At 46.4% G+C, this 122,256-nt stretch overlaps 7 protein-coding genes across 9 annotated transcripts in view; 3 read left to right on the plus strand and 4 right to left on the minus strand.

Annotated features, from left to right (window-relative positions):
* Positions 1-678, minus strand: part of ARF6 (ADP ribosylation factor 6) — a 4,005-nt gene extending 3,327 nt beyond the window's left edge. The window contains exons 1-2 of the mRNA XM_068416662.1: positions 582-678; positions 1-495 (exon numbers count right to left, since the gene is read on the minus strand). The exon at positions 1-495 is cut by the window's left edge and continues 3,327 nt beyond it. Of these exons, the coding sequence (XP_068272763.1) occupies positions 1-117 (117 nt within the window). The 5' untranslated portion in view covers positions 118-495; positions 582-678. The remainder of the gene's footprint in view (positions 496-581) is intronic.
* Positions 679-10,873: 10,195 nt separating this feature from the next.
* On the plus strand, positions 10,874-33,382 carry NEMF (nuclear export mediator factor). The gene is made up of 33 exons (XM_068416496.1): positions 10,874-11,012; positions 12,334-12,402; positions 13,310-13,412; positions 14,288-14,413; positions 14,499-14,647; positions 15,081-15,148; positions 17,785-17,871; positions 18,806-18,882; positions 19,394-19,464; positions 19,555-19,630; positions 20,640-20,702; positions 21,032-21,109; positions 21,486-21,694; positions 23,079-23,264; positions 23,769-23,832; positions 24,668-24,756; positions 25,327-25,430; positions 25,851-25,913; positions 26,642-26,754; positions 27,120-27,177; positions 27,545-27,603; positions 28,078-28,198; positions 28,335-28,608; positions 29,396-29,438; positions 29,524-29,573; positions 29,916-30,063; positions 30,215-30,292; positions 30,374-30,568; positions 31,178-31,210; positions 32,016-32,122; positions 32,194-32,237; positions 32,315-32,394; positions 33,110-33,382. The coding sequence occupies exons 1-33, from the start codon at positions 10,954-10,956 to the stop codon at positions 33,185-33,187; spliced, it is 3,222 nt and encodes a 1,073-aa protein (XP_068272597.1). The 5' UTR covers positions 10,874-10,953; the 3' UTR covers positions 33,188-33,382.
* Positions 33,383-33,778: 396 nt separating this feature from the next.
* On the minus strand, positions 33,779-48,548 carry KLHDC2 (kelch domain containing 2). 2 transcript variants are annotated; one of them, XM_068416497.1, is made up of 14 exons: positions 48,506-48,548; positions 46,449-46,616; positions 45,554-45,633; positions 44,664-44,781; positions 43,910-44,025; positions 41,066-41,147; positions 40,893-40,976; positions 39,405-39,485; positions 38,735-38,793; positions 38,280-38,389; positions 37,753-37,825; positions 36,586-36,673; positions 35,350-35,402; positions 33,779-34,797 (listed from the first exon to the last, which is right to left on the minus strand). In XM_068416497.1, the coding sequence occupies exons 2-14, from the start codon at positions 46,602-46,604 to the stop codon at positions 34,674-34,676; spliced, it is 1,224 nt and encodes a 407-aa protein (XP_068272598.1). In that variant the 5' UTR covers positions 46,605-46,616; positions 48,506-48,548; the 3' UTR covers positions 33,779-34,673. The 2 variants fall into 2 exon arrangements, with proteins under 2 accessions (XP_068272598.1, XP_068272599.1); XM_068416498.1 differs by lacking the exon at positions 48,506-48,548 and adding an exon at positions 48,444-48,477.
* A 524-nt stretch (positions 48,549-49,072) lies between these two features.
* Positions 49,073-76,632, minus strand: KLHDC1 (kelch domain containing 1). Its single transcript, XM_068416706.1, has 13 exons — positions 76,317-76,632; positions 72,268-72,338; positions 69,393-69,510; positions 68,409-68,527; positions 66,579-66,657; positions 65,584-65,667; positions 65,235-65,318; positions 59,059-59,117; positions 55,801-55,913; positions 54,961-55,033; positions 50,590-50,674; positions 50,205-50,257; positions 49,073-50,081 (listed from the first exon to the last, which is right to left on the minus strand). The coding sequence occupies exons 1-13, from the start codon at positions 76,416-76,418 to the stop codon at positions 49,907-49,909; spliced, it is 1,215 nt and encodes a 404-aa protein (XP_068272807.1). The 5' UTR covers positions 76,419-76,632; the 3' UTR covers positions 49,073-49,906.
* Positions 76,633-79,969: 3,337 nt separating this feature from the next.
* On the plus strand, positions 79,970-100,905 carry POLE2 (DNA polymerase epsilon 2, accessory subunit). Of its 2 annotated transcripts, none has more exons than XM_068416607.1 (19): positions 79,970-80,049; positions 81,397-81,497; positions 83,582-83,657; positions 85,028-85,105; positions 86,198-86,291; positions 88,866-88,940; positions 90,497-90,580; positions 91,022-91,077; positions 91,480-91,529; positions 92,520-92,592; positions 93,506-93,678; positions 96,025-96,114; positions 96,314-96,368; positions 97,412-97,471; positions 97,562-97,639; positions 98,053-98,161; positions 99,591-99,767; positions 99,889-99,956; positions 100,797-100,905. In XM_068416607.1, exons 1-19 carry the CDS (start codon positions 79,982-79,984, stop codon positions 100,813-100,815), a joined length of 1,584 nt encoding a protein of 527 aa, XP_068272708.1. In that variant the 5' UTR covers positions 79,970-79,981; the 3' UTR covers positions 100,816-100,905. The 2 variants fall into 2 exon arrangements, with proteins under 2 accessions (XP_068272708.1, XP_068272709.1); XM_068416608.1 differs by having other exon boundaries at positions 97,415-97,471.
* A 1,861-nt stretch (positions 100,906-102,766) lies between these two features.
* On the plus strand, positions 102,767-117,785 carry DNAAF2 (dynein axonemal assembly factor 2). The gene is made up of 4 exons (XM_068416655.1): positions 102,767-103,962; positions 104,014-104,493; positions 114,452-114,598; positions 116,513-117,785. The coding sequence occupies exons 1-4, from the start codon at positions 102,808-102,810 to the stop codon at positions 117,044-117,046; spliced, it is 2,316 nt and encodes a 771-aa protein (XP_068272756.1). The 5' UTR covers positions 102,767-102,807; the 3' UTR covers positions 117,047-117,785.
* Positions 117,786-119,037: 1,252 nt separating this feature from the next.
* Positions 119,038-120,917, minus strand: MGAT2 (alpha-1,6-mannosyl-glycoprotein 2-beta-N-acetylglucosaminyltransferase). Its single transcript, XM_068416670.1, has one exon. The coding sequence runs from the start codon at positions 120,857-120,859 to the stop codon at positions 119,537-119,539; it is 1,323 nt and encodes a 440-aa protein (XP_068272771.1). The 5' UTR covers positions 120,860-120,917; the 3' UTR covers positions 119,038-119,536.
* Between the last annotated feature and the right edge of the window lie 1,339 nt (positions 120,918-122,256).

Raw genomic sequence — 122,256 nt, forward strand, 5'->3', positions numbered from 1 at the left:
GACGGACTGGCCCAGCTTCAGTTTGTACAGGATGGTGGTTTTACCGGCCGCGTCCAGACCCAGCATCAGGATCCGCATCTCCTTGTTGCCGAAGATCTTGGACAGCACCTTGCCCATCTCGGCGGCATCCAAGGGGCCCGGCGCCTCCGGGGTGGGGGGGGAGCGGAGGGCGAGCGGGCGACCCACCCGAACAGCCCGCGCGGGGCGGGGGCCGAAGCGGAGCGGGGCCGGGCGGGTGTCAGGGCAAGGGCAGGCGGGGCTCAGCGCCGGCCGCGCATGGGGCGGCTGCGGAAGAAGCGGGGCGGGGGGGGGGGGGGGGGGGAGGTGAGGGAAAGGCTAGCGGGGCGTTGCGGCCCGGGCGCCGCGGGAAGAGAGGCCGCGCTCCGCTCCTCCGCCGGGCCTGAGGCGGCGGCTCCGCCCGGCTCCTGCCTTGGCTCCCGCCCCGGCGCCTCAGCTCATGGATGCCGGCTCAGGGGCGGCGGCTCCGCGTCCTGCCTGCAAAAGGGACGGAGAGAGCGTGAGACGGGGCGGCGGCGGAGGCGGGGGGAGGGGGTGAAGGGCGAGGGGCCGCCGGTGGTTACCTCAGGGCCGCCCGCGGGTCGGGGCCGGCTCCGCCGCGCGCCGCTCCCTCAGCCAGCACCGCCGGAAAAGGCGCCGCGCGCGCCCGCCTCACTTCCCCTCCGCCGCCACCGCGCCTGCGCGCCGCGGCCCCGCCCCGCCCGCCGGGCGCTCCCCGGCGCCAACCGCCGCCGCGGCCGCCCGCGCATGCGCCGCAGGAGGGCGGGGCAAGGGGCGCGGAACGCCGCACCCCGCCCCGTTCTGCCCAGGGCCGTGCGCGCCATCCCGCTTCGCGCGCGGCCTCGGGAGGGGACTGCGCCTGCGCGGCCACGGCCCCGCCCCTCTCGCGTGGAACGGAGCACACGCGGCAGCGCGACCGGCACCGGAAGGGCGGGGTGTCCCTCGGGCGTGCCCGGCGGGCGCGGCGCGCGTGCGCCATCCCAGCCCCGCCTCCCCCCACCAGCGCGGGCGGGGGGGCGCCGCTTCCTCCCTGCTGCGCCTGCGCGGGGCACCGGCCGGGGCGGGGCCGGGCTCCTGGGGCCCGGACTGCGCATGCGGGCGGTTGAGGGAGGGGCGGAGCCTCGGTGGGGAGAGGCGCCACGCGATCACACGTCAGCAGGAGCGCGCGGAGGGCGCCAGGGGCGCGTCTTAAAGGGCCAGCGCGGCCCCTCTCACCTGCCCTGGGTGCTGCTGAGCGCTGGGTTTTGTTACAACAAGGGTGGTGAGACCCTGGCCCAGGTTGCTCAGAGAGGTGGGAGATGCTCCATCCCTGGAAACATTCAAGGCCAGGTTGGATGGGGCTCTGAGCAACCTGATCTGGTGGAAGGTGTCCCTGCCCGTGGCAGGGGGTTGGACTAGATGGCCTTGAAAGGTCCCTTCCAACCCAAACCATTCTATGATGCATAGTGTCACTGGGTTTATGGATCCTTGTTCTCCTGGGTCATTCCACATAACTCAGATCAGTGAAATCCAAGGCGTGGCCAGCCACCCAGGCAGCACACTGGCCATGTACCTCACAGAATCAACCAGGTTGGAAGAGCCCTCTGGGATCATCAAGTCCAACCGTTGCCCTGACACCACCATGGCAACTAGACCAGGGCACTAAGTGCCATGTCCAGTCTTTTCTTAAACCCCTCCAGAGATGGGGACTCCACCACCTCCCTGGGCAGCCCCTTCCAATGGCTAACAACCCTTTCTGAACCTCGCTGCAGTCCTCACCACCTTCCCTGGGAGCAGGGCCCCAGCGCACTCCACGCAGCGCAGAGCAGCACCCTCCACACACCCATCGCAGACACGTTTGGCCAGTTTCACAGGCACGACATGTCGCAACCCCATGCAGCTGGTGATGCTCCAGCAAGGCCAGTATGAGGCTGGTCCTCCAGGCCTGGCATGCTGGAACAGGGATCTGGCTGCCCAATTCCTGCTGGCAGGGCCTGTGGGGAGGAAGGCAAGGGGAAAGCAAGCCTGTGTTGGTAATTGCTTCTGAGCTGATGGAGTGGATGTGGGAAGCAGCATCCAGAACACAAAACGAGCAAAATGGGCTGCAGTTACTTCGGGGTTGGTCTGCAGAGAGGCCAGGTGATATGGTCGCTTTCTGGACTGCACGTCTCTCAGAACAGGCGTGCTTTCATTTGGGATTGTGTGCCTAAGAGCGACTTCACCATATCCTTCTGTCCCCTCAAAAATACCAAAATTTGAGTTAATTTTTACGACAGATGTATTTTTGCAATTACGTGGCACGTGCAAAGCAATCCCCCTTGGACCAGCAAAGGGGAAATTGTTTGATGTCATTAAAGTCTGGAAGAATGGGAGATTTCCTAGACTACAGAGTTAAGTGGACCACAATAAGAGTTTCCAAGGAAGCCTGGCTCTTTCATGCAGCGAGCAAAGAGGGAGGATGCCAAGGAAAACATACCAGCCGTGGCCTCTTCTAATGAGCGCGTGCAGGCTGCTGACAAGTGTCCCTCCATGCATCAGGCAGTGCCAGAGGTCATGCTCTGGTGCTTAAAGTAGCAGATAATACAGCTAAGTACAGTACTGGCATGGGATTTACAGCAAGGCGTGGTGATCCCACTGGATACAGCCCGTTCAGTCTCCTCTCACTAGCATGGGAAATTTATCTAAATAGAGTTTACTGCGGCGCTGTGCCACCCGCCGGTGGGTACCACGAGGCACAAACCGAAATGAGTAACTGCAGAGTGGGAAAGCGCCTTTTCTATCGTCTTCTCCCTCTGTTCCTTGGGTCTCTCCCCTTGAATCGTGGCTTTTTTAGGTTTGTTGGTGACTGCATTGTCCCTCATCCTTGGGGACTGTCTGCCGATGGGGCTTGGCCAGCTTTGGCTTTTCCCATTTCACCTGGCAAGCAGATGGGCTCTCCTGTTTTTCCTGAGCTCCTACTCTCCTGGTAAACTGGAAGTGATGGGACCCGTGAAATACTCGCATGCAGGCCAAGGCGGGGAGTTGCTTTCAGGGAGACGGCAGCTGCTCTTGCGCTGGAGCCGTTGAGGAGCCCATCTCCACGCAACGGGGCCTTCCGCTGACTAAGCGGCAGTGCCGTTTCCTGAGCTGCTCCTCTCCCCGCAGGGTTCCTGCCTGCCCATGCTTGACGTCGGCAATCGAGAGGGTGCTCCAATCTGTATTATGCCTTTGCCAGCACGGGCCTGCTCCGCTCCTGGTGCGTGCCCTGCCCTGGGTGGGCCGAGATGAGCCATGCTGCTCCGGGCTGTGGTCAGCAGCTTCTGCTCAACTGACTTTGCCCTACAGGTCCCTGAGCCTTTACAGCTCTGTGTCGTGTCCTTCAGCAGCTGGAACGGGGACAGGCTGAGCACCCCGATAGCTCCCTGAGCTCTCCCGCTGCTGCCTCTGCTGCTGATCAGCGATTTTTGGCTTGGACCAGCCCTGAGCTGGAGCACAGTGCTGTATTCTTCAGCTGCCAGTGTGTGACCTGCTGAAAGCATCCGAAGTTGATCTTGCCATCACCCAAGTGTAAAAACCTCACAAAGAGAAGCGATACGCACTAATTCACATAGGAAATCCAAAACATAATTGAGGACGTGGGGAGGTGGCTACGTGCCGTGGAAGAGAAATGGGATCCACTCAGGCCAGTGCTTTTTCACCTGCGCTGGGTTTTATTTGTGAGGATCCTCCTTGCCCTTCAGGAACACTTTCTGTCCGCATGGTCTGTGCACCAGAGAAGATTTTACATGGGTTGGCACGTGTTTTTAAAGTAATTATTACTGCTCTTAAGGATGATATATAGCAAAAAGACATTTGAGAACTCAGCACTTTCAATAGTTAAGATCTCAAATTAGTCACTAATAAACTCTGTGCACGTCAATCCTTGTAACTCACGTTTACCAATCCCACAGAGAATGGGTGAGAAGCTGGTGAGAGAGCACCACCTACTTTTGAAACATTTTTATGTAGAGGCATATTAGTTTCTGTACAGGAACCGAAAGGACGTTAAACAGGAAGCAAAATGTAAATGGCATAACTTAATAAAGCAAATAAAGAATTTGCTGTCCGAGGAACCCCACTGCTGTGACCCTGCATCTTACCTTGGAGAGCCAGGGGATAACATAGCTTGTGTTACGAGCTTTTAAAATGTGAATATGTCCCAGCGCGAGGTGTTTTGAAAGAGAGGTTCTTATTTTTAAGATAGCGACTTAAGTAACTGTGGGATGGAAATGTGTCATCGAAGATGAAGAAGTGTGATGGTTGGAGCAAAACAGGCTCCTAATCGCAGTGCTCAGCCTGCAGAAAGTTGATCTACACCCTGGAGCTACCCCTCGGGGAAAGAAGTACAGGTTAGGCACTATATATACCCGGTATAGCGTCGGTTCCTACGTTGCTGGTTGATTTTCAAGGTCAAATACCCAACAAAAGCATTTACAATACCTGAACGTGTTCTAGATTACCTGAAAAATGTGACCTCTCAGAAGGGGTTCAGTTTCACATACCTGCTTAAGAATTAAAAACCTTCTCGGGCCCTTGGCAACACCCAGCGAGTTACTGGGTAGCCTGCAGAAGTTAAATATTTTAAAAGTAAGCACTGGCTGACAATGTGGCACTGGATGGAGTGCCTGTTACATGCCAGTATGGATTTACAGCCCAGAAAATAAGAAGCAATTATGGTTATAAAGCAATTATGGGTTAAAACCTGGCAGAAAAGACAGCAAATATCTGTAGGACCTTTTGATAACTCACCTGGGCCTGGCTGCAGGGTGGCCTAGTCCTTATATTTTCTTTCTCCTAAGGAACTTAATGGACAGTGCAGGTACCAAGGTTTGCATCTGTTGTTTTTGATGGTTTTGTAAGGCTGTGTTTGCGTGTTCTGTCCTCCACCAGTGATCCAAGTGCTGTCGCAATAAAGCGGCGGACGAAAATGATACACCTTCAACTTCACGTAATAGCCATCACATCAGAATAACCAAACCTCGAGGAAATGGATTGATACCCCCCTTTGTTTTTATCTCTTTGAGTATAACTACCTTCCCTATCAGTCTGGATTATCAGACCAAACGTATTTTAATATGGTGTAGCTCATCTTGCTTACCTTTCTCTCCTCTTTTGGCAGAGGGAGATGGGAAAAGACTCTGTCGCACTGAGCCTTCAAAGACCTTTGTGGCTTTCCAAGGAAGGAAAGGGGAATATAATAATGCTTTGGGTTTAGTATCTATGTTAGATAAATTCTTCTGTTGTGAAAATGAATTATATCTTTGATATTACGATTGCATTCCACTGGTAGGTTTCTTATCATCGAGATATCTGATACAATGGGCCAAGTGTCCTCTGTTGGGGTGACTTGGGTTAGAGAAGCACTTTCCGTGAGCGATGGGCTGTGGTCACTGCAGCCTGGAAGCAGGGAGTGGCGGAGATGGTCCCCCCGTGGGCGTCTCAGCCCTGTTTCCTGCGATTCTGCAACGTCTGTGTCTGTGCAACCGCAGCTGGGCTTGGCCAGGAAACTAAACCTGCAGCGTGTGCGCTTTACCGGCAGCGTGGCGTTAAACAGATCCTTGGGCTCGTCCCACAGGTTGATGTAACAGCATTAGGGAAGGAGTGGAGGTGGGAGGGGGTGTTGGAGAGTATTTGGACCAAGGTTTTTGGTAGAAATCTGCTGTACTCTGCACCCACGCTCTAATGCAGAGTGGGTTTTGCAGGCAGCTCCCACAGAATCACAGAATCACAGAGTCAACCAGGTTGGAAGAGCCCTCTGGGATCATCGAGTCCAACCATTGCCCTGACACCACCATGGCAACTAGACCATGGCACTAAGTGCCATGTCCAGTCTTTTCTTAAACACATCCAGAGATGGTGACTCCACCACCTCCCAAGGGATTTTTTTCTGTAAGGTGTGGTTTAGTTGTCATTCAAAGGGTCTCTGGTTCCAGACACAGCGCGAGCATTGCCTGGCCCTCGCGAGGGGTGGAGGTTTGGAGCTCAGTAGATCTTTGGGAGGCTGGAGCCCAGCTTACCCGTAACGCTTTGCACAAAGCCGCAGCTCCTGCACTTCAGGGAGCTCAGCCTGGAGCAGCTGCTCCTGCTGAGCAAGATACAGCGACCGGCTGTCAGATGAGCACCACGGGGTGAACTCAGAGCCGAGCCACCGAGGTTTCCCCAGCTGAGTGGCCTCATTTTTTATTTCAGGTGTTGCTTTGGTGGCCAGGGGCCGCACCAGGGCATCCCTCCATGCTCGTGGGCTGGCACTGCTCTGTATCCATGTCCTGGCTGTGCCTCGTCTCTCCTCTGGCTGCCAAGCTCGTTCCCCTCACATTTTCTCAGGCAGAACAGGTAGTTTCGCACCTCTGCTGTCTTGATTCACTTCTACGTTTTTTCATGTGATGAGAAATTTGCGCATTTGTGGCAGGAAGAAACAATCCCCGTGTTACTGGTAGGAGGAGGAGATGGGAGTGGGATGCCCAGCTCGGAGCGAACTGTTGTTTCTGTGCAGAGGGCTTACCTTTCTCCCCCATTTGTGGCTGTCAAGCCTACATCTCCTCATGCCCATGACCCCTAAGTCATTATCCTAATGCCTTTAAACCAAAACTGCAGCTGTCACCGACAGCTCTTCCTTAAGTAGATAATAGGAGCCCAGAACAAGATGTCTCTCTCTCCCATGCAGTGCTGACACCCTTAAGGACTTCAGGCTTGTGCAGCACTGGGGAAGATCTTGTTTGGCTTTTCTGGGATGAGATTGCTGTGTGTGTACTTTAGCCCTGGACTTTGCTCCACTAATTTGGGTCAGGCAGTCTGGAAGAAATGCTTAGATACCTCCCGAGGGGCTGCTGGTGGGTCTGGCCTTGGGCAGGAGCTGTGCCTGTGCCTTGAGGAGAAGGTATGTCTGTGCCTGGAACCGAGGCACGTCCGTGCTTGGGCAAGAGGTACACCCATGCCTTGACCTCTGCACTTAAGAAATGCAATGCAAAGACACCGTCCTGTGGTGTCTTTAGCCCTTTGATCAGGGCTAAGCCGGCTGCAGGCTGGCTCTGTGCACAGCATCAGCGACAGCCTTGGTGGGGAGAGCCTGGAGTGGGGCTGCGGAGGTGGAGGAAGCAGCAGGAGGCTCTGGCTGGGCTGGTGCTGCTCTCCGGCAGTGTTTGTGATCTCAGCAGTTGGTTCCGCTCTCCTGCAGGCTGGCAGGGAGGTTCAGGGTGGGTTGCTGCCCTCGGCGGTGGTCTGCATGGCTTTTGTGGATAGACAAGACACTCTGAGGACCTGCTATGCTGCACGTGTTCGCACTCACCAGAGATCTCCCAGGCTAGTGCTCAGCGTGTCTGAGGGAATAACGTGGAACAGATCATCCTGAGTGCCATTACACGGCACATGCAGGATAATCAGAGGGCGACCAAGCTGGTGAAGAGTCTGGAGGGTCTGACCTCCGAGGAATGGCTGAGGGAGCTGGGGATGTTTAGCCTGGAGAAGAGGAGGCTCAGAGGTGACCTTATTGCAGTCTACAGCTACCTGAAGGGAGGTTGTAGTGCAGTGGGAGTCGGCCTCTTCTCCCAGGCAACTAGCGCTAGGACAAGAGGACACAGCCTCAAGCTTGGCCAGGGGAGGTTCAGGTTGGACATTAGGAAGCATTTCTTCTCAGCAAGGGTCATTAGCCATTGGAAGGGGCTGCCCAGGGAGGTGGTGGAGTCACCATCTCTGGAGGGGTTTAAGAAAAGCCTGGCCATGGCACTTAGTGCCCTGGTCTAGTTGCCATGGTGGTGTCAGGGCAACGGTTGGACTCGATGATCCCAGAGGGCTCTTCCAACCTGATTGATTCTGTGACTCTATCTGGGGAGGGGGAAAAAAAAGGCCATTTTGGCAATGGTGGTGCATGGTTTGGGATCAGCTTTGGCTCACTCTGCTAGGAAAGGGGCAGTGCAGTCTGTACTTCTGGGTTAGACCAAAGGCTGCCTCGGCCATCTGAGCACGTTGGCTCTAAACTTTCCTTGCAGCCCCAGGTCTCCATGGAGCCAGAGAGAGGTGAGGGGCCTGCAGCATCCCCAGCTGTGGCCAGCTGCAGAATTACTCTCATGGGGTGTCTCAGGGAGCTCTCTTGGGACAGGACTCAGAGAGAGGCGAAACATACAGTGAAGATCTCCAATACTCTGTGAAAGTATTTCTAGACAGCTGTCTGTTGCAGCAGTGAATGGATACAGGCAACAAGCTCCTGCATTTTATTCCTTGCATTACATTTTTGTTAGTTTTATATCCTTCTCTGAGAATCAAAACACTTCATTACATCTGCAAGTATTCACTGAAGCAAGTAGGTTGCCTTTTAGATTCTCTTCAGCAAATCCTTCTGAGCTCTTCACTGGCCATCCTCGAGCAGGACCATTAACTTAATTTTTTGGCTTACAACATCTTAACTTGGCCTTTCTGAAGCAAGGTTTTGTGTTGAATCTTCACTTGAAGAGCTAAATTTTGCTTCCTGTATTTGATGCTCCTTCTCTCCTGTGTTCCCACTGCGTTGCTGAAGCATTAATGCATCCGGCTGCCACGGCAAGGCTGGAGGAGCTGGTCCCTGAGGGCTGGAGAGTGGAGGCAGCGGGAGCAGCGGCCAGCCGGGCACGGTGGCTTGTGCCTGTAATCCAAGCGCCGGGGAGGCTGAGGCTGGTGGACGGCTTGAGCCCGGGGGTTCTGGGCTGCAGCGAGCTGTGCCGAGCGGGCGTCCGCGCTAAGGCCGGCATCGATATGGCGGTCCTCGGGGAGCCACGGGCCACCAGGTCGCTTAAAGAGGGGTGAACCGGCCCAGGTCGGAGACGGAGCAGGTCAAAGCTCCCGTGCTGGTCAGTAGTGGGATGGCGCCTGTGAACAGTCCCTGTAGCACAGCCCGGGCGAGAGAGCGGGACCCAGCCTCTTTTGGCACCTTTCCCCTGCACGACCCTGAGTTTGTCAGCTGTCTGTGCCGGGGAGCAATCGCAAAAGGGTCAGGGGATACTGGGGAAAGGCAAAAGCACATCCCACAGGTGTTCGACCTGAAGATGCTGCCCTGGCTTTGCTCACTCAGATGTGCTCGTGTTTTGGTGGCACGCGTTGTGATTTCTTGCAGCGGTGAAAGGCCACAGTGCAGGGCCCAGCCAGACCTTTGGGATCCCAATAGACGTAACTACTAAAATGGGAGATGATGGGCAGCAGAATTTCCCATCGTGACACCCTGCACACCTGTGAGTCAGTAAGCATCCCTCAAACACTGTCCTGGAGATATAGCTCCCTGACGCACCTCTCTTGGCTTAAAATGAAAACAGAGCATCATGATGTGCCTCTTCTGGCTCAAAATGGGAAGTCTGGGCTTTTTCAGCTGCTTAAATCAGCTTATGCTCAGAAATCTTCCCTGTCTATCCACCCACCCATTTTTAAACATAAAATACAAGCAGCCCAAGGACAGTCTCTCAATTCCCCGCTGCTGCTGTGTGGTCAGGCAGAGCCCGCACAAGATGGATGTCGAGGAATTTGAAAAAGTCTGAAAAGTGGCTGGGTGAGGTGGCTTGTGCCTGTACCCCAAGCGCCAGGGAGGCTGCGGCTGGCGGATGGCTCGAGTCTGGGGGCTCTGGGCTGCGGCGAGCTGTGCTGAGTGGGCATCCGCACTAAGGCTGGCGTCGATGTGGTGGTCCTGGGGGGGCTGCGGGCCACCAGGTCGTGTAAGGAGGGGTGAACTGGCCCAGGGTGGAGATAGGAGCAGGTCGAAGCTCCCGGTCAGTAGCAGGATCGCACCTGTAGCACAGCCCGGGCAAGAGAGCGGAACCCAGTTTCCTTTTGCCCGGCGAGCGGGGCAGCGAGGTGTCAAGATGTGTTAACGCTGAGGCAGGGGCAGCCCTGGCACAGCGGAGAATCCCAGCCAGGGCAGAGGAGCAGCAGCCACATCTCACAGAGAGCAAATACCTGTCGGAGGTGTTTCCCCCAGGGGAAGAGAGGGGAAAAAATGAGATGTTTCCGAAAGGGGAGGGAGGGGGCCCAGGAACACTCTTTTAAAGAAATTCCTTCATCAACGAGATGCCCTCAGCGAGGCACGGGCAGCAAACCCCAGATCCTGGGAGAAGCAACGAGTCGGGGGCTGTGCGGAGGAGGTGACAGCGGCCCTGGAAGGGGCTCCGTGTCCCCCGCCAGCCGCCTCCCTCCGCCGGTACGGCGTGAGTCCGTGCTGGGGGGGCGGAAGGGAACGAGAGGGAAGGAAGGGGAAGGGGAAGGGGAAGGGGAAGGGGAAGGGGAAGGGGAAGGGGAAGGGGAAGGGGAAGGGGAAGGGGAAGGGGAAGGGGCCCGAGGTGTCCCCTCCGCGGCGTGACGTCAGCGGCGCGAGGGCAGGAGAGGCGGCGGCGCGGGCCCCGTCAGCGCCGGGCGCGGTGGCGCGCGCCTGTAGTCCCAGCTACTCGGGAGGCCGAGCCCGCCGGATCGCTTGAGCCCAGGAGTTCTGGGCTGCAGTGCGCTATGCCGAGCGGGCGTCCGCGCTAAGGCCGCCATCAATATGGTGAGCCCCGGGGAGCCGGGGGACACCAGGTTGACTAAGGAGGGGTGAACCGGCCCAGGTCGGAGACGGAGCAGGTCAAAGCTCCCGTGACGGTCAGTAGCGGGATCGCGCCTGTGAATAGCCACTGCAGCGTAGCCTGGGCAACACAGAGAGACGCGGGCTCCTTTTGCTCGCACCGGGCACCCAACGGCCGCGGGGGCTGCCGCTGCCGGCCCCCGCACCGCCTTTTGCTCCCCGCACGCTACCGCCTCCTGCCGGCCCGCGGCCCCGGCCCCGCGGCTCGGCGCATGCGCGCGAGGCGGAGAGCGCGGAGAGAATTGGCGCGGGGCGCGACCCGTAGCGGGGCCTTGGCGCAGGCGCGGTGCGCGCGGCCGGGAGCGCTGCCGGTGGGAGCGGGCGGCGACGGCGGCGCCACCACCACCGCCACCACCACCGCCACCACCATGAAGTCCCGCTTCAGCACCGTCGACATCCGCGCGGTGCTCGCCGAGCTCCGGCACAGGTACCGCTCCCGCCGCCCCGCCTGCACCCTGGCGCGGGGCCCGGCGCTCCTCGGGGCCCGGCCCGGTCGGTAGCGCCTCTCTCCCCTCAGCGGGGCCCGGCCATGGCACCGGGGCTGTGTGGGGCTTCTCACGGCGCTGAGGGCTCCGCGCCCCTCCGCGATGTCCTGCATCGCTCCACCGCCCCGCCTCAGCCCCGCTCTGCTCTGCCCCTCTGCATCGCTCTCTCTGGCATCACTCCGCATAACCCCCCCGCCTGCGCTGCCCGCCTCTGCCCGTGCCCAGCCCCGCTCTTCCGCACTCTCCTGCGTGACACAGCTCCGCGTAGTCCCCCCGCTTTGCCCCGCGCCGCCTCTCCGCCTTGCCGTGCCCCCGGTGCTGTGTGTGCTGAGATGCTCGGTGTAGGGAGCGCAGCCCTCCCCGGTGGAAGGTGCAGCTCTGCGCTGCCCTGTTCTGGGGTGATTCCTGTTCGGGGTGGGCCCTCCGGGGAGCCCAGCCCCACGCTTTGCTGGGCTGCCCCTCTCTGCCATGTGTTGCAGCACCGTGAGGCAGCGTAGGGCCTGTCTGATGCTGCCTGATGAGCCCCCAGCACACAGAGCACTGAGTCCTCTCTGCCTCCCCTGTCACGCCATCAGGGAAGGCCTGGTATTCTTGATCACCCCCTCATTGTCCTGCTCCTCTCCCCCAGGCTGTCCCTGGGGAGCAACTGAGTGCTCTCCCTATCCTGTTTGTGTGGGGAAGGTCCTATGGTCTGTCCTATACTCTCCCATCCAGCTGGGAAGCTCTAATGCTCCTCACACCCATGCCCCGTGGAGCTCTCATACCCTTCTGGTGTCCAGGGCCATCTGCATATTGAGCTCCACGGTGAACAAAATGATAAGACTGACCCCGCCTCCCAGGCCATTTCTGTGCTTGTACTGGGAATACCAATGACCCGTGCTGGCAAAGAGTTACCCGAGCGACACAGAACTTAGCCTGGAGCAGCAAAGTGCTCCTGTAAATTTTATATCCCTGCCACAAAGAGGAGTGCTTGCAGGAGCTGGCAGCCTGGCCTCCGTCCTGTGCTGGAGATCCAGAAGCTGTCTGGTTGCAGCGGGGGTGTCTGTAGTGGCTGTTCTTGCTTTGACTGGTGCACTTTTTAATAGCAGTTTCTCCATCTTTTGCTTGTTCAGCTTCCAGCTCATTCCATTAATATTCCTGTTCTGCCTCTTCAGTTACTGCTCAGTAATTTATCATAACTTGCACTTCTGTATAATTTTAGTTATACTTTTTTCAGCCCTTTGTGTATCATATTCTCCAAAGCATGTGTTTTCTTTTTGACAGCTTATTGGGAATGAGAGTAAACAATGTTTATGATGTGGATAATAAGACCTATCTTATCCGCCTTCAAAAGTAAGAACTTCTTTAAATTTCTTTATGCTGTTACTATACATATAAGAACTAGATTTTGTTGTATGTATGTAATTTCTATTGATAGGTGTTAGGCTTTTCTGACTAGTTTTCAGTGAAATTCTATTGTTCTTTGATAAAATGCAGTAATTTTTACCCAGGAGGTTCTTGGGAGATAGTATATGAAGTGTGAAATACTGCAGAAAATATACAAAAGGCCAAAACCTTTTGGTTAGTGCAAAACCATGCAGTTATTGTTTCTTTTTGGGGGGAGGAAAGAGAGGGGTTAGGGGAATGAAGAGCAACACTTAGTAAGTGATACTGGTGCCAAATAGGAGTTAGGGCTCATGTCATGTCTCTAACCTGTCCACTCCAGTGATGTCTGATGTGGACCCTTGCTCATCTTCTTGCCTCCACTGGTGTTGGAGAATTTTTAACTGAATTTTGCTTGGCCAAGTTATGTGTAAACTTAAAAAGTGGATGTTCTGTCACTGTCAGTGTCACTATTTGATGGCCATTACAAGTTTTGGCAACAGTGTTTTCTGTAGATGGTGTGCCGCTGGTTTGTGGTGCTTTGCCCTTATTCCAGTGGACATTAGAATTTTGGACATTAGAAAGAATTCTTGGATATTAGAAAGAAAGAATTTCTTCTCAGAAAGGATTATTAGCCATTGGAAGGGGCTGCCCAGGGAGGTGGTGGAGTCACCATCTCTGGAGGTGTTTAAGAAAAGCCTGGACATGGCACTTAGTGCCATGGTGTAGTTGACATGGTGGTGTCAGGGCAATGGTTGGACTCGATGATCCCAGAGGTCTCTTCCAACCTGAATGATTCTGTGATTCAGTGCAAACTGGTGTGTGGTGAGGGGTGGCTGCTCGTGTGCCAAGTGGTAAATCTTTATTTTATTAACAGACCAGACTGCAAGGCCACGCTGCTGCTCGAGTCTGGTATCCGCATTCACATGACGGAGTTCGAGTGGCCAAAAAACATGATGCCATCTGGCTTTGCCATGAAGGTAAACTAACCTACAGTTTATTCTAATAAGATGGCTGGATATCAGAAGGTGATGTTGATGTTCTGTCCTTGGAGTCAGAAAGAAATAGTGGGAGGGTTTGAGACAGAAGAAAATAGTGGAAGGGCTTGCCTGGTGGATCCTGATCAAGTGGGTGGCTGAAGACAAGGGAAGAGCAAATGTGGACCTGGGGTTGCGTTGTTGATGTTCAGTGCCTGAAACGATGAAAATTTAAATTTATGAAGACTAATATTAACCTGATGGACTGTTTTCTGGGCCGCCCAGACCTTTTGGAATTTTACTCCAGCAAAGTCCTTGTCATTCTAGTTGGATTGTTCAAATTTGTAGGCCCTGGACACATGATCCTGTGTTTAATAGAGTCCTGCTGTTCAGTCTGCTGGACTTTGAGGGTTCAGATCTTGCTCCAAGCTGTTAGGCTGTGTTCCTGCAGGTAGATCTGCTTAGCCCACCACCTCTGGATGCGGCCTCATTGAAGTGACTCAGCAAAGATTCCCCAGTGTGGCTTTCCACGTCATTATGGATGGAGGGATAGTCCCAGTTGTCTTTGTAAAATAAACCCTTTGAATTTGAACTGGCTGCTCACTTGTTGAGCAAAACAAGTAGTTTTTAATGGCAAAAATAGGTTAATGTTGAGAATCTGGAACAATTATATTACCTATAAATATCAAGGTATTATTTTGCTGAGAGCTGTCTTGTCTCTGTATTACCAAGATCAGCATTTTTACCCTTATGGTGTTTGTATTAAGAAGTGGTCAGTGTCACAGGAAGGATCTACAGCTAGGAAAGTATTTCAGTACAACATGGCACAAGCAGGTCTGTTTGCATCATCTCACAGCCATCTTCTCCGTTATTGACAGTGCCGTAAGCATTTAAAGACCAGAAGACTCGTCAGTGTAAACCAGCTGGGTATCGACCGGATTGTGGACTTCCAGTTTGGGAGCGATGAAGCTGCGTATCACCTGATCGTCGAGCTGTACGACAGGGTGAGTGCAAAGCTCCAGACGTGTCCTCTGTAAGCGAGCACACGAGTGTGGCCTTTGCTGATGGTCCCCCGTGGTGTGCTCGCAGGGTAACGTTGTCCTGACAGACCATGAGTACGTCATTTTGAACATCCTGAGGTTTCGCACGGGTGAAGCGGATGATGTCAGATTTGCCGTTCGGGAACGATACCCAGTCGACAGCGCAAAAGCACCTGCACCTCTGCCAACCTTGGAGAGGTAATTGTATTGGAATAAACCCCAAATGACTTACTACCTGAAGGTAGTTGTAGTGAAGTGGGAGTCGGCCTCTTCTCCCGGGCAACTAGCGATAGGACAAGAGGACACAGCCTCAAGCTTCGCCAGGGGAGGTTCAGGTTGGACATTAGGAAGCATTTCTTCTCAGCAAGGGTCATTAGCCATTGGAAGGGGCTGCCCAGGGAGGTGGTGGAGTCACCATCTCTGGAGGGGTTTAAGAAAAGCCTGGACATGGCACTTAGTGCCATGGTCTAGTTGCCATGGTGGTGTCAGGGCAATGGTTGGACTCGATGATCCCAGAGGGCTCTTCCAACCTGGCTGATTCTGTGATTCTGTTTTGTGGATCCTAAGCAATACAACGTAGTCTTAAACCCCGTTGTTCTCTGGAATTACAACTCTCCGTTATCTTTTGCAGGTTAACTGAAATAATATCAAATGCACCCAAAGGGGAACAACTGAAGAGGGTTCTTAACCCACATCTTCGTAAGTAATTGTGTTTCATTAGAAAATGAAATGGGGCCAATAGTGTCATGTTTAGGTGATGCTGAAAATTAGAACGACTTCAAGCAGACTTTTTTTTGGATGTTGTTCATGACAGTCTGCTATTAATGTATGTTTGAAAGACAACAAAAAAACTAAGCCTTTGAAAACGGAGTAGATTTTTTTGATTCCAAGCAACTACACAAAGAGGTGAGCCTTGCTGTGATCCTACAGCGATGAGGACCTGAGAGTAGCTCTGTTGGAGCTCTGCCTTGGTGCATTTTGCCCAGTGTCTTGTATTCAGTGGTACTGAATAGGAGATGTAAGTGTAAAGTCAGGGCAAGAATGTTGTTAGGAAGTAGTTGAGAATGCCAGTTCCACCAGTCCCTGGAACTACTACCAATGTGGTGAATTTAGGATGCTTGATATGTCCATCTGGGTGTTCTCTGTAGCTGGACAGTTTTCCTGACCACAGAAGCAGACTTGACTTGTGTGACATGGTGAGAACAGGTTTGGTTTACCCTCCTGATTTGGCAGTGGTGATCAAGCACAGGATTGCCTGGCAGGTATCCCCAGACAGCTCAAGGCACATGATTTGCAGACCTAAGTATTACTTTCCCCATTTCGTGTTTCTGTTTTTCTCCACCCTTGTCCCTCTCTTTCTCCACCCTGGTCTCCTCCTAAATAACCAACCTGCTGCTAATTACTTTCTCCCATTGGTCCCAGTTTTGCTATATCCGTACCCAAATTTGGTATTTCTGCAGCCCTAACAAGCACACTGATACTGCACCATGGATTTATACTGTGGCAAGATTCCCCTTGTTCTGCTCACTATTCCTAATAATTCCCAACACACAGCTTGACTCTTGTGTTCACTGACAATTGAGCTCATGTTCCCACAGGACCATCTGTTGTTATATCTTGCTCCCAAATAGAAACGATCACTTGGGCATATGCCTGAGTGGGATAGTCCTTCCTCATGTAGAGCATTTAATACTGCTTTATAGTGAGTTTATGTGTCAGTTCTTTATCTAATTACTCACTATTGCTCCTTCTCCTCCAGTTCTTCACAGCTGGCTGTTGGCTTTTTTGCTTAGATGAATGTGTTTCATCAGGAGGCTTTGCCCCTTGCCCTTTGCTCCCCCTTCCTGGGTCAGTAGGTCCTAGAGTTGTCCTAGAGTTAGTCCTAGAGTTAGTCTAGGTCCTAGAGTTAGTGCAGGCCCTAGAGTAGGTCCCTGCAGAGCTCAGCTTTCCCCCCCTCCCTCCACGCTGACAGTTTACACCTCTTCTCTGTTCCCTGTTTTTCAGCCACTTTCTAATCCAGACGAGCTATCCTGTTAACCAGTGGCAGCTTGTTTTCTCTGAGAGCCTTGAGGAAAAACCATATCTATTTGACCTCCCTTGTCTTTGTGCTTTTTAACTGTCTGGTAGAGTTATGATGCAAAATACAAAACTGCTGGCTCTCCTGTAGCTAGTGCAAAGCTCACTGCTAGTTTTAGTCTTTAGGCTAAAAAGAGTTGATAGTTTTCTAGTCCCTTTTCAAAACTAAGCGGTATGGATTTGTTCTGAACCTCTAAAAAAGCATCTTTAAATAGCCTGCAGGCTGTTTGCAGGCACTGCCTTTTATTGATTGTCTTAATTTCTTTCCTTCCAAGAAGTTTCCTTGCTTTATATAATCTTCCCTTTTGAGCCTGTAGGAGATTCCTTGGGCTTTTGCTGTGCTATCGTGGATCCAGGTAAATTTTACTCTCAGCCTTGTACCATGACATGACATCTATCCAACCAGGCTGGGATGATTGAAACCTGATTTAGCTGTTCTGTGTCCTGCTTGTTCTCAGTGTTGTTAGTCAAACTTGGTTTTCCATGGCCCCATCTTGTTTCTTAGTCTTTAAGCATCTTTGTAGGAGCTTATATATCTGTTTTCATTTGCTTCTTCTCTGCACCCTGTTCAAATGGGGCTGCATCTGTTTCTTTCCACATTTGGCTTTGCCAGCTCTTTCCTTGTTCTTTATTTAAAGCTACAGAGTTCGTGTGGCTTCACCCTTTGTAATACCTTCTCCAAACCAGGCAGTTTGCCACCCTTGTCGAGTTACCTACACTCTTCAGTTCAGAAACTTTCATACCCCCTTTTAAATGTCAAGATTTCATTCCATGTTGGCCAACATGAAGCCCGTCCTTCCTTTAAAGCCTGGACATGGCACTTAGTGCCATGGTCTAGTTGACATGGTGGTGACAGGGCAATGGTTGGACTCGATGATCCCAGAGGGCTCTTCCAACCTGGTTGATTCTGTGATTCTATATATCCTCACTCTATCCTAGACCTTTCCCAGTTCCAGATGAACCTCAGCATCCTTCAGTTTGTAAGAACTCATCAGTCGTGAGCCGAGACCCAGCTGCTCTGCCCAGCCAACGAGCATTTCTGAGAGGGCCACCATGGGAGTCCCAGTCATCTGTTCTCTCTGGACTCTGCCTCCTGAATTTGGGACCACAACTCCCTCGCTCTCTCCAGCCTCTCTAAGGATTTGCTGTAGTTTCACAGCCCTAACTTGTCGAAACACTTCTTAGAATTTCAGTGTGAATACAAATGTCAGTGTGAATGTTTTCTACAGATGATTCTTCATTGTTTTTTTTTTTAACAGCTTATGGAGCCACTCTCATTGAGCATTGCCTTATAGAAGCTGGATTTTCTGGTTATGTCAAAATAGATCAGCATATGGAAAGTAAAGGTATGTAGGAAATCATATTTTAAAGGCTCTACTTCATATATGGTAATTTTTATGTCTACATAGTGTTGTTTTCCAGAGACAAGTAATCCTCAAACCTGTAGTTCTGACCATACGGTTATATGTTCTAATGTTTTTAGGTTGGGGACCAACCTTGTTGACATTAAAACTCTTGAATTGTGCATATATTAGAGATAAAAAATCAGACTCCTCCTATAGTCTAAATGGTTTTATAATGACATGCCACCTTACACATCAGGTGAACTTTGTCTGTGTAAAGGGATGTTTTACAAGAGTCCTGTGTAGAAGAGTTAGCATCAAAGTCTTCCTTTATCTGTAGCAAACACAGTGGGGATTTGATAAAGTAGCAGCTTTACATTTATTGGGAAATTATGGATTTTGGGAGTAAAGTCAGAATTTTTCTTGCTTATTTTTCTTGCGTGCTTTATGTTTGCCATAAATCAAAAGGATTTTTTTCTTCCTACTGCATTATGGTGCTGTAATAAATCAACTTTGTAACAAAGAAATAACTTCTCCCAGCTACTGTTTTTGCTTTGCCTCTGCAGTTTTATTTTTATAAAGTGCTAGCATCTGTGTGGTCTTTTTTTTTCCCCTGAAACTTGAAAAAATATGTCTTAAAAGTACCTATATAATTTTTTTATTAAAAAATCCCCAGATGTAAAATGTGTACTAAGGCTCCTGTTTGAAATGAACAGTAATTGCTGTAGTGAAGCACCAGGATATCTGTGATTTTATTTTTGAGACATGCTAGAGTCCTGCTTAACGTGGTGAGGTTGGACAGGTTGCTTCAGGCACTTAATTGGAAGAGCAGTTGCCTGGGTCTTTTCTTGATTTGCCTGTGTGCTATGTTTATATAAAAATATCTTTCTGTCCTAGGTGTTTTAAAATATTCCTCTCCTCCCGCTTCTCTCTTTAGAAAATATTGAAAAAGTGCTTGCTGCTTTAGAGAAAGCAGAAGAATATATGACACTGACTGACAACTTCAGTGGAAAGGTGGGTCTCAGCTGGGCACCTTGGTGATCAGTTATGCAGGAATTGCAGAATTGAACTGGTGGGCACGTATCGTTCAGCACGTGCTTGTTCCTGGTGTTACCAGCTGCAGATTTTAATCTGTGAGCTTGAGCTCCAGGTAGTGATGGGGAATTAAAATTGCTTCCTTGCACTGGATGTGCAGAAATTAAATAATTTACAAGCAGATTGTGTAGGTCCTATGAGAACTGCACTTGTGCTTTAATAGGGGGTAGCACTGTTCTGCATGTAATCTGTGCATTTGTGTGGTAAGCTGCAGGACAGTCCTGAGGTTTGTAGGAGAAGTTCACCTGTTTTTCTGGAATAAGTTGGAGTCAAGACTTTACTTGGTCAATCACACCACTTCTGCCACAAGGTCTCCCTGCTAGAATGAATTATTGTCTCATGCTGATCACCTAAAACTTGCTGCCTTGCCAAGATAAGGGGGATGCTTTTCAAAGACAAATGCTGATGACATATTTATGTATTCTTTTAGGGTTATATTATCCAGAAAAGGGAGAAAAAGCCAAGTCTGGAACCAGATAAACCAGCAGAAGAGATCTACACGTAAATATTTGAAGTATTTATTTCTTTTTTTACTAGTCTGCGTAACGTAAATTTGTTTTCAGGTGATAATATCAAATGTGTATTTTACAGATATGAGGAATTTCATCCTTTCTTGTTTTCTCAACATTCAAAGTGTCCGTACTTGGAATTTGACTCATTCAATAAGGTACAGTGCTTTTGCTGATACTGTACTTAAGTGCTTTAATTGACTGATGCTAAAGAAGAATAATTAAAATATAGTCCAGAAGCTGTTAATGAAAATGTAGAGCTTGGAAGAGGTGATTAATTCTATGGATAAATGTTTTAGGCAGAAAAGGCCAACTAAAACAAGGCCTTTAGACTACTGCTGAGCAGTGTTGTCTGTATTAACTCAGAACATGGCTGTTGTCAGTCCTGGTCAAACATTTTGTTAGTGGAGAGTTCAGACACTCTGGAGGCAAACACATCACAGTCATCAGGTTTATACTTTTCTGGTGACTACTTTGAAAGCTTCAGGCACCTGATTTAGTATTTCCTTGAGTGTTGTCCTTCCTGGTCCTTGACTCATTAACATCTGAAATCATTAACTGCGTATTGTTCCTGACCTTGATCTCCAGAGTTCCCATTTCTCTTGCCTTTCCTGCTTCCTGGCTGAATTTCTGTCATCTCCTTCACGGCACTGATGATCTAAGCAGCCTAAAACCTTCCTCCTCTTTTCTTTTAAGCACAGTGTCTGGCAACTGGAACACCCCACCAGGAGCAGTTCTTAGGCATACTGTCTAGGTTTTTTGTGGGTTTTTTTTGTTGTTGGTGATGTTTTTTTTGACTGACCTATCGAAGCAGCAGGAATTCAGGGCAGATAGGTCTATAATTGCAGTTATTTAATCTGAAGAGCACATTGTGTCAAACAGCAGCTTCCTTTTCATCGTTTCTTAGCAAAAAATGGGGGCTATAGTTTGTCCAATTATTTACTTGTGTATAGCCCCTGTTTTGCAGTGAGACTTATCCTTGATTGTCTTGCTGAACTTATCTCATGCAAAGGTAAAATGGAGGAGGTTACTGAACCCTGTTTTAGCATCTCTCTACTCTTCTAGTGCTTTGCAGCCACCTCTCTTGAGCAGAACCTCCTCTGCCTGCTTGTTGCTGGAATAGGTTAATGCGACTTGGAGAGCCTTGAAACTGGTTTTCTCTTGCAGGCAGCAGATGAGTTCTACTCCAAGCTAGAGGGACAGAAAATTGATCTGAAAGCGTTGCAGCAGGTATGCTCTCATCTAAGAGTGGAGCAGCTGAGGTGGCTCTCTGGGCTTCAGACGCTTCCTTTGGTTCTTGTGGCTTGGGGTGAGGGAGGTGTCATTTTTGCTATGGAAATGCCGAGTGAGTGGTGGTCAGGGAGTGGATTTCAAGATGTGTGATGTAGCAGTTGGTTCTGCTTGGAGTACGATTAATTAACAACAATATTTTGGAGACTGTGCATCTCTTACGCTGCTGTGTTTTTCTGTGCTGGAATGCTCTACTGAATGTGTTGCAGTGATTAGATGATAAGATACCATTTGTATATACATTTTTCCATCTTTCTTATTTTTGAAAGGAAAAACAAGCATTGAAGAAACTTGAAAATGTCCGTAGGGATCATGAGCACAGACTAGAAGCTCTTCAGCAAGCTCAGGTGAGACTGAGATTTTTTTTTTAGCTAAGAAGATACCTAATGTATCTTGAAGAGTTGTACCTGCTGGTCTGCATTACTATGGTCAGTGTTAGACCCCAAAGTGAAGCTTTTTGTTGTCACTGAGCACCCCGGAGCCTCTCAGGGAGCCTAGGCCTGACCAGTGGGGCTCTGCTTCCTTACCAGAGCTTTGTACCTCTCTTGCCAAAATTTCCTTGTGCTGCTCTGCTTGCAGGAGTCAAGTTGGCCGTTGTCCTCTGTGATCACTTCAATGCCATTCTTGGATTTAGTCTCAATATTAATTACTACTTGTATTTTTTTAAACTGTTGCTGAGCGTGTGTTTAGCTTCAATGAGTATAAAAATATTCTTTCCTTAAGGAAGCTGATAAGATAAAAGGAGAACTTATAGAAATGAACTTGGACATCGTTGACCGAGCCATCCAGGTGGTCCGTAGTGCGTTAGCCAACCAGATAGACTGGACAGAGATCGGAGCGATTGTTAAAGAAGCTCAAGCGCAGGGAGACCCCGTTGCAAGTGCAATCAAGGAATTAAAGCTTCAGACAAATCATATCACAATGCTGCTGAGGTAAGGACGTTGCAGATCACCTGGCCAAACACAAGTAGGACTGACTGCGTGAGCTGCGTAGGAGACAGGTAGCTTTTTGGCTTGTGCATTGGTATTTGAATTGTTCTGTTTTTCTTACATAGTTCTGTGAGCAGAGAGGGATGCCTCCTTTTTTTCTTTCAAAAATAATAGTAATTTGGTTACTGTGATAGCTTTTTTTTTTCTCCCAGGCAACTAGTGATAGGACAAGAGGACACAGCCTCAAGCTTCGCCAAGGGAGGTTCAGGTTGGATGTTAGGAAGAATTTCTTCTCAGAAAGGGCCATTAGACATTGGAAGGGGCTGCCCAGGGAGGTGGTGGAGTCACCATCTCTGGAGGGGTTTAAGAAAAGCCTGGACATGGCACTTAGTGCCCTGGTCTAGTTGACAGGGTGGTGTAGGGGCAGCAGTTGGACTCGATGATCCCAGAGGGCTCTTCCAACCTCATTGATTCTGGGATTCTGGGATTCTTTTGGTTTAGTGTTTTTAGAGTCTATCTGACTATATTCTAAACCAGTGGAAGGTGTCCTAAAGCAGTGTAGGACCAAAGCTCCAGTCTGTCAGTCAGCAGTTAACTCTCTCTGATTTACTCTTCTTTGAACTAAAATTCAGATGAGATCCCGCCCCTTGCGATGCTGTTGACTGCTGACAGTCCTGATGAGAGAACTGGCAGGGACGCAGTATTTGGGGTGTCTTTAAGAACTTTATCTGACACTGTATGAGGATGCTAGAGATTAAAAAGTGAGAATTTCTTTTTTATAGCTAGAACTTTTGGTATGAAAGCTGTCATGTGGCAAAGTTAATTTGTGAATTTTTAGTTACCTCATTTTCAGAAATATTAGTGTATAGAATAAACTCCTTTTCAGGAGTGGAGCAGATATTTTTTGAGGTTTTAAACCAGTGCGTTGCTGTCCTGTTCAGTGAGTCAGGAGGATGATGTAGCTGTTCTCTTTTCATGCAACAATCACACTTAGATTGTCTTGAGTTTCTTGTACTTTATGAAAGCAGATCTTCGGAACTGTTCTTCATTTTAAGCCTAGATTTTTCTCTAGGTTGATAGCATGGATGTGTGTCTTTTGATAGAAGAAATTGCCTTGGAGAATGTCACTTGCTTGGATTGGAAAATGTGGGCTCTTTATCTTCTGCTTTTGTTTGCTTTTTTCCCCCAAACTTTGGCTGACTCCAAGACATAAACGGGCTTGTGTGTCAGGCATGCTGGGGCCTTCCTGCAGCCATACAGTGAAAATGGTTTAAGGATTCCTTAGGCCACGTCCAGTTTTTGTGAGAGAATAGAAGTACGAGTGCGTTGCACTAAGGGTAAAAAATAACCAGTTCTCTTCTCTTAATCACATATCATGTGTTTTTAGAAACCCATATGTGTTATCTGAAGAGGAAGAGGAGGAGGAGGATGCTGATTTAGAGAAAGAAGAAATGGAAGAACCAAAGGGAAAAAAGAAAAAGAATAAAAGCAAACAGTTGAAGAAACCTCAGAAAAACAAACCGTCGTTAGTTGATGTTGATCTCAGTTTGTCTGCATATGCCAATGCCAAAAAGTAAGATTTAGAGTAAAAGAAATAGTAGAAGTTGGTAGTTGGTAGTAGAAGTTTCTGTATGCTTGCTGTTAGTGGTAACCTCCTAGGAAGGGCTCTGTGTGTATCCTGTTAAAAATAAAAGTTAGAAATTGAAATGAGTAGCTTGCCCTGAGCTCTAGGATGTGCGTTTTCGTGGTCCAAAACCAAACTTGGTCACTGTTGTGTAGCAGCTAGTCTCTAGCTGTCACATTAATTTAATTTTGAGTAGAATTCTGCACAGTGGCACAGGGAACAGAATGGCTGCTTTTGCCACACGTTAACCCGAACACAGTGCTCTGTCTGCGGAGGGGACTGACTTCATCTGGCTGCTTTTCTCAGGTGAAGACTAAGCCAAAGATCTGGGCTAAAAAAAAAATCTCCTCAAACCTGAATGCTAATGGGAAATGTAGAGGACTGTGATAAGTGCATTCTAAAAATGAGTGAGTCTGCTGGGATCTCAGGTACAAAGAAACTTGTGTTTCGCAGGTACTATGATCACAAAAGACACGCAGCTAAGAAAACTCAGAAGACAGTAGAAGCTGCAGAAAAGGTATTTTTTTCTTGCTTTTTAGAAGATATTTAAAAGCAAAGTCCCTGTCACTGATCAGTGGAAAATCCTGACTTGGTCTAGGTAGTCCTAATGAGACGTGAAAGGTAAAAACAACCGACCAGGGTTGTTTCATTCCTGAGCTTTTAAGCTGACCCAACAGAGGATTGCAGATCACAGAATCACAGAATGTCAGGGATTGGAAGGGACTTCGAAAGATCATCTAGTCCAATCCCCTGCCGGAGCAGGATTACCCAGATCATGTCACACAGGAACGTGTCCAGGCGGCTTTTGAATGTCTCCAGAGAAGGAGACTCCACACCCTCTCTGGGCAGCCTGTGCCAGTGTTCGGTCACCCTCACTGTAAAGAAGTTTTTCCTCATATTTATGTGGAACCTCCTGTGTCCCAGCTTGCACCCATTGCCCCTTGTCTTGTCAAGGGATGTCACTGAGAAGAGCCTGGCTCCATCCTCATGACACTTGCCCTTTACATATTTATAAACATTGATGAGGTCCCCCCTCAGTCTCCTCTTCTCCAAGCTAAAGAGACCCAGCTCCCTCAGCCTCTCCTCATAAGGGAGATGTTCCACCCCCTTAATCATCTTCGTGGCTCTGCGCTGGACTCTCTCTAGCAGTTCCCTGTCCTTCTTGAGCTGAGGGGCCCAGAACTGGACACAATATTCCAGATGCGGCCTCACCAGGGCAGAGTAGAGGGGGAGGAGAACCTCTCTCGACCTGCTAACCACACCCCTTCTAATACACCCCAGGAGGCCACTGGCCTTCTTGGCCACCAGGGCACACTGCTGGCAGATTTCCATCATGTTTTCTATCTAAACAGGCATTTAAATCGGCCGAGAAGAAGACGAAGCAGACACTGAGGGAAGTGCAGACAGTCACCACCATTCAGAAAGCGAGGAAGGTCTATTGGCAAGTACAGTTTCATTGTGGTTACCTGATGTATTGTGAATGTGAGCAAACTTAGAACACTGTGTCCAGCCAACTTCTCACTAGCTTGGAAGTTGAGCTAATCACAGATTATTTTGATTTCTAATTATGATTTCTAAGCACTTCGCTTTGTGTTGAGTCTTGCAATTGCTCCTTGAAGGTGCTGGCGTGATCCTGTTAGTGCCTTTGCCTGGGAAAGTTCCTTTCAGTGGACACGGACTTGTAGTTTTTTGCTTTTAACACAGCTAGGAAAATGGGCTTAGTAAAAGTAGGGAACCTCAGTGTTACTTTCTGGCAGCTCTGTGAGACAGTAGATTGAAAAAAAAGCAAGAACAAAACCCATAACCCAAAGTTTTTTACAGTCTAATAACAGAATTATTAAAATTAAAAAAATAAATAGGAGGCAGCTGGACTTTGTGGTGATGGTACTTGTCATTTCATCTCAAAATATCATTGATATGGATATTCTTAGTGTTTGGTATAAAAAATATCTTTGTAATGTCCTGTTAGTTCCAGGTGTTTTTCACACGATGGATTGATGTAATTTGGCAGGTTTGAGAAGTTCCTGTGGTTCATTAGTTCTGAGAATTACCTTATTATTGCTGGGAGAGATCAACAGCAGAATGAGCTGATTGTAAAGCGGTACCTTAAACCAGGTGAGAGTCTGATTACGTGGGGGGTGTTGGCTTCTCCCTTATTTTCAGGTTTTGTAAATGTAAAAGAATGACATGGGAAGGTCCATGTGGTTTGTTCTTAAGTTGTGTTGTAGGTAGAAGGGGACTTTGGTGATGGTGAGTCCTAGAGACTGTGTGTGTTGTCTGTGGAGAGCTGAGGGGTCTGCTGGGGGAGACTGGACCCGCCAGCACTGTGGGATAAGAGCAGGTTGGATGGACTCCTGTCAGGAGCAAAGGAGCTGATTCTCCCTGGAGCAACTGGGATGGACAAAAAGGCTTCTGTATCCTCTTCCCATCCTGCTCCTTGCAGCCAAAGTAGCTGATGTGAGAAACCTCAGCCATAGCTTGGGTGTTGTGTGTAGTTACCACGTGTGTGACTGATTCGAGTTGCTTCTTTTCCAGGGGACATATACGTGCATGCTGACCTCCACGGAGCCACGAGCTGTGTGATCAAGAACCCGTCAGGTACCTTGTGTGGGGCTGGTGCAGGGACTCGTAGAAGCCTGGGGGCACTGCGGGCTGGCAGTGTCTGCACTGCACGTCTGAGTCCAGCCCAGCGAGCTGCCGTCCCCCCTCGCAGTGGTACCCAGCTCCAGCAGACGTTTCCCTTAGGGTGTGAGAGGCATCAGTCCTTCCAAGATCAGGTTGTCACTGACTGCTGGCACTTCCCAGCCATGACTGGCTGCTTGCTATTGCTCAGTTCAGCTCCTGGTGGGAAGGAGCAGTGGAGATGTGCTCACAGAGGCAAGCGTTGGTCACTGGCAGATGCGAGTGCTTGCTGCTGGCTGCGGGGACTGGAGTCCTGCTGAGACTTTGATGGGTGGCATAAGCAGTTTGGGTGCTGATCTCAGCAGAGAACGTGGTGGGATGGATCTCATGGGACACCAGCTGTGCAAGTCCTGCCTGTGCCTTGTTCCTGGGAGGTGGTGGAAGTTGGCCTTGTGAGGAGCACAGTTGCTGCTCCCTCGTGGAGCTGAGCTGAGGAAGGAGCAGCAGCACAGCTCTGAGCTGTGAAGAGCAGCTGCTGATGTTGCTTCCACTCTGTCCATGCTGCCTTCTAGCTCAGCCAGGCTGTGTTGTCTCTGCCCAGGGCCCCTGGGAAGCTTACGTGCTGGATTAGGGCGCATGGAGAAGTTGGAGAATTTCATCTGTTGTGCATGGATCACATTCACCGATGTGTTGGGCATTTGTAGGTGAACCGATCCCTCCACGAACCCTGACAGAGGCAGGCACGATGGCCTTGTGTTACAGCGCTGCCTGGGATGCCCGTGTTGTCACCAGTGCTTGGTGGGTCTCCCACAACCAGGTGAGGACACTTGTGCATGAGCTTTGCAGACAGAACATCTGAAGGAGCTGGTGTGTGACTACAAACTAAGTGTCTCTGTGTGGAAGCTGATGGATGCGGGTGAAATTGTTCTCTGATACCATTCCTTGCAGGTTCTCCCTGGCTCTGCCGTGCTTAGGGCTGGGGTGGAGGGGTGACCTCTGATGTGGCATGCACACGAGGGAGGAAAGGACAGGAAGAACCCCTCAGAAACAGAGTCTTTCTGCAAACTGTTCCCAGAAGTTACAAATGCAGCTTGCTTGAACCTTGCTGTTGTTAGTGCTGTTGTTACCCAGTGCTGGCCTTCTGTGACAGAGACTCTTGATGGTATATCATGATTTTTTTAGGTTTCTAAAACTGCACCTACAGGAGAATACCTCACTACTGGAAGCTTCATGATCCGAGGTGAGACACAAAGGAACAACGTGACTTTGACTTCAGGCGTTTTGCCTGAGGATGCTGTGCTGTCCTGCTGTGGCAGCCAGAAGCTGCGCCCCTCACCGTGGCAGCCGACAGATCCCACTCCTGAAAATCTGTTCTGGGTGGTTTAGACTGAATGTTGGGCAGCTGCAGCAGCATTTCTAGCTGAGGCCCTGGGCAGAAGATCGTTAGCTAAGCTGCTTTTGAGTTTCTCCTGTTGTCATCCAAGAGATAGAACAAGCCCCAGTGTAGTTTCTGGTAGCCTAAAGCCTCTCATAAAAATGAATTTTGGAAATATATCGTGTAACATAGCCGTTAGACCTCCTCATGAGAATCTGCCTTTGTTTTTCAGGGAAGAAGAATTTTCTCCCACCTTCATATCTGATGATGGGCTTTAGCTTCTTGTTCAAGGTACTGCTTTCTCTGCGCAGCTCCTGCTGGCTTTTGTCATTTGCTTTGAGCTGTAGGAGGCTTATTTTCTGGTTCTTGCTTATCAGTATATTCCCAATTACTTCTTTTCCCACTGGGACAAATCCCATAAAATGCTCCCCACTGAAAATGACTCTGCTTTCATTCCCATTTTGCCCAGTTTGCACTGTCTTCGTTTAAACCAAACAGACAGTGTGAACTTTACTACCTCTGCTAGATTTTCATACCAGCTCTGTTTGAGGCATGTGTGTGTCTGCTGGTTGTGCAGCTGTGTGTGTCTCCTCACTAGCTGCACTTTCTAGGCTGTCAGACTTGGGTTTCAATGTGCTGGTTTAGTTTTCTTGCTTTTTGAGTGGCCGAAAGTGTTGAAAGAGAAAGAAAAAGCTGGGTCAGGTGTTCTCTGAACGGGTTACTGGAGCTGGGACTGTCCTGACGTAAAGGCACCTCTGTTGTTAGGTGGATGAAAGCTGTCTTTGGAGACACCGAGAAGAAAGGAAGATCAAAGTCCAGGATGAGGATCTGGAAACGGTTTCCAGCAGTGCCAGTGAGCTGGTGTCCGAGGAAGTGGAGCTGTTAGGTACAGAGGGTGTGACTGGGGTGCTGTGAGCACTGCTGACAGCCGGGGCCGTTCGGGGGTTTGGCATTTGGTGCCCTGCGCTGTGCTGTGGGTCGGTTTGGCGTTCCTAACGTGCACTGTGTTTTCCTCGCCCCAGAAGGAGGAGAGAGCAGCAGTGAAGAGGAAAAAGCAGAGTGTCAGGAAGCACCAGAGGATGTGGAAGCCACGTCTGAGAGTAATCGTGACGAGGGCGTTGCTGACCTTGACCAGGGCAGAGTAAACACACCTCCTGCACCAGAGGGTGACTCCGAAGAGGAGGATGGAGAATCTGAAGATGAAGTGGAACATCCAGAGCCAAAGAGTGAAGTGAAGGAGGAAGAGGTAAATTACCCAGATACAACAATCGACCTGTCACATCTTCATTCTCAAAGGTAAGTGAAGAAGCAGCTGCATTTATCAGCAGTGTGGGCACTTCTGAGGATCTCCAGACTGTTAAAATGCTGCCAGGACAAGGGCTGCGATGAGTTGCCATCACTTTTGATGCACAGCTCTTCCTTGTGGGCTGCTTGCTCTGGACCCCCCTCCTGAAGCACACACACGTGCACACAGCTGCCTGTTCCCCTCTTGGGGCTGTCTGGCTCCGTGATTGCTGTTATTCCCTGTTTTGGCCCTCAGCATCCTTGACCACCACGCACTGATTTTGCTTCTCAGGACGTGGCTGCCCCCATTTTCTTTTCAGAGCTGTTCAGACCCAAGAAGCTGAGTGATGAGTTGTTTCTCCTCTGCCAAGCTGGTGCTGAGTTACTGCTCTGCATGTGGCTGCGAGATGAGCTCATCTCCCTGCTGTCCCTGGAAATGGCACTCCTTAGAGGGTGTCAGGAGACGGGATTGAGTGGGTGGAAACAGCTCTGCAGGGAATGCCGCAGCTGAGCGGGGCTGTGTGCGTGGGAAGCTCAACACCAGGGGTTCCTCTAGCTGTGCTGTACCCAGGCTGGCGTTGTTGCTTGTTTGTGTGCATGAGACAAGCTGGCAGAGAGCTGAAAACTTGTTTTGTAAACTGAATCCTGGTATTGCTGCCCTTTTTCTGTTCACCAAAGCTGGGATTTTCAACAACTAGAAACCTGAAAGCAGAGCAGCCAAGTCAGTGTCTGGGCTGTGGTGATGCATCCGTGCTTGAGCTGCTCTTCACTGATGAGCTCCATTTTGATCTCCCCACAGATCCCTGCAGAAAATCCTCCCGAAAGAGGAAGAACCCAACTTGGTAAGGTCCCAGCTCAGCTGTTTGGCAAAGAGCAGTGCGAACTGCTGCTGGACATGGCGTGCTCTAACTGCGTTTCACTTCTTAGAGTGACAGCAAGTCCCAGGGGCGAAGGCATCTGTCTGCCAAGGAGAGGAGGTGAGAACCTCTTTGTGTTTGCAGTGAGGTGGAGGCCTCCTGCCCATTCCCATTCCCCTGGGTGCAGGGAATTTCTTGCACCTCCCAGTCTGGGCTGGTCTGTGTCGATTGTCCATCCTGCATTTCCAGTGTGGGATGGCAGCTGCTCCTGTACTTTGGGAGTGCTGGTTGTGAACAAACAGCTTCTTCTGGACTCGGGAGGTTTTACTGGGGAGGGGTTATTTCCAGTGTACGTGCCTCAGGTTCCCCCTAGCAGGGAAGCAGGGTGGTAATGCTGGCAGGAGAGCAGCAGCCTGTCTTGTTGCAACAAGAGCCACTGTGTCAAGTGCTTGTTTTCCTTAGAGAAATGAAGAAAAAAAAGCAGCAAAATGACTCGGAGAACTTGGAGCCGCCTGAGGAGAAGCAGAAAGAGACGGAGACACAGCCTGCCCCTGCTGCCAACAGCACGAAGGGTGTGCCGGCCCCTCAGCCCATCAAGCGGGGCCAGAAGGTGGGCAGGGACGAGGGTTCCCCAGGGATCTGAACTGGTCTGAAAGAGGTTCAGGAGACCTGGAAGGAATGTGCCTGTGGGGTCAGCATCTAGGTGTTTGTGGGTGCAACAGTCATTGTTTCTAAAGCTGTTGGTGTGTTTTCTTCTGCAGAGTAAAATGAAGAAGATGAAGGAGAAGTACAAGGACCAGGATGAGGAGGACCGGGAGCTCATCATGAAGCTGCTGGGGGTGAGTGAGAGGAGTTCTGCCTTCCCCCGTGGTGCGGTCGCTTGGGTCGCTGGCTCTGACCTCCTCTGTGTGTAACCACAGTCTGCAGGGACAAACAAGGAGGAGAAAGGGAAAAAGGGGAAAAAGGGGAAGACAAAAGAAGAGCCAGCCAAGAAGCAACAGCAGAAACCCAAGGCCGTGCGTCGTGGCGCTGGAGGGGGCAAGGAGATGCTCCCAGCAGGAGTCCTGCTGCACGAGTCACAGGAGCCAGCCCCGGAGGAGCAGCAGGATGAGAAGGTGAGCAGGACGCTCACCTCGCCTCTCCTGTCCACATCTGTCCCTTCTCACTCTGCTGGGGCTCTCCTGGCACTGCACAGCTCCCTTCTGCCTGGGAGGCTGAGCAGCTCCTGCTGGTTTTGGGGCACTGTGGAGAACAGTGTGCCTAGTGCCACGACTCTGGGAGCCCAGTGGTTTCAAAAAGCATCAGAAAACCCTGCAGCAATCTGTGTGCACAGCCAGAACGAGGGCTCGGAGGAGTGTGGAGCCTCACCAGGCTGCCGAGGGTCCAGTTAAGTCAGTACCTCCCACTCAGTGCAGCTGGAATGTAGCTGAGCGCTCTCCAGGGCTGTTGTTGGGAGTCAGTATCTCTGAACCACAGCCCATCTCTCTCCTCCCAGCTTGGCATGTGCCGAGCAAATTAGGGTTTTGAAAGAAATATTCCTCTTGCCACCCACATAAAAATGCTCTTCTTACCTTTGCTTTAAAATAAGTTAAATTCTCTTTGCAGTGAGAACGTGGCTGTGTACTGCTGATAAAAGAATTTATTTTCTCCAGGGGCTGGGGGGAGAAAAAAAAGCCACCACATGCTCCTTTCAGCTCTGATGTCTCCTCTGTTTGTGTGTGCAGGAGGAGCAAGACCAGGATCAGCCAGGAGTTGAGGTAAATGCTGAGGAGGATGCTTTACTCCTGCTCCACGCTGGTGGGCCCTGCTGCACCCCGCAGCTCCTGGGAGCAGGACCGGAGGCTTTCACGGGCTGGGTCATGTGTGAGCCCTCCAGGAGGGCACAGCTCTGGCTGTCAAAGTCCCCTTCTTGCCCGTGACTGAACCCAGCTTTCTTGTACTTTTAAAACCCAAACTTCTTTTTTTCTTCCTACCCTGCTTATCACATGCATCCCCTATAGAAACTGGGGGCTGGCTAAATTGGTGTGTGTCCCTTGCCTTTGCCTCTGGAGGTGTTTGTACCCCCAGTGATGGGGCTCTGGGCTGGAGGACGGCACAGTACGATGCAGTGCAAGGTTACAAGTTTATTTACCTATAAAATTACTTCAGTTTTCTCTAATTACAGGCTGTGGGTGTTGCCCAAGGCTGGAAATAAGTTGATTTCTTTAAATTCTTTAATGAAGGAGGATAACGGGTGTCTGTAGGGGGAAGCTTTTGGTGACCCTGTGAAGATGTCACTACATTTGGGGGTCCTGTGTGGGTCGTTTAAGACTCATCCTGTTTTGAATGATGTGATTTTAGTCATCAGAGATGGTAGTGATGGATCACGGCTTGGTAGTTCAGTGTCAGTGAAAATTTAGTACGTTTGGGGAACCCCATCACGAGATCTGTGGGATTGCAGCTGATCTTATAGTTCAGCTGGAAGTGGGGGGAGACCCTTCAGCCTCCGGCCCCAGCGCAGGCGGGCGGTGGGGCTGGAGAGGCGCTGCCTGGTGTCCCAGCAAAGCTCTGCTCCCTGCTCAGGAAGGCGAGGCCTTGCTGGACTCCCTGACGGGCCAACCGCACCCCGAGGACATCCTGCTCTTCGCTGTGCCCATCTGTGCTCCCTACACGGCCATGACCAACTATAAGTGAGTCACTTTGTGCGTGGGGAGGGTTTGGCAGCAGGGGAGCGACTGACAGGAACCTTTTCTGTTGAAAGGTACAAAGTGAAGCTCACTCCGGGCACCCAGAAGAAGGGCAAAGGTATGTACTACAGCACTGGAATCCTTTGTGCCAGCACATTTTTACAGACTGTTTAAATCTTCCTCGTGTTTTTACAGCTGCAAAGATCGCCTTGCATAATTTTATGCAATCCAAAGAAGCCAGTGCAAGAGAAAAAGACCTGTTCCGCAGCGTCAAGGTGACTAGTTTTTTTTTACAGTTTCTCTTGTATAAAGGTAACAGCAGAATCACAGAATCAATGAGGTTGGAAGAGCCCTCTGGGATCATTGAGACCAACCATTGCCCTGACACCACCATGGCAACTAGACCAGGGCACTAAGTGCCATGTCCAGGCTTTTCTTAAACCCCTCCAGAGATGGGGACTCCACCACCTCCCTGGGCAGCCCCTTCCAATGGCTAATGACCCTTGCTGAGAAGAAATGCTCCCTAATGTCCAACCTGAACCTCTCCTGCAGCTCCAGCCCCTCGCTCCTCCCACGCTGCCTGCTGGGACTTGCAGCCCTCAGGTGCTTATTTCCCGTTTCCCATCAGTGATCCCCGTTTCTCAGGCTGCCCTGTGGCCGCTCCTGGCTGCCCTGTCACAGGTCACCGAGCAGAAACGCGGAGCAGCAGCCGCCTTAATGTTGATTTTTTGTGGCACTGCTAGAAAAACACAATTAATGACCTCGAAGCGAACGGGTGGTGCCCAGGGAACTGCTGGCCCAGGCAGCCCCTCCAAATGGAGCTGTGGAAGCTGCACAGAAAACCGTTAAGTCTTTCATTAATTAATAAAACATGGTAGGAGAGCAGAAGGGGGAAAGCTGGCAGGAATGGGCCCATCAGCGCCAGGGGGAGGAAGATGTTCATAAATGCTTTGCTGCTGTGTTGAGTTTCTCATCGTTCATGTTTTGTAGGATACGGATTTGTCAAGAAATATTCCTGGTAAAGTGAAGGTGTCTGCACCTCATCTCCTGAACAGGAAAAAGAAGTGATTCTGTTCTCAGGCTTCTCACCACCCGCCTGCAGACAGGACAGACCGACCGACCTACCCTGTTCCTTGGACTGAATTTAGCTCCCCTGGCAGCTGGCAGAGGAAGGACCAGTTCCTGCATCGTGGGTTCGATGGACTCTCACAACTCGATACAAATAGCTTAAAACCATGCAAGTAAACTGCTGGCGTTGGGTCAGCGTGGTGACCTCGTGGTGGTTCTTCTCGCTGCCTCCTGCTCTCCTCTGAAGGGCGCAGGAGTTTCTAGACTTAGGGACTTTCAGTGCAAAACGCTGCGTTTGAGAAAAGGTAGAATTTTATTTTTCCCCAAATACGCCCTCGGCTGCCAAGGGAGGGACAGGGCAGTCCCAGCTCTAGTCCCCCACAGCGCCCGCTCCCTCCAGCACAGCCCAACTGGGCTGCGGAGTTGTTACTTCTGGGGAGGGGAGGAACATGCAGGGAGGAAGAACTGGAGCTTGAGAGTCAGAATAAACCCCATGTGCTGAGATCTGACATCTGCACCACCCCGAGCACTTACTCCAGCCACAGCTAAAGCTTACACAAGAAACCGCCGCAGGAATTACAATACAGGGAGTTTGTTCTACAAGTCAAAGGTTTTAATTTATTTTTTTTTGTTTTAGGACAGCTTAAACACGATTTCACCCCTTCCCCACAGCAGCACAGCCTGTTCCTTGTCCCCAGTGTCACCTGCTGCCAGAGCTGGGTCAGCAAACCCACCCCGCAGCCGCTCTCTGTGTACATCCAAGCTGCCATCCTTCGGGCTGTTCCAGCTGTAGGTGAGCTCCACCAGTTACTGACACAGCTGCCAACACGCCCCAGCAGTTCCAGTGACACTTCTCAGGGCAGAATATCTGCTACCTCAGGCTCACAACATAAAGAGTTCCGAAAAAAAACCAACCAAACTACACACAAGCGGAGCGGAGCGGTGCTTTAACAGCAGGAGGGTTATGACAGTTTATCATCAGCTCTGACAACATCCAATTCCCAAATCCCCTTTCTCTGCCCTGATTTATGGCCAAACATTGAGCAGCCCCTTCCCTAACGCTGCAGACTAAGCCAGGACTGCTCCCCTGGCACAGCAAGGTTGAGCCCAGCCTAAAGCAACACTCATGGTAGGCCTCAGTATTGACTTGCTGCACGAGGACCTCCTCAGGTCCTTGACTAGGGCCTCCATGACAAGTGTTTCCATGCACACCCCCCCCCCTCATCTTGCCAAACCCAGAACTAGTTTTAGCTTAAGCACAGTATACAGCTCCACTTGCATTAAATACATTTATTGCAAACATCTTTACACAAAAATAGGTTCTCTCTAGGCCATTCACATGCAACTTAAAGGCAAGAAGCAGCTACCCACGACGCTACGGCTATTTAACCTATACAAGTTTAATGTCTGCCACACTCGGTACGATTATTACACCTTCCTCGACCTGCTCCTCCGGGCACAGCTCATCAGTGACGGCTGCCAGGGCTCAGGAGCCCGAGGTGTTGTTGCTTCCAAAGCGCTGATTGACGCTGTGCAGCAAGTGCTTGGGGAGGCAGTTCCAGGAGCTGGCCAGCATCTCCTTAAAGCAAATGACGGCTTCGAGGCAGAGCCTTGGGGAGAGGAGACAGGGCTGTGTTAGCACAGCTCTGAACAGGGGCTGCAACATCAGCTCGGGCTGTACAGCTGGTTAGTGAGGGCTTGTGCTCAGCAGTGCCCAGCGCGGGCTGCTGAGAGGAACCTTGCTCTGTCCTCTCGTAACTGGCTGCTGCTCTTTCAGCATTCTTTAGGGGCAGAAATGGTTTCAAGTATTTTAGGAACAGAATCACAGGATGGTTTGGGTTGGAAGGGACCTTAAAGATCATCCAGTTCCAACCCCCTGCCACAGGCAGGGACACCTTCCACCAGACCAGGTTGCTCCAAGCCCCATCCAACCTGGCCTTGAACACTGCCAGGGAGGGGGCAGCCACAGCTTCTCTGGGCAACCTGGGCCAGGGTCTCACCACCCTCACAGCAAAGAATTCCTTCCTAAAATCTAATCTAAATCTCCCCTCTTTCAGTTTAAAACCATTCCCCATCGTCCTATAAGACACAGGTCTAGCAGTAACCCTGCACTACTTGTCTTAGATACACGACAATTTAACACTGAAGTTTTACTTTCTTACCTTACAAGAGATCTTGGTTGTAGAGAAAACACAAGTATTTCGTTACTGTGAGCCTGGGGGGAAGAGAGGCAGTTTGGTTACGTGGATTCACATTGTTAGCAGCCAAGGCTCACACTAAGGGACCTCGGAAAGGAAAGCAAACAGCCCAGCTCGGGGGGCTGGAGAGGCGGGCGGTGGGGAGTGGACTGGGCTTCACTTAAATCACGAGGGAGCAGCCAAGCTCAGTGCAGAATTGCTCTCCAGTTCCAGTTCTCTGCCAGTGCACAGAGCAGTGTTGCACCACTTGTTTGCCACTCACCCGTTCCAGCTGACGCCCACTGGTTCTGACACGAGCAGGTGCTTGTTCCCAGCCTCCCTTCCAGCCAAGTGGGGTTTGTACAGAGCTCAGGACACCCCCACGCTGGCTGAAGAGCCCCTTTCCCTTTTGTGTGATGCCCTGGAGGCATCATAGTGAAGAAATTACTTTGGGAGGGGCTCGCTGAAAACACCCCGTGAAAAGCACAGGGCAAAGCTAAAGCAGTTGGGAGATAACAGAATCACAGAATCACAGAATCAACCAGGTTGGAAGAGCCCTCGGGGATCATTGAGTCCAACCGTTGCCCTGACACCACCATGGTAACTAGACCAGGGCACTAAGTGCCATGGCCAGTCTTGTCTTAAACCCCTCCAGAGATGGTGACTCCACCACCTCCCTGGGCAGCCCCTTCCAATGGCTAATGACCCTTGCTGAGAAGAAATGCTTCCTCATGTCCAACCTGACCCTCCCCTGGCCAAGCTTGAGGCTGTGTCCTCTTGTCCTATCACTAGTTGCCTGGGAGAAGAGGCCGACTCCCACTGCGCTACAACCTCCCTTCAGGTAGTTGTAGACTGCACTAAGGTCACCTCTGAGCCTCCTCTTCTCCAGGCTAAACACCCCCAGCTCCTTCAGCCGTTCCTCGTAGGTCAGACCCTCCAGACCCTTCCCCAGCTTGGTCGCCCTCCTCTGCACTCGCTCCAAGGGAAACATACATGTGAGGGAAAGTCAGTCCTAGTTTGTTTAGATAATGACTAATGACCTGGTTTCCAGCAAAGCAGCAAAACATTTCCCCTTCAAGCCTTGTTTATGCCCCTTTGTCAGTCCTCACGAGATAACCCTGCCAACTACAAGCATTTCTCGCTGGCTGGGGCGATAAAGCCACCCGGCTCCTGCAGGAAGGGCCGGGCTGCACAGGAAGGGAAAGCTCAAAAGAAACTTACAGCTTTTGAATGGGCAAGTAAGTTGTTGGCACAGCCCCCGAAGACGATCACCTCTCCCTCTTCGCTTGCACAAGCGGTGTGCCACAACCTAGAAACAAGTCAGCACCACATTAAACCAACCAACCACCCCGCCCAGTGAGGCACGTTGAGGATTTGTGTTTCAAGTAACCACATGCACGTTTGCCCTTCCACCAGTGTGCTGTAGACGTGACTAATTCAACAGGGGTTTGTGTTCAGAGAAAGAAAACTGGCCAGCAAACCACGGGCTGGGTGAGGTGTCCTGGCTAGAGCGGAGCTGCAGGGCTCAGGGTGTGAAACCCACGGCCCTGTCGCATCTGGAGGATGGCTGGGACGATGATCCGCTTGCACAGACTTTATTTTCATGTCCCACTTGAGTTAAAAGACTGAATGAACACAGATTTTGCTCTCCTAAGACTTGGGGAAACAACTTGTCTCACGTGCATTCAGCAGCACCACGGCACTGCCCTGCTGCTCCAAGCGGGGAAAGGTGGGTGGGGGGCAGCAGCTCAGCCTGGTTACTGCCCCAGGGAAACAGACCCTTCCTCGTCCCCACGGGGGCAAGAGCAAGGCCCTGGGGGACAGGCCAGGAAGCATCACTGCTTTAACTCATTTAACCTCGGATCACACTTCCCCAAACAGACTGGATCACAGCTCACATGACACGAGTGTTTTCAATGCCATGTACATGCATCACAGTAGTTTTGATGCTTTTAAATTGCAGGTCATCATCTCTAATTTACTCAGCAGGAAGACAAAAATATCCTGGGCGTGCACAGGGTTAGCTGGAGCGAGGACACTCAGAACGGTGACACGTGCCTGTGTCCAGTTTGCTGGCAGAGCAAGAACACACAGGTTCCAGTTAGTTCTGGTGCTGGCACTCGCAGTCAGCCACCTCTGCAGCCAGATCAAGCCCTAAACCCCCGTGTTTCCTGCTGTTTCCCAAACTCAGAGCTATACACCACCTCTGCTGCCAGTCCTACTGCCATGCTCATCTTGCATTCAACACACCTGCCCTTCTGGGGCAGCAGCTAACATCTGTGTTGATAAGAAAAGTGAGTGCTGTGAAGAGGAACACGTGTCCTCTCTGACAGCCAACGTGAAAAGCTTCCTCACTCTTTAATGTTTCCAGGACAGCACCTCCCATACCTTGGTTTTTCAGAGTAGTTGTGCTCAAACTGTATCCATTCGTTCTTGCTGATACAATAAATCCAGGCATCACCTGAAAACACAAGCACAAGCCCAAATACAAACAGTACTGCGTTAGTTTTCACGTTTGCTGCAATACACGTGCACTCAGGTGTAACACAGTCTATTTTTGTTCTTAAATAAATCAATTTTTTTAGGAAAAACTCTATGATTTGGGCTATTTGAAAACAGGTGTTTAATAATGGTTTATGGGAGCGAAGCCAGAAGGGAGGGATGGAGAACTGTAAAGCTCTTACTAATTGCAGTTTGCATTATATAAATTTTTAGAGTAGATTAATTTCTACAAATAATAGTGTCTTAACACTCTCAGTGACTCCTCCTCTGTGAAATTAGCTGCTGACCATAAGGAGTTGGACCACAAGGGCATGGAAGGAATTCAGAAAGCATTGGAAGGTGACGAGGCAATCGTTCAAGCTTCTGTGCCCAAGAACACAAAGACAACACAAAATCCTTTTGGAATGACTTACTTAAGGGCTGCTTGTCAGTGGTGAATCCTCCAAAGAGAAAGAGGTGATCTGAGGAGATGGGTGTTAAGGAATGCCAGGATCGGCCAACGGGGCAAACGCCTTGCGTGATTCTGTGTGTCAATAAAAGCACCATGAATTACACACGAGCTACAATAAACCACTGCTGCTCTTTTCTGCTCTGATTATTTTTGATATTTGATGGATGCAGCTTCACACTGCGCGTCGCCCCTGAGCCAACAGCAAGTTTAATTTCTTTAGACAGAGCAAAAGAGTTGTTGCTCGTATCAATACTTCAAAGATCCTGACAGCAAGAGTCAGCAACTGAGCAGGAGGATCAGTTCTACTTGAGTTTACTTGCTGGAATTTACCAAGTGTCACTAGAATGATTAGAAGTGAATAAAAATGACACGTTCAGATCACTGTACAAACAAAAGAGCTCAAGTGTTAGTACCTACATTTCACTCCACTCCCATGTATCCAAATTCAGATAGTAAAGATCGTTCATTCTGGACTCCTACAACAAAGCAGACCATGGCTGAAATACTGCGTTTAGGTTTCAGTAACACATCACAGAATCAACCAGGTTGGAAGAGCCCTCTGGGATCATCGAGTCCAACCATTGCCCTGACACCACCATGGCAACTAGACCAGGGCACTAAGTGCCATGTCCAGGCTTTTCTTAAACACCTCCAGAGATGGGGACTCCACCACCTCCCTGGGCAGCCCCTTCCAATGTCTAATGACCCTTGCTGAGAAGAAATTCTTCCTAATGTCCAACCTGAACCTCCCCTGGCCAAGCTTGAGGCTGTGTCCTCTTGGCCTATCGCTGGTTGCCTGGGAGAAGAGGCCGACTCCCACTGTGCTACAACCTCCCTTCAGGTAGTTGTAGACTGCACTAAGGTCACCTCGGAGCCTCCTCTTCTCCAGGCTAAACACCCCCAGCTCCCTCAGCCGTTCCTCAGAGGTCAGACCCTCCAGACCCTTCACCAGCTTGGTCGCCCTCCTCTGGACTCGCTCCAACACCTCAACATCTTTCTTGCAGTGCGGGGCCCAGCACTGGACACAGGATTCAAGGTACGAACATATTCAAGGTATTTAACACTGTTAAACTGGGCTGGGGCTTACCCTGTATCTGCCACCAAACACGTAGCCCCTGTTCCCAACTGTAGCACAGGCGTGAGCTGCTCGTGGTGACGGAGTTTTACCCTGGGAAAAGAAAAGGTGAAGTAAGAAGAGAAGATGCCATTTCACCAGAAACCCGCAGCAGATCAAGCGAAGAGGAGCTAGGCTGAAGATGCCCAACACACACGAAGCACCACGGCTACAGCCACACCAGGCACCCTGGGAGGTGTGGGGCAACACAGACACGGTGGGGCAGGGCCCAGGCTCTTCTGGGGCCTCCCAGGAGAGCTCACGTGGGTGCCCTGCTCAAGGCAAGCAAGGTCTCCCAGTTCCACAAATCAGTGACCCGAGCAGATGAAAGGCTGAACTGAAGGTCAGATTTAAGGCCAACAAGGAACAGAGAGTGAAAAAACATCCAGTAAGTCATTCTGTGTGCACAAACTTGCTTTTTTTGATGGATGGAAGATCAGAAAACTCATTAAAAATGGGATTTTTTTTCCTCTTTAAGTGTCAGGCAAGATATAAATTTTGCTTTTAGAAGGGGGTTCAGTCACAGACCTTCGACTGTAAATGAGACAATGATATAATGAGTTGTTGAACAGTATTTTTCTTGAGTTACTTCTGAAATATTTGAGATCTGTCTGTAGTAAGACACAGTGATTCTTTGGTAATCTGAACAAGGAGTTACTTATCTCAAATTTAATTTCCTCCCATTCTGTGGCAGTATCACTCCATTTGCCTGTTCTGAATACTGCTGGGACGCTTCACGTGGTGTATACTTGCAATTAGGGAGGGTTTCCTTTTGTTTTATCACAATCCAGCACCCAAGTCCAAGGTACCAAATGTCACGTTACAGTGAGGATGACAGGAAACCACACATTTAGTTTTCCTGAGCTCCCCACGAGGATACAACACCACTGAAGCATGAGAGAAAGCAAGTCAATAGGAAAAAAAAGATGAAAAGATCAAAATAAAAGGCAAGTTTCCCCTTGCTGGAGGGGAGAGAGGACCTAGGTAAATGGTTTAAATCCAGTTCAAATGGCCTCAGGAATGCTACTGAACAGGCAGCAGGTAGATTTTATTTTGAGGGGATGTTTCCAAGGGTGGTTCTACCAAGAGTGTTTCAAACCCCTCCCCTACAAGCAGACTGCAAACACAAGCTAATGACACCTCACAGGGTCTGTATATAGGAGAGAAACCAGTGGTCCCACTTCGCTGGTCGGAGAGCGAGGCACAGGGAATGAACACAGCTGGCTCAGGAGGCACGAGAAGGGAAGAGAGCCCTGGTCACACAGGGCTAAGCTTGAGCTGCCGGCCAGCTGTCCACCCCAGGCTGGATCAGACAGACTGCGTGCCCAGGAGGGAAGCCAGAAGAGCATTTCTCACATCCTCCTGCTAGCACTGGGTATTTCAGAGAGCCCTTCCATTTTCTCTGAATCCTGGCATTTAAGAGCTGTAACTTCAAATAACTGACATAAGACTAATATTTACCGTAGTTATAGGCTGGCTCCAAGTAAAAGTTTCAGTGTCCAGAACATGCACGTGGTCGTTCCACCCTCTAGGAAGACCTGAATTCTTTAAAAAATATTAAATAAGCAAGAAGTTTTAATAAGTACTAATCAAATACTGAAGTTTAAATAGGAATTACTTCAAGGTTTACTTACCCAAAAAGAGGTTTCATCAAATTCAAAAGTTCCCCGTTGTTTCCCTTCAGGAAAATAACCATAGCCTCCAAAAAATATTAGCCTGAAACAAAACATGCATCAAGATCTATCAGAAATGCTACCACATCTCTTGCTACAAATTACAGTTCTGTAAAGGCTGCGCTCAAACAGAAGACAAGAAAACCAGGGACGCTCCTTTGCCTTCATGACTTCCAGTATGTCTACAACACAAGTTTTCCAGGTGTGGGGCCTTGTTTCTTGCCTAATCGACCCTACCACCCACATCAAATCCCTCTGGAGCTGCTTCCCAGGCCTCAGGCTTCCCAGCTTTGCTCTGGTTGAAGCTACCAGGCCTGCTGCCTGGTCCCTGCGCTTCAGCCTTCGCTACCAGGGCTCCCACGCAGCAGCCACAGGGGTTTATTCCTGCAGTTTTCTGCCTGTTTTCCCTAAGCCCCAAATGTTCACAGAGACTCCTGCAAGAAGCGAAGGGAAAGGGTTACAACTTGGGCATGGTCAAGGTGTGTGCTGGGCAGGGCAGGAGGAGACCAAGGGATGCGACATGCAGCAGACCCTCTACCAACGAAGCTGCCTGGGAAGTTTTTTTGGGGGAAAGACATTTTTCTTTGTACTTGTTGCATTTTGCTTCAAAGCCTGAAGAACAGTTACTATGAGCAGTCACTCATCTGTTTTTATTGTTCCTTTTGGTTTTTTAAAATGTAATTTAGCTTTATGTTTGGATTTTGGCACTTAGAAACGACTGGCACGGCTTTATCAAAAAGTCTTACCCAATTATGAAGCAAGAGAAAATCTACACCACCTAACTACACACCCACAACTCCAGTCTTGCACAGATCTACATCTAAACTGATCACATCAAGTACCCTTTCTCTCCACATCAAGAATCTGAAAACTAGCACCACAGGCAATTTCCTCTCTTTCATGAGTCCCCACAGCAAATATCCCAACAGTGAGCTTCCTCCCCACGTAATGGACAAAGCAGCACAGGCACCTGCAGCGTTATTCATCATACAGGGCTCAAACACAAGGACATGTGGTATCCCTGATCTCCTCTGCCCCAGCAGAGCCAGGGAGGACACAGTCAAGACCAGCTGTGCCAACAGGCAGAAGGTGCCTGTGCTGTCCAGGTAAGGTTTTGTAGGTAACAGCTTCAGCCCCCACCCTGACAAGACACTAAGAACCTGTAACAGTTGCCAGTAGTGACCAAAGAAGAGCTAGAGGCCCTCGACTGTCACTGCATATTCACCCCGGACCTCCTCAGCCCCTGGCATCAACACACCCCAGCAGCACTGGCCTGCAGCCTGCGGACAGAGCCCTCCTCTGTGGGGATCAGCCCTTCCAGCTTCTCCTGCAAAGGGACAATTCTGGCCGTGTGAGGTGTCACCTGTGCCAGAGCATTTTGGAGTCCTGTTCTCTGGAAGTCAGAAACCCTCTGAGAAACCAGCCCTGGACAGATGCTCCAAGAAGACAGCCAAAAGTCCCTGCCACCCCCGAGATAATTCACTTCCACCCACAACCTCCTGAGCAGCTGGGATACTGCAAGCTTGTGGAAGCAGAAGACTGTCTACCTACAACTGGGGCTTTCCTCGGCCTATCCTCCAGTGCCAGAAGGCTGGAACAATCTCATCCCACAGCTCCCTGCGTAGGGGACTGGCACTACACCGACCGAATTGGGGAGGAGGGTGCAAGGCAACAGTGATGTTTGCACACCAGCTCATCTGGCTTCAACTCCTTCTCCTTGTTTTCCTCATCTTTTCCACGGTTTGCAGTGCCAAAAGGCCTTCTGGCACCTCTGGGACACTATCCCAACACATTGAATCTGGTAACATCAACAGTTTACCTAACACATTCCTTGTTTTGTGCAATCAGCACAAAGCACAACGAATTAAGCATGTGCATTGCTGAAAAAGCCACACACAATTTTAAGATCAAAACGGCTTCCTGCTCTTCAGCTATCACAGAAATGCACGCTGTGCCACAAGGTGTGACTACAAGATTGCATTTTGTGTGACACGGGGGATCCTAGAACAGGCTGCTGTGAAGAATAATTCCTGATGCAATTGCCAAGAGGGCTGACGTGGATACAAGTAACCACGGTGCAGTGTCTTTAAAGCCATGTACTGAGAACACATCGTGGAAGATTTCCCTGTAACAAGCCTACACGTTGGACTGTGACCCACACAGATACTTTGCAGCTCACATATACCCAAACTGGGAGTGAGGTCTTTTTTCTTATAGAATCACAGACTGGTTTGGGTTGGAAGGGACCTTAAAGACCATCCAGTTCCAACCCCCTGCCACAGGCAGGGACACCTTCCACCAGACCAGGTTGCTCCAAGCCCCATCCAACCTGGCCTTGAACACTGCCAGGGAGGGGGCAGCCACAGCTTCTCTGGGCAACCTGGGCCAGGGTCTCACCACCCTCACAGCAAAGAATTTCTTCCTAATATCTCATCTCAATCTCCCCTCTTTCAGTTTAAAACCGTTCCCCCTCATCCTGTCACTCCATGCCCTTGTAAAAAGTCCCTCTCCTGCTTTCCTGTAGCCCCTTCAGGCACTGGAAGGTGCTAGAAGGTCTCCCCAGAGCCTTCTCTTCTCCAGGCTGAACAGCCCCAGCTCTCTCAGCCTGTCTTCAACCATTAAAGGACGGAGCAGTTTTTAAAGGCTGGCTGGGGAAGAGATCCAGCATCTTCCCGAAGCACATATGTGCTGCAGGCATGAAGTCCTTCTGCAGCTCTTGTTCAAACAAAAAGACACAACAACGACAAGGCTGAGAGTGAACAAAAGCAAACCCGCGCTGTGCTGGCTGCGGCGCTGGAGCCTTACTTGTTTCTGTAAACCCAAACGCCAAGTTTGTCCTTTGATGAAGGGGGTACCCCCTGACACTCCACTCTGACCCACTCCAGCACTTTGTCCGTGGATCTGGAATTTAACATGTAGAACTGTAGAAAATAAAAAGATTTGTTTTTACCCACACAGTTAGCTTAAAGCTTAAGTCTGACTGATGTTAAAATATTAACTTTTAATTAGCAGGTATTAGTATAGAAATACTCTAAAAGTTCTTTTCCTAGCTGCACAGAGCACTGACAATGTTTGGAACAAAATATGGATCCCAAGCTCCTTATCTTTATGCAGACTCAAGCCCCAAACAGTTTTTTACAAAAGTAACAGGACTATGGACATCGGGTGGTACCATCCAACAGCTGAAATGGGACGCAGAGAAGGTGTGTACAAAGCAGCAATTGTCTTACAATAAAAAAAAATCTGGTTTAAAAAAAGAAAATCACACAGGAACAACTGCAACCAGAACAAATAACAGCTCATGGTGTTTCCTCAGTGCTGGATACACGTTCAGCATCCCCTGATATTAACATTTAACCTCTGAAACGAGATCCAACCTGCCCAGTCATTCAAAAGAAAATGTTTCTGTGATTTATTACACATTTCTTGCTTTGGATGGATTTTTATCAACTGAAAAGGCCGCCTCTAGGTTTTGTTATAAAAAATTATTTATAAAAAATGGGAACAAAAGCTAATGAAGAGAAACTTGTGAGGAGAGATTTACTTTTCAATTACTAACCTTGTTTGTATTGCCACGGGCATGGTGTCCTCCAAACAGGTACACCACTCTGTCTACACACACGGCACAACTGCCAGACATGGAAGGGGGAACATCTCCCTCTGTTTTACTCTTCTTCCTAGAAGTACAGTTGAAAATATTTTATCTGATAAAAATGAACAATGATGATTTTATCTGGAGTGGAATTTTATAACACTCCCAGTATGTTTTTAATTATGATAAGGTCACTGTGGACCAGTCAGTTATGAGTTCTTCACTCCCTTGCAGGTTTAACAATTTACAACACTAACCTGGTAAGACGGAGGGAAGGGGGGAAAAAAGCAATTTAATTAATATGTTCTGTGGGGGAGGAATCCTGTCTGCCCAGCTCAGGAGTTTGGTATGCCTTTCACGTTCAAAATCCCCACAAAGATCCTCAGGCAAAGAGGATGTGCCTGTCCAAACTGAAGGTTTCTATTGTGCTACAGGATTTTTAACGTTTGTAAACATGGTAACCACAAAGGTGAGCCTCCAGCCCACGTCCAAGGCTCTCCCTAGCCACGACGACGTCTGGCAGCGCTGCTGAAACTGCACTTTCTGCCAATCAAAAGTGTACAAATACAATTTTCAGGTGCTATGTTCTATACCAGGCATCCCAGAACACTTCACACCGTTGATCACACACTCCTACACAAGCTGCCTTTCCTACTTCACCTGGTGAAACTATTTGCTGTTTTCACAGGAAAAACCTCAATGTTCTGGAAATATTGTACACATTTATGCAACAGTTTGACAGGTGGAAACAAAGAGGCTGGGGAATTCTCTCTCTGTTCACAGCCCCTGAGCGTGCTTTCTATACCAGTTTAAGAATCTATCATTTTTGCCCCCAAAACAACAAGTATTTACTGTACCATCTTCCAGTTTCCATGTTGTAGATCCAGATTTCATCTCTCGGCAGATAGAAGTCATAAAATCCCCTAACCTGGGCATTCTGCAGGACAGATCAGAAAAGAAAAAGCGACATCAGAAGGATGCTTGACAATATTGAATTACAGACTCCTGTGAATGTTTACACCGCCTCAGAGATCGAATCAAGGAACAGAAAACAGCTCCTGACCCTCCCACCTGCACATCAGCCCTCGCAGAGCAGGTATTAGCCTATTTTAGCTTCTGCTGGGGACCACACAACCTCCCAGCAGAGCCACAGACTGGGGTAAATGGAAGTTAAACCTCCTTTCCATAGCCCAAGCAGGACATCTAGGGTGCATAAATGAGCCAAAATTTCCTTTTTAATTCCTACACCCTCTGCACGACACCACCAGAACAACCCACTGCAGCTTTGTCTTGAGCTACCAGTTTATTCATTGACAATTCATCTTCATTCCTGTTAAAACTGTAAACCCACTTGGTTCTGCCTGCAGTACCCGCACACCCCAGCGTGATAAATAACAATAAATAAATAACCAACCTCTGATCATTAACATGCAATATGGAGTTGTGCTGATAACGCCGTGAATAAAAGCACCATTTTGCATTTCACATCAGACAATATTTCCTTCTCTTCCAACAGATACGTGAGGTGACACAGGCAAACACCACCCTGCACCCCATAAAAGTGATCTGTGCACCAAGATCTGCATTGATTTCGATATTTCAAAACTCTTCAATGTCATATTGTAATTTGTTAACTGGAGCTTTTCTTTTCCAGGGGAGCAATAATTTTACAGAGTCACTCCCCAATTAATGGGATGTGATTACCAGCACTATGGGTGGCAGAAAGCTCACTTAACAAGGAGACCAGCGTACCTTGTAGCCTCCCCAGACATACATGCAGCGCCCATCGGTGACTGCCACGTGCCCGCTGCGCTCAGCAGGGCTGTCGTTCTCCAGCTGCTCAAAGCTCTCCTCAGCTGGAGCCGGGAGCTCTTCATCTGCCTGCAGGTCTTCGTTATCATCGGCCATTTTGATACAGTGCTACGTGCACAGAATAACAGAGAGGACAGAGCTTGAAAACCATCAGGGGGAAACCACCAGAGGGAAAAAAAAGAAATGACACACTATTGTTTCTTTCACAATGATGTTTCAGGGGAAGAAGTCATCCCATCAGTCAAGAAAGTTTTAGATGGGGATTCCTCAGTTGTGTGTCATTTATAATGGCTTCAGTTGCCAATTTGAGCCAAGGCCTTTATCTTTTTTTTTAAAAACACACTTCAGAATCACAGAATCAATGAGGTTGGAAGAGCCCTCTGGGCTCATCGAGTCCAACCATTGCCCTGACACCACCATGGCAACTAGACCAGGGCACTAAGTGCCATGTCCAGGCTTTTCTTAAACCCCTCCAGAGATGGTGACTCCACCACCTCCCTGGGCAGCCCCTTCCAGTGTCTAATGATCCTTTCTGAGAAGAAATTCTTAAATACATCTATAAATACATATATAATATATCCACTTATCTATAAATACATTAATTGATGATGAAAAAACCAACCCACAGTGGAAACAATTTGAAAGCTTTCTCTACAACGTGGTTTTCACAAAAGTGAAAAACAAACCTTCCCATAGCTGTTAGATGCAGGACATGTTACCTATGCTAAAAAACCCCCCACAAAACAACCCCTCCCTGCTCCAAATCATGCTAGCACGCAGAAGGCCAAAACCCAGAGCGTCCTGGAAAGACAACAGCTACGCTCACCCAGCCTACAGCTCCCGAGCACCGTGCATTAGGGGTAAGAGCAGGGTCTGGTACGTGAGGAGCCCCAGGGCCACGCTGCCACTGGGGTCACTGGTAATTCAAAGCCCCAACTGTGGGAGGAATCAAGCCAGGAGGAGACGGTGAGGTCAGCCCTGCCAGGTCATCCTGGAGGCTGCCTGCACGCTCTGCCTCAGCCCGCCACGGAGCAGGGGGACCCCTGGAAAGCCAAAGCCACCTTCCACTTACAAGCCGTTCCCAAATCCCCTCCTGCTTTTAGCTTTCCTACATCTGTACGCTGAAACTGTCACCACACGAAGGTTTTCAGACACAGACGAAACGGCCAGGGAAGCTGGACAGTCCAAGCAATGGTTTTGTGCAACCAGGCAAACCAAGAGAAGTGAAAAGGACCTTAGTGAAACCACCAAACCCTGCACTCACGCAACATCCTCAACACCTACACCACTCCTGACAGATTTTTGTTTAATTTTAATTGCTCCAGTGACAGAGACACTACACCACCCTCGGTAGTTTATTTTTGAGCTTTAATTATGCTTTACATTAGAAAGCCTTACCCACACCTCAGTGAAATCTCTCTGCTTCAAGTTAACCAGATTTTTACTGACCTCCCCCCAGCCATCAGCGTTCTTTAATGATTTTTTTTAACCACCTGAGACACACTGGACAAATCCTGTCCCCCTTCAGCAATTTTTTAGTCCCGCACTCAAACACCTCTCACAAGTCACCGCAACGCCCAAGCCCTCTGTGGCTCTGCCCACATCCCTCACGACCCCCCACCGCCCAGCCGTGCTCTCCTCCCGTGTGAGGCAGCCCCGATAAATCGCACCTATCGGGACATACCCACAACCCAGGCCCCAGCCCGAGCGGCAGCCGCCCTGTGCAGAGCCAGCCGCCAGCACCGCGCTCCCCAGACCCGTTAACGGCTCCCCGGCCCTTCCCGCTCCCCGTCAAGGCCTGACCCCCGCTCTCCCCGTGCCCCACACCGCGCAGCCCCCTCCCGCCCCCTCCTCCCCCCCGCGCCCCCAGACCCGCGCTCCGGAGCCCCCCCGGCGCCCTGCCGAGCCGCCTCCCCTCTGCTCCCCGGGCCCTACCGCGGCGGCGGGGGCTGCGGGCCGGGCGGCTCGGCCGCCCCCTCCTCCCCTCCCGCCCTCACCTCAGCGGGCCGCGCGCCGTCAACATCCGCCGCGGGCGGCCGCTTCCGGCAGCGCCGCGCAGGCGCAGTCGGGCCCCGCCGCTGCCCGGGGCCGGGGGGGGCGCCTGGGCCTAGGCCTGGGCCGGTCCCTCCGCGAGTCCCCGCTCCGGTTGTTACCGGAGTGATGCCCGCACAGGAGGCGGGCGCGGAGCGGAGCCACAGCACATCGCCGGGGATTGTGACAGCGAGCGAGGCGTGGCTGCGGGGCGAGGAGGGGAAAGGGCAGCGCTGCGGCCCCTGACCGGCGCCTCCCGCCCCCCAAGGAAAACCATGAGATTTTGGGCATTCCTTTGTCAAGGGAAAACATGTTAACCAAGAGGTGACAACACCTCAGTTCAACAAGCATTTAGTATTAGCTTGGTGGCTTTAAGTTTAGCACCTATAAAATGATGGCTCTGCTGCAATACCAGGTCACACAACTCCCCTTTATGATAGTTTTGCTCCAAACACTCCCTCCCCCCCAATTAAGTTTTGCAGATTGCAAAAATGTCAAAAACTAGTCGAAATTGGTCTTGATTCAACTCTCTATAAAATTTTAATGACTGTGCTCCTGTTAACTAAATACTTGGAACAGAAAAATAGCAAGTACTACATATGCTCTTTTTAAACAATAAATAAGCATTTTTTTAAAACAAGAATTAAATATAAACTTTACATATCCAAAATACAATATACAACCTATTTCAAAAACGACTCGTTGACTACAGAAACATAGCAAAACCGTACTATGAACTGCACACGTGAGCTTTCCTATCCCAACAGTAATGCTGCCCGTGGCAGATTTTTCCCCGAGCGCCTCGAGTGAATGATTTTCCTACTTCGAGTTAAGACTCTGTCTAATCAAACGGCTCCGACATCTCAAATGGCTCCAACATTTGACTAGATGCTCAGATGACAGAGTCTGGTGGAATCAAATCATCAGATTCCATGGCGTTAGCAAATTAGTTACCTTTTTGGAGGCTGACAAGTGTGAATCTTCCAAAGATATTGCGTTGAAACTAGTTTTATCATTTCAGGAAGGCTGATGTGATAAGGCTGTAGTAAGACTTTAGACTTAATCCGTATTTTATCCAACTGAAAACATTTTGTATCAAGTCACCTTCAGAAAGAACAAGTTGTATGGACTGTCTCATTAAGACCACAACAGCAGAAGTTAACAATATATACAAACGAAGTTTTATCAGGTTTTTATAACGCAGAAAAACGAAAGAGACTTCCATAAAAAGGATTTCTTTGTTCTCAAACTTCACTTAGAAACTCAGCTTAACATACAGGTGTTCTGTAGCATTAGTAAAGTTCACTAACAAAAGACTTTGCTTGGACACCGTAAATAAACCGAAGTGTTCCAACAGTTGCCATTGTTCATGTGGTATTTAGCTGGCTTTGCCTTTCCGTTTCAGCTTTCTTCTCTTGCCGGTGGTTAACTGCAGCCCAGAAGGTTATTTTTTTCAGCACCTGCTGCAAAAGTTTGGATGGCAAGCATGGTATCTGATTCTTTAGGAGAGCTGCGTTTTTACCAATGCAGTCAAGACACAACCTGAAGAAGGGGAAGAGAAAAAAAAAAAGAGAAAGTTTTAAGTAAATGGTCGATGACCTGAAGACCTGTGTGTAAAAGCATATGGATTTCCACTGACTCTTTGTGCCAGGAACCTCAACTCACCTGAGGAGTGAGTAAGGTTGAGTCTGAAATATCAACAAATCACTGCAGTGACCCTGATCAACAGAAAAAAAAAGAACTGTTAAAATGGCAAACAGCTTATCTCAGACATACTGCTGCTTTCTAGATGAATGTAACATTTATTACCACATGCAGAATTTGAAACTGAGAATACTTAAATAATTATTTATAAAGAATGTGAATAACAAATTCCTTTTCATGAGCCTAACAAGGAAAAACCCCTCCTAAATTCCTTCCAAGAACACCCAAGGTCACATCTCATAACAGCATTTCTGTGAAGGCACCCAATAATATCAGCAATTGTATTAACTTTATTTTATTTCAATTTTAATTATTGTGCTCAGATTTCATTATTCAGTTTACTGACTGTGTCCATGAAATGCAAGTCATCTTTGCTTCCACCAAACACCATCACTTCTCCTTCTTTTCCAAGGCAGGCTGTATGCCACAATCTAGAAATAAAATTATAAATAGAACTGAGTAATAAGCAGTTGGGTGTTATCAGCAAAATAAACATTAAAACTAAATGTTTTTAAGGGTTTCCGAGAAGCAGGAAGTTGACTTGTGTATTAACCTCTTCACCTCACACAGACTCTCCTCCATTCTTCATATTCTTTTCAAAAGACTCTTTTGCTGGAAGGATACAAGTTCCTTTTAACTAAACCAGAAAGGTCACTTGTCTAATCCTGTGGTTCCACTACTTATGCGCAGAGCCTGGAATCTTACTGGCCTCGCTACTTACCAGGAAGTATTTTACAATTTTAAATAATGTATTTTACAATTTTAAATAATATATTTTACAAGTGGCTCTGTGAGTGGCACAAACAATAAAGCCTGTTCTTTATCAACATGCATCTCGAGGCAGACCCTCCGTTCTTATGGAAGAGAGAATCAGCACTGAGCGCTCACTGGAGTGAAGCAATTACGAGTCTCTGTCTTCTGTGTGGCCATTTCTTTGCCCAGAGTATGTTGGGACTTAAGTTTCTCTGAGCTTCCTATTTTTTTCTCAAATATTACTGAAATGGGTCAATTGATTCATAATGTACACGGCAGGAGAGGCAGCCGTGCATGATAACATAACCTTTACTTCTTAGGAAACCAAGAAAAAGACATTATTTTAAAAGTCTTCAAAGGTAAAAAATAATAACTTAAAATATATTACTGATTTCTTTAACAATATAAAAGGAGAGAGCAATGTGACTATCCATCTCATGAGAATCTTGCTGAATGATTACATTTCATACAGACCAACGTATTTTTGTCATTATTTGACTTTTCTGTACTATAGTTATTATATTTATATATAATTTATATATATAATTATATATATAATTATATATTTATATATAATTATATATATTTATAGTTATATATTTATATATATATATACACACTATATATTTGGTCTTATTTATCACTACTTCAACAAAACATTACGGTGGAAAATTTTTACAAAACCAAATAACTATACAGAGCAAGCTTTTGCCAAGAACAGCTTTTTTTTTCTTTTTCTTTTTAAAATTTCCACTATTTAATTCATAACTACAACTCTAACGGCTTTAAGATTGTGGGGTTTTCAGTACCACTCTTATCCCTCAACACTAGGGTGAGAGCTTCAGGACGCAAGTTATCCTGTTTGTTTTACGCTGTCCCTGAAGATCCCTTGGGACCATTTTCTGTGTGTCCATTACTTACAACACGCCCACAAATAAGTTTCGTGTTGTGCATATAAAAGCATATGTAATAAAAAACCACCCCAAAACAAAACCTGACTCTTGCTTTAACAAAGATTCAGCTACTTCAGCAGTTACACCTTGCTAGATTTACTTTTTATTATTATTAGCAGACCAAAATCTGTCATTTTGCTACTGAAGTAAGTATCACAAGATGATTATCACCACAGAGCTCTGGCCCTTTACATCTACTTAACCAAAATAATACGCGCCACTAGAACTTGCATGCAAAAGTCAACGTTCTCACTTTCTTACTCCATTCATATCAGTAATTATTCACCATTCTCCTCAGGCTAAACTGTGTCCCATACCTCGTACCTGTAGATAGATCTGGCTGTGCCTTATCTGCATTAGGAAAACTCTGGCCTGGGCTTCATCACCGAAGAACACTGGGAAGCCTTTCCTGCCTTCACTTGGGTGACATCCTAGCTCGCAACCTGAGGCTTTTTTCTACAGACTGACAGGGTTTATGTCCTCTCACAGCTGCTCTACCTTAGCACCTAAACATTCTAATAAAGCATGTTATTTAAATTATACAGATGCTGAAGTGATGTAACCTTTTTTACACAGCTCTTCTAACTAGGATAACAGAATTACGTTGTAATAAAAACACTATAAATCAGAGTTAACTTATAGGGAATCTATAAGTTAAACATACAATTTGTTCTCTGTTTTAACCTGGCATGCAAAATGTTAGCTGAAGTACAATTAATGGACAGAAAGAAGAATTTTCTACCAATACAGAATCACAGATCTCTAACCTGGAAGACAATTTTTTAGAAATTACTAAAAATGAAGGTTGAAGGAAATTATTCTTTACAGAATTTAAAGGAATCAATTTTGCAGAAGCATCAGGAAAATACACTAATGCATGTGTGATAGAAAAGGACACATATAGGTGTTATTGCCAGTGCATTTCAAGTCCTGCTGTAAAGAGCAGGACTCTGCTCTTTAGGTCCTTTAATAGTACTCTTTAAGTCAGTTCTATTGCTCTTTAGAGCTCTTTAGACTTAAACCTTTTTCAGCTGCAGAGATCCTGCAGTAATCCTGTGTAAGAACATGGTAGAAGTACTTCACACTCAAAACTAGTTCAATATACAGCCTTTTGGCATGGCTCCTTTCATCCAAGTTTCCAGGACTTCCTGAAAAAGGTTATTGAAGTATCTTTTCTTTTTCTTTTTTTATTTTTAACAAAGGAGGGGAGGTCATTTACTTCAATAAAGAATTAGGTCGACGAAAGGCAACTGTCCTCAGCCTACAAACCGTGTATCAAAGTCTTCAGATGGTGGAGAACCACAGGACACGTTTGGACTTGAGGGAGCTCTGAGGCTCTTGTCAGCACGTGACCCAAAAGCTCCGTTCTCTTAGGAGGGTCTGGGCAAGTCCTCAGCAGATTTAGCAGTGCCAACCTCAGGAACCCTCTTTGGCCCTCCCACTGCAGCAAGGAAGGGGGCTTGCTCAACAGCCTCTCTGCCAGCACAGCCAAGTGACAGTTCCACTGTGTAGCCCAGGATGGGATCTGCCCTTGAACTGCCTGAAAGCCACTTGGAGCTCCAGAGTCGTGGGTTCCTCACATCCAGCCCTACCGCCACCTGAGGCACCGTTATTCCAGCTTAACTGCAGCTCCCTGTAGAAAGAGCACGTTCTGTCCCTTCCTGATCCTTTTTCATGATGCACCAGTAAAAATAATTACACAAGGTGAGAGGCATTCCATTTCAGTGGTTAACTTTTATGAGACCATCCATGTAAAGAACTGAGTGTGAAGACAGACACGATCCCTGACTGCTAATGATGTGCTTTGTTATTTAAGGCAGTCATCAGTCCCTTCAGGTATCAGTTCGCTGATCATAAAAAGAAAATATTCTATGAAGCTAAAGCATAAGTTTATTTGGGCTTGAGTCTGAAATATAATAAAGCAGAAAACTTGATCTAACAGTATTTATATTTAAAAGACACCCTAGAATAGGATAAAACAGGAAGAAAGTTAATTGATGTAAAGATATTTCAGTGATAGAAAACAGAATGTAAGCCAGGAAGGGTGCAAATGCCAGAGCAGAACCGTACGCTACGCTGAAAGAATGATATAAAATTGTGCTGAGTATCTGGGTGAATGTATAGAATGAATTCCATAAAAAAATGAATATTTCCTATCTACAGCAAATCAATTCAATAGTGTTCATATTATAAATACAGAGAATGCTTCATACACTGTGTTAATTTAAAAAAAAGTCTATGCTCTGATACAGCAAGCATCTGTTTTCAATGGTAGATTCTAAATAAGCTCCAGGTTCAGAACACAGAACTTGCTTTCTTTAGTCAGAAAGAATCAATCTTTTTCTGTAGTCTTAAACCAGAGAGGGAAAGGGACCAGGGTCTGGAAGAGACAGTATTGTTGCCAGTATGAACAATACACATTGTAGAGCTGGGTTCTTTTGGTTAGCAGTTAAGTCCTCAAAATAAAAAAGCTCCACAGTCATTTACTGTGCTGTTTAGTACTAAATTCAGTTTTGCAAAACTGTAATCATAATTAGCTGCTTCTGCTCAGGCAAAAAAAACCCCAAACAAACAAACTAAGGTATTTTATAATACTTTTGAACGCTGAAAGGTGCATCAACATTTTCATGGTTGTCTCTGCCGTGTTTCTAATAATGTATCGACATTAATAAACTTTTATTATTCTCATAGGTTATTAATTCCTCAAAGTTATGTGATATACATTTTCTTATATAAAATAATTTGGCTATAGAACACCAGGTTAGTTGGGACACCCAGATCCTTCATCACAACAGATATCTTAATGCAAGTAAGCACCAACTATAACAAACATGGAAAGTGATCATGCTGCATCAGGTATGAAGGAACATAAGTTAGCAAAGCAGACTATTCAATCATACTGCATAAATTTTCTAAAACATTCTTATAATGTAGTTTAAAAATACCGTTCAATAATTTAAAACTGTTTTAAAATGCCTAAATTTCAGCAAACATTATCTGTTTTTATATACCTGGGCCTACTCTTAGGCAGATGGGTAAGTTGTTTCCATCCATTTGTTGTAATGCTGTGAATCCAGCCATCACCTACAATATAAAAACATACATTAGTACTTTTCTTGGGACAAAGTATTACCATTTTTATTTATTTATACAAAAAAGCTCTGTGTTCTAAGAGGACATTATATCAAGACAACAGTAACATCATCACTATATTACTTTGCATCTTTTCAGTTTTTTGTAATTTAACTTAACCATTCAGTCACAGAACACTCACTGCATTGAAATCTGGAATTAAAATACACTTACTTTTTTTCTTTTAGATATAGTGAGAAAACAGGTCAATGTCCCTTTGAAAATCACCCCCTCCCAGGGGAATATATCTGTGACACTTGAAGCTGTTTTCACTAATTTCAATTTTTTTCACCAAAATAAGTTGCCTTTTCTAGAAAACAACTGCGTGTGAGACTATCCTTCTTGCTCTTTAACATTTTGTAGCTGTGATTTGTTATTCATCCAGAAATCTACATTATGTTGACATTATTATTTGTATCTTCTTCCTACAATTTCTATTGATATCAAAAGTTACCCCGTGTTCATACCAGAATGCGTGAGACTCTTGCCTTTATTCTTTTAGATGACAATTTGATGAAAGATTTATTATCATCCCATCACACTGTACTACCCCATGTGCTCCTATATTTCTATAAAAATAGCTAGAGAAATAGTCAAGTGCTGTGAGAATTCTGTAACACAATTTACGTCTAAGTAGTGTGAGAAAGGCAACAAACGTGCACACTACACCAGGTTAGTACAAAAGTGTACGATAGAAACACAATCTCTAAATTACTTACTTAAAGGAACATTATCAGAACTTAGTCCACCAAAAAGGAAAAGTCTGTCATCTCCTATCGGAGTCAACGTGTGCCAGGATCGATCCTTTGGCTTCTCTCCACTGATATTAATTCTTGGTGAAATAAATAAACAAAAAACAATTTTTCAAAGAATGCTTAAAATTAACCTGCCAGAAAATGTAATAGTTAGTTTGTCCTAGAACAAGTTTGGATATTTTCCCAGTGGAAAAGCTGCACTTGTGCAATCTGAATTTAACTCTCAAGAGCAGCGGTGTTCAAATCTAACCAAAGTGATTTCTTGTAGTAACTGTTCTCTGAACAATCAGTGTAGGCACTTAGGTGTACAGTTGTCCCAGGAGGATCCAGTAGAGAAGAGTAAGGACCTCCAGAGGGCATCAGCCCACCTCCTATCTTGATACTAAGCAAAGAAGCAACTCTGTTGTAAAGCACCTGAAGTTAGACACAAAGAATCTAGGCCACCGCACACTCAGTAGGTCTTGATTTTGGAAAGATGATGGAAAAAGCAGGTGCAGAAGGTGTGGGGTCAGAATCTTAGTTGGAGACTGTCCAGAGTGGGTAAGAAAGGAACGTTCAATCCACGTAGACTCTATCTCAAAGAACCAATTACTTTTTTTTCCCTCCACTTTGCTAAAGTGAGGGGAGTGTAATATACACAGATGTGTGCTCAAGCTACAATATGAACAGTGCAGACACAGTCATCTATATTTCCTTTACAATCAATGAAGAGAAACAGGTCCTTGAAAAGCACAACTCATGATTTTAGATGTCTACCTTAGCAGCAGTTGTTTCATGCCCAGGAAGTGCGTATTTCTCTTAACTGAGCACAGAGGAAGCCTAGAGTGAGTAACACAGGCACCTGCAGGTCAGTTAAGAGGATTTGGGAGTCGGCCTCTTCTCCCAGACAACTAGCGATAGGACAAGAGGACACAGCCTCGAGCTTCGCCAGGGGAGGGTCAGGTTGGACATTAGGAAGCATTTCTTCTCAGCAAGGGTCATTAGCCATTGGAAGGGGCTGCCCAGGGAGGTGGTGGAGTCACCGTCTCTGGAGGGGTTTAAGAAAAGCCTGGACATGGCACTTAGTGCCCTGGTCTAGTTGCCATGGTGGTGTCAGGGCAATGGTTGGACTCGATGAGCCCAGAGGGCTCTTCCAACCTCATTGATTCTGTGAATTTTTCACTGTTGGTGACTGCTAAGCAGTTTTCCATCTGGCAGCAAAGACTGAAGAATCATAGCTAATTAAGCAGTGAATGCAAAACTGTCCTACTAAATCTGGCACTGAAGTTGAAGCCAAGACACAACGTTTGAGTGCCTGCTTTGCACAATTCTTGCATAAGATGCTTCTAAAATTGGCAAAGGGGCAGACTGTGCTGAGATACAGCAGGCTTTGATGTTTAGAAAAATATATACCAGATACTGATGGGTGATAACGTTTCAATCTTTCACACTTACTGATACAAAAAATTATCACAGTAACAGAAATAACATAATATTGAACATGTTGAGTAACAGGTCAGTGGAGCTCAGGGAAGGCAAGGTAACTTCTGCGTGGTGGCAACTAAAATAAATATTGCAGTCTCATGCTGGGAGATATTCCTGGATTAGTATGTTAATATTATGCAATTCCTTAAGAAACTTGCATAGAGTTGAATAAGAAAAAAACTGGTTATTGGAAAGTCAGGGGGCTTTAATTTAAACCATCACTGCATCTGGAATTTTTCTTTTAGGAGAGGATGTCCCATAAGTGAATTTGAATGTAGCACTGTACAAACCAAGCCCTCCTCGCTGTGACATCTGTACTTTAAAGAACTTCAGACACCTGCAGTCAACTTGTCTTGGTCAGCAGCATTCAGACAGCCAAACTTTTTAATCTGTATTAAACCCTTGAGTCTCGTTTGGTGATAATTCACATGGCAATCAAAGGCAATCTCTCTGCAGCCGCAGAATGGCTGAGATAATTCTGCTATCAAGCTCAGAAAGGTTGTATCTTGCCTAATTTTTAATTCATCATCACATCAGAAATTTCAGTAGAAAGGAATTTGAAGCTATAGGATAAGAAAGGAAAGGTTCTTTGCAAGAAACACCTAGAGGAGAAAATACACTGACAGCAAACAAGTCTGAAGGGATTTCCCCACCTGTAAAACACCAGAGTGACACTAGGGCTTTTTAGAGGCAGTTTTCAGCTGGAAATGGGTTGTCTGATTAGAACTATTCAAAACTATTGGTGGTACTCAAAGGATATAGAGTGATTTTCTTTACACTCTTAATACATAACTTGAATTTCAGACCAAAAAAAAAAAAAAAAAGAGAGGAAAAAAACCACCAGCCTGTTTATCTGCTCTGTCTTATTTTACAATGTTTGTGTGTGTGTTCATTCATGGGACTTTTGGGACCAAGTTCTTTATATTGGAGATGATCCCTACAGTGCCCAATTTCTAACACAGCCACCACTACTGATTTTATGAAAGGAAGCATGCAGCCAGAAATACTTTTCCAAACAATTTGTGCAAAGACAGACTGTAAACTGGAGTCAAAATATAAATATTAATTTGATATTGTCCTGAAAGAGACACTGATTTTTGCTCCTTTTGTCATTAGGAGATGAAATCATGCTAAGAGGGACTGTATGTTTGGGCATGCTGACAGGTGGCCTGGTAACAGGAGATGATTTTATCACAGTAGATAATTAATAGCCACAAATAAATTATAAACAATATATCCACTGATTCTACACATGTAGTACACACTATCATAAATGCTATATGCAAACAAACAGATCTTAGGAAGTCTACTAATACTTGATTTAGTTTAAAATGGAAATATTTAGGTCGTATTTTTACTTGATTTTTAAAAAAATAGTTAAGGTGCTTATCTTGGGGGGGGGGATCTTTCCCCAATCTGTACCATAACGTGCCAAATATAGATAGTAAAAACAGTATTCAAAAAGACATCAAAACTAAGATTCCACATGGATAAATGCACACGTCTTGAAACTGAGGATGTTAAATCACTACACGCTGTGCTTAAAAATAGCATCATCAATGCTTTGGTGCAGAACAGAAAAAGCTTAGTAACCACTATCAAATTACATTAAATTGAAATCACAATGTAACAGCTGTTAAAATAGCCCCCAAACTCCCATTCTCCTCTTGGAAAAGCTACAAAATTAGCACAGGAACTATGTGACAATATGTTTCAATCTGCTCCATTCAACTTTAAGCGTTATAGAGAGAAACCTACCTTCCAGACCAAGTCCAAGTGTCTAAATTCAGGCAGTGCAAATCATTCATCCTAGTTTGCTAAAACAAATAAATAAAATCCCAGTTGTGTTACATTAAGCAAACAATGAGCAAAGCGTTTCAGCGAGGCTTTCCCAGGACAGAATATTCCAAGTAATAATATTTTGAAGAAAACTGTACCCATGTGTCTTAAAACAACTCTGTATGTGGCAGATGAACAGCATTTCTTCTCAAAAAAACCCATGCAACTCTCAGAAAACTACCTGTCAGGAATATTTAGAGTAATACAACAGCATTACGGAGCCAATTTTAGCTTTTACTAGTAGTTTAATAGTGAAGAACTATGTGATATTCAGTTCCTGCAAATGTATTCATTTTTCATCCATAGAATTCAGGGGAGGTAATTGTAGAAGGTGTAATACTCCACATATAGTTTCCTCTTGTTAGTTTTCTTTGTGTTCTGATCAGAACTATGCATCCTCCTGCCTGGTCACTTATTCCTTGAAATATTCTAGTAGGTACTGTACTCAGTACATGGCATCACATAAAATGTCCATCACATCTGTGTTTTTCTCTCTTTTCTGGATGGCAAGCCCTTTCACAAAGTTACTACTAGCAACAACAAGGTTTTATGACCCTTTAGCATTTGCCACAAAAATAATAAAAGGTATCAATAAGAACAATGGGAAATCAGTGTGCTTGCAGATCTGCCTGTGTTCTGAGATGAAGTGCCTTAGAAACATAAAGGGGGGGCAGAATATAAGACAGAATTTATTTGCTTTAGGATCTAGCAATATTTTCAGTGGCTCACAATACACCTGAGTGGTATTTGTGATTCCCCTAGGTACTACAAAACAGTATCTGAGAAGTAGGGAAATATTATCTTGCCTTACCTTACAATTTCTTTTCTCCTAGGGTAGTCCATAGATCTATTAGAATAAGCCTTTCTCCAGCTTGCAGATCCTTTGAGGCAGAAACTAGACTTGTCGTTTAAGTCAGAATAGGAATAGTTTTACCCCTGAGAACTCAGCCAGTTAGGGAGTTTGAGAGACTTGCAAAGCTGTCCATCAGAGCTACGGAAAGTCTCTCAGGGTATTTCAGGAAAGGTTTTCAGTCTAGCTATGGCCTCCTCTGATCAAGCACATGCTAGCCCTTTTCTGTCCTAGGGAACAGAGTGTTAACTAGCATTTTGGAAACGCCTTCAGAGAGGCCAACAGGCTAAAGAAAAGCAGAATGTGAGGGCTTTTGTGCATTGCCTGAGAAGCTTTATCCCTGCAAGAGGGCGAATGTAAAAATAAAGTGTGGTCCAACTGACAGCGAGTGGAACAGAGCTGTTGTCCATGCTAAGTCTGTTCAGTTTCCTGCTCCTTCAAGTGGCTTTGAAGGAGACGAGGAACAAATTATACAAGCAGAAAGCAAAATGCAATTAATGAGTATCTTCTGCTGTACCTGTCCACAGCTAGCCACTTGGGGGTAGGGCAGCAAAAAAGCAACATCCTGGCCTCTAGAACTGAAAACATTTAATCATCTTGGAACAACACAGTTCAATAGGGAGGACATCTACTAAAGAAAGGGAAGGAAGAAAGTTGCTGTTATGTTGGAAATTAAGGTTTCAGGAAGATCCTGTTCAAGACCTCCTCGCTGCCTTGCCTTTCCTAGGCATTAGGGAGAAGATGGAGTAGTTTTCAGTTTCTTGGTTCCTGGGAAATCAACCAATTATAATCTTTACATTCTCATGATTCAACAGATTGACAGATGCATAATTACATCAACCTCATTTTGAATGCAAAACATAGCATCAGTTGGACATTTATGTCTTAAGATTCAGTCCTTTAACATGGCTTTAACAAATGAAAATGCCTTTCTACCCAACCCTTATTTGGGAAACTGTAAAGCACACAGTCAGGGTATACTATCACCACTTGCCATATGCAAAGTTTTCTTGCAGCTTCTCATGTATTTCTAAACGCTGCCTACTATATTTAATCATTTAGCTGATAATCCTAAGATGATTCTTAATTGGCTTAAAAGCCTCAAGCCTCATAAGAGGGTTTGCATTTCCTTTTGAGCTACAAGGACTCCTTAGACATCCTACTTATCTATGGCACGTTCACTTATTTGCAGCCCAGTAAACATTAACCAGGATCTGCTTTGTCTCAGGATTAGCTTCCTAGCATGATGAAAGGCATTAAGGGTGACATATTTACAGCTCACTGCTGTTACAGTAAACTCAGTGCAGCTCTCCCTTCTGAGATTTACAATCAAGCAGCTATTACAGCTCAAATCTCTGTAAGAGAAGGACTGCAGTTCAATGTATCTTCTGATCTTCAATGACAGAAAGCATAACAGGAAATATAAACATGCATACATTAAGGCATCAGATGTGTGAAGAGCTGCTGGAAAGAATTCATTACTTCATCATTCTCTACATGAAAACCTTCCACTTAAATCAAACACAAGACTTGCATCAACTTTCGGACTAACTCTCCTTCCTTCCCACTTTCTCCCATTTCTGTTTGTTCAGAGGCTTACCTGGAGGAACAGAGTCCACATAATACTTCTGAGCCTGTTTTCAAATCATTCCTGGTACAATTGATTTTGATCATCACCATCTTCTTTTACCAGCTCTAGCTCCAAGTTTGGAAAAAGGTGCCCTTTCCTCCCAGAAAGATGAATAGGAGAAGCCTCATGACACTTCCTGGCCCTTTCTGGTTCCTTGTAGAGCCTTTTCCCTGGGAAGATTTGTATTATGGTGAACTAGAAGGAGAAGGAGGAGCAGAGCAACCCCGTATTTGCTCCTTAATTTATGGAGAAAAGCAAGACTTCATCCTTTGGGGAGGACTTACTCCTGTTGTCAGGAAATGTACTATTTCTCTGATGTCTTTAGCTTTCCTTTCCTGTTTCATGACTTATATTAACTCCTCAAGCCCCACTGAATGTTCCCTAGCCTTTGTAAGTGTCCTTCCATTTATTTCTAGGATAGAAAGTGAATCAATAATAATCACTAAGGTGAAAATTACACTTGCTGCTCCCCTACAAGATTCAATACAGCTTTCCAAAATTTCCCTCTTCTCTGACATTGATCTCAAGCAGTTTCACTGAAATTTAGCAAATGGTCATTAAGGAAGTCGATGCTACCTGAGGAAGAGAAAAACCTTTTCAGATCAGAGCCTTGTATTTCTGAATCCTGTAGTCAAATAGTCAAACAGAAGCCAGAGGGCATGCCCTCTTAGGGCATATCTACTCATGCAACAGCACAGTGGAGAAATGACAGGTGAGCTCTAGTTTACTAATAATTTCACTTGCAGAGGCTGCAGGAGAACCCTAGCTTGAGTTACAAAGCAGTTCAGTTGCAACAGGCAGAGTGCAGCAACCCTGACTAGCCTGGACACAGGACTCTGCTATTCTATTTCTGGTGTGAAGACCTCTGCAGCACACCAAGACAGCCCTCGCTAACCAAAAAGCCAGAGGGAGCAAGGCTTTGAAGGCTGAGGAACTGTTCAGAAATAAATGGTAGGCCAGAAGGTCCTGAGCTGCATGTTTACTTTTTCACACCTAGGTTTCTTTCCCTCTCACATCTGCAGGCTTGCTAAATGAGGAGCAGGATTCAGTTCAGCTGTGGTTAGCACGAGTTCATTTATACAGCAACCACAAAAGAGCAAGTCCACAGCAGAGGCCCAGGGCTCACTTAGCCTGGCATAGCTAACCCTGATGTACAAGATTCAAGTAAGACTAGATACTTTTTCAGTTTGTTCTAAATATCCCTTTATTTCCTTAGTTGTCTGCAAATCAAGTTTGTGCAAACCCACAGCTCTGGAAGCTCCTGCGTGCAGTTCTCTCTCAGTCAGAGGTGGGGCTTTAGCAACAATTCCAGAGATCGTGAGCCTGTATGAAAGGCCACACACTGCAGAATGGTAAGAATAAACAGGATCAACTGTGGTCACTTTCTTGTCTGATTGCTCTGAAAAGGTACTTGGGTAAAAACTTTTCCTGCAGCTGCGGGAGGCGATTCGAACTGAAGAACTGGCTGGACGTTGTGTGGCTGTTCTGAACCTGCCTTGATCCGTGTGTCTGGTTTCTGTCTGAGCAAGCAGGAGTAAGCCATTTTGTAACAGAACTGTAGACTTTCCCTGAGAAGAACACTGCGTTAGAGTACAGCTTTTACAGCATGAAAAACAGGGGACAGGGAACAAAGTGCAATTTTACACTGTTGTGTTTGCAAGTACTTGAGAACACAGGGTTTGGGTTATGGCAGCTTTCCAAGATGCAGCTGCCACGTGTTCATTGTAGGGCATTTCCCACCAACAGTTAACTCCTCCTCTAACAAAACTATGGAAACACAAGCACTGAGGGCTTTCAAAAGCTTCCTCACTGTTACTTTTCATAGCAGTAGAAATAGAAAGCATCAAGTCTCATCCTCTAGCTGAATATGATTAAAGGCTCTAGATCAGCTATAGGTAGAAAGAGCTAAAAACTTAAATTTAAAAAAATATGGGAGAGTACACAGTAACTTAAATTAGGAGGGTTTTTTACTTGCCTTACAGAATCTGTTTCTCACATTCCTGATAAACTCCAGCTCATACAGAGACCTTTAAAAATATTATCTTCCCTGTGCTTTTGCAACAGTTCTATAAAGAGCTGGTATCCTTTCCAGCCCATAAAGAAACTATCCTTGCAAAAAATTTACAAATAGGGGAGCCTGCATTAGTTAAGACTACCTACTACCATCCTTATTTTCAGACATAAGACAGGAATATTTTTTATTGGATTTTTTTATTGGATTGCTGCCTCAGGCTTAAATTCTTACATTAATGCTTCAGCAGCGAAGAACTGAAGAGAAAGTCTCCTCTGACTAGTACTAGAAAAATTAAGCGTGTTGCTGAGAGGTTTTACTATCTCCTTGCTTATCAGTGGTGGCTTCAAGTTTGTTAGGTACAGATAACCATGGGGATGATACCTATGACTTTTTTTTTTTAAGAGCTAGCAATAGTTAAGGTTATATAGCAAGAATCTAGCCTTGATTTAAATATGCACTGATTGCATCCTATACAGACAGCTCTTACACTGCCTTTGACTATTACCTAAGGGACAAGAGATTTAAAATCCTCCCACAGTGTATTAAATGCTACAGTCTTGGATCAACGATCAAGAAAGCAACTACAAGCCTTACTCTTGTGATTAAGAGCTTATGTTGGATCTACAGAATACAGCTGTTAACAGTATGCTGCACATATTCAGTATCAAGGGCACAGAGCAGGTAAAGACTGAGACTGTAAAATTGTCATTCTGAGAGCAGAGGACAGGCTTAACGGGACTGGAATGAGCTGTGCCTGCAGTGGTCTGTGCTATCAGATACCATGCTGCAGCATTCTGTACCAGCTTGAACATACAGAGACTAATACCTTTGTATCCAGGCATTATAATCACGTGCAGCCCTTTCCAGACATCTGTATTTCAGTCACTTATGTGCAAAAAATTACAAAAGGTTCAATTATAAAGCCAACTGAAATCTGTTATTTCCTACCTTTCAGAACCACATGTTGCAATTGTAAATATAAACTCCTGTATCCTAACAGCTATTCTGAGCTTCACTTTCCCAGAAGGTAAACATCAGGGTATGAGAGATGTATATATGAGTAACTGACTGTTCTTACACATTTCCTCTTTCTTTAGGGGGGGGAAGCACAAGCTAAAACCCCAGTTATATTTACTACTTGCTAGCATGTCATTAAGTGAAATGGGGAAAAAAAAGCAGCAGGTTTGATGTATAAATCTGCTAAGCTGTAGCAAGCACAGAACGCTCGTGTCTCATCATTTATTTAAACCTGGTCTATCAGCAGGCTTGCTTTTACTCCACTCTCAAAGCACCATCTCCTACAGAGGCTACGCACACATCAACCATTTTTGTTGACTTGTAAACATTTGCATTTACCCTACAGTCATCTGTTCTTTCCCTTTCTGGGACAACGTATGCTTCAGCATTAATACTACAGACAGAAAGACAGACTCTTCTTTTTGTAAGTTAGAGGGGGATGAAAAGCAGCATCCTGGATTCAACGTCCCTAACATACAGGTTAGGCCAAAGGCATTTTGGATTTTTTTCTACTAGAAAGTATATAAAAAAATAATTGCCAAGAAAATATTACTGCCAATAAAATCTTTTAATTAAACACTAACCAGCACTCGTCCTCCAAAGATGTAACCTTTATTTCCCAGCACAGCACATGTATGAGCTGCTCGAGGCTGAGGTGGATCTCCACCCTGAAAGAACAGAAAAAAGATCCTTCAGAACATCATCAAAGTGCCAGGCAAGGACAGGGGCAAGTCAGGATCACAGCAATTGCAAAAGTCAGGCCAACATGCATCAATATGCTGACAGAACTGCAACTGTTTAATGTTATAAGCCTGAGCAATATTAAGCATATTCAAATTACTTTTCCCAACATCAATTTCTAGAGCACTATAACTATTCAAAATGCAGTAATATCACAATTGTGTCAAAAGGCAAGAGTAAAAAGACACTCACTCTAATTGTTGGTTGAGACCAAGTTTGTGTGGTTGTATCAAAAACATGAACATCATTATGCCATCCCCAGAATATCTGTCCTTCCTGAAAAAGAAGTTAAAAAATTAAAAATTAAGTACATTTTATTTTAAAATCTTTGTGCCTATTAAATGATACAAACCCAGAAGATCTATCAAAACAGAAAATAAACTAAAATACAGGATTTTATTAAATGAAACATATGTTAATATTTTTAATAATTATGCAGCAGCTCAGGTCTAGTTGAAGGTCAACAACATGCAGGAATGTCAGGGCTGAGGACACTTTTGAAAATGGGCTTTGGGCTCCAACATCAGTCACTGCAGCAGACAAATCCTACCTTTAATTTTTAGTGTAACATACTGAGACATAGATTGTACAAAGTAACACATTTCTGTAAGTCAATATTTGACATTTGATGTAAGGATCTGCATTCCCTTGAATGCCTATCTATTTCTTATTAATTCCTGTCACTAAATATTCTAATTGTCTCCTTTCTATTAACTGTAAGAAATCATTCTAGGAAACTAGCTGATCAGGCATCTTAAAGTAATGGCATTTACTCTGGATAATGAATTAAAGAAATTAACTGAAAGTATTTGTCCATTAGACTTGTGAAGCTGTAAATTCCCTTCAAGGAAATAAATTCTAAAATTTTCTGGGAGTTTCGTATTTCAAATATGTCTTCAGATTTAAAATACTGCCTTTGTTCCTGCTCTGACAGCATTTGGTTTCATTGCACTCAAAGCCTAGCACTGGGTACCTGAAACACGCTGCACACCCACCGCTCCCAACATGTAATATCTGAAATTTCAAATCTATGTAAAGATTCTAATTTGCATTTCTGCTGATGCTACAAATAAAAGAAGAATCAGACAGATTTTCACAATTACTGAATATAGTATAAAAGATCAATTTATATTTTTTTTTGACAATCAGAAGGCACAAATCACTCTGAATTGTGACAAATCTCTTACCCAAAATGCATCATGGACATCAAAACAATCACTCAGTTCATTATGCTTCCTACAGCCATAGCCACCAAAATATATTAGCCTAAAAGAACAACAACAGAAAATAAGTTGAGCTAGCTGTTTTGAAAATTACATTCAAATGAATAAGCTGCAATAATTAATTTTAAATTTCGCTTTACCTACTGCGCTATTAATAATATAAACAACTTAAAATACTTCATATTGCACCTAATTACACAGCAAACCTTACTGAGATGAAGGTAATAGTTACACTCCTCAACAAGCCTGACAGAAATCCACACAAGCAAAGAAGGAGGTTCAAGATACCTCCGAGTCCCTGTTCCCTACTCCTCCATCCACAAACTTATTTATCACAGTCACAAAATGACACATAACACACAGCTTCTGCTAGAATTCCTACCCTTTTCTATTGAAATTCCTGTGCTCCTGCTATATTTGTTAGCCTTCTGTACACATCTTTTCACAGCAAATGTTCCCAAGGTTCAGCCCACAGCCTGCCTGTGACCCACCAAGTCTTTCTCTAGCTCATAAAGAGAATTTTTCTACTAAGCACTACTGAACAGATTGCATTGCAAGTATTGTTACACACCTCCCAGCCTAATATTCCACCCATGAAATGGCCATCCATAAGTAATGGTTCCTAAAGTTTTGTTTAACTTCAACATTTGAGGATATTTGGTATAGCTGTTAGTGATCTTGGGAGAAGGCAATTTAGGAAATGATGGGATGGTGAAGGTCATTCCAGACTGACATTCCTAGGGAAACAGAGTTACTGAAAGCATCGTGCAATACACCAAGACATCCTGATCTGCAAATTCACATATCGTGAAGTTTTAAGGTATACTTCTGAAAAGGTGCATAGCTTGTCCCCAAATACTTTTATTAAATGAAAAGGTTACACTCTGCCACCTAAAATAGGTAATTTTCTCAGTATGTGGATTACAAAATACTCTGAATAGATTAATTTAGTTTTGAATAATCTTGTTGATAGCTAAGGAGACGCTGCTCAAATATATTTACTTCCATATACCTTGCAGTTAAATTAGAATTACAAACCCAATATATAATACTGAGAGGCATTATACAGTTTATGCAAAACCTCTTTAGATGTGGAGTCCAGAAACAGAGAAATCATTTACATTTTGTAGTGTTCATTGTGTATCATATTCTTACTTGTTTACAGTAACTTTTATAACAAATCACTGGCATGTCACTTTCTTGTGACCAGACATGCCACAATATCCAGACACTTTCCATAATAAACACAAAATCTGAAGTAAAATAGTTATTTTTAGCTAAGTACTTTTTCTAAATACACTCAGTAACTTTTATAACACAATATCTAGGCTGACTTGGTTCTTATAAAGATACTCACTGAAATGTCTTTGCAATTTTCAGTATTTTTATGCTATTGAAATCCTTGAAAATATACTAAATATATTTTATTGCAGGCAATAATTTAATGCTTACATAATGCAACAAAAAAACAATGTAATTTTAATACTGATTTTTAACATGTGTTAAAATTAAAACCATAAGTAACAGACGCGTAACGATATTTATGTAAAGTCTCAAAGCATTCCAGAAACTTTCACTAAATTTCCCAACCCTCTCCTAAAGTGGGTTTATACTTACCATTAATTCAGCTCACACGTGAGAAAACTCTGGTAGAAAGTTGTTAGGAGAGTTACACAAAATCCCATAGCAAGTCAAGCTAAGAATTAGTTTCATGAATCCCAAACCTGTGTTCTCTTCACTTTATAGTACTTCCTCTCTCCAATTAACACATATTAAATATTCTTAATGTGTTACCTGTCCTTATACACCCAGCAGGAAAGCTTGTCACGTGGTGTGGGAGGTTGACCTTTAAAATTTGTAATTTTTTTCCACCTATAGGTTCCATTTTTTGTTCGCAAATTAACATAATACAGCTTAAAAGAAAAAAATTACAATATTTTCAGTATAAACGATGGCGAAGAAGCCAGCACAAATCACCAACAAAAAGAACAACCCACCACCCCCAGAATACACAAGAACACAGTTAAAGTGTGAGAATTAGCAGCGAGTTTCCTTGCCTTCGCTCAGCCAGACCAGAACAGTAACATGCTGCTGCTGCTTCCAGAGTCAGCTGAAGCCTTGCAAAAAATTTCCACAGACAAACAGCTCCCAGTTCAACTCTACTGGCAGAACTGTCAGTAGTTCTGTCTGAGCTAACCAGGTAACTGCACAAAAATCCACAAGGCTTGTGAACAGAGTACTGAGATCTGATTACAGGCTCCATCTCAGTGATTTTCTAGTCAGGACTGAACTCTGCCTTCATTTACACTAAATGATACAACAGCTCATTTCCTCTACTTTGCTACCCCAGTCTTCAGTTACAATGAAAACTGGTAGCTGTATTTTAATTATTACCTCATTATATAAGAAAGGTAATCCCTATCAAAGAGCAAAAATAATACTCTGAGATCAATTCAATTGTGGCTGCCAACATATTTTTAAAAAAAAAAGCATTTGGGAACGCTGAAACTGGCAGTTTTCAGAAATAAATACAAGAAGCTTCATGGAATGGGTCTCACTGAAGCTATGATTCAGTGAAAAATCCCAGAAAAATATATGGGCTTGAACATCAAAACAAAAACTAAAGTTTTTTGTCAGTTTAAACACTTTTTCTACAAAAATAAAGCTTTTCCTTACTTTTCTCCTGAATTCAAATGCAAAGCACACCAGACAAAACAGTAAGGTCAGCATTATTATTCATTCAAATACAATATGTTACGAAAGAAAAGAATACAATACCCGATTACTGTAGCCTTTATCATCAAATCCCCCAAAAATGTACAGCTTCCCGTTAATGCTGGCCCCGCAGCTTCCTGACATGGAGGTAGGTAACTCTCCTTCCATTAGGTGCATTGTCCTGCAAGTCAGCACATACATTAAGTCTTACGATGCTGCTTTCAAACCTGCTAAAATTAACAAAGCCAAACCAGATGTATTAATAATTTTTATACTTAAATCTAAAAATACAGTTGTTTTGGCCATAACTAGCACTAGAAGCTATAGCTGATAGAGGAAGGCAGGTTCCTGTGGTGTCAGAGTACTTGAATATTGTGCATACGTTTATGAAGCACCTCAATTATTCTGAAAGCAAAGCCCATATTAAAAGAGCATTAGCTGAGCTGAAACATTAATTATTCAAAACCTGGAAATATCATTAACTCCAAAAACTCCTGAAATGAGAACGTGGTATTGCTGTTATTTGACAAAGGGAAAACTGAGGCAGAAGTGGAAATAAAGGCCAGAAGTACTCACTAATTTTGGTACCCAATATGCCACTTCTAAACAGCTTTCTGAGGAACTTAAATTCCCACAGAAGACAGGGATCTGCATTTCCCTCTCACGCACACAGGACACGTGATTTGATTAGGATCTCAACCTTGTCACCACACCTTCAGCCTCTGCAGATTTAGCAGCCAAATCCCAGTCTTCCTGTGCTGGCACTCAACTCCTTGCCCCAGCTTTGCTGCTGACATCTCAGTTGCTTTCACCCAGCAGTTTCTGACTGAAGCTTCCTTCCCCTGGCTGTTCCCGTTCATTTTTCTCAGCTCTCCACCTGACTTGACTCTGTGCCTTCCAACGGGGTCCTTAGCCCAGTCCCCCTCCTCAGTCATGGTCTCCCATCTTCAAATCAGGATTCCACTTTTTCTTCTCTCTGCAAGGTCTAATATTACCCCACTTGTCACAGAATCACAGAATCAACCAGGTTGGAAGAGCCCTCTGGGATCATCGAGTCCAACCATTGCCCTGACACCACCATGGCAACTAGACCAGGGCACTAAGTGCCATGTCCAGGCTTTTCTTAAACACCTCCAGAGATGGTGACTCCACCACCTCCCTGGGCAGCCCCTTCCAATGGCTAATGACCCTTGCTGAGAAGAAATGCTTCCTCATGTCCAACCTGAACCTCCCCTGGCGAAGCCTGAGGCTGTGTCCTCTTGTCCTGTCGCTAGTTGCCTAGGAGAAGAGGCCGACTCCCACTTCACTACAACCTCCCTTCAGGTAGTTGTAGACTGCAATAAGGTCACCTCGGAGCCTCCTCTTCTCCAGCCTAAACACCCCCAGCTCCCTCAGCCGTTCCTCGTAGGTCAGACCCTCCAGACCCTTCACCAGCTTGGTCACCCTCCTCTGCACTCGCTCCAACACCTCAACATCTTTCTTGAAGTGCAGGGCCCACAACTGGACACCGTATTCAAGGTGCGGCCTCACCAGTGCCGAGTACAGAGGGACCAGTGGAATTGACTGGGTCAACAGTCAATTCCACTCATCCCCTTCTTCGATCCATCCCCATCTAGATCAGATGCCTTCATTTTCTATCACTGGTGGCTATACAGAAGAAAACAATTCTTACAGCTTTGAGTTCCTATGCTTGACCTTACCCCAACCTAAAAGAACTGGAGGCAGCTATTAAAAGAAAATGCTTTTTATGTGCTAAATCACCAGATGTGAATGATGGACATGTAACCTGTCCCTACTGAAAAGGGTCCCTTCTCTGCTCTTGCTCTCTCATTCCTGCTCGTTCCCGTGTCATGCGGTGCACTCAGCTGTACGTGTACAGCTGTGTGTGCTCTAAACTGAATGAGATCAAGAACGGATCCAGGTTAAAAATAACCCTGAAAAAATAAAAGTTATATTTAACCCAGCTCACTTTCCTGATCCAATTTCCCCTGTGACCATATAAACAGCTGTACCAGTACAACCGATACAGGGACATCAGGGGGGAAAACCAAGAGGGAGTATGAGGTTGCTTTAGCCAACCCGTTCACCAAAAGAAAGAAGACAGCAAACCACAGTTTCAGTGAGGGCACAATCTTAAAAAAAAAAAAAAGAAAAGACTTGCTAGCACTTCACAGCTGGCCACATGCCATCTGTTGTTTTCAAAGCCAGTGACTCGACCACACAGATGTGGAAATTCATACATCCTGTACGACACCTTCCTGATCTAGCCCTCCTCCCCTTCTCCCTCCAAATTGTTGCTTTGAATATGGGTATGCAAGAAATATAGAAACAGAGCTGGCAGAAAACACGTATAAGCCCAAATGGGTATTACTTTACCAGACTGAATGCAATTATTGTAATAGAAACCACCAGAAAGCTTGAAATAAAAAGGCACTGTTATCTCTCCCCACATAAGATATGTAAACCCAATGAATATAAAATGTAAAGATTAAATTGCTAGTGATGTGCAAGATCTGGTTAGTTATGAGTTATGTATGCAAATACACTCAGAACACAATTAAGTAGTAACAAAAAATATATAATTGCGAATAGATCAAGAACCCAAATATCCAGTGTTTAAATATTCCTTTTAATGTATGGAGAATTAAGTCAAAGTAAATGCCCAAATAAAATGCACCTGTTTTAACAACAGAGCCTTGAGCCAACCATTTCAAACACTCCCTTGAAAAAAAACTATTATACTTAAGGAATTAATATATTTCCTAGAGTTAATTTGCAAGTACCAATGTCTGTTCTTCAGTCTTTACAGTAAACATCTATTTAAACTCCAGTGAACATGACCAATAACTCATGTAACTGAAGTCTTACACTGCAGCTGACTGTAATCTACGCAAAGATCAACCTTATATATTAATTGAATATAAATTATGCAACTTACCATAACCCGCTATCCATTTCATAGATCCAGAGCTCATCATTAGGCAGATAAACTTCATTTTCTTCAATTGACTAAAACCGAAAAAAAATTTGCAAATGTTAAATCAATTATGCATTACACACCATACGTTTTAAGATGAAATACCAAATCACGTTACTTAGCAACACAGGATATCTTAAGGAGATAATCTACCAGAGCGTAAGTCATACCCCAGCATTATTGCTCTGATCACTGCAATTTTAAACAGCCAGCTCAATAATGCTAATACTTTACATTTTATACTAGAAGTTCAAAAAAGAGGTTTTTTCAATTTTTGAAGCTATTAAAAATACTGTGCTGGGCATTTCCTGATGTCATCGAGCTTTGTTGATTGTTAACAGCATCTTCAGTCACTCATTTGAAGGCGAGAAGTTTATAAAAAAATAAGTTTGGTCTATCAGAGGTAGGGAGGGAAGTGTTTCAGTGTTCAAAAAGCATATATGAATCTAACACAATGGCCAGTTTGCAAAAATAAGAAAATAGCACAGGCAAACAATTATTATAATTATAAAAATTATATATTACGAAATATACACAACTGCTGCTAACAACTAGCACAACAGCACCGTAACATGACCATGGATTTAAAAAAAAACAACAAAATCTTGAGAGACTGTCAAAGATGCTTCCCCTCCTCTATTAAAATGCTGTTACTAAAGGAAGTGTTTTTTCAGTCACTGATGTGATCACTCTGAGCAAATTCTGCTGTACTGTTAGTCTTCATACCTCCAAATATCAAAGTATGAACGCTGTTCTTTGGGGCTTTTTGCACCTTTAAGATAAAAATAATTCTTCACCTGAAGGACTTTTTTTCCTCATTCCACAACCCCTGTTTACCTTTTCCACAAGCTGAGGCTCTGTAGATGGGTAAAGAACTCAACAATTAAACAGAAAGTTAGAAAAAAGTACTCATCTTAAAAATAAGGAACTTAATTCCTCAGGCCCACTCGTTAAAGGCACAGATTCACCAGCTTCACATTTTGCCAAGACAGACATGTAACAACATAAACCAGACCAGATTTGAAGCTCCTGAATTAAAACTCATTATCTTTTGGTTTGGGAGATGCTTTTAATTAGGAGGCAATTCTTGGCATAATGTAAAAATATAGAGAAAAGTGTAACTGAAAAGCACACAAAGAACAGTGACTGAAGGAAGGAGCTTGAAAGAACAAAACGTCAAATATAAAAGAGCTTAACCCAGGCCATAACATGGAGGAGAAAATTAATTCCTCTGGGGAAAACAGATCTATGAAGACTCACAAGCAGAGGCCACGTAAGAAAGAAAAATAATTTGGGAAATAATGATGAGGAAGAAAAACAAACAGGAGAAGGAAGCCTAAAAGAATGCAATTGCAGCACCCAGGCTGGGTAACAATTACACCATTAATTACTGTCTTAGCATTAGAAAGAAATGAAAGACTGTGAGGTATAAGCAGCCAGAGTCAGTAAATAAAAAAAAAAAATTAAAAAGTAGATCAAAATTAAATGAATGTGAGGAAAAGAAGTTAAATACAAAACTGAAATTTAATTATTAACAATTTAGTTATTGATATTGATTACTTGCCTTTAAATGATATTTTATTACTAGCTTCTCAATTTGAAAGGTGCCAACCAGGCATTACACACTGTCTGGTACAGTTTATCCTGCCAGGTACCTTTCATAAGGTAGGCTCTGCTGTTACATGCAGCTCGCAGCTTTCACAAAGTGCAAAAGTCTATTCAATTTAATCTAAACACGTCAGTGGTCAGAGGCCAAGGATTTGCTACAGAACCAGCTCTGGGCAAACAGAGTGATGCCAAAAATAAGGTAGCTGGGCAGTACTCCACCATCAACATGTAAAATGTAAAATAATTTACCTGTGTAAAGTGCTGCTTAAAGAGTGACGATGATTTTCATAATATTCTCCACAAATAAATATGAAAAACTACTAAAAATGTTTGCAAAAGTTTATCTGCTAAATTTAACGCACATTGTCTGTTTTGACTGTACCATGAACCCAGGACCCTTTATTACAAAACCTCTGAAAACACTGCACTAGGCAGTCCAACCTCAGTTTCTAAAGACCAAAGCGCAGAGAGCTACAGAGTATTTCCAACGATTTAGTTGTATACAGAGTATTGTGGAGTTTGAGGCCAGAAAAGGACATTACAGATGACTCACGTTATTTAAATATATGCTTGCTCTAAATGTGGCTAACTTCTTGACAATACAATATATGTACTCTCATCCTTACATGACTTGCAGTCACAAGAAACACTACGTACCAAAGACCCCCAAGGGGAAGAAGAGCAGTGGAAACAGTTTACAGGCTCCTGAGGGTTCCTCCATTTCATTACAGTTCGGTGTTGGGCAAGCACAGCCATGCAATAGGCTAGAGAAGGCATGCCAGGGCAGCCCAGGCAGTGAAACCCTGCTGCCCTGCTTCCTACCACGGCTCAGGGCTTGTATTGCAGTACATAATATCTCTTAGTATTTTTAGTATTTCAGCACTCAACAGCAGCACAAGCCATTTCAGGTCACAGAATCACAGAATCAACCAGGTTGGAAGAGACCTCTGGGATCATCAAGTCCAACCATTGCCCTGACACCACCATGGCAACTAGACCATGGCACTAAGTGCCATGTCCAGGCTTTCCTTAAACACCTCCAGAGATGGTGACTCCACCACCTCCCTGGGCAGCCCCTTCCAATGTCTAACGACCCCTTCTGAGAAGAAATTCTTCCTAATGTCCAACCTGAACCTCCCCTGGCGAATGAATCGAGCTCAGGAGCTAAGCAACTCTTCAAAATCCACAAGCTGCCCAAGTGCTACCCTGTCTAATGTTTTTAGTTAAAAAAACAGAACAAAAAAACCCATTCCGACTTCCAGAAACTAAACTATAATGTGCTTCAGGAAGAGCCAAGAGACAACTAGCCAGTAGTATCCAAAAGATCTAGAAATGTCCTTCCCTCTGCTATTGCACACACTCATAACAAACAAGTGTTTTAAAATTTAAATCAAGCAAAGAATTCTAGCTGGGGACTCCTGCATTTAAATTTTAAATATATATATATAGAATACTGAATGTGTTAACAGAGACACGCTTTCAACCTGATCAAGACCAGGAGTAATACCAAGCACAGCTACTTTCACATTTGAGGGCTAACGTGCACAGACGCTGTGGATAAAATGAACTGGCTGTATTTAATGTAGTATTATTTATAGTTCTCTTTCGAACTTAGTTCATCCACAGCAAAGAGTCACAAGGATTTACTTATGCCAGAACCGGTACTGATCTGGCGATAGAAAAAAAGGAGACGGGGTTTGTCTGCCACCAGCTTGAAGCGACAGAACTTTCTGAGGGAGGAAAACGCACTGTACGTAACATACAACTACTACTAAGTAAAAAATGCAGGGACTCGTGAACATTACACACCGGAAAAACATAGCTACAAATTACAGCCGTCACCCCACAAAGGAAGGGAGCTGCTTCCAGAGCACAGGGCAACCAAACCGGCTCCACCAGCCCTTCCCCAGCGCGTGCTCCGTGAGGAGGCAGCTGCCAACGGAGCAGCAGGCAGCCCCAGGCGCCGGTCGGGGGCAGCGATGCTTAGAGAAGGGGGCAAAGAGACGGGCAAAGAGAAGGGCACGGAGGAACCCGCGGCGCCCTTCCCCTCAGAGCAGCCGCCGCGCCCACAGCCCGCCTCGCGCGCGCGGCCGCCGCCGCCATTTAAAACGCCCGCCCCTGCACGGCGCGCTGCCCCGGCAGCCAATCAGCGCCCGCGCTGAGGCACACAGCGCTCGGCTCCCGGCCCGCCGAGGGGCCGCACCGGCTGAGGGGGCGGCGGGGGGCGACACGGGGCGAGGCGGGGCTGCCCCCGCCGCGCCGCTCCGCTCCCACCCCGGCGCTCCTCAGCCCGGCTCCCCCCCGTGCGCGCCGCCACGCCGCTTCTCGCCCCCCCCACCCCGTCCTCCCTCCCCCGCTCGTCCTCGCCCCCAGCGCCCTCCGGCCGCCTCGTCCCGCCTTACCACGTATCCCCCCCACACATAGAGAAAGTTCCCGTCCACCACGGCGCAGTGGCCGCTCCGCTCCTCGGCCACGCAGAACTGCTCCGCGGAGTCTGCCGCCATCTTAGGAGGAGGAGGAGGAAGCAGCTCGCCTGCCTCGGTGTTCACGTCCCGCCACCGCCTCCTCCGGGAGAGGCTGCGGCTCTCCGCAGGTCGCTCCCCTCAGGCGGACGGGAAGCGAGGAGGGTCCAAAGTGTGGGGCGTCACCCTCCCCTCAGCGCAGGGGCCGTGGCGGGCTCTGCCGCCGGGCACGCTTAAAGGCCGGCGCGGTGCTGTCCGGTGCTGCGGCCGGAGCAGGCCGGGTGCGATCTGTTCGGGGTCACGGAGGTGGCCGTGTGGACGCCCTTTGCTAGACCGGTCCATAGACAGCTCCTGGAAGGGGCCCTGTTGGTGCCGTGGGCCAGAACACAGCGTCTGCCCAGTGAGGGATGCAAAATGTTACGGTGTGAGGTTTAAGGCCTAATAAACCATGCAGAAGCCTGTGAATAAAGAGCATGAAAGAAGGAAAACCCCATCCAGAATTCCTAAACACAAACTCAGTGCAAGAACAGAAGAGTTCAGTCTCAACATCGGAGGTGGTTTAAGACAACTGCAGCAGAACTTGCTGTCTCTGAAAGTGAGACAAGCTACGCTTCTGCCAGAAGTAGCAGCTATGAAATAGTAGCAGATATTGATTAAAACAATTATACAGGAGTTCAAACTGTTGACCCCAGAGAGAAACATCCTATGAGTGCTGTCCTCTAACCTGTAGCTGGCAAGCAGATGAAGCAAGAAGCTACGTACCGTGGTGTGGTAGAGTACTTCAGAGTACCAGAGGTGCTGCACAGTGTGTATTGGGGCCAGTGCTGAGCTAGAGGTAAGTAACAGAATAAAGCTGATGTTGGGATCTCAATGGGTCATCTCCCATCATCACCCAAACTACACACTTCTCATTATCTGAGGGATTTCCAATCCCTGTTATCCCCACCATTATATATATTATGTATATTGCCCTGCCCTTAAACAGCAGACTGGGAAAAGCAATAGCTTCTTACACTGCCCTTCCAGCCCTTACACTGTCAGATCAATAACTCATTTGAGTTCCAGCTGAACTGTGGATCCAGCTGGGATGAATGGAATGCAAAATAAAACAGGTACAGCTCTTAGAAGGAGCAGTAGAGTAGAACCTGTGAGAAATGAACACTTCAGTGTAAAAGGACACCGAAAAGTAAAGATTTTCTTATGAAAGTGGGATATATACTTCTGTTGCGTCTAGGAGGGAAGACGCTAACTATTCCTGTCAATAACTGCTAATATTAAAATGAAGAAATGTAATGATGATGCATTGGGATGATGGTGAAAACACAGGAATAAGCATTTGGAAGAGTTAAGAAAAACATGGGTAACAGGCAAACTCGATCTATAGATCTATAGGTCAGGTAGAGCTACAATGTGATGTCTCGGAAGCTTAGGAACGGTGCAAAGTCAGCAGCCCGTGGTTTTGCCAGTGGAGCAGCGACAGACATGAAAATTAGGTATTTGTCATGCTCGGTGTAACAAAATGATCCCATCGATTCACCTTTGGCAGGAGGCAGATGTGCTGTCTGATAAACATAAATCATGAGGCTCTCTCAGCTGGCGCTCTGCCCTCGAGCCACGTGTGCTGCGACTGTAGCGCTGGGATGTCCAACAAAGCCATGGCAGGCGGCGGAGACAAAGAGCTGGGCATGGCTTCCAGAGCTCAAGGCAGATGGCTCGGTGGAACAGAAGTCTACAGCTCATGCTGGAATACTTTTATATCTCTGGTGGGAGGCTCCAGGCAACCTAACACAGCCCCAAATACAGCAGGATGCTGCGGGAATATGCTTTATATTCCCAGTTTGGTCATATCTTACAAGAAAATGAGTGGTTTTTTAGATGAGGGGTACGCTCCTTCTCCAGGTGTACCCTCCTTCTGCAGGTGAGACATGAGCTGAATGTCAAAAGCAGATTTTCTTGAAAGCAGAATAAGCAGTAATCTTAGCAAAGAGAAGAACTTACATAAGGCTTGGGTTCATAATTTGCACCTAGCTGCATGCCCGCGACAAAAAATATGATATTTCCTTCCAAAATAGCTGAGACGTGTTGGATGGTAGCTTTTCATCTCAAGAGAGTAGATGCAGCTTCACCCATGAGCTCCTAGATGCGGAGGAGTGATTATAAATTATGCAGTTGAGAATGGACTATAGAAAATAGGCTGGCATTTTTTATCCGTCTTTAATATCCCTGCAGTCTTTTGATCAAGGAATTTTCTTTCAGAGTTGCTTTCTGAGCCTTCTGTGGAGTAAAGCTGTACTTTGAGAGACAGGGCTCACAGAGTTTGAATGAAACATCAATTTTTTCATCTGGAGAGAAGGCAGCTGCCCCACAAGCCTGGAACTGTATGAGGTGTAGTGTATTTATTTATCATGCTCTATACCATGTTGCAACAGACTTCAGCTGCTCAAGGCCAAAAGAAAGACCATGTACAACAGTGGTTCCCTGGTTATGTGTAAAAACAGCCGTGGAGTCCATCACGTGCTTGTTGGCCAAGACAGAACCAACTGGAAGGGATCCCTGTCTGACAGTGCTGGCACATGAGTAGTGATGAAGAACTAGGAGTTCACCGTATACTAAACTCTCAGGCAACTGAGAGCTGTCCTAGGAAACTTGGCACCTCGATCCAGGGCTGGTGCACCTTAGGAGAGACTGAGCAACGAGTGAGAAGAAATGAATCACAGAATCACACAGAATCACAGAATGTCAGGGATTGGAAGGGACCTCGAAAGATCATCTAGTCCAATCCCCTGCCGGAGCAGGATTACCCAGACCATATCACACAGGAACGCGTCCAGGCGGGTTTTGAATGTCTCCAGAGAAGGAGACTCCACAACCTCTCTGGGCAGCCTGTGCCAGTGTTCGGTCACCCTCACCTTAAAGAAGTTTTTCCTCATATTCATGTGGAACCTCCTGTGTTCCAGCTTGCACCCGTTGCCCCCTTGTCCTGTCATGAAAATGAAGAATGGGAGCGAAGCGTCCCGTGCCATCTGATAGACTGAGAGTGTCAAAGGGTGGAAACAAGGCTCGGTCACAGGAGTGCAAGCAAGACCGATTCACAGCTGGCCATATATTTGATGGATGTTTTATGGCAGGTGAAACTGAAGCTGGAGAGACTCCGGGCTACTGGAGATGCAGTGAAACCTGCACTGGAGAGAAGGGGAGGCAGAAGTATTGTGAACTACGTTGCCTGCAAGGCAATAAAATAACACCCTGGGTAATTTTATCGCAGCAACTGTGCGTGGTGTCCTTATGTTGCTTTTTTTGTTGTGAAATTCACTGACGGGAACCTGCACCGTAACTCCGCTGGGCAGCGCGGCACAGGACGGCTCCGTCCCCGGGGCGGGCGGCGCGGCAGCCAGGGCGTCGGGAAACAACGGGGCACCGACCCCGCCGGCCCTGGGCCCGGGGATCCCCCCGCCTCCCGCGGGCACACCGGCCGCCAGCCGGGCCGCGCTCCCGAGCGCGGCGCCCTCAGCCCGCGGCGGGGCCGTCCCGGAGCCTCCGCCCGCCCCGGGGCAGGGCCAGGGCGGCGGGGGCGGCGCGGCGGCCTTTGGCGCCAAGCGCCCGCCATGGAGCCGGAGCGGCTGCGGCACCGCGTGGGCTCCGCGTTCCGGCTGCGGGGGCTCCTGCTGCGGGCGTGAGTAGCGGCGGGGGCGCGGCGGGTCGGACCGCCCGGGACGAGCTGTTCGGGCCAGGCCCCCGGCTGGGCCCGGCGGCGGCTGCCGGGCCGGTGCTCGCTGCGGCCGGGGGCTCTTCTCATACCCCCCCCAAGCCCACCTTCTGCTTTCGGGGCGCGTTGTGGCGTTTGGTCAGGGCCAGGCCCGCACCCCCGCATCGCCTCCTCGGGGATGCGATAACGCCTTTCCCTCCTCTTCCTCGCCGCCTCACTGAGGCCTTCGGGCTCCCTCCTCCAGAGCCCCGTTGTTTTGCCTGTGCTGCTGCTGGGGGCCGCTTCCATCCATCTCTGGATGCGAGATGGAGCGAGTCCAGAGGAGGGCGACCAAGCTGGTGAAGGGTCTGGAGGGTCTGACCTACGAGGAACGGCTGAGGGAGCTGGGGGTGTTTAGCCTGGAGAAGAGAAGACTCTGGGGAGACCTGATTGTGACCTTTCAGTACTTAAAGGAGGCTTATAAGAAAGGTGGGGACAGACTTTTTAGCAGGGCCTGTAGTGACAGGAGAAGGGGTGATGGTTTTAAACTAAAAGAGGGGAGATTTAGCCTAGATATGAAGAAGAAATTTTTTACAGTGAGAGTGGTGAAACACTGGCACAGGTTGCCCAGAGAGGTGGTAGATGCCCCATACCTGGAAACATTCAAGGTCAGGTTGGATGGGGCTCTGAGCAACCTGATCTGGTGAAAGATGTCCCTGCTCATTGCAGGGGGGGTGGACTAGATGGCTTTTAAAGGTCCCTTCCAACCCAAACTATTCTGTGATTCTATGATTGCATGATTAGAGGGCTGGAGAACTTGACATGGAAAAAATGTGAAGGATTTGGGATTATTGAGCCTCAGGAAGGGAGGGCTCAGGAGGATCTAATCCCAGTCTTCCTAAAAGGTGGTTATAGAGAAGACAGAGGTACTTTCTTCTCAAGGATGCACAGTTACAGGACAAGAGGGAATGGGCACAAGCTTAAAATAAAATCTTTGCTGTAAGAACAAACTTTGGAGTAGGTTGACTAGAGAAGTGGTGGAATCTCCCTCACTGGAAATACTCAAGACTTGGCTCGATGGGGCCCTGGATAGTGTAATCTAAGTCCCTGCTTTCAGTAGGAAGTTGGACCAGATGGTTTCCAGAGTTGCCTTCCAATGTGGGCTTTTCTACAATCCTTGACTTAAACTAGTGCAGTATTATGCAGTACTAATTATTTCCACTTTTTTAATCACGAGCCGTTTAATGATTATGTGCACAGCTGCCAAAATTGGTGTAGTTTGTATAAACTCTATTGAATATTGCTTTTTGAGCTGACTCTCTTCATTGGAATTAGGGATGCTCTGAAGTATCTTACCGAAGCTTTGCAGTCCGTCAATGAAGTAGAACTTGACGATGTAATTGAAAATGTCATCGATACCGTTGAAAAACAGCCTTGTAAGTAAACAATTTCTTTTTTCTTAAGCTTTCTAAGTTTATCTTGTGCTTATAATGTTATTTAAACAGAGTTACTGGCAGCATATGCACTAAGGTGTCATTCTGCTCTGCTGGGTTGATCAAGATAAATGTATTTGTTGACATTTTGTTTTGTTAAATACCAACGTTTGTAACGTCAGCACAAGATAGTATAATTTTGCCATTTAAAAAGTTGGCAGCCTGGTACCTCCTGACTTTTCCAAGAGTAGTGAAGTTTTTCAATGCCAGTTACTAACAGCACCTAGCTGAAGTTGTATGGTCATCTTTGCATCTGAAACTATCATTTTAAATATTAAAATAAACCCAAGAAATAATGAGAAGTCAATTCACTTGTTATTTAGTAGTCCAGGTCCAGAAAAGGGTTGGAGTTGTTGACAGCTATCATCTGAGGGGCTTAGCTGTGACTGCAAGAAGGAAGCAGTTGTATTCAGGATCACTGCCCTTGCATCCAAGTGGAGTGGGAGATGCAGATGTGCCAGTATAATGGTCCAGTGTGTTCACGTAAACCAGCTGTGGACGGAGCTTAACTGTCACCTGGATGTTCTCTGAAGCAGCAAGGCAGATGCTGAGGTTCTGCTATGCCAACCTGATCTCATGGTAGTAACATTGGGCAGAAGGTGCTGATACCAGCTGGGGCACTGTAGCGCTGGAGAAGCTGTACCTGCTTGGTGTGTGAAAGTACATCAAATTCCATAAATTACTAAATCCAAAAGTGCAATCCAGAAAACTCCTGGAAAATCCCATAAAAACATGAGACACTCAAAGAGTTGAGCTTTTGCTGGTAAACTTCTCATGACCCATGTGGTTCTGAGCGTGCCTGAAACTCCATCATCATAGCAGGAGTGTTTTGTCTGGGGACTACATCCTGCTTAATTGGGACACTGTGTCCTGAGGTGCACAGATCCAGCGTCTCTGCTCCTAAGCACCATGAAAGGCATGGGGTAGTGGCTCAAAATATACCTGTCACAGTCTGACAGCACAAAACATAGGACTTGGAGCACCTTTAGTTAAAGAATGTGACTGATGGAGGTGGCACTGATGAAGTTATGGCTTTATATTCTTGCTGTGGCCATGGGATCACAGATCATAGCTGATCAAACAGGCAGTAAAAGCAGTTTGAAGAACTGGTCCTGATCTAGCATAAAGCCTGCGGGTACAAATTAATGCATCCACATTTTTTGAACAAACTTGAGTCTGTACAAGAAGCTCTAGGGCCAAGGTAGGACACGCAGTCAGTGCACTTCAACACTGGTCTTTGACCATGGTGTAATTTTGTGCTGTAAATTCCCATATTGTCCAGCTAACGTCCGTGAGTTGTTTGAGGTTAGGGGCAGAGACGCATGCTGGTCTCTCCTGTGATTCCTGCTAGCTCCCTTTTGCTCTGCTGTTTGTCGCTGTCTTACAGGAATTGTGATTTTAAGTCCCGTGCCCCGAATGGGGAACTCAAGGGCAGGTTTTCAGGTACTGGTTTCTGTTCCAGGAGCCCAGGCAATGCTGACCAAGTCCTTTTGTGAATCTGTGTTCATTGGTCTTCCCATTAAATTCAGCCAAACATTAATGTTTAGAAATATTTTTTCATTTCAATTATCCATTTAAATCCATGATGACAACAACGTGCCCATCTCCAAAATTGTGTTAAACTGTTTGAATGCTTATTTATGGCAGCAATCTGTGTGATAATGTTCTGGAACAAAATTAACCTCCAGCATGTGAAAGCTCAGACCTAACACATTTGTAGTATATTTGGCAGCTTTGCATAAACTATAATTGTCTTGTTCTCCACGTTTAGTGAATTAATGGTTGGCATAGTATGTGTGTGGGTTATTTTTTCACTAGAGATGTATCCTTCTGGTAGGAATATTAAGTGATCCATTTGTAAAGAGACAACAGCGTGTGTCATTAGCTTAATGACAATATGCTTATTTGTGGAATGGATTCCTCTGAGAAGACTGAACCATTTTGGTCCAATATTTGAGACCTACTTACTTACTTTCTTACTACTTCCCACAGGCTACAGTTTTAATCCTTCAATCCTTTCTTTTCAGTGTCATCTAATATGATTGAACAATCCACAGTGGAAGCAGCCGTTCAAGAATGTAGCCAGGCATCAGATGAAACTATGTACGGTGACATTATTCTTTTATTGGAGGTTTATGGGAGTTGCTGTGCATTCCCTTATTTCTTCTTGGGAAATAAATGTCAGGCGTTTTCTGCAGTGCTACACATGCAGTAATTGCTTTGTGCTTTTGTCTTCCTGGTACTGTCTTTGAAGGTTAGTAATGTTCCTTCTTAGAAAATTTGTTCTCGTGGATAGGCCTCCAGGGGATTCTAAATATAATGCTGACATTCTGGAATTAAAATGCTGTGGTTATGTGTTACGTGTGATACAGGTTGAATATTAAGCAATAAAATAAACCAAGAGTTACAATACAGAGAGAACTTGTTACTCCTTTTCATGTCTTTATTTCCTTTTCTCTAGTTCATAATTATCTAAGGTTATTTTTGTGCCTTTCATAAGATACTTGTGTTCTGAAGGCACTTGGAGGAGTTTTCCTCCATGGTGCTTGTTTCTGCTGTTTTGTAGAGCAGGGCTGGTTTTTTGAAAACCGTGATTGATTTTCCCTCTCTGATAACAAAGCGGAGAGCAATTACTTGAGCTTCTGAGAACTTTATTTGTGATTGTGATGAATGTGTTTCCCTTAGTGTTTACATTGTGTATTGACATCGTAATGCAAAGCACGAAAATAAATGGTTTGCTGAGCATGTCAGTTAGATACTGTGATCCCACCGTTTCTCAATATGAAGCAAATTTGTTTTTTACTTTTCTCCTCGTTGTTGGAACCTTTATGATGCAGATGGCTTGAGTGCAACTTTTCTTGGTGTTGCTTTATGTATTTTTTGCTCCAGAAGAGAAATCTGTATGCACAGATTGTCAGTACAGAGTCCTGAAGGGAAAAGCTCTACAGATCACAGGGCCAGCCTGTACAACTCTCTTGAATTATGTTGCACAAAGTTGTGGGAAATGCACTCTGAAGCCTAAGACATCGATGTCTGATAGGCAATGGTGGTTGTCCTGTGCTTGTCAGCCTTAGTGAAGGTTCATGGGATAATTTTATCTACTCTGGTGAATTTGGTCCACTTAGGAGAAGAGGGAAATGAGAGACATCAGAGGAGAGAGCTGAACCAGGAAATATAATGGGATATATCAACTTGATTAATAGGCTGAAGAGTTGTGCATGTCCATGGTTTAAAGGCATGGTGGTCAAAAAAGATAGCAGAGGATGGCAAGGGAAGGAGACATTTCTAAATAAACTTCTGCAGAATTTCCTTTTTAGAATTAGAAGATGCAGTGGTATCCCAAAGGTAATGTGGGAGAAGTGGTGATAATGCAGGGTGATAGGGAACAAAACAAATATAATTTTATTCGACATGTTTTGTTACTGTTTGTTTGATCCACCTCAGATAATGTTGTAAATGTATTCTTATTTCAGAGAAAATGTTTTCAACATTATTGGAGCCTTTGATATTCCACGTTATATTTATAATTCAGAAAGAAAGAAGTTTCTACCGTAAGTCTTGCATATTTTAAGTTTTAACTACTTGTTTTAAGAAAAAAGCCTCTATTTCTATATGGTTTTTTAATCTTTCCCTCTTGGGTCCGCTCATCTCAAGCTTGAATGAGAAAGTGAGATAATTTTGTTTCTTAGTCTCTAAAGAGCCACTCAGACTCTATGGTAAATGCTGGCTCATAACTAAATGTGCCATTGGGTTTTTCTGAGTCCAGTAGGATGAAGCTGAAATGGGGATCTGTCTCCCCCGAGGCAGTGTATTCTGTGCTGCCTGTGATGTTACTACCTCTGAAACTTAGGTGTTTATCAGACAGTAAAATGTCCAACCACGTTTACAGAATTCACAGAATTCACAGAATCAATCAGGTTGGAAGAGCCCTCTGGGATCATCGAGTCCAACCATTGCCCTGACACCACCATGGCAACTAGACCAGGGCACTAAGTGCCATGTCCAGGCTTTTCTTAAACACCTCCAGAGATGGTGACTCCACCACCTCCCTGGGCAGCCCCTTCCAATGGCTAATGACCCTTGCTGAGAAGAAATGCTTCCTAATGTCCAACCTGAACCTCCCCTGGCAAAGCTTGAGGCTGTGTCCTCTTGTCCTATCATTACATGATAGACCTTTATGTAATGTACAACTCATTTGCTAGCTTTGCTCCATGATTCTGCCAGTCCAGCAAAAGCAATCTGTGTGTTTGCAGTAGGAGTTTTATTCCAATGCCACTTTGTAGCTTTCCAGGCTATGAGAAGCAGAGAACCCCATGAAGACAATGTCCTAACCAAGAGGAAGAAAATACTCTTGTTCATGGCCACTTAAAAGACATAACTGCTTTTTTCAAAACTGATTTCTGCTGAGTCCCATTCAGGTGGAAAGATAAATCTCAAGGCCTGTGAGTTAGAGGGAAATGAAATGGATGTAGCCTTCAAAATGCAGAAACACAGGATCCCTAGCAGAAATTTTCCTCACTGAGTAAATAAATTATGCAGTAGTGTTATAGCTTTTGCAGCCTCCTACAACTTCTACATCAATAAGTCATTTTTGTGTGTGGAATATACCTTTTTTAATCTTGATTTTGTTAAACTCCTTGCAGGCTGTCAATGACCAACTTTCGTGTACCAAATTTATTTGGAACTGCCAGAGATAAAGCCGAGCTGTTCCGTGAACGCTACTCCATCTTACAACAGGTCAGAAAAAGTTTTGCTTTGTTTAATAAAATACACAAACAAAATGCTGGTTTTTATATTCTTACATGTACAACAGTGCTTTGTGTTGAGGTGCTTTTGTAAGCTACAGTTTAAATAAAATCTGAATAAGAACAGGATCTGTATTAGTGTTATTAGTCTCCTCAGCTGTCACTATGCAGCATGATGGATTCATGTGTTTCTGCATTTTAGTGTCATGTTGTAAGAGTGGATTATGTATTTTTATGTGTGTCTTGCTGTTTTCCCTCCTGTAGTCTCTCGGTGCTGCATTTGATAAGCATGTCATTGTATGTAGTGCTTGTTGAGACAATGCAAACCCAAAGCCCTGGGAAGCTCTCATTCAGGCTCTCCTTGAAGCACTGAAGTTCTCTTCTGGTTTAGTTCCTTTATTCATTTTCCAGTTTTCAAAATGCTCGGTGAGAGCCAGCCGCTCCTTGTCATCTCCTGGTGGCACGTGCTTGTCTTGTGAACAACTTCAGAACAGGGTTTCCCAACATGACTTGCTCTGCACCACCGTGATGGTAGCTGCAGGTGTTGACAGCAGCTGTAGATGGTGGCTCTGGACCAGGCTGTGCACAGAGCTAGAAAGAATCAGCCCCTCAGCACTCGCTGCCTGATTATCACAGAATCACAGAATCAATCAGGTTGGAAGAGACCTCTGGGCTCATCGAGTCCAACCATTGCCCTGACACCACCATGTCAACTAGACCATGGCACTAATTATCCCTCAGAACAGGGTCACAACCCTGTTCTTCCCTTTCTTCTACTTACCCAGTAAGTTGGGATCCAGCCCCACATCACTCGCCTGCTAACTCCATGCTGTGTTCTGCTCTGCTGCTGTCGGGCAGCCCAATGGGAGCAGTGATGGGATGGGCAGTGAGCTGCTCATCAGACGACCTGGGAGTTGTTTTTCAGGTGTCTGTGCTAACTGCAGTGGGCTGATCCACAGCACAGACCCTGCTCGGTGCTGGCAGGTACTGCGCAGCCCTGACCCGAGGTGTGAGCGGAGCACCTGGACGCAGGCAGACAGCAAGCACAGCTTTTTGTCTGTGCCACCCCGCAGGCAGCAGGGTGGCACCCAGCTGAACCACGTGAGCTGCTCGTCCTTTGGACTGTGTGCTAGTATCCAGAGCAGCAACAGCTCTCTACCTACCAAAGGATTTGCTGCCACTAGGAGTATGTGTACTGCAATTTGGGAAGCTCTGCCCTGGAAGAGCAGTTAACCATTAACTGAAGAAGCTTTAGTTCATACAAACGGTGATCAGGATTAGTGAATCCTGTGTCCAGTTCTGGGCCCTGCACTTCAAGAAAGATGTTGAGGTGTTGGAGCGAGTCCAGAGGAGGGCGACCAAGCTGGTGAAGGGTCTGGAGGGTCTGACCTCTGAGGAACGGCTGAGGGAGCTGGGGGTGTTTAGCCTGGAGAAGAGGAGGCTCAGAGGTGACCTTAGTGCAGTCTACAACTACCTGAAGGGAGGTTGTAGTGGAGTGGGAGTCGGCCTCTTCTCCCAGGCAACCAGCGCTAGGACAAGAGGACACAGCCTCAAGCTTGGCCAGGGGAGGTTCAGGTTGGACATTAGGAAGCATTTCTTCTCAGCAAGGGTCATTAGGCATTGGAAGGGGCTGCCCAGGGAGGTGGTGGAGTCCCCATCTCTGGAGGTGTTTAAGAAAAGCCTGGACATGGCACTTAGTGCCATGGTCTAGTTGCCATGGTGGTGTCAGGGCAATGGTTGGACTCTGATCCCAGAGGGCTCTTCCAACCTCATTGATTCTGTGATTCTGTGAAACCTGCCGGAATTGGCACACTCACAGAAGACAGCAGCAGGAGGTGTCCACAGGGTATATCCTGACCCCCTTTTCCTAGACTCTATTGTGTATTGGCACCTCTTTGCCCGATGGTTTCACGTAGACCCTCTGTGGTACAGGTTTCGTGTTTGGATGTCATATCCACTCCTTTCCGACCTCCAAAACAGTGAAGGTTCAGGTCACTGTGTGGGTGAGAGCTGCTGACAGGAATTACTGCCTGTGTTACATGGGCTGGTAGTGCTGGGTTTGCTCCAAGGGAACAAACTTTCAGACTGCATGAAAAACAGTGAAAGAAGTGAAAATTTCTACCATGTATTTTCTTCATGCTCTCTGCAGTTTATCTGTTAGTGTAACTTGCTCCTGTTATTTAACACAGAAAAAAAAGTGATTACTTTTAATAGGCCCTGCCCTGAAGAGAAACCTGCTCCACATGGGTAGCATTTAATAGAGTTTACCTTCCCTTGCTCTCTCACCCCTTCCTTCCAGGTAGTCACAAAAAACACCTTTTAAAAGCATTACAGATTTGCTGTTACTTTTTGGGCTTAGTTTCATTGTCCAGTATTATTGATCATCTATTTCTTAGAAGCAGATTCTTGTCAAAAGAACTGATTATGCTTAACAAATTAAACATTGCTGGATAAAATGGAGTAAGAGAACTTTAAAAAGTATTTTGTATAGTGGTTGTAATGAACGGGCTTTTTGACAGTGCTCATTTATTTTTAAACTGGATTACTTCAATTTTGGTTTCTGCAGAGGACTCATAGACATGAGTTGTTTACTCCTTCACCAGTCGTTGCACATCCTGATGACAGCAGGAGCAAATTCCAGGTAAAAAAATCTGTTTTTTTTTCTTGCAAAGGGAACTGTGCTTGTGTTACACTTTAATGCAGTAATAGTTCTCCAATGACATCTTAGTTTTACATCCCATATGGGTAATCAATGGGAATTAGTTATTTTCGATCATTTTTAGCCTGTGTGTCAAAAATGCAGGTATTTGGCTCAGATCAGCACGATGACCAAGGCACACAAAAGCAGCTGTGAAGTGCAAGAGAAGCGTGGCTTCCTGAGGTGGAAGGGCATTAGCTGTTTGGGTTATCACACTTTGCTTCCCTCTGCTTGGGGATATTTTTCCTGCTTCTTTCTTTCCTAAGCACTAAATTCACAAACCTACAATTGAATAAGGTCATAAGTTTAGTCTGTTCTGTTCACATCTCAGCTTTCTCATAGTAGATGCTCTCCCTATATTATGTAGGTATTACATATTTTTAAAAAAAGCTGAAGGGGTGTGTGTCTGTGTGAACCAAAGAGCAGCTTTTGCTTTGCTCAGCTTCCCTGCTTCTCCCTGTTCCGGGCATGCCATCATGTATTAAAAAGCAGCTGACGTTAGCTGAGTCAAGCCTGCATCTCCATCCAGGCTGTACAGGCATCTTTCTCCCTTGACTGCTTCCTATCCTCCCTGTCAGCAGTGCCAAATGCATTGCTCATGCTGGTGTCGTAGGAGGATTCTCTCTCTTAACTGCAGCTTGACAGACCAAAATAAGTTTGTCCAGACACTCTGGAGTATTCTTTGTCATCCATCTAAGGTTCTTCCATAAAAGTAATTAGTGTTACTGGATGGGTGCAGGCTGGCCCTCTGCGTCAGATTGGATCCTGCCAAGGATCCAATTACTACAATTGACATTCTTAGGCAAGAGCAGAAGTTGCCGCTTCTTCTTTTCAGTTTTAATCCAGTTGTAAGCAAAATAATAATCACAATAAATATTTACTTGCTAAGCAGTTCTTTATGCTAGCAGCCATTATTGGAAATATTTTCCTAAACTGTGCTACATTTCTTTTCAGAAAGGGTCATTAAACATTGAAATGGGCTGCCCAGGGAGGTGGTGGGGTCACCATCTCTGGAGGTGTTTAAGACTGGACATGGCACTTAGTGCCATGGTCTAGTCGACATGGTGGTGCTTTGTCTTGCTTGCTTAAGAATAGATATGTGGAGAGTTTGATTTACAGAATCACAGAATCAACCAGGTTGGAAGAGACCTCTGGGATCATCGAGTCCAACCATTGCCCTGACACCACCCTGTCAACTAGACCATGGCACTAAGTGCCATGTCCAGGCTTTTCTTAAACCCCTCCAGAGATGGTGACTCCACCACCTCCCTGGGCAGCCCCTTCCAATGGCTAATGACCCTTGCTGAGAAAAAATGCTTCCTAATGACCAACCTGAACCTCCCCTGGCAAAGCCTGAGGCTGTGTCCTCTTCTCCTATCACTAGTTGCCTGGGAGAAGAGGCCGACTCCCACTCTACTACAACCTCCCTTCAGGTAGTTGTAGACAAATTTTATTAATTTGAATTTAATTCTTATTTGATTCTTTGCCTTTGGTTCCAGCTTAAAACAATAGAAACTCTATTGGGCAATACAGCTAAAGTGGGAGAAGTGATTGTGCTTGGGATGATAACTCAGCTCAAGGAGGTAAGTTGCTTTTTATTGTGGAGTATCTAGGTCACCATTCATTCAGTGTTATAATGTATTACAAAATGAGAAGGTTTAAATATCTCACCACTTCATCCTGTCATATAAGTCAGCACCAGGACTCCCATCAATGCCAGTGATGCAAGATCCATTCCCTAAGAAGAGTCTTTTCCACAAGCAGTTGATGCTAGTGTGTGAGGGAAGATGTCTTTCTCTTCTCACTACTGAATTTTGAATGCTTTTTTGAATGCTCAGAGGGAAGGTGCTAAGATATACTTACTATAAACTATCATTGTTTTCAGTTCTGCTGGTGTGTTCTAAGCTCACAGTATTAAAACCCGCTAGACTAAATGCTTCTAAATGCTGACTGATAGATGCTTCTGATTGAAGCATTTATGTGTGGGGGTATATTTTACTTTATTAATTAATCCTCTTTTTTAGGGGAAATTTTTCCTAGAAGACCCTACAGGAGTCGTCCAGCTAGACCTTAGTAAAGCCATATCCTTTTTCTGTAAGAGTTGAAGAAATTTCCTATAGAGCCAGAGAATTTTAAATTGAATAATGAATCCGTACTGACCATTAAAAATTACATACTGAGAATTGCAGCTCTGTCTTTTTCCTTCTTTTCAAATTCCTTGCTTGCTGCAGCTCAGTGCCCTTTCACAGAGTGGGTAAGGACAAGGTTAGTGTTCCTCCTAGTGGAAGCAGAGCGTGTGCCTGCTTGCGGGCTGTTTGTGAGCTTACCTGCTCTGCTGCCAGGTGATTGCCTGGCTCTGAAGGCAGCCTATGAACTTGCCGTAGTGTCCAAATGTATTACATCAGCTGGAAAGCAAACTTTGGCTAAAGAGCTACTTTAAGGGTCCTGATCTAAGAAAAATATATTTCTTAACTTTTCTGCACCAGTTCCACAGTGGTTTATATACTGAATCATGCTTTGTTTTGGCAGAAGGTAAAGCAGACTGTTTGTCTTAGCTTGTAATAAGTTATGCTGTTAATGGCTGTTGCTGCAGTTACGTGTCTGCCAGATGTGGCTGAACAGACAAGTCTTGTGTCGACGAGGCTTGACCACAAGCTGAGTTTGTGACGGAGATTTTTGGCCCTAAGCCTTTCCTGTACAGTGGGGTCTGGAGGCAGAGAACAGAGCTCGGCAAAATCGGTGGTTTTCAGAAATGTTGGTGGGACGTGAGCATCTGCAGCAGCTTTGAGGCTTGGCCTTAGCCTGGCTCCAGCATGCTCAGAGGAGATATGACTAGATTAGGAAGACAGACTAGAATAACAAAACAGTGTGATCTAACAATCTGAAAATGCTGCTTTCTGTTGGCAAAGCTTTGGTCCTTCAGAGGCTTTAGTGAGTCTTCTCATTACCACGATGTAAGGGCTTGCAGTTTTGGAGCCTTGGACATGTTTTACCAAAATTCTGGTAGGATATTACACTGTGCAATACACATAATCCCAGTCTATTTCTAATAATGTATTTTATGTTTAAAATTTGTAAAATAAACTAAATAGAAGTCAATGATAGTGGAGACAAGTATCACCCTGTTACTTCTGTTCCTCTGACAGGTGGGACAGTTCTTGAGAAAGGGGGCCATTTGATGGAGACTCTTCTGGGGTAGTGCCAGCAAAAAGGATTCCTGTTCCCCAACATTCTTACTTGGTTGGGTTGAGAAGGTTGTTTATGTGGCTGTGCAGCAAATCCATTCAAAGAAGTGTCTGGGGTAAAAAAATACTTGGTTTCTTGCTCAGCCTGTTTTTCAGCCAGATCATTCCCTGGTCTGGTTCACCACGGAACAGCACAGGAACTGGTGTTATCACAAGAGAGGGATTGATGGAGGCTGGGACTAGCTGTGCAGCACAGCTGCCAACTGTCTGACTAATGTCTAGGACATGATGTTGTTAGAAAAACTAAAGGTTATGTTGTTGTTCAAAAATCTCTTAGGTTGGTATGAAGATGAAGTTTTTCATGTGAACGCTTTTGGATTTCCGCCTACTGAACCTTCTGCTACCACTAGGTATAAAACTGACTTTCAGCAGCCTCACTCTGTATCTTGTTATGGGTTTCTAAGTAAGCACGTTATTATTTTATAATTTCTGTGACATTAAAGTATGCTATTCTTCCCCCTCCCCAAATGCTTCAAAATAAATACAATTTTAAGGAAGCAGTCCTGGGACTTGCTGGTCTACTTGGACCAGTACTAAAGCCTGTAGTGTTAGCAGAAGAACCCTTCCAAAGGCCATTGAGTTCTCCATATAATAACCTTTGGGATCTGAGCCCTTCTCAATTGCAGAACTAGATAACTATTACATGAGAATAAGAAATTTGTTGTTGCTTAAGGAACGGATGGGGGAGAGAACCAAGGATAAATATTACCCTGAGATCACAGAATCACAGAATCAATGAGGTTGGAAGAGCCCTCTGGGATCATCGAGTCCAACCATTGCCCTGACACCACCATGTCAACTAGACCATGGCACTAAGTGCCATGTCCAGGCTTTTCTTAAACCCCTCCAGAGATGGTGACTCCACCACCTCCCTGGGCAGCCCCTTCCAATGGCTAATGACCCTTGCTGAGAAGAAATGCTTCCTAATGTCCAACCTGACCCTCCCCTGGCGAAGCTTGAGGCTGTGTCCTCTTGTCCTATCACTAGTTGCCTGGGAGGAGAGGCCGACTCCCACTCCACTACAACCTCCCTTCAGGTAGTTGTAGACTGCAACTGTAGATGATCTGTTAAATTACGCAGTGCCCCTGCTTTATATCGAGGTGACTGCCATTTCTCTTCCTTGGTTTCTCCATGAAGTACTAGATGATTATTGATACCAACTGAGCTACCTGTCATCATAATAATAATTAAAATGGCTTAACTGAGTCATAATCAAAACTACTAACTGTTTGAGAATATAACTTGAATATTTTAATGATGTAGAGCCTTTTATGGGAATGTAAACTTCTTTGGAGGGCCTTCTTCAACTTCAGTAAAGGCTTCTGCCAAACTAAAGCAGCTGGAGGATGAAAATGAAGATGCCATGTTTGTGTTTCTTTCTGATGTATGGCTGGACCAAGCAGAAGTACTGGAAAAGCTTCACACAATGTTTTCGGGTAGGTGAGAACCGCTTTGACTCTGAACCTTGTTTTAGAGAATGTTTACTGGTTTTTTTAGTCCTTAGCAGCACTGGTGGGTGGAGCTGACGAGTGCAGCAAGGCAGTCTGATGGCTAGCTGGTCCTCGGCCCCCAGCTGTGGCTGTGTCCCCTCCTTGGCATAGGCTGGGAAGTCTGACCCCATGGTGAGCTAATTCAGGCAACACCCCAGCAGAAAAATAATTGCCTTTGTTGGAGAATTAGTTTTATGCTGGTTTAGCTTTGAGAACTCTTCGTCATGTGGTCGCTCACGTGAGCATCCGTGTTGGGCAGGGAAAGCAGGACAGTGTACAACTGACAGCAAGGCAGTGGTTTGTGTGCCTGTTTTCAAAATTATATGTTCAAATGAAAAAGGCAACAATTTTCAAGAGTCCTGAACCCAAGCCCAAAGCCAGTGAAGTCTCACTCTAATTTTAGTGACAGCTACTTGCATTTCATGGTTGCTATTATATTTCTTTTGAATCTTTCTTTTAACGGTTTTAAAAATTGGATTGTATTATATGAAGATAGGCTGAGAGAGTTGGGGCTGTTCAGCCTGGAGAAGAAAAGGCTCTGGGGAGACCTTCTAGCACCTTCCAGTACCTGAAGGGGCTACAGGAAAGCGGGAGAGGGGCTTTTTACAAGGGCATGGAGTGACAGGATGAGGGGGAATGGTTTTAAATGGAAAGAGGGGAGATTGAGATGAGATATTGTGAAGAAATTCTTTGCTGTGAGGGTGGTGAGACCCTGGCCCAGGTTGCCCAGAGAAGCTGTGGCTGCCCCCTCCCTGGCAGTGTTCAAGGCCAGGTTGGATGGGGCTTGGAGCAACCTGGTCTGGTGGAAGGTGTCCCTGCCTGTGGCAGGGGGGTTGGAACTGGATGGTCTTTAAGGTCCCTTCCAACCCAAACCATTCTATTCTATGATTCTCTATTTTTTCAAGCTGACACTTCATAAATCACTTAGTACTAATATTGTTTTGGACAGTAGCCATTTCACGTGCTGTGACAAGAATGTTTCCCTTGCTCATGAAAGTTCTTCCTAGGCTTAGTTTAAGGAAAACTTCTTACTTCGTTGGAGATCAGCAGTCCCTCGAGTGCTTTCTGGTTCTACAAATGAAAAAATGTCAGTTACTCTTAAAATATGAACTGTTTCTTCCACGCATCATTACATTAGCAAAGTTGGCAACATTTGGATACCAAGTGTCTGCAAGATCTGTGAATTACTCCTTTGTATTCCCGAGCAGTTTTGGAACAGCTTGTCCTGTCTGTCTTAGGTAGAATGGAAGTGTGAGAGGGTGGCTGCTTTGAAAATAAGCAACATAAAATTCAGGGTGGGAAACTGCTACTCACCTAAAGAAAACTGGATACAAATTACCACACGCATCCAGAAGTTACAAAACCAGTTCACTATCTTGATCAAAGTTGGCAAGATCCTTGAAGCAATCTCAGCTTGACCTAAGATTGCATGTGCTGAAGTAATAAAGGGACTTTGGTCAGTGAGGATAATACACTGAACACAACTGGCAAAGATGCGTACATTGCATTTACTATTTTGAGAGGTTTTTTTAATAGGCGAGTAAGAAGCTTCATAGTTATAAACTAAAAATAATAGCTGAGTGGAACAGCAAAGAAAAAACATTGATGAGCCATTTCTCTGGTATAAACAATTCTGTCCTATTTACCAACTGCATTGAAAAATAGTGAATTAAATCCAAGTCTGGTACTGCATGTTAGGAGTGGAGAGTAACCTGGAGCGCGAGATGAATGCCTGAGTAGATGTTTTTATTTTGCTTTTAGGGATGGGAATCGGGTTTCTTGTTTCACTCCTTGCTATAAAGCATATGTTTCTGGGTGATTAGTGATATTGTGAGGATTCATCAGACTCTTAAAATGCTCAGGCAGTTCCAGTTACTGTTGCTTTGTAATGCCAAAGAGCGAATTAAATGTCAGTAGAGCCCTTGAATTGGAATGATGCATGGAGGCTAATAGTAATCCATTGCTACCTACTCGCTATTTTTCTCTTTAAGAGTGCATTTTAAAATTATTTATTATAATTTTACTTTGTGTAATTATGACTGGGTCAGTAGTTAGTTGGATACACACACTGGTGTTTGAAGTGGGCCTGTAAATAACAGAGTGAAGTGACGTGTCCATTGCCATCATCCTTTTTAAGACAACGCAAACCTATATCAAGAAAATAGTTCAGGTGTATTAATAGCAGCAGAGCTTGAAGGGCTGTTTCAGTTTCTGCCTTTCCTGGAATGGGCTGGAGGCTGCAGATAGTGAAGTGACTGGATGTTATACTCACAGATACTCTTATTTTCCCAGGTTATTCCTCTGCACCTCCAACCTGCTTTTTCTTTTGTGGAAATTTTTCATCTGCACCATATGGAAAAAATCAAATTCAGTCACTGAAAGGTGGGGAAGTCTTTGTATACAGTTGGGCGTGTACATTGAATTAAAATAATGATGGCAAAACAAATTAAGAGAGCAGAAAAGAAACACTTATTTTCTAAGTGACACATTTTTTAATGTACTGAAGTACTGGGGTGATTCATGTAATGTGTGTTTATTGTCTAACCAGGTGTATCACAGATATTTTTTTTCCTGACTCTAGGTTCTTTGAAGGCTCTTGCAGATATTATATGTGAATATCCCAGCATTCATAAAAGGTACACAGCAAAGTGCTATGAAAAGAGAAATTTGTTTAATTTGTGAAACCTTTGCTTTAATTACTTTAAGAAGCTAACAGCTACCATGTTTTCTCATTATTGTGAGCCAGCGATGATCAGATAGCAAGCTGGTCTTGTATTAGGCCTGTAAGTTTGTTTTGGGAGCTGTGTAAGGTTTTGATTTTATCTAAAATAGCTTGGCCATGGAAGCTGTGACTGAGTGAGCAAAGGTGAAACTGCCTCTCCCTGGAACATGTTCCACATGGATTAAACATGGCCCGTGATTCCCCAAAAGTGCTATTTGGATGAGCCTTTTTTTCCGTGGAATTCCCTCGAAATCAGCAGGGTTCTGCCTGAGCAGTGCTGCTTTATAAACTGATGGTGAAGTCTTGATGCTGCTACAAGCACCTACAGGCTCTCTGTAGCAGCCCTGGAAAGTGTCATCTGAAAGATGACCCCTGCCTACATGGAGGCATCTCATTTCTCTTTTCCATTCTTGCATACACAGTTCTCCATGGCTGTTAGTTTGAGAACTAACCAAAGCAACGCAATCCTGCAAAGGAATCTTTTATTTACTTCTCCTTGTGTGCCTGCTCTGTGGGAGCCCCATTCCAGGCCTGGAGAACTAAATCCCTTTTACAGAGATCTGAATATACAAAGGAAAGTAAAATAGGGAGGCAGCCACACTTATCCTGTCTGGCTTCTGATCCAGAAGGAATATATATTTGATTTATATATCAAATTTATAACAGTAGCCCCTAAGGTCCTGAGCCAGGCTGCATGCCTGGTCTGTCTCCCTTCCCGCAGCCAGTCCCTCTTGCAGGATGAACATTTTCTAAGGTTTCTTCCACTTTAGTGAGGAGAGGATACGTATCTTACACCTTAGCTGTGATTTATGTGGTCTGTAAGGCCAGGAGGAGCTGTCATCTCTGCCCCCAGAACAGGTTATTTGCATGCATCTGTAGAGTAACAGCAGTATAAAACAATGTTCAGATACTTCTAGGATCATGTTGTATAAAAGTGATATGTTGAACTTTTTCCAGTAGTCGATTTGTGTTTGTTCCTGGCCCTGAAGACCCTGGTCCTGGTTCTATTTTACCAAGGTCAGTTCGCTTCACTTTTTCAGATTTTGGGTTAAATAGTTAAAGAAGGTTAAGAGTCTTGGCTGATACATCTCTTGCTATGTATTTTAGACCTCCCCTGGCTGAAAATATTACTCAGGAGTTCAGACAGCTGGTGCCATTTTCAGTTTTCACCACAAATCCTTGCAGGTAACAGTGTAACTTCCTGCTATTTTATTTTTTTTTTTTAATAAATGACTAGTTTATGTGCAGATGTAATTTTCAAAAATTACAAATTTTGGAAAAATTGATCTTAAATTTTTCAAATTAATAGAATTCCTCACTTGCATTAATTGTAACTAGTTTTAAATACATTAAGACATAAATAAATTAGTGATGAAAGGAAGTAGTGCTAAAAGTTTGACAGCGAGTATAAAAATCCTGCTCAAAAGCATCATGTTTTTTCTGAATCTGGAGGGAATGAAGGGAAGATGGGAGAGTATTATTTTAATTCAAATGTGCTTTTTCATTTGTTGCATTAGAGAGAGATCGACTTTATAATGCAGCTCCCTATCTTTTAGTTTCATCTCAATTTATTGAATTTCCTAATGTTTTCCATTTAGGATTCAATATTGCACCCAAGAAATAATTATCTTTCGTGAAGATTTGGTAAACAAAATGTGCAGAAACTGTGTCCGCTTCCCTAGCAGCAACATGGACATTCCCAACCATGTGAGTTGTGTTCAGCACTTCTTGCTGAGATCTCCTTGACTTCTTTAATCAGCTGGTCTGCATTTAGGGTGTTCTGATCTGCATTCTCACGACACGTTGCAAGAGTAACCAAGAGGGATTGTAAGCAGGATCTATACATTTAGTATTATTACTTAAATTTACACCTTGACAGTAAAATAACTGAAACCCTGATGCTGATTGATGGCATTGAGCCATTCTGACTGTCCCACTGCAGGTGCCCTTGAACGCAGAACTTCGTAGCAGCTGCCTCTTGGTGTATGTGCACCAGCAATGAATGTTGTACCAAGAAACACTGATTCCTAAAGGCAAAGTTTAATACAAATTACCTTTTTTTTTTAAGATTTCATCAATTAACCAGTGACATTTGCCGTAAAGCAGCATGTCACTTTTCCAAAAGGTCATCTGCTTCCTCTGCCTTCTCAGTTGAAGTCTTAATCCTGCTTTTGATACATGGCCACAGCGCTCAGAGTTATGATTCTAGTTAATGAATGCACAGCAAGAGTTGATGGGACTGACTGATATAATTGAACGAGAATGATCCAGGCAGTACTGCCTCATTGCAGTGATGGATGGAGTCTGTTTCTGTTTATTTTATGGGGGTTTTTTTTGTTTGTTTGACTTGGAAACTTCTTTTAGATCTTTCTTCCCTCACTCCATCACGACTTTAGGCCTAGTATTAGTGGAATAATGGGGCCTATGCTTGGTACATCATTTTCTTTCAACAGAAGGCCCTTCCACCAAGTCGCTGTAGTGATTTGGGCCCTTAGGGGAAAACTGAGCCTAACGGCAGCTACATGATTGATTAGAGATAATAAAAGCTTTCAAGGGGCTTGAGGAGAGAGTTTCAGGAACCAAAATATCCCAGCTGGAATTTGCTAGATGAAAAAACAAATGAAAGCGGCAGCTGGTGTCTGGAGCAGGGCAACTCCCAGAACAGCCAAGGGAATTGAAATCATTTGGGAATCAAATGATTTCCCCAGTTCAGGGAAAAGACTGTGTTTAAGTGTGGGCCTTGTGGTTAACTGGTACTGCGAGGAAAGCCCTGAGGGGGAAAAAAACTACAAAAGAAATGTTATGGCAGTGTTGGTACTTCCTGGGTGGGAGGAAAGCAGATTCTGCGGTTTGTTGGAGAGTCTGATCGATGAAATAGTTTTGATATCTTCAAATATTGGTTGATATGTTTTAGAAAGGACTTTGTGTATTAAAAAACCAACACAACAAACAAACCAGCAGCTGACTGTTGTAGGGGAGTTGCTGCTTTACTCTAGAAATCATTAATAATCAGAGGGAGTGAGATACATAACAAACATTTCCAGGTTCAAAGCTTCTTTTATTAACAGGGCATTAGTATCTGCAGGAATGAGTCTGACTTGTCAAAAATGGTTCAAACAAGCTATTTATCTTGCAGTTTGTCAAGACCATATTGTCACAAGGCCACCTGACACCGCTCCCGCTGTACGTCAGCCCTGTGTACTGGGCCTACGACTACTCCCTGAGGGTATATCCTGTGCCAGATATGCTCGTCGTTGCAGATAAATATGATCCATTCACTGTCACCAACGCTGACTGTCTTTGCATAAATCCTGTAAGATTTCCTTACGCTTTACCAAAATAAGAAGGGAATGCAGTCACATTCAAGTGTCTCTCTTACTATTTGTACCGTATTTTACTCACACAAAGTGTGGTATATACATTTTTCTTTACAGGGTTCATTTCCAAGAAGTGGATTTTCATTCAAGGTCTTCTACCCCTCCAACAAGACAGTTGAAGACAGGTAAATATATCCAGTTTCTCATTTAAAATAAAGTATCTTCCTATTTGCTGACTTTCAATTATCAGGAAGAACGCAGAAAATCAGTTCTATAAACAGAGTGAATGTCAATGTTCTAGCAGTTAACGTAGACTTAAGCTTCATACTTAGGCAGTGTAAGAGATCCAAATGCCTAGAACTAAAATAATAAATTTAGAAATTAGTCAAATAACAATGACGAGAAGCATGATCCAAAAGGAACAGGAAAGATAGACTGTACTATATGATTTTCAATAATTGAGATCCAATTGGGAAACAGATTTGTTTCAGGAGATGATGCTTGTTACATAGGTTAATGACACTTAGGAACAATTCTTTGTTTGTTTTGTGATCATCATCAAGCCCAGAAGCCACTTTCATGCTTTGATTTCATGTATTTTAAATCTGTACATATTCATTCCAACTGTGACTGGAAAAAAGGCCAGCTGCAACACCAGAAAGTTATCAAAACATATCAAAGGGCTTACAGCTGTGATGACAATTTGCCTCTGTTTGAAATAATGATGGTATAACCCAGTGGTAAGAGCGCAAACTTCTCTTGCCTGATTCAGTTTCATGCCTTGTCGCAGAAGCTGTTGTTTTTCTCAAACAGGAGTAACAGCTCCCACCCTCCCAAGGGAAGTGCTGAGTGACCCCTGTAACCTTTACTTTAATATAGAAAATGTCAGACCACAAGATGCTTTAAGTCTTTAAATAATTTAAAACATTACCAAGTCTCTCATAAATCAAGAAATAGAAAAATATGTTATTTATTGTGAAATAGCTTTTTAAAAACCAACTACTGTTTTTGTTTGGTACTTTCAGCAAGCTTCAGGGCCTCTGAATTTCTGCGAGACTGCAAAAAGGGACTGCGCCTCTGCAAAGCCAACTGTAGCACTCATTTTAGATGGATTGGTTTTATATTACAGACTGTTTATAATAAATGTCAAAGCCAAAAGCGATGTATTTTGTACACAAATAAACTTTTACAGGAAAAGATACTGGTGTTAGTTTAGATAACTAGAGTCACAGTGAAGATTAATTGGAAAAGCATAATAAAAGAAGGCAACTGGAGGAACCAAATGCAACCAGGAAATATCTTTTTAAAAAGGAAGTTAAAGATAGGGAGAAGTTTGTCCCTGCCTGTGGCAGGAGGGTTGGAACTAGATGATCTTTAAGGTCCCTTCCAACCCAAACCATTCTGTGATTCTAAGTTTGTCTTTCACCACGCTGAGTTGAACTGATAGCTAGTTATCTCCAGGAGATACTGGAAATGTGGGCTGGGGTTCTGCTTTGGGCAAGAAAGGTCTGGAGAAGATTTGTGGGGTGTTATTTTCTAATGGCAGTATATAATCTGTTCCACGGATAGTGTTACGCAGGCAGGGCGAGGAGAGGTGAGAGGAACAAGTACATGGTCCTTTGAAACTTCTGCAGAAGGCAGGGAGGAGGAAATCTTGCTGAAGGAGCAATCAGGAAGGTGGGAAGGAGTCAGGGCCTGGCAGTGCTAACTTGTGCATCAGCAGTCGGTTTGGCTTACAGAATCACACAGAATCACAGAATCACAGAATGTTAAGGATTGGAAGGGACCTCGAAAGATCATCTAGTCCGCTCCCCTGCTGGAGCAGGATTACCCCGATCATGTCACACAGGAACGCGTCCAGGCGGGTTTTGAATGTCTCCAGAGAAGGAGACTCCACACCCTCTCTGGGCAGCCTGTGCCAGTGTTCAGTCACCCTCACCGTAAAGAAGTTTTTCCTCATATTTATGTGGAACCTCCTGTGTTCCAGCTTGCACCCGTTGCCCCTTGTCCTGTCAAGGGATGTCACTGAGAAGAGCCTGGCTCCATCCTCATGACACTTGCCCTTTACATATTTATAACCATTAATGAGGTCACCCCTCAGTCTCCTCTTCTCTAAGCTAAAGAGACCCAGCTCCCTCAGCCTCTCCTCATAAGGGAGATGTTCCACGCCCTTAATCATCTTCGTGGCTCTGCGCTGGACTCTCTCTAGCAGTTCCCTGTCCTTCTTGAACTGAGGGGCCCACAACTGGACACAATATTCCAGATGCGGCCTCACCAGGGCAGAGTAGAGGGGGAGGAGAACCTCTCTCGACCTGCTGACCACACCCCTTCTAATACACCCCAGGATGCCATTGGCCTTCTTGGCCACAAGGGCGGAGAGCAGCCTGTTGGCATGTGAACCTGGTCCCTTTTTGATGAAATTAAGCAAAAACCTGCTCCAGCCATTCACACACACGAAGAGCAGGGGAGCAGAGTGGTGCTACCCCAGAGTGCCCTGAGCAGGTGTAGGACAGACAGGGGTACAGGCTCTGGAGGGGCCATTGGGGTGTGGATGGAAGCTGGGTGCAAGAGGTGGGAGCTGAACTGCCGAGGGTCTAATCCCAAACGGCAGGAGAGGCTGCAGCGGCACTTCTGAATGCGCTCCCATCGGCCAGGAGGGGCTGGCAGTGCCAGTCCGGAGATCCGGGACAGGGGGGAGCAGGAGCCCTGCAAAAGGAGGAGGAGACAGGGGAGACCCGCCCCTCAGGAAGACAGGGGCGAGGGCCGAGAACCAGCACGAAGCCACTGAGGCAAAAGCTCAGCGAGGCCGGGATGGAGGGCGCGGAAGAGGAAAACCACTTTCTCTGAGGAAAACCCCGGGCGCAGCGCCCGCCATCTTGTTTGGCGTCTCCATAGCAACCGGCCGGAAGTGCCCGGCGGCGCCATCTTGTTTGCTATCACCATGGCAACGAGCACGGCCGGCCCGGGGCGCCATCTTGTTTGGCGTCTCCACAGCAACCGCAGCAGCTGGGCCGGGCCGGAGCCGGGGCCGGGGCCATGGCGGGCGCGGGGCGGTTGGAGGAGCTGGAGCTCAGCGCCGAGGAGGCGGAGCGGCTCCAACGGGCCTTCCGCGACGAGCAGTTCCGGGCGCTGTTTGCCGAATACGCGGCGGAGCTGGCCGACCCGGAGCAGCGGCGGCTGTACGAGGAGGAGGTGGCGGCCCTGGAGCGGGAGCGCGGCGTGGAGGTGCGCTTCGTCCACCCCGCGGCGGGCTACGTGCTGCGCACCAGCCAGGCCGGCTCCCGCCGCTGCTACCTCAACGTCTGCAGCAACCCGCACGTCGGGGCGCCGCAGGCCAGCGCCGAGCCCGGCGGCCACCGCTGGGCCCTGCCGTACAGCCTGGCGCCGGGCCGCGAGGAGCTGGGCCGCGGCGGCCGCCGCCGCCTGGTCTACGATGTGGTTTTCCACCCGGCGGCGCTGCGCCTGGCCGCCCGCAGCCCCCGCTTCCGCCGCCTGCTCAGCGACACGGCGCTGGACGCCGTGGAACGCCACTGCGCCGTGCAGCTCGACCGCGCCAACGCCACCGTCCTCCGCGGCATCAAGTACAAGGGCGTCCCGCAAGCGCCCGTCATCCGCACCCCGCTGCCCGGCGGCCCTCCGCCGCCGCCCGCCGACGGCGACTCCCCGCTGCCGCCCTTCCCCTTCCCGCCCGCCGCCCCCCCGCCGCCACCGCCGCCGCCCACCGCCCCGGCCGCCCGGCCCACCGGCCCCACCACGCCGCGCTGGAGCATCCGGCACCGCTCCTACGTGGACCTGCAGGACTACCGGTGCTGCCGCGACTCGGCGCCCAGCCTGGTGCCGCAGGAGCTGGTGGTGACGGTGGAGCTGCCGCTGCTGCGCTCCGCCGCCCAGGCCGCGCTGGAAATCCACGGCCGGGAGCTGCGCCTCGACTCGCAGCGTCCCGCCTACCGCCTGCGCCTCCGCCTCCCCTACGACGTGGACGAGAGCGGCGGGCGGGCCGCCTTCAACAAGGCCCAGCGGCAGCTCGTGGTCACGCTGCCCGTGGTGCCGCGGCCCGGCCCGCAGGAACCGCTAGGCCCGGGCGGGGAGCGGCCGGAGGAGGCCAGGCCCGGCGCGGAGGGGCTGGCCGAGCCGCCGGCGGCGGAGGCGGGTTGCGGGGCGGCTCCTCCCCCAGACCCCGGCGGCGGCAGCGCGGCCCGGAGCACGTGCAGCGGCGGGGACGCCGCCCCGCGCCCCGCCGAGCCCCCCGCGGGCGGCGACCCGCCACCGCCCCGCTCCGGCGTCGCTTCCCCCGCTCCGAGCGCCAGCCCCGAGCCGGCCGCGCCCAGCGGCCTCGGCGGGGACGCCCCTCCGTGCCCTCCCGAGAGCAGCCCCGGCGACATGGCTGTTCCCCGGGATTCCGGCAGCCCCGAGGCCGCCGTGTGCCCTCCCTTCCAGTGCCGGCAGGATGAGGCCTCCCTCACCTTGCTCCTGCATGTGCCCGGCATCCTGCCCCAGAGCCTCAGCGGGGACGTGGGCACGAACCACTACAGCCTCCGCTTCTCCAGTGACACCGGTGCCTATGCCCTCTTCATACAGTTCCCTCCCGCAAACAGGCTGGCGTCCCCCGAGACCAGCGTTAGCGTGTCTGCCCACAACGCTGCCATCGGGCTCGCCAAGGCCCCCGGCAGCACCGGGCCCTGGGAGAAGTTCTGCTTCGGCCTTGACGCCTCCGCTCTGCAGGTAACGGCTTCAGAATGGCAGGGTCGGTGCGTCACGCTCCCCAGAGTGCCACCGCTTCGCTGTGGGCTGTGGCTTTCACTGTTGGGGTTCGTTTAGGAATGGTGTCTCAGGGAGGTGTTAGATTATCGGTGTGAGTTCGGGAGAAATCGGTAGTGATGGAAACTGCTTCCCTCAGAGAACTGTTACTGGATGTAAGTGGAACGACCTAATTAGTGCCAGTCTTGTACGAGCGGTACGAAGGTCACGTCACAGAGCTGACATCTTTGTCCTTGGAATTGAAACGGTTTCTGCTCCCGTGCTGACTTTTTTCTAAGGGAAATTACGATGAAGAGTGAAAACAGAGTCTGCCCTATGTCCTTAGCGTGAGCCTTTAAGGCCGTGTAAATTGCTCATGCAGCCTATTCACGTGAAGAAAGGAGATGTTTATAACACACCAGATGTACACACGCGCGTACAGTGTCATGAAATGCAGGCGTGCATGGAGTGAGTGTCCCTGTGTCTGTATTTCAGGACAGAGCTCCCACTTACAGCCACAGGAACACCTCGTAGTTCAACCAGAGTAACACAGCGAACCGCAGCTGTGAACTGCTGTCGATTGCCATTTTCCTGGGCTAGTTCTTCATCTTCTTACCGGTCTGAATATGATTCTAGTTTAGATGTTTTATTATTTTATGGGTTGTTAGGCAGCGATGCTCCCTGTGGCAGGGGGAGGTTGGCACGCCTCCTCAGAAGTGGCAGTGTCCCCACAAAGCTCAGCTCTTCCTATCAAGAAGCACTCATGCAAGTTTTGTGGAGAACTGTAAGCTCAGGGTTTCAAACAACTTATCATGAGCAGGGATTAAGACTGCACAATTCTTGTGTAACCTTTCAGCCCTGTGATTTCCAGTTTGTCTTTATTTTAGAACAATAAAATCCTCGGCAGGTTGGGTCACGTACCATGGGAGTGCAAGTCCAGAAAATGGGCAGGCTTAACGTATATCCACTGGGATGGTGGCTTGGAGTATCTTAATTGCTCCGTGCCTACAATTAGAAAATACTGCTGGATTCTGAAAGGTATTTATCCAATTACTATACGTGCAGCTGAATCTTCACATTTTATTTCCCATCTGGCAGGCTGCACACCTTTTCTGTAATAGCAACTCCTCTGAAGGAGGAGCTAATCATTTTCAGTATCAAAGATGATGAATTTATTGAGAACCACCTACACTGAGCTGTTTGCAGTGCGTTTGCTTCGCTTTTACCAGAGCAGGAGCCTGCAAGTCTGTGCAAGTGGGGCCACAAAACGTTTGGCACTACTGTTACTCGGTGCCATCAAGTACTGGGTGTCGATGCAACGTCAAATAATCCATCGTGGAAACTGCTGCCCATTTTCTGTGTAGGTACAGAAGGCACGGGGTAGGAGCTACAGGCATTTGATCAGCTTTTTCAGATAGTCTGAATATCCATCTCCTTCATCACGCGCTGGGGTGTGTGTCCTTGCGCTTGTTTTATGGCGTGCAGGCCTAAACCGAAGGTTTTAAGGAAAAACAACAACTTTCTGTGACTCTTTGTGGGGATATAGCTGAAAATTCAGTTTGGGAACAGGAAATTCTGCTGCAGTATCTTTTTAGTATTGTGTTTGATGGACATTTCTGTGTGCCCTGGTCTCAGTCTAATGATTGAGAGTGTTTGGTGTGTGCGTTCGTTGTTATGATTGGGGGAACATCTTTTGATTGAAAGTTGTCAAAAGGGCATGCAGTAATGGGGTTTTGGTCAATGTTACCGTTTTGTGAGTTAAAAAGATCTTTGAATGTGCTGAATTTATTATATATTGCAAAATGTTTTGGGTGGAGTAGGAGGAGGTGGAGATTGGATATCAGTCATAGGCCTCCCAGCCATTCATTCCTGTAGCAAGCTAAAAAAGATTGATTTCTTCTGGGGTGCTGTCCTTTGGGATACCAGGCCTGCAAATTGAAGCAGCTTAAATAGTCTGAAGTCATTTGTTCTGTTTGCCTTTTTTTAACTGTGCTGTTTCCCAAAAGTGCCTGTGCCAGCGCTGATAGCTGCATTCACTGAGAGTGAAGTGAGAAAAATGAATATTTAATTAGAGCTACTATTATATGCTGTCTTCTGTCCATTAACTCTTTGCTCTTTCTTCTCAGCAAGGGTCATTAGCCATTGGAAGGGGCTGCCCAGGGAGGTGGTGGAGTCACCATCTCTGGAGGGGTTTAAGAAAAGCCTGGACATGGCACTTAGTGCCCTGGTCTAGTTGCCATGGTGGTGTCAGGGCCATGGTTGGACTCGATGATCCCAGAGGGCTCTTCCAACCTGGTTGATTCTGTGATTCTGTGGTAGCTTCTCTTCTACTTACGCTGATTTCTTCAATTTGTTGCTGACATCTGTGGTGTTTTTCTGCTTTGAATCTCTTTCTGTAAATCAGAGCTACGGTTCCCACGTTGGGATCTGCGAGGAGTTACATCAGGCACAGAAGAGCTTTTTAGGAACACACACAGTAGCAGGGCCCTGTCTCATCACTCTGGGGAGCTTTCAGTGGCCTCGGCGAGCAGGAATTTTATCCTGCACCTCCCCGCTGCGCTGCTGTCTGCGTGTCTGGAATCTCTTCTCCCACAGTAGCATTATCAGAGGATAGCACGTGGCGGAAGAAGAGGCTGGTGTTTTTTTACAGATAGGAAATTCCTATTCCACTGTCTTCAGGGAAGTTGCTTCTTGCAGGAGACCAAGAGTTTCTGTGTTGTTTCTGCCCAGCTCGGCGATGGCTGGTGCCACAGTGGCTGTCACAGTGCCCTGCCAGGCTGCCTGCGTAGTTGTCTCCCATTAACTTGCTAAACAGCCAGGAAAATATGTTACAATAATTGTTCACCGCGTGAGCAGAAGGCATCTCTTCGGCAGCCTCGTCCCTGGGCTGTGATGTGCAGAGTGTATCGCTTGATTTTGGTTGATCTCTGCCCAGATCCACGCGTGCGATAGCGGTGCCGGTAATTGCATGGCCCTGCCTTGCGTGCTTGTGATGTCCCTGTTATCACACTGGCCTCTTTTCTTGTTGGAAATTGATCTGATACAGATATTGGTAGACAAATGAGTCGAGCTTGTCCTTAGGACGCCGTTCTTGAAACAGAATTTCAAGGTTTTCCTTTTGTAGTCGGATCCGTTTGAATCCCTGCGCTGAAAGATGATATATTTAGAGCTCAGTTTCCATAGATGCTGAGCAGTCTGAATTCCCACCCCAGCAAGTGCTTATTTTCAGCAAGTCTTTACAGTGCAGCGGCCCTCCCTGGACTTTAACTGTGTCATTGCAAGTGTTCCTTCGTTTGGTAGCTCTTGATGTTACTTTGGTTTTACCACTTTCCCACACAATAGTCAGCTCTCTGCTGACCCTGAGCCCTAACTTCTTATCAGCAGTTGCAGCCGTTGCTTCTCTTTCTCTCTGATAGTTTTGCTCCTTGGCTAAACCACAATGTCCACACACTTGTGACGGTGAGCAGAAATCCTATAAAATTAAAGATTCTGTAACTTTGGACTTTGTGGACCGGGGTCATGTATTTCAGGGGTTTAAAAGTTATCTTTTGTCACTGTCCTTGTGCTCAATCACTGCAGCAGAGACCACACAGTGTTAATCTTTCTGCAGGGCTCACTCCAGGCACTGTTTTTCCAGGGGAATGGAGACTCATGACCTGAGGAAGCTGCTGGGCAGTTCATCCACTAATACCTTCTACATCTCTTGCTTCCATTGTTTAGATCCTGGGAGCTCAGGCCTAGGGAACTCCTGCATCAGAGAGTTCCCCTTCGTTTGCAGACAACAGAGCCTGGGGAGTAAATAATGAAAAAATAATGGTTGAGAGTTAAACAACCATTAATAAAATCTGTGAGCCTGTGCCAGGCAAGGTTTCTGAGAACAACATGTCCCAGAATGTCCTGGTTTATGCCAGAGCTGGAGTTGGGCAATTACTAAAATCATGCCCTCTTAAAACACCGTCTTTTAATGTTTTGGGCTCCTGGGGTTAAATGCTCAGTTCTGGACAGAAATAAAAACCAATTTTGTGGTGGGTGTATCTGAACTACTGAGACTTGGAGGCTCAGCATGTGAAACACGTTTGGTAGATAATTAATTCTGCCTGCAGTTTTGGGGTCATGTGTGCTCGTTTTCATGTGATTAGAAGAAGACTGGTTAAAGTAGTAATTCCCTTTCATGCTGATCCACACCCTTCTCAGCAGACTGCAAGGAGTTTGTTCAGAGGATGGGTCAGGGCTTCCCTCCTGGGCTTCCCGTGCCGGGGAGGGAATCGCTGCAGTCAGCCCATCCCTTTTGTCATAAAACCCCATGTTCTGTTGTGGAAAATATTAAGATTTAACTCACGTAAACCCCCACGGGTATCCAGGGCACAGCAGGGAGCAGTGTTTCCTCTGCTTTACTATGCAATGAGGTTGTTTTTTTTTAACAGTATGAAAAATCTTATACTAAACATTCCTGATTTGTTCCTGGTTTGAGCTAAGCATGAGTTATGCTGTTGGTGAGGATTACTTAACACAGGTACCTAAAAGGGAGTTGCACAGCGATACGAAAGCTTTGTGTAACTTCTGTGTGAGTGTTGATGCCTTCATCAAGAGAATGTTTTAGCGGGGTGTGTTACTGAGCATAAAAAGAGACGTGTGATTTTTCTGCTGGCACAGCCACCGGTGCCTTGTGAAGGAGAGCTTTTTGAAGCTCTTGTTGCTTTTTCCTTCAGAAAGCAGCTGGTAAATAACGCTGAAGCCCTCTGACCTCAGCTCACACCTACTGTCACGTGTTGTTTTCTAACCCCAGGACTTCTGCTTTGGCAACAGGTATGCTGTGGGGCAGCTCCTCCAAGACAAACACCCGCTATGACCTGTTTACACAAAAAACCCCATGGGAATAATATTATTTTTAGTTGTCTTTACAACAGAGGGACTGTCAATCGTTGTAATTAATCCTCTTGTTATCTCATTGAACGTGGTATTTGTCTTGTATGAGCTGCCAGATCTATGGCACCCAGGCAGATCCCGTGCTCTCCAGCCGTGCTGGACGTGTGCCTGGCGTGGGGCTGCCGAAAGGCCCCGTATTCCCTGGAAAAGAAGTCATCTGTGGGTGGCAGAGCTACGCTGCTCCCAGCACTGAGAGCGTGCGGAACGGGCCGTGGGCTAGATGTGCAGTCTACAACTACGTGAAGGGAGGTTGTAGCAGAGTGGGAGTCGGCCTCTTCTGCCAGGCAACTAGCGATAGGACAAGAGGACACAGCCTCAAGCTTGGCCAGGGGAGGTTCAGGTTAGACATGAGGAAGCATTTCTTCTCAGCAAGGGTCATTAGCCATTGGAAGGGGCTGCCCAGGGAGGTGGTGGAGTCACCATCTCTGGAGGTGTTTAAGAAAAGCCTGGCCATGGCACTTAGTGCCCTGGCCTAGTTGCCATGGTGGTGTCAGGGCAACGGTTGGACTGGATGATCCCAGAGGTGTCTTCCAACCTGATTGATTCTGTGATTCTGTGCTGCCGTGGGCACGCTGCCTGGGGCCGTGCTGGGGCTGTCCTCCTGCTTGGTCACCTCAGAATTAGGGCTCTTGTGGATAAATACATTTCTTGGTTTGAGAGTCAGCCAAGCATGAAACCTAGAGAGCTGTCATGGGAAGTTGTCCTGGTTTTGCAGGGATAAAATTTATAGAATCCCTTTTCTGTTCCATGTTGTTCCAGTCTGTGCCCAGCTGTGGGCTGGTGATCAAGGCCATGAGCAGTTAAACCCAGGGCAGCTGCCCCAGGCTGGCCCACAGGTGTGTGCTGTACCATTAGTGTCAGGGTCACTATAAATGGGAAAGGTTGTGGGGATGGGGGGCTCTTTGCTCTGCTCTCCCCTTCATCCTTTTCCTCTCTTCTCTTCTTGATGGTTACTATCCCTGGAGGGACTTGCCACCACTCTATGAGCTAAGTATAATTTTGTGTCTTTTGTATTGGTATTGATATCGGTTTTCTTATTTTATTAAATGTTTAAATTTCAACCCACAAGTCTCCCTCCTTTTCCCAATTCCCTTTCTCGTTTGGGAGAGTTGTGTTATATGCTTTCTTTGAAAGTCAGGGTTATAATTTTCAACTTCCAAGCTACTATAAAGAGTTAATATAATAGTTAGGGCTCACTTCTTGGAAGATGATGCTAGAAACTAGGACTGTTGTGCTTAATCCGACAGCAGTTTGGTTTTGGTTCAGTTGATTCTGTTATCAGCATTTCAGGACTCTTGGCAAGTTTTTTGGGAGGTCAGAGGAGGACAGAAAAGGAGAACGGAACAAACTTATTGTTTGATTTTTTTCAAAGTAACCTCTTTCCCAAACTACATTAAGAAACATAATTAGTTTGCTTCTGCTATAAAACAAACTAATTTCTGAACAGCCGTGTAATTGGAAGATGCATTATGGGAATAACGTACTTAAACAAAACAGTTATGTCAGGAGACATTATTAATCTACTGATTAAGCTGATGAAAGCTGCTTTTGAGCTGTTTAATCTTTGCAGTCATGAATACCTTATAATAATTTTCACCCCCAGTACTTTCATTCACCAAAACTTTGAGCTTCAAATTCTCCAGTCGAGCTGGTTTGCGATGGGACCCTACAAACCGAGCGGCCAGGAGATCCCTAGATCCAAGAGCCTTTTCATACTGGCATCAGCTTCTCATTACAGCAGATATGCAAATAATTTAAGCCTGAAAGCTGTCCCGCTTTTAAAACTGTTGCAGCCTGTGTGGGAGGTAACTCCGGGTGGTAACTGGCTCTGAGTTTGGATAAAGTAATGCAGAACAAACTATGGGAGTGCTAAGGGCAGCCGTGGGGGGGGACTGGCTTTGTGCTGTGTTTGCTGGTGTTGCAGCTGTGATGTGCTGTCAGTGCTGTGCGATACGAGGATGGTTTTGAATGACGAAGTGTTCTAGAAACCAAAGTCACTCCTGCTAACGTTTATGTTAATCTGGTCTCAGTTTAGTCACAGGGAAAAACGAATGTGTACCAAACAGCGGATGACAGTATGTGGAGGGGAAAGCAAATTTAATTCTGAGTTGCTAAGAGAGTATCTTAAATATCAGAAAATAAACTGTTTAAACTGAAGAATTATTTTACAGGGTCGTTGAAATCATCTGCAGATGCTTGTCCTCTGCTGCTCTTCCAAGCCAGAGCAAACAGGCTTTAAAATAAATTCCTGAATCATTTTTTTCAAGGTCTGTGCTTTGATAACATCTGCAGTAATATAAACACCTCAGCGTATACTCACCGTGAATGCAAAGTCCAAATTACAGGCGCTGGCCGTCTGAACAGGCTAATGATAATCGTTATATTGATAACGAACAGCATGGCTTGTGCGTACGGCACAAGGTGCCGTGATTTATGGTGGGGCACTGGGTAGTGCTGGGATAAAATTTTAAATACTTACTTGAAATGGAAGTGTAGTGCTCTGGGAATACGGGGTCGAGCTGTACGAAACCTGGTTTGCAAGTGACCCCGTGGTTAAAGTCGCTTGAGACAAAGCGATCTGAGGATGTGATTTGCAATATTTAGACCTAACAGAAAACTTTCCATTACCTGTTGGCTTTTCAAGCATCTCCTCTCCTGATTCCTGTACCAGGGAGGTGGTGGAGTCACCATCTCTGGAGGGGTTTAAGAAAAGCCTGGACATCACTTAGTGCCCTGGTCTAGTTGCCATGGTGGTGTCAGGGCACTGGTTGGACTCGATGATCCCAGAGGGCTCTTCCAACCTCATTGATTCTGTGATTTCTTTTTATTGTTACGCTGCTTATGGACACGAGCAAGGTCAGGTACCAGCTTTGCTAAGAGCACAAATGCACAGTAAGAGTCACAGAATCACAGAATCAGCCAGGTTGGAAGAGACCTCTGGGATCATCGAGTCCAACCATTGTCCTTTCACGAAAGGCTTATGCTCTAACGAGACCAAACAAATGCAGGTTCAGAGGAAAAGAATATGTTTTTCCTCATTTTATATAGGAAAAATGGAGGCAAAGAGACTTGCTCCCAGTCGCAGTAGTCCAGGAGAGAGAATCGAAGGAAGATTGCTGAGCCCCAAAACCCACAGGGGTTCTTTCCCCAAGCGGGGTGTTGAGATGTGGAGATCTGGTAGCAGTTATTTTGGGGGAAAAACAGTAACAAACACTGGTCTGTTTTTGTTTTTGGTTTTTTTTTAAACCTTCACTCAAATTGTGAGTCTCCAGCTTTTAGGAAAATGTTCTTGCTCTTAAAATGAAAACGTGGGGTGCGAAGGAGCGGAGATGTCAGCTAAACGTGACTTAAATTTCTCAGCTGGGTGAGGAGAGTCGTCGTGCTGGAGCAGAGGGGGCTTTGCTGCACTTTCCTTCTCAGCGAAGGCAGGATACCAGGACGGGCTGAACCACACCTCTGAACTCTGCAGAGTATTTCTGCAAGCCTGAAGCACTGGCAGGGTCCCTCCCTGGCAGGCAAGAAAGGATGCAACACGAGGGAATAAGTGCTTTAGGCTTTGTATACAAAAATGCAAGAAGTAGGGATGTTACTGGAGGGTTTTCTGTTAGGGCAACCCTGCTGTAGTCTAATGTTTCCACAAACTGTCTCGGCATCCGATGTTGGGTGTTTGCCTGGATTATAATCTTTCTGGATAGAAAATGAATTCAGTCCTCTGGTTTTGAAAACCAGCAATAGGTATGCTATGACTCTACATATTGTGATTTCTAATTTAAATAGTGAAAAGATACTGTGCTGTTTTATTTTTCCCATACAGATTTTATTTTAAGCTGACGGTTAAATTTTGTGCCTTAGGCACAGCGTGGCATCTGGCTGTGCATAAGGCTCCATCCACAGGGGGCCAAAAATGTGCAGAATTGCCTTTTTGCTTCTCAGTCTGCAAGATGCCGTTGATAATTGAAGTTAACGTCCATTGGGTTGGCAAGAGGGTAGAACTGGACTGAGAAATTTAAAAGTATGACCTAAAGTAGAAGGTTTGCAATTTTCCCCTGCTATTTCCAATTAAAACAGTTCATTGTTAAACAGGAAAGGTAATTCACAGAACATAAGAATAGTCCTCTAGGTTATACCATTTTTATTGTGCCAACGTCTGTCCTTACCCGCAGCCTACAGCAGATGATTTAGGAAGAACATGAGGACAGGGAAAGCTCTGCAGCTCTTATGAAACAGCCCCTCCAGGCTATATTTTAGGACCTTTAATTGCCTGCAACTGATTTAAATCGTTAAACCTGTAGCAACGTGTTTCACATTGTTTGTGAACTGCATGTTAACAGCCTCAAAACACGCCCCAGACTGTCATCTTGAACTGTGGATACCTCGCTAGTGTGTACGCTTGCCTACGTGGAGATCTGAGGGGGCTCCGTGGGTGGATGTGAAATGGATACAGCCATGCATGTTTCATAGCCTTTGCTTCAGAAGGTCTGATCTTGAAGCCTGAGGGTTCAAAGATCCTGCAACGACAGTCCAAGGAGGTGTTTCCTAAAGTAAGACACTGAAACAAATCCATAAAAGCATGACACCTTCCTGATGTTGAGACAGGTGAGGATGGTGGAACAATGTTGGTGCAAATCATTCCTCAGAGGGAGTCCAGATCTATATATCACAGAATCACAGAATCAGCCAGGTTGGAAGAGCCCTCTGGGATCATCGAGTTCCACCATTGCCCTGACACCACCATGGCAACTAGACCATGGCACTAAGTGCCATGTCCAGGCTTTTCTTAAACCCCTCCAGAGATGGTGACTCCACCACCTCCCTGGGCAGCCCCTTCCAATGTCTAATAACCCTTTCTGAAAAGAAATTCTTCCTAATGTCCAACCTGAACCTCCCCTGGCCGAGCTTGAGGCTGTGTCCTCTTGAAATGAATTGCTGACCTGGCTTTGTTTGGAGTAAGTTTCTGGCTCCAATACCACTCAAGTATAGTATGGAAAGAACATAACCTGCTCTTTCTTTTCTTTAGGAAAGACTGTTTGTCAGTGAAGAAAATGTTGATGGATTTCTCAGCACTGTTTTATGCCCTTCCTCATGCTCCCAATCAGCACTGGAAAGCGAGCCATTAATTGAAGTGCCTGATGTAACTGAGGACAGAATTCAAATCAGGTTGAAGGTAAGGATCTCTCCGGCAGTAGTACACACTGCTGGCTGATTTATGTACTTCAGCAAGATCGTATCCAGTCTGACCCAAACAGCTTTATTCCTGTTTTGATACAGCAGAGAAAACCATGGAGTGTAGGGTGTATTTGCAAGTATAAATGTCAGTTTTTAGTAAGTGACCCCAAGTGCTTCCAGGTCAGAGCTGATGACAACGTGCTGCAAATAAATCATGGCAGATGTCGTCAGAACAAAACCAGAATAAAGAAGTGAATAATCCACATCCTTCAAATACCCAGAGGTCTGGGTTCATGTACTGGCGCCCACGGTTAAAGCATGCTGTCTTTTGCATGGACACGTAACCAGAAATGAACTTACCTGGAGGGATTTGGGGTCAGGAGGGAGTGGAGAGGCAAAGAACCTGCCTGCTGGGAGTGGGAGGGGGAAAGGGCTTGTTCAGATGGACAGAGGGTGCTCAGTCATGGCCACTGCTTCACTGTCTTGTCACACAGATAGAGAAAACCTGGAGAATTCTGTGAAGAATTGGGTCTCATTATCTTTGTTTGGTCCAAGAGTTGGAACGCTTGGTGGTTTCCTATTTGTAGATAATTAAACACTGGTCTCAAATTCACTGCTTGTAATGTTTAAGGCCTCAGTTAGGGTGACTGAGGAAGAAGGGCAGCCTATGTAAGGTAGTCTGTTCCTGAAGTCTGCCACAGGATTCAAATGACCTCTCTTTGCAAAACAGGAGATGGACAGATGAAGAGAACATTAGTTTTGTGAAAAGGACAATGTAAAACCCGCAAACCAACTGGGATTTCTTGGTAGACACTGTATCAGAAATTCATTTAAAGATAATATGCAGGGACAATCAGGTTACTTCTGCGGCCATAAACTGGAGACTGCAGATATAGTTAACGTGTAGATGGCTTCTTGGAAAGCAAGTTCAGACGAAGCGTGTGACCTCTGGAACGAAGCTGGAGGACTGAGGAGTTTGCCCTACAGATAGTGGCTCCAGCATTACTTGACAGGCTTAACTTTGCAGCTAGTGTGGATGTACATAAAAATTTAAAACTCAAATTGCTGGAGAGCAGATGTGTGTGTTTTGGTACCCAAGAAAGGCAAGCTGAGGTATCTTAAATAGTCACACTGTCGTGTGGGAGAATCATCCAGTGCTGAGAAGAACTTAGTAGTGTTTCTTTTTTTTCTTGCTGGAGTGAGCAGTGGCTTTGGGGTCAGAGAGGGCTGGGTGTGTAAGGGAGTGACTCAAGTCTTTGAATCCACAGCTCCAGCTGCTCCTGGCCAGATGCCCACCTGATCCTCACTGTCCACTGATACGGACATGAGTTACCAGCTCTTTTTTGCTAAAGCAGTCAATAGCTTATGGTGAAATTGGGTAACGGCTATTTAGACAGCACTGGGTCTCTCAGTTCATACTCTTCTGAGGCAAACTGCAGCAATTCCTGGATTAACTCGCTTAGGCCGGTTGAGAAAGACAGCTCACTTCCCAGTTACACAGTCCACATATGATAAGATGGTAATTTCCCTAATTACACGGTTAAAACACCCTTCTTGCGATGAGAGTTTAGATCCCCTGGCTGATTTTGTGGCCTCTGAGTTCTAGAAAACAACAGCCTGGGCGTGGTGAATCGCCGCTGTTAATTGCGACAGAGGCTGTGGCCACTTGGCAGCGGCCCAGCAGCGTTTCCTATCGCAGAGGAAGCCCTCGGGAGGCAAACAACCGCCCTGCCACTCATTCCCACGCGCGGTACGAGATGAGGAAAACCTCAGCCCCGCACTGGCTTGGCTTTCTGGAAGCAGACGGTGGAGAAACAGGTGTCTTGGCCTGTCTTTGCAGCGGTTTTACGCGCCCCGTCCGTTAGAGCAATAAACCAATTCATTTATTTTCATTCATTTATTCTCTCGCCAGCCGCAGGAAGCGGTCCCTTCTGAATGCCATGGCGAAGAACAGACGCTTAGCAGCTCAGAGGGAGATCTGGCTGAAAAGACAAACGGCGACTACCCCCAAACGCAGGCAGAAACAAACTGTGCCGCAGCTGACGCAGCTGGAGAAGAGCGAGCTACAGAAACCAACAAAACTTCCACATCTCTTGCAACAGCTGAAACAATAGGAAAAGTAGGTTGTAGTTCAGAGCATTGTTTGCAGCGTGAACCTTCTGACACCAGTTCAGCAATTCCTGGCCAATCTAGGAGAGAGGAACCCGATTTAGAAAGTGCTGCCGCAGTGGGCGAAAGGGCCGTGGCCCCCGGCTCGGAAAAACAAGCCGGGCTTCTGCCGGGGGGGCAGCTGGCAGCGGGGTCAGCACAGGGGAACCAGCACAGAGCGGCCTCCCCGCTCCTGCGAGAAGTGAACACGCAGGACGGGAGCGTGCAGATCGTTAGGGATCACGTAACGCGCTGCCCCGTCGCGTTTCAGAACTCTTTGCTGTATGAATTGGATTAGTTTAATTATTTTAGGATTTCCTTCTGTTGTTTGATGCTTACTGCGACTTCCACGTGCTGGTTTGTGACTTCAGGGCTAAGAGGAGAACACAGGTTCCTACTGAAACTGTTTTGTTTACATGTCAGTACTTACGTTCTTAATAATTTTTGAAGTTAATAGGTAGGTCTGAGTTTTCTAATCCCATGTATGGGCTGAAATAGTTTTACTTACCCAGAAAGATGCAGTTGAAGGGGAATCTGAGCTCCTGGAAGAAAATGCATCTCTATTGTTTACATAACTTTCTTAGTTACATTACAGGGAGTATTTGTACATATCTTTCTTCTAATGGCTCCCTCAGGAGCTGCTGTGTTTAGCCCACCTAGAAATGAGCAGTATTCATCATTTCTCAAACCTTTCATTTTGTGATCGCTGCAGGATTAGACTTGTACTGATTTTTAGCAATCAAAAGAAATTTCTAATTACACGGAGAAGTTCTAATTAGTCTCCTAGAAATAATCAACGTTTATACCATGTATTCCATCCTAGTACATTACTTCAGCACACAGCACCCAAACATACCCCAGTCTGTCAATGGAACACATTCAACTGCACAATAAAAACATCCTCTCTTGTTGCACGTCTGCTACTAAGTAGTTACAATTTGTAAAATGGATTCACTTTATCCAGATCAGATTTACTTTTCAAAACCAGTTCCCCACGAGGTTCAATGTGCTGTTTGCTGGTTTCTCTCTCAAGTGTAATAACCAAAAGAACGTATATAATAATAAACAACTTTCAGTTCCCTTTCTGACTGCTTCTGAAATAACTCGTGCTTTCTTTCGAGTTGTACAAGACAGATGTGCTTTAGAAGAAAGTTAAATTTGGCTTTTTTCACAGCTGCTCTGGAATTACTTGTACATTTTGATGTTCAATGGGGGGGTATGCAGCGTGAGCGTTACTTTTGTAAGTTCAGCGGAAGCCACAGCTGCCGAAAGCGCCTGCCCTACCCTCTGCCCCAGCGCAGCACCGACCCAGCGGAGGGGGGGTAAGTGGTTTGCTGGGTTCAGTTTAACCCCAATCAGCTCCGTTGCGCAGCTCCTTGTGGGAGTATCAAAGGGCTGAGGCACAGGCACAGCTTTTTCAGCTCTGACTTGGTGCAAGTACCAAAGCTGCTACAAAATCATGGCAGTTAAATTACCCCTGGAAAAGAAAAGAGCATCTTATCGTGGTCAAAATGAACATACAAAACTTGGCTCTTTCTCAAATGAATGTTTAACCAATATATTCACAACCCATACGACAAATGGTGGTAAAGGGAAAGCCTTGCTCCATGCCCTTCATAAGTAACTCTTCTAGCTGGAGTCCTAACAGCACCAACCCCATTTTCCCTAATTAATTTTTATCCCCCTCTCCAAATCTCTCAGCATAAAATCTACCTCTAAATATTGCTTGTCTGTCACCTTAGCATTGTGTTTTCTTTCTCTAATATACTTCTGTTCTACAAAAAGCTGCTTCTGTGCTATTGCTACTGGTGGTGCTTCCCAGCAGAGCGCCGTTACAGCAGCTGTACCGTGACTTCAAGCTGGCGAGGAAGCGTTCGACGTTAACGGCCCTGCTCCCTCCCGTTCGTGGCTTTCAGCTCGTTTCCATTACACAGCAGTATTTTTTTACTGGTCTCTATACACAGCTGACTAATTTGAAAGCGAACTTTTTTGGATCCAAACAAAAGGGGTATCGTGCCACGCATTTGTTACTCTATTCTGCCTCAATTAGTGAGTATCACTAAAAATTTAATGAAGTTAAACACACGCTACTAGAAGGGGTGATGGCACGTTTTCAGCCCTCTGGATTAAAGACAAGGCACCCTCCCCACCCTGGTCCTGACTTTCTAGCAACATGAGATGACATCATCTTTTTGTGAGACTCAAGAACTTCGCTGGTATTACAAAACAACTGAATTTTATTTTGGCAAAACTAAAAAAAAAATCATATATTTATCTATATTGTAGTAAAAACAATGTGTGGGGTTTTTTTTTCCTTCATCTATTCATCAACACATCGCAACCAAAACGGGATGCAGGTATCAGGCATGAGGCAACCCCAGGCGGGATGGCAGGAGGTGCAAAGCCCAGCTCCCACCAGGCTGGAGCTCAGGAGGGCTCAGTCCCCTCCCTCGCTCCTCACCACCTCCCCTCATGGGGGAAAACCCCACACCAAAGCACTACGAGCACCTGAAAAAATGCACTTAAATACAAGTTTCCTCCTCCTCCCAGTAAGCACAGCAGCGGCCAGCCTTTGCCAAGGGGCTGTGACGCTGCTCTGAGCAGCAAGTAGCCCGTTTCCAGGACGTGGTTGCCAAACATAAAAGATTTACTATTTTGGGACACCTTTTACAAGAATGTTTATTCATATTAAAGCAGAAACCAACTCATAAATGCTTTTTATACACTTGTGTGCCTATAAAAGGCAGCATGGAACAACTCAAAAAGAAAAAGGCTGCGAGAACGATCCTCACTGAAGTCTGCGGTAACTTTTACAGAGTTCGTGGTCCCTAATGTCTCCCCACCCTCCGTTTTTCACGTGAGGGGAAAGGGGTGCCATGGAGTACCTTTTACTGACACTCATCGTTTCGGGAAACAGGTACTGTTGGTTGCTGTTCAAGAGAGAGTCAATTTTGGCACTCTGGGTGGACGGTCTGCAGGATTTCTTGTGGTGCATGCCACAGTCCCCCGTGTGAAAAATCCGGGGGATTTCGGGAACCAGCACTTTCCAGAACTTTGGAAGACAAGAGACAGTCAAGTGCTGCAGAGTCCAGTCCCAGTTGTAGTCATCGTAGGTGCAGAAGGCGTCCGTGCACTCGATGAGCTTCTGGTAGGTGTCTCTGCCGAAGGCCATGCCCATGTTGTGCTCGGTTGACTTCCACGTCTTCATCTCCACCTTGTCGGCGCGGCCGGCGAAGCCACCACGGATGGGGCTGTAGGTGCCCAGGGAGACGATCTGGCACTCGGGGCACTCCCGCTCGCGCAGCGCCCACAGCTTTTTGAGGACGTGGTAGAAGTCTGGTGCCAGGTAGTGGTCCTCCTCCAGAAAAAGGATGGGCCCGGCGTGCTCCCGCAGCGCCCGCACCCGCTCCCAGACGAAATGCAGCTTCCACCACCAGTGGTGCTTGGTCTGGGAGAAGCGAGCTTCGCGGTAGTGCCCGAAGGAGTCGGGGTACTCGGCGTTGATGCAGCCCAGGCGCAGGGCCGCCGCCTTGCCCACGTCGCGGGGGCAGTCACGGGGGTCGTGGCCGGGGAACTCGCGGGGGTAGAGCTGGATGCTGAAGGGGAAGAAGACCTGCAGGACGGGGCAGAAGTCCACGCCGGCCGCCAGCCGGTTGAGCTCCTCGGCCCACAGGTCGTGGCTCAACACCAGCAGCACGTTCTCCACTCCCGCCGCCCGCCGCAGCGATTCCAGCAGCAACCGCAGGTGCTCGGCTCGATCGTGCACCTGCACCACCAGCACCACGTCGGCGGCGGATCGTACCGGGAAGCGCCCGGCGTTCCGCACCGGCTGGTCAAAGTTCAGCCGGTAAACGAGCGAGCGGTAACTCAACGTCCCGTTCTCGGTAAACAGCGACGGTGCTGAAGATGCAGCCGAAGCGTTAACAGCGGGGCGGCGCGCCGGCGGTTCGCTGACCCGCACCGGTTCCCCGGTGGTACCGGTACCGCCCCGCTGCTGCTGCTGCTGCCTCCTCCGCCCGCCACCGCCGCCGCTTCCCCACAGCGCCAGCGCGCAAACCGCTAACGCCACCGCCAGCACCAACACTTTCCGCTTGTAGATCCGCAGCCGCATCCTTCCCGGCGGCGGCGGCCGCCGTTCACCGCCGCCCTCCCGCCGCCGCCGCCGCCGCTCCCGCAGGCAGCGCGCGCGCGCCGCCGCCGCCCCACCCGCACACGTCGCCTCACGCCATAGGACGACGCTGTCTCTGCCGCCGACGTCCTATTGGTCGGCAGCGCCGTCACTCGCCCGCCGCTTCCGCCGGTGGGCGGGGCGGCGCAGGCGCCGTCCGCCATCACCTCAGAGCGGGGCCGCCGTCACCGCAGCCGGGGGGCGGGAGAGGGTGCGGAGCGCGTCCCGCACCTCCTCCCGCCTCCCGGCCCCGGCTACACTGTGATTGGTCAGCGGTAATTAATTAGTAATTAGGCAAAGCGCGTTGTGAGGGGGTTGGGGTGCCTCGTCGTGGAGGGGCGAGGCTGTGAGAGGAAAAAGGCTTCTGGATGTGGAAGAAGGAAGGTTAAAATAACTCTGGGATTGCGAGAACGAGAGAAGAAAATCGTCGGAGCTTTGCAGGAATAGTGCGTGAGGAAAGAATTCTGGGTTTGCAAGAGTAATACGTAAGAAAGTTATTGTGGAATGGCAAGAGGAAGAGAAGAAAATAATTCTAGGATAGTGAGAATGAGATGACCCCGTTTAATAAAATAATTCTAGAAATGGAAGAATAAATTCATTCTAGAATGGCAATAAGAAGAAATTAATTCTAGGCTTGCAAGAATAATTAATTATAGAATTGCACGACTAAATTTATTCTAGATTTTCAAGAATACCACACAAGAGGAAAATAACTCTGGAATTGCCAGAATACTACACAAGAGGAAAATAATAATAAGAATAATATAAGAAAATCATCCTAGGATTGGAAGAATAATATATATGGTAAAATCGTTCTAGGATTGCAAGAATAAGAAAGTCATTCTAGAATTGCCAGAATAAATTCATTCTAGAATTGCAGGAATAACACATGATAAGAAAAATCCCTCTAGAATTGCAATACATAATTCTACAAGACATGATAAGAAAACCACTAGAACTGCAAGAATAATACATAATAATTCTACAAGACATGGTAAGAAATTCACTCTAGAATTGCAAGAATAATACATAATAAAATAATTCTACAAGAATAATACATAATAATTCTGAATTACGAGAATATAAGAAGACAATCATGCTGGAATTACCAGAATAATCTATAATAAAAATAATTCTACAATTACAAATAATTCAATTACCCCTCCTTGCCATAATTTTAATTATTTCTTGCCCCAAGGCGGCAGCCTGCGCTCCACAGAGACAGATTCAACGTCTTGCACAGCCGTGGGTGAAACTGGCCACTGAGACACTGTCCAGTTGGGGTAACAAGTTTCCCATCTCATGCAGCATATGGATAAACACATTAAAGGTGGCCAAGC

The sequence above is a fragment of the Nyctibius grandis genome, chromosome 20, assembly GCF_013368605.1.
Source record: "Nyctibius grandis isolate bNycGra1 chromosome 20, bNycGra1.pri, whole genome shotgun sequence".
Taxonomy (NCBI): Eukaryota; Metazoa; Chordata; class Aves; order Nyctibiiformes; family Nyctibiidae; genus Nyctibius; species Nyctibius grandis.

Coding starts and splice junctions, on each gene's coding strand:
- DNAAF2 (XM_068416655.1), top strand. CDS start 102,808: ATGGCGGGCGCGGGGCGGTTGGAGGAGCTGGAGCTCAGCGCCGAGGAG. Junction 104,494..114,451: donor TTGACGCCTCCGCTCTGCAG/GTAACGGCTTCA, acceptor TCTTTTCTTTAG/GAAAGACTGTTTGTCAGTGA. Junction 114,599..116,512: donor GAATTCAAATCAGGTTGAAG/GTAAGGATCTCT, acceptor TTCTCTCGCCAG/CCGCAGGAAGCGGTCCCTTC.
- MGAT2 (XM_068416670.1), bottom strand. CDS start 120,859: ATGCGGCTGCGGATCTACAAGCGGAAAGTGTTGGTGCTGGCGGTGGCG.
- NEMF (XM_068416496.1), top strand. CDS start 10,954: ATGAAGTCCCGCTTCAGCACCGTCGACATCCGCGCGGTGCTCGCCGAG. Junction 19,631..20,639: donor AATTTGACTCATTCAATAAG/GTACAGTGCTTT, acceptor TTTCTCTTGCAG/GCAGCAGATGAGTTCTACTC. Junction 24,757..25,326: donor AAAGCGAGGAAGGTCTATTG/GCAAGTACAGTT, acceptor GTAATTTGGCAG/GTTTGAGAAGTTCCTGTGGT.
- KLHDC1 (XM_068416706.1), bottom strand. CDS start 76,418: ATGGCGGCAGACTCCGCGGAGCAGTTCTGCGTGGCCGAGGAGCGGAGC. Junction 65,668..66,578: donor ATGTCCATGATGCATTTTGG/GTAAGAGATTTG, acceptor CTTCTTTTTCAG/GAAGGACAGATATTCTGGGG. Junction 50,258..50,589: donor ACTTGCATTTCATGGACACA/GTCAGTAAACTG, acceptor TCTGTTGATCAG/GGTCACTGCAGTGATTTGTT.
- KLHDC2 (XM_068416497.1), bottom strand. CDS start 46,604: ATGGCCGATGATAACGAAGACCTGCAGGCAGATGAAGAGCTCCCGGCT. Junction 36,674..37,752: donor AACTACTCTGAAAAACCAAG/GTATGGGAGGTG, acceptor ACTTGTTTCTAG/GTTGTGGCACACCGCTTGTG. Junction 34,798..35,349: donor CAACCAAGATCTCTTGTAAG/GTAAGAAAGTAA, acceptor CCTCTCCCCAAG/GCTCTGCCTCGAAGCCGTCA.
- POLE2 (XM_068416607.1), top strand. CDS start 79,982: ATGGAGCCGGAGCGGCTGCGGCACCGCGTGGGCTCCGCGTTCCGGCTG. Junction 91,530..92,519: donor ATGCTTTGTTTTGGCAGAAG/GTAAAGCAGACT, acceptor AAAATCTCTTAG/GTTGGTATGAAGATGAAGTT. Junction 98,162..99,590: donor ACATGGACATTCCCAACCAT/GTGAGTTGTGTT, acceptor TTTATCTTGCAG/TTTGTCAAGACCATATTGTC.